This window comes from Loxodonta africana, chromosome X (genome assembly GCF_030014295.1).
Source record: "Loxodonta africana isolate mLoxAfr1 chromosome X, mLoxAfr1.hap2, whole genome shotgun sequence".
Taxonomy (NCBI): domain Eukaryota; kingdom Metazoa; phylum Chordata; class Mammalia; order Proboscidea; family Elephantidae; genus Loxodonta; species Loxodonta africana.
In genome coordinates, this window is record NC_087369.1 from 159,505,270 (window position 1) to 159,649,448 (window position 144,179).

Consider the following 144,179-nt stretch of genomic DNA (forward strand, 5'->3'; position numbering starts at 1 on the left):
TATTTACAATTATCCAGTGAGTTTCCAATGCCTTTAGGTAAAAGCTTTATATTTTTTATATGATCGACAGGACAATTGTGGTCTGGCTCCTACCGATTGACATTCTGTACCCTCTGCCTAAAACCCTTCCACCCTGCCCCATCTCCTCTCCTAACCTATTACCTTTTACTTATTCTTTTGAGGAGACCCTGGTGGTGTAGTGGTTAAGTGCTGTGGCTGCGAATCAAAAGGTCAGCAGTTCAAATCCACTAGGTGCTCCTTAGAAACTCTCATGGGGCAGTTCTACTTTGTCCTAGAGTGTTGCTATGAGTTGAAATTGACTAAACAACACTGGGTTTGGTTTGTTCTTTTGAAGCTGGATCCCTACCCCCACCACTGGGTCAATGCTCTGGTTTTTCTTTTTATAAACAGCTTTCTTGAAATATATTTTACACATCATAAGATTCACCCATTTCAAGCGTACTTGAATTCAATAGTTTTTCATAACTTGACTAAGTGGTGCAACTGTTACCACAAATCAGTTTTAGAACATTTTTATTTCTACAACAAGATCCTTCCTGTCCTTTTACAGTAATCCCCTTTCCCATGCCCAGCCTCAGGCAACCACTAATCTACTTTACGTCTCCCTAAAACTATCTTTTCTGGAGATTTCGTATAAAAGGAATCATACAATATGCAGTCTCTTGTGTCCGGTTCTTTCACTTAGCAAACGTTTTTGAGATTCATCCATATTGTAGCATGTACCACTAGTTCATTCATTCTTATTGCCAAACAATATTCCATTGTGTACATAGGCCATATTGTATTTTAATATTCATCAGTTGATGGACATTTGAGTTGCTTCCAGTTTGGGCTATTATGAATAATGCTGCTGTGAACACTTGCATGAAAATCCTCTGTGGACATATGTTATCATTTTTCTGGGTATATAGCTAGAAGTGAAATTTCTGGGTTGTATGGTAGTTTTGGAAACCCAGGTGGCGTAGTGGTTAAGTGCTACAGCTGCTAACCAAAGGGTCAGCATTTTGAATCCACCAGGTGCTCTTTGGAAACTCTATGGGGCAGTTCTACTCTGTCCTATAGGGTTGCTATAAGTCGAAATCAACTTGATGGCACTGGGTTTGGTTTGGCTTTGGTTTATGGTAGTTTTATCTTTGACTTTTTCAGGAACCTCCAAAATGTTTTCCACAATGGTGGTACCATTTTACATACCTACCAAGAATGAAAGAGTGTTCCAATTTGTATATATCCTCTCCTACGTTTGTTACTGTCTGTGTCCTTTATTATACCCATTTTTAATGTGTATGGTCCACCACTCGTCTGTCAGTTTGTCATACTGTGGTAGCTTGCATGTTGCTATGACGCTGAAAGCTATGCCACCAGTATTTCAAATATCAACAGGGAAACTTATGGTGGACAGGTTTCAGCAGAGCTTCCAGACTAAGACATACTAGAAAGAAGGACCTGGTGATCTACTTCTAAAAAAAACCTGGCCAGTGAAAATCTTTTGCATAACAGCGGAACATTGTCTGATATAGTGCCAGAAGATGAGACCCTTAGGTTTGAAGGCACTCAAAATACGACTGGAGAAAAGCTGCTTCTTCAAAGTAGAGTTGCCCTTAATGATATGGATGGAGTCAAGCTTTCGTGGCCTTCATTTGCTGATATGCACAACTCAAAATGAGAAGAAACAGCTACAAATATGACTGGATTGTGGAATGTACAAAATATGAATCCAGGAAAATTGGAAATCGTCAAAAATGAAATGGAACTCATAAACATAGATACCCTAGGCATTAGTGAGCTGAAATGAACTGGTATTGACCATTATGAATCAGACGATCACATAGTCTACTATGCTGGGAATGACAAATTAAAGAGGAATGGTGTTGTATTCATCATTAAAAACGTCATTTCAAGATCTACCCTCAAGTACAACACTGTCAGTGATAGGATAATATCCATATGCCTACAAGGATGACTAGTTAATATGACTATTATTCAAAAATTTATCCACGAACCACGAAGGCCAAAGATGAAGAAATTGAAGATTTTTACCAACGTCTTAAATCTGAAATTGATCAAACATGAAATCAGTATGCATTGATAATTACTGGTGATTGGAATGTGAAAACCGGAGAAAAAAAAGGATTGGTAGTTGGAAAATATGACCTTGGTGATATAAAGGACATCAGAGATTGCATGATAGAATTTTTCAAGACCGTTGATTTATTCATTGCAAATACCTTTTTTCAACAACATAAATGGCAACTATACACATGGAAGGTTTTCACTGGCTAATGCTTTTCAGAAGTAGACTGCCCTGGGTCTTTCCTAGTCTCTCTTAGTCTGGAAGCTCAGCTGAAACCTGTCCTCCATGGGTGACTCTGCTAGTATCTGAATACTGGTGAGATAGCTTCCAGCATCACAAAAACACGCAAGCCCCCACAGTACGACAAACTGACAGAAACTGGCTAAAAGCAGAGAATACCAGAAGGATATTTACCTGTGTTTTATTGACTACTCAGAGACATTCCACTGTGTGGATCATAACACATTATGGATAACGCTGCAAGGACGGGGAATTCCAGAACACTTAATTGTGCTCATGAGGAACCTTTACATAGATCAAGAGGCAGTTGTTCTAACAGAACAAGGGGATACCGATTGGTTTAAAGTCAGGAAATGTGTGCGTCAGGGTTGTACCCTTTTACCCAACCTATTCAATCTGTATGCTGAGCAAATAATCCGAGAAGCTGGACCGGTGTGAAGAAGAACGGGGCATCAGGATTGGAGGAAGACTCATTAACAACCTGCATTATGCAGATGACACAACCTTGCTTGCTGAAAGTGAAGAGGACCTGAAGCACTTACTAATGAAGATCAAAGACCACAGCCTTCAGTATGGATTGCACCTCAACATAAAGAAAACAAAAATCCTCACAACTGGACCAATGAGCAACATCATGATAAACAGAGAAAAGATTGAAGTTGTCAAGGATTTCATTTTACTTGGATCCACAATCAATACCCATGAAAGCAGCAATCAAAAAATCAAACAACGCATTGCATTGGGCAAATTCGCTGCAAAGGACCTCTTTAAAGTGTTAAAAAGCAAAGATGTCACCTTGAAGACTAAGGTGTGCCTCACCCAAGCCATGGTATTTTCAATAGCCTCATATGCATGTGAAAGCTGGACAATGAATAAGGAAGACCAAAGAAGAATTGATGCCTTTGAATTGTAGTGTTGGTGAAGAATATTGAATATCCCATGGACTGCCAAAAGAACGAACAAATCTGCCTTGAAAGAAGTGCAACCAGAATGTTCCTTAGAAGCAAGGATGGCGAGACTGCATCTTACATACTTTGGACATGTTGTCAGGAGGGATCAGTCTCTGCAGAAGGATATCATGCTTGGCAAAGTGCAGGGTCAGTGGAAAAGAGGAAGACCCTCAATGAGGTGGATTGACACGGTAGCAACAACAATGAGCTCAAGTATAATGACAATTGTAAGGATGGCGCAGGACCGGGAAGTGCTTCTTTCTGTTGTGCATTGAGTAGCTATGAGTTGGAACCAACTCGGCGGTATTTAACAACAACAACAGCAACATACACATGGACTTCACTGGACAGAATACACAGGAATCAAATCAACTACATCTGCGGAACGGGACAATGGAGGAGCTCAATATTATCAGTCAGAACAAAGCCAGGAACTGACTGTGGAACAAACCATAAATTGCTAATATGAAAGTTCAAGTTGAAGCTGAAGAAAATTAAGACAAACCCATGAGATCCAAAGTACCACCTTTAGTATATCCCACTTGAATTTGGAGACCATTTCGAGAGTAGATTTGACACATTGAACACTAATGACAGAAGACCAGACAAGTTGTGGGATGACATCAAGGACATCATACACGAACAATGCAAAAGATTATTAAAAACACAGGAAAGAAAGAAAAGACCAAAATGGATGTCAGAAGAGAGTCTGAAACTGGCTCTTAAATGTAGAGTAGCTAAAGCAAAGGAAGAAATGATGAAGTAAAAGAGCTAAACAAAAGATTGGAAAACTCGAGAAAACGAAGTATTATAATGACATGTGCAAAGACCTGGTGTTAGGAAAACAAAAGGTAAGAACATGTTCAAGATTTCTCAAGCTGAAAGAACAGAAGAAAATATTCAAGCCTCGAGATACAATATTGAAGGATTCTGTGGACAAAATATTGAACAATGCTGGAAGCATCAAAAGATGGAAGGAATACACAGAGTCACTGTACCGAAAATAATTTGTTGATGTTCAACCATTTCAGGAAGTAGTATAAGATCAAGAACCGATGGTACTGAAGGAGGAATTCCAAGGTGCACTGAAGGCACTGGCAAAAAACAAGGGTCCAGAAATTGACAATACCGATTGAGACGTTTCAACAAACAGATGCAATGCTGGAAATGCTGTCTCGTCTATGCCAAGAAATTTGGAATAAGCTACCTGGCCAACCGACTGGAAGAGATCCATGTTTGTGCCTGTTCCAAAAGAAAGGTGATCCAACCGAATGTGGAAATTATCAAACAATATTATTATTATCACATACAAGTAAAATTTTGCTGAAGATCATTCAAAAATGGTTGTAGCACTACATCAACAAGGAACTGCTGGAAATTCAAGCCAAATTCAGAAGAGGATGTTGAACCAGAGATATCATTGCTGATGTCAGATGGATCTTGGCTGAAAGGAGAGAGTATCAAAAAAGTGCTCACCTGTGTTTTATTGACTATGCAAAGACATTTGACCATATGGATTATAACAAATTGTGGACAACATTGTGAAGAATGGGAATTCCAGAAACTTAATTGTCCTCATACAGAACTTGTACATAGACCAAGAGGCAGTTGTTCAAACATAACGAGGAGATACTGCATGGTTTAACATCAGAAAAGGTGTGCTTCAGGGTTGTATCCTTTCACCATACTTATTCAATCTGTATGCTGAGCAAATAATCCAGGAAGCTGGACTATATGAAGAAAAACTGTGGCAATAGGATTGGAGGAAGACTTATTAACAACCTGCAATATGCAGATGACACGACCTTGCTTGCTGAAAGCAGAGCTGAAGAATTTATTGATGAAGATCAAAGACCATAGCCTTCAGTATAGATTAAGCCTTAACATGAAGAAAACCAAAATCCTCACAACTGAGTCAATAAGCAACATCATGATAAGGGGAGAAAAGACTGAAGTTGTCAAGGATTTCACTTTATTTGGATCCTCAATCAATGCACATGGAAGCAGCAGTCAAGAAATCAAATGATGCATTGCATTGGGGAAATCTGCTGCAAAAGACTCTTTAAGTGTTAAAAAGCAAAGATGTCACTTCAAAGAACTAAGGTGCTCCTGACCCAAGCCACGGTATTTTCAATCACTTTATATCCCTGTGGAAGGTGGACAATGAATAAGGAAGACTGAAGAGGAATTGATGCCTTTGAATAACGGTGTCGACGAAGAATATTGAGTAAACCACGGACTGCCAGAATAATGAACAAGTCTTGGAAGAAGTACAGCCAGAATGCTCCTTAGAAGTGAAGATGGTGAGACTTTGTTTCATGTGCTTTGGACATGTTATCAGGAGGGACCAGTTCCTGGAGAAGAACATCATGTGTGGTAAAGTAGAGGGTCAGTGAAAAAGAGGAAGACCCTCACTGAGATGAGTTGACACAGTGGCTGCAACAATGGGGTCAAGCATAACAATGATTGTTGAGGATGGGATGGTGCAGGACTGGGCAGTGTTTCGTTCTTTTGTACATAGGGTTGCTTTGAGTCAGAACTGACTCAATGGCACCTAAAAACAGCAACAACAATAGTTTGCCTATTTTTTATTGAATTATTTGTTTTCTTATCGTTGTGTTCTAAGATTTCTTTGTAAAATCAGTATGGAAGTCTTTTATTGGATAAGTGTTTGCAAGTATTTCCTCCTAATCTGTTTTTCCCGCCATTTTCTTTAAAGATATCCTTTGAGGGAGAAACATTTTGGGTTTCGATAAGGTTCAATTTAGCAAATTTTTTTCTTTTATGTTTTTATACTTAAGAAATCTTTGCCTAATCCCAAGTCTCAAAGATTTTCTCCTAGGTTTTATTCTAACTTTCATTGTTTTAACTCTAAAAATTAAATGGATGATCCATTTTGAGTTAACTTTTGTGTATGGTGTGAGTTGATCGTCAAGCTTACCTTTTTAAAGGTAAATATTCAATTGCCTCAGCACCATTTTTCAACAGACTATCTTTTTCCCAATGAATTGCCTTGATACCTTGCCAAAAATCAACTAACTATAAATACAAGAATTTATTTCTGGACTCTTAATTTTGTTTCATTGATCTGTTTGTTTATTCTTATATCAGTACTGCATTGTCTTGATAACTGTAGCTTTGTAGGAAGTTTTGAAATCAAAGTGAAACCCCTCCAACTTTGTTCTTCTTCTTCAAAACTCGTTCAATTATTCTAGGTGTTTCATATTTCTACATAAATTTTAGAATCTGCTTATTAATTTCTGTAAAAAAAAAAGCCCTGCTGGAATTTTTCTTGGGTGGTCACTGAATTTATAGTTCAACATGGGGAAAATTGCCATCTTAAAAATATTGAGTCTTCCTCAGGTGGACATTTGAGACTGAGTTGGCATCTCCTGTCTGGAGGGGAGATAAGGGGGTAGAGAGGGTTTTTTTTTTTAAACTGGCAAAATCGTCATGAAAGGAGAGACTGGAAGGAGGGAGCGGGCTGACTCATTGGGGGAGAGTAAGTGGGAGTATGGAGTAAGGTGTATGTAAGCTTATATGTGACAGACTGACTTGATTTGTAAACTTTCACTTAAAGCACAATAAAAATTATTTAAAAAAATATTGAGTCTTCCAATCTGTTATGAATTGAATTGTGTCCCCCCAAAATACGTATTGAAATCCTAACCCCCCCACACCTGTGGATGTAATCCTGTTTAGAAATAAGTTTTTCTTTGTTATGTTAATGAGCCAAACCAGTATAGGGTATGTCCTAAACCTAATCACGTCTGAATTATAAAAAATCAATAGACGCAGAGGCAGGTACACGCAAGGGAAGACAAATGTAATTTGAGAATCCTTTACAAGGCATGCCTGGGGTACCAACAAGGAAGGAATCCACAATTCTGAGGTCTTCATTTGGGCTTTTGGCTTCCAGAACTGTGACAAAATACATTTCTGTACTTTAAAGCCACCCACTTGTGGTATGTCTGTTAACGCAGCACTAGGTGACTAAGACATCCCAGTGATAATCTTATGATATAGGTGCAACCATTATTATTCCCATTACAGGTGAGGAAACTGAAACACAGGTCTTAAGAAACTTGCACAAAAGATCACATAGCTCTTAAGTGGCAGAACCAGCAATACGGTTCCATTTAATGCCTGCACTTTTTAGAATTCAGCTACAAATGAAAAGTAATAACTATAGTAATTCAATATTTCTTAATAAATATGCAGTTCTACATTTATCAATAAAATATTGTCCCTGCCCTTAAGGAATTTGCCATCCACTTGGGGAATAGATAACTAAGGAGAAATTATCCCTTGGTGTAGGGAAAATTTCTGTGCTCCAGTGGAAAAATTATCCATTATCTGATTCTAGAGAAGCCCTCTGGGTTATTACATTCTGATTCTATGGGAGCTGTTCTACAACTCTGTAAATTGTAGATAACGGGTAACACAGAGTAATTTTTGTCTATAGACATGTGGATTCTGTCCTGTTTGGGTGAGAGTTAATGGACTTCCCTCCCCCCACTTGGGAAAAAACGAGTTCTGCCTCTATCTGCACATTCATTTCAATATCGCTTACGTAAAGATGGGTCTCTTTGAATTCTCTTTTGAACTAGTAATAACCAGGGCTTCAAACTGGTTCCTTCCAGTTTGAATCCCTGCTGGGAATTTGCATTTCTAACAAATTCCCAGGAAGTTATATGTAATAATCACCTGGGAATCTTGTTTAAATATAGGCTCAGATTCAGTATATCTAGGGTGGAAACGCAAATTCTCAGCAGGGAACTTGTTAGAAAGGCGAATTCTCAGCAGGAGTTCGAACCAGAATAAACCAGTTCGAAGCCCTGGTTATAACAGCTGTCTGGTTCCCTCATGAAGTAAATAAAATCGTTAATTTGTGTTCATTTTTATATTGTAAAACAGTCACGATTTTACCTTTTTTTGAAAACTATCTGTCTTAGTCAAGGTTCTCTAGAGAAACAGAACCAGAAACACATGAATATAGAAAGAGATTTGTTTCAAGGAATTGGCTCACCCAATTGCAGGGGCTGGCAAGTCCAAAATATGTAGGTCAGATGGCAGGTGGGTGACTTCTGCAGGCTTGCATCCCAAGATCTGCAGGTCAGGCAATGGCAAGAGTACAGAGTAGAGAGAGAGAGTGAATTCTGCGAAAGTATCTGCTTATAGTATCAAGGCAGACCACACACAACCTAAGAAAACTCCTCTTTCCAAGAGAGGATGAAGAAAACTAAAGATACAAGGGAAACATTAGTCCAAAGGACTAACGAACTGCATCTACCATGGCCTCCACCAGTCTGAGCCCAGTAGAACTAGATGGTGCCCGGCTATCACCACTGACTGCTCTGACAGGGATCACAATAGAGGGTCCCAGACAGAGCTGGAGAAAAATGTTAGAACAAAATTCTAACTCACAAAAGACCAGGCTTGTTGGCCTGACAGGGACTGGAGAAACCCTGAGAGTATGGCCCCTGAATACCCTTTTAACTCAGTACTGAAGTCACTCCTGAAGTTCACCCTTCAGACAAAAACTAGACAGGCCTATAAAACAAACAATAACACATGAAGTTCAACCATGTATACAAGACTAAATGGGCACACCAGCCCAGGGACAAGGATGAGAAGGCAAGAGGGGACAGGAAAGCTGGACAAGTGGAAATGGGGAACCCAAGGCTGAGAAGGGGAAAGTGTTCACATGTCGTAGGGTTGGCAACCAATGTCATAAAACGATGTGTGTATTGTTTCATGAGAAACTAATTTGCTCTATAAACTTTCACCTTAACCACAATAAAAAAAAAAGAAAAGTCAATGCATTGACTGGATCACATCCTTAGAGGTGATTACATTGCGTTATATTGCATTATGGAACTGCAACTAGTCTAGTCTTTGATCAAACTGTTACTAGAATAAGGTTCTTGCCTCTCAACTGGTCAAGAATGAGCAGGTAAGGCATATAGAGTTTTCCACATGAGCAAACTTTATTGAAGAGGCTTGCAAGCGGAGAAGAGGAAGGCCTAAGAACGCATAACCCCGTTTCACAGAACAAAAGATGGGCCTGGTTTTTAAAAAGTTCTTGGGCGGAAGAAGGACACTACATAATGATAAAAGGGACAATTGACCAGGAAGATATAACCATATTAAATATTTATGCACCCAATGACAGGGCTGCAAGATACATAAATCAAATTTTAACAGAACTGAAAAGTGAGATAGACACCTCCACAATTATAGTAGGAGACTTCAACACACCACTTTTGGAGAAGGACAGGACATCCAGTAAGAAGCTCAATAGAGACACGGAAGACCTAATTACTACAATCAACCAACTTGACCTCATTGACTCATACAGAACTCTCCACCCAACTGCTGCAAAGTACACTTTTTCTTCTAGCGCACATGGAACATTCTCCAGAATACGCCACATGTTAGGTCATAAAACAAACCTTTGCAGAGTCCAAAACATCGAAATATTACAAAGCATCTTCTCAGACCACAAGGCCATAAAAGTGGAAATCAATAACAGAAAAATTAGGGAAAAGAAATCAAATACTTGGAAACTGAACAATACCCTCCTGAAGAAAGACTGGGTTATAGAAGACATTAAGGAGGGAATAAAAAAATTCATAGAATGCAAAGAGAATGAAAATACTTCCTATCAAAACCTCTGGGACACAGCAAAAGCAGTGCTCCGAGGCCAATTTATATCGATAAATGCACACATACAAAAAGAAGAAAGAGCCAAAATCAGGAACTGTCCCTACAACTCAAACAAATAGAAAGTGAGCAACAAAAGAATCCATCAGGCACCAGAAGAAAACAAATAATAGAAATTAGAGCTGAACTAAATGAATTAGAGAACAGGAAAACAATTGAAAGAATTAACAAAGCCAAAAGCTGGTTCTTTGAAAAAATTAACAAAATTGATAAGCCATTGGCCAGACTGACGAAAGAAATACAGGAAAGAAAACAAATAACCCGAATAAGAAACGAGATGGGCCACATCACAACAGACCCAATTGAAATTAAAAGAATCATATCAGATTATTACAAAAAATTGTACTCTAACAAATTTGCAAACCTAGAAGAAATGGATGAATTCCGGGAAAAACACTACCTACCTAAACTAACACAATCAGAAGTAGAACAACTAAATAGACCCATAACAAAAAAAGAGATTGAAACGGTAATCAAAAAACTCCCAACAAAAAAAAGCCCTGGCCCGGACGGCTTCACTGCAGAGTTCTACCAAACTTTCACAGAAGAGTTAACACCACTACTTGGAAAGGTATTTCAAAGCATAGAAAATGACGGAATACTACCTAACTCATTCTATGAAGCCACCATTTCCCTGATACCAAAACCAGGTAAAGGCATCACAAAAAAAGAAAATGACAGACCTATATACCTCATGAACATAGATGCAAAAATCCTCAACAAAATTCTAGCCAAAAGAATTCAACAACATATCAAAAAAATAATCCACCACGACCAAGTGGGATTTGCACAAGGTATGTAAGTCTGGTTTAATATTAGAAAAACCATTAATGTAATCCACCATATAAATAAAACAAAAGACAAAAACCACATGATCTTATCAGTTGATGCAGAAAAGGCATTTGACAAAGTCCAACACCCATTTATGATAAAAACTCTCACCAAAATAGGAATTGAAGGAAAATTCCTCAACATAATAAAAGGCATCTATAAAAAAAAAAAAAAAACAACAGCCAACATCACTCTAAATGGAGAGAGCCTGAAAGCATTTCCCTTGAGAACGGGAACCAGACAAGGATGGCCTTTATCACCGTTCTTATTCAGCATTGTGCTAGAGGTCCTAGCCAGAGCAATTAGGCTAGACAAAGAAATAAAGGGCATTCGGATTGGCAAGGAGGAAGTAAAATTATTTCTATTTGCAGATGACATGATCTTATACACAGAAAACCCTAAGGAATCCTTCAGAAAACTACTAAAACTAATAGAAGAGTTTGGCAGAGTCTCAGGTTATAAGATAAACATACAAAAATCACTTGGATTCCTCTACATCAACAAAAAGAACATCGAAGAGGAAATCACCAAATCAATACCATTCACAGTAGCCCCCAAGAAGATAAAATACTTAGGAATAAATCTTACCAAAGATGTAAAAGACCTATACAAAGAAAACTACAAAGTACTAGTACAAGAAACTAAAAAGGACCTACTTAAGTGGAAAAACATACCTTGCTCATGGATGGGAAGACTTAACATAGTAAAAGTGTCTATTCTACCAAAAGCCATCTATACATACAATGCACTTCCGATCCAAATTCCAATGTCATTTTTTAATGTGATGGAGAAACAAATCACCAACTTCATACGGAAGGGGAAGAAGCCCCGGATAAGTAAAGCATTACTGAAAAAGAAGAAGAAAGTGGGAGGCCTCACTTTACCTGATTTCAGAACCTATTATACAGCCACAGTAGTCAAAACAGCCTGGTACTGGTACAACAACAGACACATAGACTAATGGAACAGAATGGAGAACCCAGATATAAATCCATCCACGTATGAGCAGCTGATATTTGACAAAGGCCGAGTGTCAGTTAATTGGGGAAAAGATAGTCTTTTTAACAAATGGTGCTGGCATAACTGGATATCCATTTGCAAAAAAATGAAACAGGACCCATACCTGACACCATGCACAAAAACTAACTCCAAGTGGATCAAAGACCTAAACATAAAGACTAAAACGATAAAGATCATGGAAGAAAAAATAGGGACAACGTTAGGAGCCCTAATACAAGGCATAAACAGAATACAAAACATTATTAAAAATGACGAAGAGAAACCAGATGACTGGGAGCTCCTAAAATCAAACATGTACGCTCATCTAAAGACTTCACCAAAAGAGTAAAAAGACCACCTACAGACTGGGAAAGAATTCTCAGCTATGACATCTCTGACCAGTGCCTGATCTCTAAAATCTATATGATTCTGTCAAAAGTCAACCACAAAAAGACAAACAACCCAATCAAGAAGTGGGCAAAGGATATGAACACGCACTTCACTAAAGAAGATATTCAGGCAGCTAACAGATACATGAGAAAATGCTCTTGATCATTAGCCATTAGAGAAATGCAAATTAAAACTAGGATGAGATTCCATCTCACTCTAACAAGGCTGGGATTAATCCAAAAAACACAAAATAATAAATGTTGGAGAGGCTGTGCAGAGATTGGAACTCTTATACACTGCTGGTGGGATTGTAAAATGGTACAGCCACTTTGGAAATCTATCTGACTTTATCTTAAACAGTTAGAAATAGAACTACCATACAATCCAGAAATCCCACTCCTGGGAATATACCCTAGAGATACAAGAGCCTTCATACAAACAGATATATGCACACCCATGTTTATTGCAGCTCTTAGCAAAAAGCTGGAAGCAACCAAGGTGTCCATCAACGGATGAATGGGTAAATAAATTGTGGTATATTCACACAATGGAATACTACGCATCGATAAAGAACAGTGACGAATCCGTGAAACATTTCATAACATGGAGGAACCTGGAAGGCATTATGCTGAGCGAAATTAGTCAGAGGCAAAAGGACAAATATTGTATAAGACCACTAGTATAAGATGTTGAGAAATAGTATAAACTGAGAAGAACACATACTTTTGTGGTTACGAGGGGGAAGAGGGAGGGAGGGTGGGAGAGGGTTCTTTACTGATTAATTACTAGCTAAGAACTTCTTTAGGTGAAGGGAAGGACAACACTCAATACATGGAAGGTCAGCTCAACTGGACTGGACCCAAAGCAAAGAAGTTTCTGGGATAAACTGAATGCTTCAAAGGTCAGTGGAGCAAGGGCGGAGGTTTGGGGACCATGGTTTAAGGGGACTTCTAAGTCAATTGGCAAAATAATTCTATTATGAAAACATTCTGCATCCTACTTTGAAATGTGGCATCTGGGGTCTTATATGCTAACAAGCGGCCCTCTAAGATGCATCGATTGGTCTCAACCCACCTGGATCAAAGGAGAATGAAGAACACCAAGGTCACACGATAACTAAGAGCCCAAGAGACAAAAAGGGCCACATGAACCACAGACTTACATCATCCTGAGACCAGAAGAACTAGATGGTGCCTGGCCACAACCGATGACTGCCCTGACAGGGAGCACAACAGAGAACCCGTGAGGGAGCAGGAGAGCAGTGGGATGCAGACCCCAAATTCTCATAAAAAGACCAGACTTAATGGTCTGACCGAGACTAGAGGAATCCCGGCGGTCATGGTCCCCAAACCTTCTGTTGGCCCAGGGCAGGAACCATTCCCGAAGACAACTCATCACACATGGAAGGGACTGGACAGTGGGTAGGAGAGAGATGCTGATGAAGAGTGAGCTACTTGTATCAGGTGGACACTTGAGACTGTGTTGGCATCTCCTGTCTGGAGGGGGGATGGGAGGATAGAGAGAGTTGGAAGCTGGCAAAATTGTCACGAGAGACTGGAAGGGCTGACTCATTAGGGGGAGAGCAAGGGGGAGTATGGAGTAAGGTATATATAAACTTATGTGTGACAGACTGACTTGATTTGTAAACGTTCACTTGAAGCTCAATAAAAATTAAAAAAAAAGGGTCTTGGGCGGAGAAGATTCATGTTTATTCACAGGTATAGGTGGGGATATGTTAATTATGGTGCATGCACAGCAGGTTTCTAAGATGGCTCCTGTCCTGGAGGTCTCTGGGATTCGTAGCAGGATTTGTTACGGGGTGTCGCACCTGCGCAGTCTCCCGGCTGTTGCTGCAGCCCCTCACTGCCCTTGGTGGAAGGTCACACAGCGGTCATAGATGGATGTTCTGCACATGTCCCTGGGGCTGGTTTTCTCCAGCTGCTTCTGAAAGACAACTTTAAAGAAGTTTGCGGGCTATTTTCTGATACCCTGCCCCATTGTTCTGGGGAATGGCTTTGTTTCTGTGCCCTGGACCATTTCCTGTTACTTTGTTTGCAGATTTGGCGGGGGAGAGGCCTCTGTTCCCTGTCTTAAAACCACTACAACCGTAGCCTAGCCTAGTTGACACACAAATTAATCCTCACACTATCTTTTAACAGTGGCAAGGACAGGGCAGGAGGAAGCTAGAGACTGAAGCAAGACATGGCACCACCAAGGGTTTAGATACGGAGGTAAATGAGCCACGTTTGAGAAGACAAATTTTTATCTCTATTTAATTTTATTTTTGGTGAAAATATACACAGCAAAAGCTGCTCCCATTCCACAGTTTCTAGACATACTGATCAGTGACATTGGCTACATTCTCCACATTGTATCAGCAGTCTTGTTATTTCTGTTTTAGTTGTTTCACCACCATTTACTTAGTCTCCCTGCCTCCCAACCTTGTCTATGCTTTAAAATACATGTTGACCCTTTGGTCTCAAGTAGAGAATTTTTTTTTAAAGAAACACAATATTCAAGGGTGACCATCTTTGCTCTTTGAGCTAAACTGTTACATAACTGGAAACCCTGGTGGCGTAGTGGTTAAGAGCTACGACCGCTAATCAAAAAGGTCAGCAGTTCGATTCTACCAGGTGCTACTTGGAAACCATATGGGACACTGTTCTATAGGGTCACTGTGAGTCAGAATCCACTCGATGGCAACGGGTTTTTTTTTCTGTTTGTTTTTTGTTACTTAATTTAAAGGTGACTTAAGGGGATTGTTTCAATTCACGGTTTGAAGAATAACTCAGGGCCATGGTCTCAGGGACTCCTCCAACCTCAATAGGTCCAGTAAGTCTGGATTCTTTAAGAATTTGAAGTTCTGTTCAGCTTTTTTATCCCTTTTTATCAAGATTCATCTATAGTGTTCTTGATCAGAATGTTCAGTAGTGGTAGCCAGGCATAATCCAGTTGAGAAGACAGATTTCAACTGTTAATGTCAGGCTTCAAAGGCAAGAAAGGAAAAAGGACTCTTGAATTGCTTAGAAAAATATCTCTGTACATAATTAGCATTCCAATTTTTTGTTAACAGTTTGAATAAGTATCTTTGCTTAAGTTTTGGCATTCATAAAACTGTGGTAAAAAAGTATACTCTTTTCATAAAATGTTGGTATTTGTGCAGAAATCTGATTCTCAGTCTGAACTTCATAGTATCAAGGGAAAAACTAAAACTCTTGGCTCTCACCATGTTGCAGAGTATATAAATTATAAGAATTCCTCGAATGAAAAACTTAATCCCCAAAACCTTGAACGTGTGAAATCAAGCTATTTCAATGGCTGCCTTGTTATATAAGTGATAGGTGTGGATAGAAGATCCAGAGTTAGCAGGTGACTCGTGGGGGAAATACACAGAGCTATCACACAGTGTGATAAGTGGCAAATTGGAAGAACACATAGGGTACAGTGAGAGTACATGTAAGGGGCACTTAATCCAAACATGTGTATGTGTGTGTGTGTACAGGGGTGGGCGGAGGTGTGTGTGGGTCGGTGGGTGGCAGGTGGTTTATTTGGGGCCTGTCAGGGAAGACCTCTTGGGAAAATTAACTTCTAAATTAATTAAGAGCTGAAATAAATGGGCATTATTTCAGCCACACAAAAGGAAGGACAGGGGGCAGCAGGGAAAGCAGCACATACAAGGCCAAGGGAACAGTAAGGAGCTTCTTTGTTCAGAAGCTAGAGGGAATGGACTCTCAGTGGAACTAGAGTAGTTCAATGAAGCTGAGCCAGAGAGAAGAGGGTGGGAGTGGAGGCCTAGGCTCAAGTTGGATGCTGGCGAGATATGTCTGAGGGAGGGTAAGGCCATGCAAGTCTTCTCAAGCCAAGGTGTTACAGGAATAAGGTTCTTGCCTCTCACTGGTCAAGAATGAGCAGGTAAGGCACGTAGTTTTCCACAGGATCAAAGCTTTATTGAAGACGCTGCAAGCGGAGACGAGGAGGGCCTAGAGCAACACTTACCCTCATCTCAGAAAACAAAACAAAAAAACAGTCCTAAGTTTTTAAAAGTTCTTGGGCGGGAAAAGATTCATGTTTATTCACAACAAGGGCGGGGATATGTTAACTAAGGTGCTCGCGCAGCAGCTTTCCAAGATGGCTCCTGTCCCCGAGGTAGTAGGTCACACAGCGGTCACAGGGATGTTCTGCACATGTCACTGAGCCTGGTTTTCTCCATCTGCTTCTGAAAGGCAACTTTAAAGAAGTTTGCAGGTTCTTTTTAGATGTCTTGCCCCACTGTTCTGGGGAAGGGCTTTGTTCCTGCTCCCTGGCTCATTTCTTGGTACTTTGCAGGTTTGGGGGCCCCTCTGTCCCTTGTCTTACTAAGTCTCTAGGTTCCACACTCAACCTCCTATTACCTCCCTGATTAAAAAAAAAAAAAACTCCCTGATAGTATAGTCTATTTCTCTTTTACTTGCTTCTCCTCTAACCATACCAGTCTCTTCGCTATTTCTCAAACAGGCACCTTCCAATCTTAGGGCCTTTGCTCCCTGTCTTAAAGGTAAGGAGTTTGGACTTAATCCTTAGGGCAATGGAGAGCCAGTAGAAGAAGTTTTTAAGGTTTTTCTTTTGAAATAATTTTAGACTTACAGAAGCATTGCAAAAATAGCACAAAGAGGTCTTTATACACTTCTCCCAGCTTCCCTTAATGAGAAAATCTTACATAACCTCTGTACAATGATCAAAACTAAGCGATTCACATGGGTACAAGACTATTAACTAAACTACAGGCTTTATCTGGATTTCCCCAGTTTTCTCACTAATGTCGTTTTTTTCTTTCAGGATCCAGTCCAGGATCCCACATTGCATTTACTTGTCCCGTGAAAAATTTTAAAGAGGAGTGTAACCCAATGGGATTTGCACCACCAATTCGGGAGAAACAGATTTGGGGGAGCTGGAAAGGAAAAAGTGAGTCAAGGCATGAAGCCCAAGGGGTAAGCTAGTCTGGCCCTGGCAGCAGTTTGTGAAAGGTACGATGTGCTGCTGGAGCTTGTAAAGGTATGATGTGCTGCTGGAGCTGGTAAAGGTACAATGTGCTGCTGGAGCTGGTACACTTGGCATGCCAGGACACATTAGTTTCCCTTTTTGATGTGCCAACACGCTTATTTAGAAATGTGGCTTAAATAGAGCATGAGTCCACTGGATCGTGGTATTGTTTTTTTCATTACTTAATTTTGGTATTCACAGGTTGAAGTGAACTAGAAAGACTATGAGAACTGTAGCTCAGATACCTTTAACTCTAAATGGTTAGAAACTTGGGGAAAATACTTAAAGACCTAGTTGTTGCATTACAAAAAAAACCCACAACAACCCAAATCCATTGCCCTCCAGTTGATTTTGACTCCTAGTGACTCTATAGAACAGCGTAGAACTGCCTCATAGGGTTTCCAAGGCTGTGATACTTATGGAAGCAGATTGCCATGTGTTTCTTCCCCTGGGGCAGCTGGTAGGTTCGAACCACTGAATTTTCCATCAGCAGCCAAGAGCTTTTAACCACTGTCCCGCCAGAGGTGTGGCGAGGGGGGGGGCGAGGCAGAGGAGGGCACTTGCCCAGAGGCACAAGTTCAAGGGTGTGCCAGATGAAGGGAGGAATGAAATTCCAACGCACCATGGATATGAAAGGCAGCCCAAAAAGACGTGAAAGCGTTTCTGCTGACAAGAGGCTGCTATCAAAGTCTAAAAAAAAATAAAAAATTTGTCTATTCACCCTGAAATTGGGTGGAGGGTCGCAATTTAGAGATTGCGCCTGGGCTCTCATTATCCTCCTTATGCCTCTGTGCCCCACCAGGGCTCCTAGTAGCTGTATTAGTCTGTTGTATACATTTTCTTTAAGGTGGCCTGAAGCACCAAATTTTGTAAGGTGCCATTCCTTGTTTCTCTCTCCTTTTACAAAATCATTTGAGTGACCCTGGATATCACAAATTTCATAGATAAATCTCCGTAGGCACTGTTCTAAATATAGCCCTTATGTGGGTGGAGATTCGCATGCTTTATTCAATCTTTTCCTTGCTTGTTTCTGAAACATTCTTACCTGATGTAGCAGAAAATTTAACAGCTGTATCATAAGACAAATTTACTTCTTTTTATTACCAAACACTTTACATTTTCTTTCAATGCCATTATATTTGGGGACTATAGTAGGAAGATCTGCTTTCTACTCTAAGCTTTGTCATCTACTAGCCATGTGACCTTGGATAAGCAAATTAACTTCTCTCAGCCGCAGGTCAAAGATGAAGAAATTGAAGATTTTTATCAGCTGCTGCAGTCTGAAATTGATGGAACATGCAATCAGGATGCATTGATAATTACTGGGGATTGGAATGCTAATGTTGGAAACTAAGAAGGATTGGTAGTTGGAAAACATGGCCTTGGTGATAGACACAATGCTGGAGACTGAATGACAGAATTTTGCAAGACCAATGACTTCTTCATTGCAACGACCTTTTTTCACCAACATAAACAGCGACTATACACATGGACCTTGCCAGATGGAACATACAGGAATCGAATCGACTACATCTATGGAAAGAGATGATGGAAAAGCTCAATATCATCAGTCAGAACAAGGCCAGGGGCCGACTGTGGAACAGACCATCAATTGGTCATATATGAGTTCAAGCTGAAACTGAAGAAAATCAGAGCAAGTCCACAGGAGCCAAAATATGACCTTGAGTATATCCTACCTGAATTTAGAGATCATCTCAATGATAGATTTGCCACATTGAACATTAATGACCAAACACCAGACGAGTTGTGGAATGACATCAAGGACATCATACATGAAGAAAGCAAGAGGTCATTGAAAAGACAGGAAAGAAAGAAAAGACCAAGACGGATGTTAGGGGAGACTCTGAAACTTGCTCTTGAACACTGAGGAGCTAAAGCAAAAGGAAGAAATGATGAAGTAAAAGAACTGAACAGAAGATTTCAAAGGGCGTCTTGAGAAGACAAAGTAAAGTATTATAAAGACATGTGCAAAGATTTGGAGATAGAAAACCAAAAGGGAAGAACATGCTCATCGTTTCTCAAGCTGAAAGAACTGAAGAAAAAATTCAAGACTCAAGTTGCAATAGTGAAAGATTCTATGGGGAAAACACAAAACGACGCAAGAAGCATCAAGAGAAGATGATGGAAGGAATACACAGAGTCATTATACCAAAAGGAATTAGTCGATATTCAACCATTTCAAGAGGTGGCATATGATCAGGAACTGATGGTACTCAAGGAAGAAGTCCAAGCTACTCTGAAGGCATTGGCAAAAAACAAGGCTCCAGGAATTGATGGAATATCAATTGAGATGTTTCGACAAACGGATACAGTGTTGGAGGTGCTCACTCGTCTATGCCAAGAAATATGGAAGACAGCTTCCTGGCCAACTGACTGGAAGAGATCCATATTTATGCCTATTCCCAAGAAAGGTGATCCAACTGAATGTGGAAATTATAGAACAATATCATCAATATCACATACAAGCAAAATTTTGCTGAAGATCATTCAAAAATGGCTGTAGCAGTATATCAACAGAGAACTGCCAGAAATTCAGGCCAGTTTCAGGAGAGGATGTGGAACCGGGGATATCATTGCTGATGTCGGATGGATCTTAGCTGAAAGCAGAGAATACCAGAAGGATGTTTACCTCTGTTTTATTGATTATGCAAAGGCATTCGACTGTGTGGATCATAACAAATTATGGATAACGTTGTGAAGAATGGGAATTCCAGAACACTTAATTGTGCTCATGAGGAACCTTTACATAGATCAAGAGGCAGTTAGTTGTTCGGACAGAACAAGGGGATACTGATTGGTTTAAAGTCAGGAAAGGTGTGTGTCAGGGTTGTATCCTTTCACCATACCCATTCAATCTGTACGCTGAGCAGATAATACGAGAAGCTGGACTGTATGAAGAAGAACAGGGCATCAGGATTGGAGGAAGGCTCATTACAACCTGTATTATGCACATAACACTACCTTGCTTGCTGAAAGTGAAGAGGACTTGAAGCATTTACCGATGTACATCAAAGACCAGTCTTCAGTATGGATTATACCTCAACATAAAGAAAATAAAAATTCTCAGAACTGGACCAATATGCCACATCATGATAAACAGAGAAAAGATTGAAGTTGTCAGGGATTTCATTTTACTTGAGTCCACAATCAACACCACTGGAACACCACCAACTTCCACTGGAAGCAGCAGTCAAGAAATCAAAAGATGCATTGCATTGGGCAAATCTACTGCAAAGATCCTCTTTAAAGTGCTGAAAAGCAAAGATGTCACCTTGAAGACTAAGGTGCGCCTGACCCAAGCCATGGTATTTTCAATCACATCATGTGCATGTGAAAGCTGGATAATGAATAAGGAAGACTGAAGAAGAATTGCCACCTTTGAATCATGGTGTTGATGAAGAATGTTGAATATACATACCACGGAGTGCCAAAAAAATGAACAAATCTGTCTTGGAAGAAGTAGAGCCAGAATGCTCCTGAGAAGCAAGGATGGTGAGACTGCATCTTGCATACTTTGGACATATTGTCAGGAGGGATCAGTCCCTGGAGAAGGACATCATACTTTGTAAAGTAGAGGGTGAACGAAAAAGAGGAAGACCCTTAAGGAGATGGATTGACACAGTGGTTGCAACAATGGGCTCAAGCATAACAATGATTGTAAGGATGGTGCAGGACTGGGTAGTGTTTCATTCTGTTTTATATAGGGTTGATATGCACTGGAACCAATTGGAGGGCACCTAACAACAACAATTTGCGTGTTTCATGTAAGTGAGATCACACAGTGTTTGTCCTGCAACTGACTAATTTTGCTCAGCGTGTTTTCAAGGTTCATTCATGTAGTGCCATGCATCAGGTCTTCATTTCTCTTTATGGCTGAGTAATGTCTCATTGTATATAGATACCGCATTTTTTTTTAATCCATTCATCTGTTGATGACATTTTGGCTATTGTGAAAATGCTGCAATGAACATTGGTGTACACGTTTCTGTTTGCCTTACTGCTTTCAGTTCTTGTGGGGATCTACCTAGGATCGGTATTTCTGGGTCATATGGTAGTTCTATGTTCAATTTTTTGAGGAACAGCCACAGTGGTTGTACCATGTTACATTCCCACCAGCAGTGGATGAGGGTTCCTGTTTCCCCACAACCTTCCCAACACCTACTGTTTCCTTTTTTTTGACCATTGCCATTCTAATCAGTGTGAAGTGGTATCCCGTTGTGGTTTTGATTTGCTTCTCGCTGGTGGTATAATGGTTAAGCGCTATGGCTGCTAAGCCGAAAGGTCAGCTGTTGGAATCCACCAGGCACTCCTTGGAAACTATGGGGCAGTTCTACTCTGTCTTATATGGTCACTATGAGTTGGAATAGAGTCAACCTTTGTGGGTTTGGTTTTTAACACATAATGACCTTGAGGATCTTTTTGTTGGTTGTTGGCTATTTGAATATCCTCCTTGGTGAATTGTCTGTTCAAGTCCTTTGCCTACTTTTTGACTGGGTCGTTTGTGTTTTTGTTAAGTTGTACAAGTATTTTATATACTTTGGATATTAGACTCTCATTGGATATATGTTTTTCCCCAAATTTTCTCCTAATCTGTAGGCTGCCTCTTGACTTTTTTGATTAAGTACTTTGATGAACAAAAGTATTTAACTTTTATGAGGTCCCATTTATCTATTTTATCTTTTGTGCTTGTGCTTTTGTCATATCTGATATTCCATTACTAAAAACTAGGTCCCACAGCTTTCCCCTACTTTTTCTTCAAAGCGAAATTAATTTTAATAATGTTTTACTTAACTCAAAGTACCCAAAATATTATCATTTCGACATGCAATCAATATAAAAAAAAATTAGTGAACTAATTTACATTCTTTTAATCATAGTCTTTGAAACACGGTGTGCAGTTTACACTTAGAGAACATCAAAATCGCATTAGCTGAATTTCAAGAGCCTAGTAGCCACATGGAAACCCCAGTGGCGTAGTGGTTAAGAACTACGGCTGCTAAGCAAAAGGTTGGCAGTTGGAATCCACTAGGCCCTCTCTGGAAACCCTAATGGGGCAGTTCTACTCTGTCCTACAGGGTTTCCTGTGAGACGGAATCCACTCGACGGCAACGGGTTTGGTTTAATAGCCACACGTGGCTAGTGGCCCCAGTACTGGACAACTCTGGCCTCAGAATTTGCCCGCCAATCCCCTGGCAGCCAGAAAAAGATGGCAGGGGCGTTTAACACTTTGGGACTGAGAGAGGCAACCTCGGGAAGACATGAGACCCTGTGATATTGAGACCTCTCAGTCAGCCTCTCCCCCCTCCCCCCACGGGCTCCGCCAGGCAGCACCAAAGACAAGCGAGAGGCACCGCAGGAAAGTGCCCAGGCGGAAGAGTAGAAGTGGTGGAAGCGCGGCGGGCGCCTGCACGCAAGCGCGCCCCGCAGGCGCACAAACCCAGCCAGGTGCCCTAGCAACGCGGTTCCACGCCAGGGTCTCGCCCGATGAAGTGGCATTGCCGGGACTTCCAGTCCCACCAGTCGATCTCAGCTCTTTCCTCTTCACGGTTCTTCCCTGTCGTTCCTTCCTCTCCCTTTTCCCTGGTTCCCATCTCGGTGTGTGCCCCGAGAGCCCGGGCCGGCTTTTAAAATGAATGCCCGTGGTTTCCGCGGGGGAGGCAACTTCTGCGCCCCTGGCTCGCCCTCTTCGGGGTGGGCTGGCTGCTGGGTTGGCTGGGGCTGCTTCTGCACGGCTCTCTAACTCCCCACGTGGGCTTTGGTTAACTTCTGCGAAGAGGACCGAGAGACTGAGTCCGGCAAAAGGTGAGGATCAAAGGGAGAGAATGTGAGGCGAAGGCTTTGGGTGGGACCTTGGGGCCGGCCAGGCCAACTCTAACTCAGAACGCGCAGGCCCTCTCTATGGGTCAGTCTCCAGGTCTCTCAACCTCTGAGATGCTGGCTGCCTTCCACAGGGATCCTGAACTCTTTTTCGCTGACCCTCTTTCCCTCCCTCTTGTCTCTTCTCCCCCCTCGGTTCCTCCTCCTCTTTCTCAGCTCCTCCCCTTGCTCCTCCTCTTTCCCTTTCCCTTCCCCCTCCTCAGTTGTTCCTTCCCCTCAGTTTCCTTTCTTCCCCTCCCACACCTGTTTTGGCTCCTCCCTCCTCCCCTTTGGCCCCTCTCTCTTCTCTTCCTGCCTCCTCCCACCTAGGCTCCTCCTCTCCTCACATCGCCCCTCCCCACACCTCCCCACTCTTCCCTCCTCTCCGGCCCCTCGCCCTGCCCCTTCCCCTCTGCTCTGGCCCCTCGCCCTGCCCCTTCCCCTCTGCTCTACCTCCTCCCTCGAAACTCCTCCCCTTCCCCCTTCCTCTTGGCTCCTCTTCCCCCTCACTCTTGGCTCCTCTCCCGTGGCTTCTCCCTCTCCCTCTTAAATAGGGAAATTAATTCCTTGTTTAACATGTGTGGCAAATCCTTTTTCCAAGTCTGTCGTCTTTTTTTTAAAAAACATGTTTTATTGTATTTTTGGTACAAATGTACACAGCTAAATATGCTCCCATTCAACAATTTCTACATATAATGTTCAGTGACATGGGTTACATTCTTTACATTGTGTCAACATTCTCATTATTTCCATTCTGGTTATTTCACGGGCATTAACTTAGTCTCACTGCCCCCGAACTTCTCATCTGTGCTTTAGAGTAACTATTGTCCATTTCGTCTCATATAGATAATTTCTTAAAAGAGCACAGTACTCAAGGATGACATTCTTTACTTTTTGAGCTAACCTGCTATTTAATTAAAAGGAGACTTTAAGGGATAATTTCAAGGTTTAAAGCTTCAGGGTTTAAAGAGTATCTTAGGGCAATAGTCTCAGGGGTTCCTCCAGTCTCAATGGGTCCAGTAAGTCTGGATTCTTTGAGAATAATGTTCCACATTTTTCTCTCTATCAGGAAACATATATTGTGTCCCTGATCAGAAAGTTTGGTAGTGGTAGTCAGGCACTATCTAGTTCTTCTGGTCCCAAGGTAAAAGAGGCAGTGGTTCATGGAGACAATGAGTTCTTTCTCTGATTCTTGAGTTTCTTCCTTTCTCTTGCTCCAGATGAATAGAGACAAATAGTTGTAAATTAGATGGCCACTTCTCAACCTACCTGGATCAATGGAGAATGAAGAACACCAAGGACACAAGGTGATTACAAGCCCAAGAGACAGAAAGGGCCACATGAACCAGAGACTTACATCATCCTGAGACCAGAAGAGCTAGATGGTGCCCGACTACAACCCATGACTGCCCTGACAGGGAACACAACAGAGCACCCGTGAGGGAGCAGGAGAGCAGTGGGATGCAGACCCCAAATTCTCATAAAAAGACCAGACTTAATGGTCTGACTGAGACTAGAAGGACCCCAGTGGTCATGGCCCCCAGACCTTCTGTTGGCCCATGACAGGAACCATTCCCGAAGCCATCTCTTCAGACATGGATTGGACTGGACAATGGGTTGGAGAGGGATGCTGGTGAGGAGTGAGCTTCTTGAATCAGGTGGACACTTGAAACTATGTTGGCATCTCCTGCCTCGAGGGGAGATGAGAGGGTGGAGGGGGTTAGAAGCTGGCGAAATGGACCCGGAAAGAGAGAGTGGATGGAGAGAGCCGGCTGTCTCATTAGGGGGAGAGTAATTGGGAGTGTGTAGCAAGGTGTATATGGGTTTTTGTGTGAAAGACTGACTTCATTTGTAAACTTTAACTTAAAGCACAATAAAAATTATAAAAAAAATTAGATGGCCACTTGTAAGCTTTTAAGATCCCAGATGCTACTCACCAAACTAGGAGGTAGAACATAAACTTTAAGAACTATGTTGTGCCACTTGACTGAATCGTCCCACGAGACCATGTCAGTTGTCTTTTGATTTTGCTTACAATGGCTCTTTACAATTTATTCTAATTTATCAATTTTTTTATAGCTTCTGAGTTTTGCGTCCTACTTTGAAAACCGTTTCCTATGCCAGCTAAGCTTGTAAAGTAATTCTCCCATGGCTTCTTCTACTACTTTTATGGCTTAAATTTTTAACATTTAAGCATGATTCATTTGGAATATTTCCTGGTATAGTGTATGGGGTAAAGATCCCACTTAACATTTTCGTTCAGATTGCTGACCACTTGTCATAACTCCATTTATTGAATTATTCATCTAGTTCATTTGAGACACCATCCAGTTTCCTTTAAATGCAGTAAACTCCAAAGCACATTCCAAAATATAGTTCAAATTTTATGCTACTTTGCCTTGTCAGTTTTTGTACTCCAGGGTGTACATTACTATACTTAATTATCTGCTGTTCTTTCAGAAACTTAATTTTTTTTAGTGTTTTCAGTTTTTTTATTGTGCCTTAAGTGAAAGTTTACAGTTCAAGTCAGTTCCTCATAAAAAATTTATACACACTTTGCTATGTGACCCTAGTTGCTGTCCCTATAATGTGACAGCACACTCCTCCTTTTCACCCTGTATTTCCCGTATCCATTCAACCAGCTTCTGTCCCTCTCTGCCTTCTCATCTTACCTCTGGACAGGAGCTGCCCATTTAGTCTCATCTACTTGAGCTAAGAAGCACACTCTTCATAAGTAATATTTTATGTCTTATGTTCCAGTCTAATCTTTGTCTGAAGAGTTGGCTACGGAAATGGTTTTAGTTTTGGGCTAACAGAGAGTCTGGGGGCTATGTCTTCTGGGGCCCCTCCAGTTTCAGTCAGACCAGTAAGTCTGGTCTTTTTACAAGAATTTGAGTTCTGCACCCCACTTTTCTCCCGCTATGCCAGGGACTTTCTTCTGTTGTGTTCCCTGTCAGGGTGGTCATTGGTGGTAGCCAGGCACCACCTAGTTCTTCTGGTCTCATGCTGATGGAGTCTCTGGTTTATGAGCCCTTTCTGTCTCTTGGGCTCATTTTTTCCTTGTGTCTTTGGTGCTCTTCATTCCCCTTTGCTCCAGGTGGGTTGGGATCAATTGATGTGTCTTAGATGGCCGCTTGCAAGCTTTTAAGACCGCAGACACTACTCACCAATCTGGAATGCAGAACATTTTCTTAATAACCTTTGTTATGCTGATTGACCTAGATGTCCGCTGAAACCGTGGTCCCCAGACTGCTGACCCTGCTACTTTGTCCTTCAAAGTGTTTGGTTGTATTCAGGAAACTCCTTAGCTTTTTGTTTAGTCCAGTTGTGCTGACTTCCCCTGTATTGGTTTAGTCCAGCTGTGCTGACTTCCCCTGTATTATGTGTTGTCCTTCCCTTCACCTAAAATAATTCTTGTCTACTATCTAATTAGTGAATACCCTCCCCTCCCTCCCCACCCTCATAACGATCAAAGAATGTTTCCTTCTGTGTTTAAATCTTCTCTTGAGTTCTTATAATAGTGGTCTCATACAATATTTGTTCTTTTGCGACTAATTTCACTCAGCATAATGCTTTCCAGATTCATCCATGTTATGAGATGTTTCATGGATTCATAGATGTTCTTTACTTTTGTGTAGTATTCCATTGTGTGAATATACCATAATTTGTTTATCCATTTTTCTGTTGATGGGCACCTAGATTGTTTCCATCTTTTTGCTGTTGTGAACAGTGCTGCAGTTAACATGGGTGTACATATATCTATTCATGCGAGGGCTCTTATTTCTCTAGGATATATTCCAGGGAGTGGGATTGCTGGGCAGTATGGTACTTCTATTTCTAGCTTTTTAAGGAAGCACCAAATCAATTTTCAAAGTGATTGTACCATTTTTACATTCCCACCGGCAGTGTATAAGTGTTCCAGTCACTCCACAACCTCTCCAACATTTATCATTTTGTGTTTTTGGGATTAATGCTGGCCTTGTTGGGATGAGATGGAATCTCATTGTAGTTTTGATTTGCATTTCTGTAATGGCTAATGATCCTGAGCATTTGCTCATGTATCTGTTAGCTGCCTGAATGTCTTTTTTGGTGAAGTGCCTGTTCATATCCTTTGCTCATTTTTTAATTGGGTTATTTGTCTTTTTGTAGTTGAGTTTTTGCAGTATTTTGTAGATTTTATAGATCAGGCGCTGACCGGAAATCTCATAGCTAAAAAACTTTTTCCCAGTCTGTAGGTAATCTTTTTACTCTTTTGGTGAAGTCTTTGGATGAGCATAGGTATTTGATTTTTAGGAGCTCCCAGTTATCTAGTTTTTCTTCTGTGTTGTTAGTAATGTTTTGTATACTGTTTATGCTATGTATTAGGGCTCCTAACGTTGTCCCTATTTTTTCTTTCATGATCTTTATCATTTTAGGTTTTATATTTAGGTCTTTGATCCATTTTGACTTCATATTTGTGCATGGTGTGAAGTATGGGTCGTTTCATTTTTTTGCAGATGGATATCCAGTTATGCCAGCACTGATTGTTAAAAAGACTGTCTTTTCCTCATTTAACTGCTTTGGAGCCTTTGTCAAATATCAACTGCTTATATGTGGATGGATTTATGTCTGGCTTCTCAATTCCGTTCCATTGGTCTATGTGTCTGTTGTCGTACCAGTACCACGCTGTGGCAGTATAATAGATTCTAAAATCAGGTAGAGTAAGGCCTCCCACTTTGTTCTTCTTTTTCAGTAATGCTTTACTTATCTGGGGCCTCTTTCCCTTCCATATGAAGTTGGTGATTTGTTTCTCAATCTCGTTAGAAAATGTCATTGGAATTTGGATTGGAATTGCATTAAATCTATAGATCGCTTTTGGTAGAATAGACACTTTTATAATGTTAAGTCTTCCTATCCACGAGCAAGGTGTATTTGTCCACTTACGTAGGTCTCTTTTGGTTTCTTGCAGAAGTGTTTTGTACTTTTCTTTGCATAAGTCTTTTACATCTCTGGTAAGATTTATTCCTAAGTATTTTATCTTCTTGGGGGCTACTGTAAATGATATTGATTTGGTGATTTCCTCTTCAGTGTTCTTTTTGTTGGTGTAGAGGAATCCAACTGATTTTTATGTTTATCTTCTGTCCTGACACTCTGCTCAACTCTTCTATTAGTTTCAGCAGTTTTCTTGAGGACTCTTTAGGGTTTTCTGTGTATAAGATAATGTTGTGTGCAAATAGAGATACTTTTACTACTTCCTTACCAATATGGATGCCCTTTATTTCTTTATCTAATTGCGCTGGCTAGGACCTCCAGCACAATGTTGAGTAAGAGTGGTGATAAAGGGCATCCTTGTCTGGTTCCTATTCTCAAGGGGAAGGCTTTCAGAGTCTCTCCATTTGGAATGATGCTGGCTGTTGGCTTTGTATAAATGCCGTTTATTATGGAGAGGAATTTCCCTTCTATTCATATGTTGCTGAGAGTTTTTATCATGAATGAATGTTGAACTTTGTCAAATGACTTTTCTGCATCAATTGATAAGATCATGTGGTTCTTGTCTTTTATTTATATGATGGATTGCATTGATTGTTTTGCTAATGTTGAACCATCCCTGCATACCTGGTATGAATGCCACTTGGTCATAATGAATTATTTTTCTGATATGTTGTTGAATTCTATTGGCTAGAATTCTATAGAGGATTTTTGAATCTATGTTCATTAGGGATATTGCTCTGTAATGTTCCTTTTTTGTGATGTCTTTACTGGTTTTGGTATCAGGGTTATGCTTTCTTCATAGAATGAGTTTGGGAGTATCGTATCCTTTTCTATGCTCTGAAATACCTTTAGTAGTAGTGGTGTTAACTCTTCTCTGAAAGTTTGGTAGAATTCTCCAGTGAAGCCATCCAAGCCAGGGTTTTTTTTTTTTGTTGTTGGGAGGTTTTTAATTGCCTTTTAAATCTCTTCTCTTGTTATGCGTTCATTTAGTTGTTCTACCTCTGTTTGTGTTAGTTTAAGTAGGTACTGTGCTTGTAGAAATTTGTCCATTTCTCCTAAGTTTTCAAATTTGTTAGAGTACAGTTTTTCATGGTATTCTGTTATGATTCTTTTAATTTCAGTTGGGTCATTTGTGATATAACCCATCTCATTTCTTATTTAGGTTATTTGCTTCCTCTCCTGTTTTTCTTTTGTTAAGTTTTGCTAGTGGTTTATCGATTCTGTCGATCTTTTCAAAGAACTAGCTTTTGGTCTTGTTAACTCTTTCAGTTGTTTTTCTATTCTCTATTTCTTTTAATTTTCTTTCAGAAACTTTTGCCTGTTCACCTTTATATAAGTGATATGTTGCCATTGATAAGTTTCTGAGTAGATTTCACTACGTGCATGTAGAATTCTCTTATTTTGCAGAGTTATCGTAGTTCCATTTATATTTGTTCCCAAACTTGATAATTTTCTGTATCTTCTCCTTAAAAAAAAAAACAAACTAAATTTACGGTAAAGCTGATAACAGATGTTTAATTTTTTTTTCTTTTCGCAGCCCGTGGAGTTTTCAAAAAGGATAGTTATTACCCAAGTTCTGCTGTTTTAGTGGTTTAAAAATCAAATCTGGTTACCTATCAGGAACAAAGCTGAGATCTAGGAATTAACCAGAAATAGCCAGTGAAGAGCCAGAGTAGATGTCAAAATGTTCATGAACTAAATCTCATGCCCTCAGATGTACTTTTATACCTAGTTTTAATGTATGGCTATTTACTTCCACAAATTGAAGCCCTGTTCTCTGGCAGATAACAGCTGACAACCTGAACGAAAGAGACATAACAACTTTACAAACGTTTAGTTTTAGGGCAAAGAGCTCTTCTGGTCCCATTTGATCCTGAGGATATCACAGTGTTAAAGCAGGTACAATCATTGATATTTAAAATAACCCTGCATCATCAAGGAAGTTAAATTGTCATCATATGTTCTGTTTAAAATAGGAAAGAGTGAAGTGTATTTTAGAATGATTCTTATAAAAATGGTTAAAATAATACAAGAAAAGTACTTACGCAGGTAGCTTTAATTAACCCTTGGAGAATATGATGCATTCCATGGACTCCATGGGCTCTATGAAGCCTTTTAAAACTGAAAAGAGGATTTGGTGAATATGTGTGTTTTTTTGGAAAGAGAAGCCAGTACTTTCGTCATGTTCTCCAAGGGTTCAATAATTTATACAAGGTTAAGAATGGCAGAGGTATCTGAAAAATTTATGTATCCAGAGAACCCAGTGGTGCTAGATAAATGAAATGTTATAAATTTCTAATACTCTGTTTAAAATCTATAACAGTACTAAGTTACAAATTTGTAAAAAAAAATTTTTTTTAAGTATACAGTAATTATAAAATGATGGTAGCAATAAGCCTAATTACCTTTCATTTACTTCATTATGGATTTTTCAAGTGATACCTTATCTTACCTTGTGTTATTAATGAATTTTTTCCTTTCTTTTAGTCATCAAACTATTTAAGAATATAATAGACTCAGTGGAATTTGTGCTACCTTATGAATATGATACGTAAGTGTGGTATGAAGTATGGTATGATATAATTGTGTTAAAATGTGCCTTAACTTTTTTTAAAGATAGCGAATGAAAGCCCTGAATGTATTAATAAATGTTGTGGTAATTTTTTAATAAAGGTGACAAGGAAAAAATATTTGAATAGAGAGTTCTCAATGTGAGGCAAATGCTTAAAAAATTAGGAAATTGTTATACTTGATTTTTCTTTCTAAGGTAGGCAAGGTTTAAATCTACTACATTTTGGAATTAGAAAACATATTTTTGGAGAGTTGCAGATTATTTGCAAAACATGGAATAGATAGGTGTATGCTAAGTTTTTTTAATGGCTGAAGGTGCTTAGTTTAGTCATGAGTAGTTATATGATTAAAATTAAATATGATGCATCATTTGAGGAATAACAATAAATAATATGCTTTTTAGAAAAAATGATTATAGTTCCCTATGGTATTACTTTATTTCTTCTAACAAAGCAGAAATCAAGTTATGTCTGATTGTCATTAAAATACCGCATACAAATGTAGAGTGCTAGTACGAGTATTTAAAATATTATACAGGACTAGTATTTATTTTATCTTCTACTTAAGCCATTTTATATTTAAATTTACTTAAAGGCAGTTGTAATTTTTTCACCTAGTTGCCTTCTGATTTCTGAGTGTGGGAATGTGTTCGGGAGAGGGGCCCTTTGTTTTTAAGATCCCTTTGATCAGAAAGGAAACCTGGTGGGTAGTGGTTAAGAGCTATGGCCGCTAACCGAAAGGCTGGCATTCTGAATCCATCAGGCGCTCCTTGGAAACTGTATGGGGCAGCTCTACTCTGTTCTGTAGGGTTGCTGTGAGTCAGAGTCGCCTCGATGGCAACTTTTTTTGTTTTTTGTATTTAATCAGAACTGGTAATTGCAGTTTCTAAATCTCCAGAATTAGTACAAGCTTTAAACTTTTGGTTTCCTTATTTTTATGTAATTTGCAGTTTAACCCTGAAAATAATATTGTTTTCTTCTTTTTAAAGATTGTGATTTCCTACATTTAAAAACTCACAAGCCGTACCACAAGCATTTTCAATAATGAATTCATCATTATCCAAGGTTAAACAATGTAAAGAGAAATATCTAATACAGTATATTAATTGGACGCATTCTGGGTCATATTTTTAGAAGGATCTACCATTAACAGTGGAGGGGCTAGATAAATTGCAAAGGTTGATTTCTTTGCTGATATTTTTACCTTACTTGAACCTCTTACAGCTTTTTTTTTTTAATTAACTTTTATTGAGCTTCAAGTGAACGTTTACAAATCCAATCAGTCTGTCACATATAAGTTTATATACACCTTACTCCGTACTCCCACTTGCTCTCCCCCTAATGAGTCAGCCCTTCCAGTCTCTCCTTTCGTGACAATTTTGCCAGCTTCCAACTCTCTCTATCCTCCCATCCCCCCTCCAGACAGGAGATGCCAACACAGTCTCAAGTGTTCACCTGATACAAATAGCTCACTCTTCATCAGCATCTCTCTCCTACCCACTGTCCAGTCCCTTTCATGTCTGATGACTTGTCTTCGGGGATGGTTCCTGTCCTGGGTCAACAGAAGGTTTGGGGACCATGACCGCCAGGATTTCTCTAGTCTCAGTCAGACCATTAAGTATGGTCCTTTTATGAGAATTCGGAGTCTGCATCCCACTGATCTCCTGCTCCCTCACGGGTTCTCTGTTGTGCTCCCTATCGGGGCAGTCATCGATTGTGGCCAGGCACCAACTAGTTCTTCTGGTCTCAGAATGATGTCAGTCTCTGGTTCATGTGGCACTTTCCGTCTCTTGGGCTCTTAGTTATCATGTGACCTTGGTGTTCTTCATTCTCCTTTGATCCAGGTGGGTTGAGACCAATTGATGCATCTTAGATGGCCGCTTGTTGGCATTTAGGACCCCAGACGCCACATTTCAAAGTGGGTTGCAGAATGTTTTCATAATAGAATTATTTTGCCCATTGACTTAGAAGTCCCCTCAAACCAAGTTCCCCAGACCCCAGCCCCTGCTCCGCTGACCTTTGATGCTTTCATTTTCTCCCGGAAACCTCTTTGCTTTTAGTCCAGTCCAATTAGGCTGACCTTCCTTGTATTGAGTGTTGTCTTTCCCTTCACCCAAAGCAGTTCTTATCTACAGATTGATCAATAAAAAGCCCTCTCCCTCCCTCCCTCCCTCCCCCCTTTGTAACCACAAAAGTATGTGTTCTTCTCCGTTTTTTCTATTTCTCAAGATCTTATAATAGTGGTCTTATACAATATTTGTCCTTTTGCCTCTGACTCATTTCGCTCAGCATAATGCCTTCCAGATTCCTCCATGTTATGAAATGTTTCAGAGATTCGTCACTGTTCTTTATCGATGCGTAGTATTCCATTGTGTGAATATACCACAATTTATTTACCCATTCATCCGTTGACGGACATCTTGGTTGCTTCCAGCTTTTTGCTATTGTAAACAGAGCTGCAATAAACATGGGTGTGCATATATCTGTTTCTGTGAAGGCTCTTGTATCTCTAGGGTATATTCCGAGGAGTGGGATTTCTGGGTTGTATGGTAGTTCTATTTCTAACTGTTTAAGATAACGCCAGATGGATTTCCAAAGTGGTTGTACCATTTTACAATCCCACCAGCAGTGTATGAGAGTTCCAATCTCTCCGCAGCCTCTCCAACATTTATTATTTTGTGTTTTTTGGATTAATGCCAGTCTAGTTGGTGTCAGATGGAATCTCATTGTAGTTTTAATTTGCATTTCTCTAATGGCTAATGATCGGGAGCATTTTCTCATGTATCTGTTGGCTGCCTGAATATCTTCTTTAGTGAAATGTGTGTTCATATCCTTTGCCCACTTCTTGATTGGGTTGTTTGTCTTTTTGTGGTTGAGTTTTGACAGAATCATGTAGATTTTAGAGATCAGGCACTGGTCTGAGATGTCATAGCTGAATATTCTTTCCCAGTCTGTAGGTGGTCTTTTTACTCTTTTGGTGAAGTCTTTGGATGAGCATAGGTGTTTGATTTTTAGGAGCTCCCAGTTATCTGGTTTCTCTTCATCATTTTTGGTAATGTTTTGTATTCTGTTTATGCCCTGTATTAGGGCTCCTAGGGTTGATCCTATTTTTTCTTCCATGATCTTTATCGTTTTAGTCTTTATGTTTAGGTCTTTGATCCACTTGGAGTTAGTTTTTGTGCAAGGTGTCAGGTATGGGTCCTGTTTCATTCTTTTGCAAATGGATATCCAGTTATGCCAGCACCATTTGTTAAAAAGGCTATCTTTTCCCCAATTGACTGACACTGGTCCTTTGTCAAATATCAGCTGCTCATACGTGGATGGATTTATATCTGGGTTCTCAATTCTGTTCCATTGGTCTATGTGCCTGTTGTTGTACCAGTACCAGGCTGTTTTGACTACTGTAGCTGTATAATAGGTTCTGAAATCAGGTAAAGTGAGGCCTCCCACTTTCTTCTTCTTTTTCAGTAATGTTTTGCTTATCCGGGGGTTCTTTCCCTTCCATATGAAATTAGTGATTTGTTTCTCTATCCCCTTAAAATATGACATTGGTATTTGGATTGGAAGTGCGTTATATGTATAGATGGCTTTTGGTAGAATAGACATTTTTACTATGTTAAGTCATCCTATCCATGAGCAGGGTATGTTTTTCCCCTTAAGTATGTCCTTTTGAATTTCTTGTAGCAGAGTTTTATAGTTTTCTTTGTATAGGTCTTTTACATCCTTGGTAAGATTTATTCCTAAGTATTTTATCTTCTTGGGGGCTACTGTGAATGGTATTGATTTGGTTATTTCCTCTTCGGTGTTCTTTTTGTTGATGTAGAGGAATCCAAGTGATTTTTGTATGTTTATTTTATAACCTGAGACTCTTCCAAACTCTTCTGTTAGTTTCAGTAGTTTTCTGGAGGATTCCTTAGGGTTTTCCATGTATACGATCATGTCATCTGCAAATAGTGATAGCTTTACTTCCTCCTTACCAATCTGGATACCCTTTATTTCTTTGTCTAGCCTAATTGCCCTGGCTAGGACTTCAAGTACGATGTTGAATCAGAGCGGTGATAAAGGGCATCCTTGTCTGGTTCCCATTCTCAAGGGAAATGCTTTCAGGTTCTCTCCATTTAGAGTGATATTGGCTGTTGGCTTTGCATAGATGCCCTTTATTATGTTGAGGAATTTTCCTTCAATTCCTATTTTGGTAAGAGTTTTTATCATAAATGGGTGTTGAACTTTGTCAAATGCCTTTTCTGCATCTATTGATAAGATCATGTGGTTTTCATCTTTTGTTTTATTTATGTGATGGATTACACTAAGGTTTTTCTAATATTAAACCAGCCTTGCATACCTGGTATAAATCCCACTTGATCGTGGTGAATTATTTTTTTGATGTGTTGTTGGATTCTATTGGCTAGAATTTTGTTGAGGATTTTTGCATCTATGTTCATGAGGGATATAGGTCTAAAATTTTCTTTTTTTGTAATGTCTTTACCTGGTTTTGGTATCAGGGAGATGGTAGCTTCATAGAATGAGTTGGGTAGTATTCCGTCTTTTTCTATGCTTTGAAATACCTTCAATAGTAATGGTGTTAAGTCTTCTCTGAAGGTTTGGTAGAACTCTGCAGTGAAGCCGTCTGGGCCAGGACTTTTTTTTGTTGGAAGTTTTTTGATTACCGTTTCAATCTCTCTTTTTGTTATGGGTCTATTTAGTTGTTCTACTTCTGAATGTGTTAGTTTAGGTAGGTAGTATTGTTCCAAGAATTTATCCATTTCTTCTAGGTTTTCAAATTTGTTAGAGTACAATTTTTCGTAGTAATCTGAAATGATTCTTTTAATTTCATTTGGCTCTGTTGTGATGTGGTCCTTCTTGTTTCTTATTTGGGTTCTTTGTTTCCTTTCCTGTTTTTCTTTCGTCATTCTGGCCAGTGGCTTATCAATTTTGTTAATTTTTTCAAAGAACCAGCTTTTGGCTTTGTTAATTCTTTCAATTGTTTTTCTGTTCTCTAATTCATTTAGTTCAGCTCTAATTTTTATTATTTGTTTTCTTCTGGTGCCTGATGGGTTCTTTTGTTGCTCAGTTTCTATTTGTTCAAGTTGTCGGGACAGTTCTCTGATTTTGGCTCTTTCTTCTTTTTGTATGTGTGCATTTATCGATATAAATTGGCCTCGGAGCACTGCTTTTGCTGTGTCCCAGAGGTTTTGATAGGAAGTATTTTCATTCTCGTTGGTTTCTAAGAATTTCCTTATTCCCTCCTTGATGTCTTCTATAACCCAGTCTTTTTTCAGGAGGGTATTGTTCATTTTCCAAGTATTTGATTTCTTTTCCCTAGTTTTTCTGTGATTGATTTCTAGCTTCATTGCGTTGTGGTCTGAGAAGATGCTTTGTAATATTTCGATGTTTTGGATTCTGCAAAGATTTGTTTTATGACCTAATATGTGGTCTTTTCTAGAGAATGTTCCATGTGCACTAGAAAAAAAAGTATATTTTGCAGCAGTTGGGTGGAGAGTTCTGTATAAGTCGATGAGGTCAAGTTGGTTGATTGTTGTAAGTAGGTCTTCCGTGTCTCTATTGAGCTTCTTACTGGATGTCCTGTCCTTCTCCGAAAGTGGTGTGTTGAAGTCTCCTACTATAAATGTGGAGGTGTCTATCTCACTTTTCAGTTCTGTTAAAATTTGATTTATGTATCTTGCAGCCCTGTCATTGGGTGCATAAATGTTTAATATGGTTATGTCTTCCTGATCAATTGTCCCTTTTATCATTGTATAGTGTCCTTCTTTATCCTTTGTGGCGAATTTAAGTCTAAAGTCTATTTTGTCAGAAATTACTATTGCTACTCCTCTTCTTTTTTGCTTATCGTTTGCTTGATATATTTTTTTCCATCCTTTGAGTTTTAGTTTGTTTGTGTCTCTAAGTCTAAGGTGTGTCTCTTGTAGGCAGCATATAGATGGATCGTGTTTCTTTATCCAGTCCGTGACTCTCTGTCTCTTTACTGGTGCATTTAGTCCATTTACATTCAGCGTAATTATAGATAAATAAGTTTTTAGTGCTGTCATTTTGATGCCTTTTCATGTGTGTTGTTGGCCATTTCATTTTTCCACATGCTTTTTTGTGCTGAGACGTTTTTCTTAGTAGCTTGTGAGATCCTCATTTTCATAATGTTTAACTTTGTGTTTGTTGAGTCGTTACGTTTTTCTTGGCTTTTTTCTTGAGTTATGGAATTGATATTCCTTTTTGTGGTTACCTTATTATTTACCCCTGTTTTTCTAAGTAAAAACCTAACTTGTATCCTTCTATATCGCCTTGTATCACTCTCCATCTGGCAGTTCAATGCCTCCTATATTTAGTCCCTCTTTTTGATTATTGTGATCGTTTATCTATTGATTTCCATGATTTCCTGTTATGTGTATTATTTTGTTTATTTATTTATTTTTTAGAATTAGTCTTAATTTGTTTGTTTTTGTGCTTTCCCTATTTGAGTCGCGTTGATATCAGGACGTTCTGTTTTGTGACCTTGTATTGTGCTGGTACCTGATATTATTGGTCATCAGGCCAAACAATCTCCTTTAGCATTTCTTGCAGTCTTGGTTTAGTTTTTGCAAATTCTCTAAACTTGTGTTTATCTGTAAATATCTTAATTTCTCCTTCATATTTCAGAGAGAGTTTTGCTGGATATATGATCCTTGGTTGGCAGTTTTTCTCCTTCAGTGCTCTGTATACGTCGTCCCATTCCCTTCTTGCCTGCATGGTTTCTGCTGAGTAGTCTGAACTTATTCTTATTGATTCTCCCTTGAAGGAAACCTTTCTTTTCTCCCTGGCTGCTTTTAAAATTTTCTGTTTGTCTTTGGTTTTGGCAAGTTTGATGATAATATGTCTTGGTGTTTTTCTTTTTGGATCAATCTTAAATGGGGTTCGATGAGCATCTTGGATCGATATCCTTTCGTCTTTCATGATGTCAGGGAAGTTTTGTGTCAGGAGTTCTTCAACTATTTTCTCTGTGTTTTCTGTCCCCCCTCCCTGTTCTGGGACTCCAATCACTTGCAAGTTATCCTTCTTGATAGAGTCCCACATGATTCTCAGTGTTTCTTCATTTTTTTAAATTCTTTTATCTGATTTTTTTTCAGCTATGTTGGTGTTGATTCCCTGGTCCTCCAGAAGTCCCAGTCTACATTCTAATTGCTCGAGTCTGCTCCTCTGACTTCCTGTTGCATTGTCAAATTCTGTAATTTTATTGTTAATCTTTTGGATTTCTACATGCTGTCTCTCTATGGATTCTTGCAACTTATTAATTTTTCCACTATGTTCTTGAATAATCTTTTTGAGTTCTTCAACAGTTTTATCAGTGTGTTCCTTGGCTTTTTCTGCATTTATCCTAATTTCATTTGTGATATCTTTAAGCATTCTGTAAATTAGTTTTTTATATTCTGTATCTGATAATTCCAGGATTGTATCTTCATTTGGGAAAGATTTTGATTCTTTTGTTTGGGGGGTTGGAGAAGCTGTCATGGTCTGTTTCTTTATGTGGTTTGATATGGACTGCTGTCTCCGAGCCATCACTGGGAAACTAGATTTTCCAGGTAATCAGCTAAAAAAAATGCAGTCAAATCCCTATCTGAATTCTCCCTCTGGCTCCAGGTATTCGGATGTTAATGGAGCCGCCTGGGGAGGGTGGGGGTGCGATCAGAGAGCTAGGAGTGTAGCACCACAGAATATAGAGCTGATCACTGCGTTCACGCTCCGCCCCCGTCCGCCAAAATCCGGGCGGGACGGCTCCCCGGTTGGGACGCTACTCTCCCCACTCGGAGACCAGTCACTTCCTCCCAGGGACTTCTCCCTCCGGTGCACGGCACTGCTCGCGTGAACTGGGTGGGCGTCACCCGCACGACCAGGTGGGCCTGCCCCCTGGGTCAATTCAGGGGAATATAATTGGACCCCACGCTCACGCCCCGCCTGCTTTCGCCAGAATCCCGGCGGGACGGCTCCCCGGCTGGGACGCTGCTCTCCCTGCTCCAAGACCAGTCACTTCCTCTCGGTGACTTCTCCCTCTGGTGCACCGCGCCACACGCACGAACTGGGTGGGCGTCCCCCCGCACGAACGTGTGGGCCCCGCCCCGGGGTCGCTTTAGGGAAATATAGCTGACTCTCCCCCGCCCCCGCTCACGCCCCACCCGCTTCCCGCCAAACTCCCGGCGGGACGGCTCCCGGGCTGGGACGCTTCTCTCCCCACTCCAAGATCAGTCACTGCCTCCCGGGTGCTTCTCCCTCCGGCTGCGCCTCTACGCCGCCCGCGCCAACCAGCTAGACTCTCTCTGGGGATGGGTTTGGGGGGGTAGGGCTGGGCCCCTTGTCTGTGCCGTCTGCCCCCCTGGGCTCTGCCCCAGATCGGGCTCTGAAGGTCACCTGCCTGGTACGCTGGCTCCTAGTTCTGAAAACGGTTGCTGTCTGCCTGTATTTGTTCGTTTTCCGTCTCTAAGTCTGTGCTTGTTGTTCAGAGTTCGTAATGTATGTGATCGATTCACTTGTTTTTCCGAGTCTTTGTTGCAAGAGGGATCCGCGGTAGCGTCCACCTAGTCCGCCATCTTGGCCCCGCCCTCGCTTTTTTTTTTTAATTAAAATATTTTTTTGTGTTTTCGGTGAAAGTTTACACATCAAATTAGGTTGCCATTTAACAATTTGTACACACTTTGTTAAGTGACATTGGTTATATTTTTCATAGTGTGTCAACCTTATTATTTCTATTCTGGTTGTTCTGTTTCCAGTAATCTAGTTTCTCTATTCCTTTGTCTTCTTGTCTTTTCTTTTGAGTAAATGGTGACTGTTTGGTCTCATATAGATAATTTTAAGAACCTGTTTTACCTTTCACTTCTGTCAGGACTCTGGAAAGAAAAGATCTGAAAATCTTGAACAAGTACCATTTGGAGAAAGAATAACATCTTCTTATGAGGTTATTCAGCTGATTTCATTGTTAGATCTTATTTGAAAATGAATCTTCTCAAAAGTGACTACTTCTAATTATACCAAAGATTCTTTGTTTTAAAAGGAGGTAGAGAAAAAGAAAACAGAGGGATAGCGAGGGAGGAAGAGGGGGGCACTTGCCGCTGGGTGAAAGTCCAAGGGGGTGCCAGATGAGGTGCGGAATGACATTCTGGGTGCCACAGATATGAAAGGTGCCTTACTGAGGTAGCCAGCCAGGAGGGGGGAAGGTGTTTATGCTGATGCATCGCTGCTATCAATTTCTATTCATCTTGGAATTGTGGGCGTGAATTCAAGATTGTCCCTGAGGACTCTACCCTCCCTATGCCTCTGAAAGAAAAGGAGGTAGAATCTGGCATTGCCAGAAGAATGCATTAAAATATGCTTTTTAAGCTATCCATAGTAGTTAGTGATCCCAAATAAAGATTTTTTTCTTTGAAGTTTCATAAAGAAAAAAGCTTAATTTATTGTTCTGTGGATAGGGTGATATAAGCAGATGTAAGTGGAATCTCACTGTCTTTTGATACTGCCTTCACGGAATTAAGATGTTTTCATAAGCAGTTATTATTGAGGCATTAACTTTTTCTCCTTTCCCCCCCAACTTTATTGAAGTATAACTGAAGTACAATAAATTGAACAGATTTAATGTATATAATTTGATCAGTTTTAACATATATATAATTGTGAGGCATCAGACGTTGTTGTGTGCTGTGCAGTTGATTCCGAGTCATAGCAAAGCTATATGACAGAGTAGAGCTGCCCCATAGGGTTTCCAAGGCTGTACTCTTTATGGAAGCAGTTTGTCACATCATCCTCCTGCAGAGCTAGCTGCTGGTGGGTTTGAATGGCTGACCTTTCGGTTAGCGGCTGAGTGCTTTAACTATTGCTCCACCACGGCTCCTTAACTTTAAAAAAGAAACTTTATTTTGCAATAGTTGTAGAGTCACAGGAAATTGCCAAAAGCATACAGAGAGGTCTCATGTGTCCTTCACCCAGGTTGGCTCAATGGTAACATCTCCCAGGACTGTAGTACAAGACCCAAACCAGGAAATGGACATTAGTGTAATCCATAGAGCTTATTTAGATTTCACTCATCGTCTGTGCACTCAATTGTATGTGTGTGTAGAGTAACCATTTCAGGTATGAATCAAAACTTAGAGGAGATAGTGTTGAGAATGATGGCATACTGAAGTCTTTGAACAAAAGTTTTACCTGTAAGATAAAGTGCTCATTTTGTGACATTTGATTTGTACAATTTAGTCAAGTTTCTTAAGAATTTTTAATTATTTTTTAACAGTTCTCTTTTATCCAAACAGAAGCATGTATAAAAGTTTGTGTAAAATCTTATGATCCAGCAAATGAAGACCAAAAGAACAAGCTGACCTTTTTGAAGAAAGGAATGCAACACAGTCATCAACATCAGTGGTAGGCTGGCATGTAAAATAACGACTTAATGTTTCAATTCCTTTCAGAAGGACTTCTAATAGATATTTGAAATTGTATACCATTTATTTTTGCAATGTCATCTTGATTGAAAACTTAAATATATGTAGGGTGATGTTAGTATTGTTTGATGTGAGGTGCTTGTTAAAACTTTTATTTTAAAAACATTTATACTTAGGATTATGGATAATATGCTGGTAACATGGTGTCGTTATATGGAAAATGGAAAAAAGTGCTGTACGCTAGAATTTCCGGTAACCCAAAACCAAACTCATTGCTGTCAAGTTGATTCCAACTCATAGCAACCATATACGACAGAGTAGAATTGCCCTGTAGGGTTTCCAAGGCTGTAAATCTTTACAGAAACACACTGCCACATCTTCTCCCATGGAGCAGTTGGTGGTTTTGGACCATAAACCTTTCAGTTAGCAGCCGAGCGTTTAGCTACTGTGCCACCAAGGCTCCGTGGATTTCTGATAGGATGTTTTTTTACCCAAAGTGGCGTATTAAAATATGCTTACGTTATCAGTGTAAGTGCTGAAAACTATTATCGGAATCAACTCAACAGCACTGGGTTTGTTTTTTTTTTTGTTTATTATTGTTATTTAGCAAACATTAATGGGGCACCAACCATCTTCTAGGAGTCCCTGGGTAGGGCAAATAGTTAACATGCTCAGCTGCTAACTGAAAAGTTGGCAGTTTGAGTCTACCCAGAGGTGCCATGGAAGAAAGGCCTGGTGATCTACTTCTAAAAAATCATCCATTGAAAACCCTGTGGAGTTGCCATGACTTGGTCGTCTTGATGATTCCTGGTAGTGGCGCCATCTTCTAGGCTTTGTGCTAGGTTTTGTGTTGGGGATACAAAGACATGTAGATGTGGTTCCTGTCCTCTAGAAGTTCACATTCATAAGTAGACAGATAGACATGTAAACGAGAGAGTGCATTAAATGTTATATGATAGGAGACTATATAAGGAGCAATAAAAGAAAAAAAACCAAATTATTGTCATTAAGTCGATTCGGGGTATGTAATAGAGGGAATGAAAAGGTATTTGTTAGGCAAATGGAGAGGTGAGCATTTCTAGCAGAGAAATTAGTGTGATCAGGAGATTGGAAGTGTGAAACAGCATGCTGTGATTGGGGAACTGAGTAGTTGAGCATGTCTGTGGCATAAGGTTTGAGGTATGGGGGTTGCAGCTAGAGATTAAGCTAGAAAGGAGGTAGGCAGAAGCCAGATTACGGAGGGAGGTCTCCTATGCAATGCTATGGAAAAGAATACCGAACACGCCAGGAACAATGTTACATTACTCTACACGCAGTGACTGATTTAATCCTCAGAATTGCCGTGTTGTTAGAATCTACTACTGCTGTTTTACAGATGAGGACCCTGAAACGCAGAGAAGTTAAGCGACTTGACCAGTCATACACTTAGTAAGTGGCAGAAGTAGGATTCCAACTCAAATCTCTTTAGCTTTGAAGTCCCAATCACACTGTTTGAAATCTATCTTGTTCTCAAACTGTCTCCTGCTGGACCTGAGGGTAACAGAAGTGACTCAGGGGCTGCCATGGAGGCTAACGAAGAGGCTGAGTTGGCATGGTAGAGCTCACCTATTTTGTATGGGGGGCCTGGACATGATCACTGATGGGCGGGGGAAAAGAGAGGGTGGAGTATAGGTTGACTCCCAGGTTTCTGGCTTGGTAGTCACGGTAGATGGTGGTACTATTGTTTTTTTTTCCAGAAAAAAAAAAGGACTGGTGTTTCTTAAATTCCAGTCATTCATGTACCATGTTGATGATTTTTGCCATATCCAAGGACACCTTTATTATTATTTATCTCTTTAAAAAAATCCATTATTTAACATAAATATATTTAGAAAGGAAATTATAATATTCCCCCAATTACAGGTTTACTGTACTATTTACATTTTTATTAATCTCATTAAACAACAATTTTGAATTGTTATTGTTAGGTGCTGTCAAGTTGGTTCCAACTCATAGCAACCCTGTGCACCACAGAACAAAACACTGCCCAGTCCTGCACCGTCCTCACAATTGTAGTTATGCTTGAGCCCATTGTTGCAGCCACCGTGTCAGTCCATCTTGTTGAGGGCCTTCCTCTTTTTCGCTGACCCTCTACTTTACCAACCATAATGTCCTTCTCCAGGGATTGATCCCCCCTGACAACATGTCCAAAATATGTAAGATGCAGTCTCACCATCTTTGCTTCTAAGGAGCATTCTGGTTGTACTTCTTCCAAAACAGATTTGTTTGTTCTTCTTGCAGTTCATGGTATATTCCGTATTCTTGGCCAACACCACAATTCAAAGGCATCAATTGTTTGGCCTTCCTTATTCACTGTCCAGCTTCAGCATGCATATGAGGCGATTGAAAACATCATGGCTTAGGTTAGGTGCACCTTAGTTCTTAAAGTGACATCTCTGCTTTCTAACACTTTGAAAAGGTCTGTTGCAGCAGATTTGTCCAGTGCAATGTATCATTTGATTTCTTGACTACTGCTTCCATGGCTGTTGATTGTGGATCCAAGTAAAACGAAATCCTTGACAATTTCAATCTTTTCTCCGTTTATCATGATGTTGCTCATTGGTCCAGTTGTGAGGATTTTTGTTTTCTTTACGTGCAGGTGTAAGCCATTCTGAAGGCTGTGGTCTTTGATCTTCACCAGTAAGTGCTTCAAGTCCTCTTCGCTTTCAGCAAGCAAGGCTGTGTTATTTGCATAACACAGGTTGTTAATGAGTCTTCCTCCAATCCTGATGCCCCATTCTTCTTCATATAGTCCAGCTTCTCGTATTATTTGTTCAGCATACAGATTAAATCGGTATGGTGAAAGAATACAACCCTGACGCACACCTTTCCTGACTTTAAAACAATCACTATGCCCTCGCCCTTGTTCTGTCCGAACAACCGCCTCTTGATCTATGTAAAGGGTCCTCATGAGCACAATTAAGTGTTCTGGAATTCCCATTCTTCGCAATGTTATCCATAATTTGTTATGATCCACACAGTCGAATGCCTTTGCATAGTCAATAAAACACATGTAAACATCCTTCTGGTATTCTTTGCTTTCAGCCAGGATCCATCTGACATCAGCAATGATATCCTTGGTTCTATGTCCTCTTCTCAAACCAGCCTGAAAGTCAGGAAAACTGTGCGTCAGGGTTGTACAAAGCGAGACCTCTTGCCGTCGAGGAGATTCTGACTCATAGCGACCCTACAAGACAGAGTAGAACTGCCCCATAGGGTTTCTAAGGAGAGCCTGGTGGCTTTGAACTGCCAACATTTTGGTTAGCAGCCGAACTCTTAACTACTAGTCTCCCCATAATCTTCCCGATTTTAACGGATTCTTTTTATGGATATATATTTTTAATCTATGTGAGATTAAAAACAAAAAAACCCGTTGCTGTCGGTCAGTATGTGTGTGTATGTGTGTATATATACATATAAAATTTCTGTAATCTGCTTTTTAATTTTGTCATTAGTTTATTTATATGTAATGAACTTGTTTTCTATACTCATACTATATATAATATGTGTGTGTATGTGTGTGTGTGTGTGTATGTATATATAAAGAGAGAAAACGAGAAAGAGAACATGAGAGCAAGAGTATGTATACTTTATAATAAGTTCATAGTATTCCATTGTATGGATGTATCAATTTTTTATCTGTTACATTATGATGTTTTCAATTTTCTGCTATTAAGGCTTCAGTGCACATTCTTTTACTTCTCTGAGTCTCATACATAAATGGGAATAGTAACAGTGTATACCACAAAGGGTTGTTGTGAGGAGAAATAGGATAATACTTGTAAAGTGCTTAGAACAGTGTCCAGTACATAGTAAACCAAAACCAAACCAAACCCATTGCCGTCGAGTCAATTCCGACTCATAATACTTAGTAGGCACTCAATAAATGATAGCTATTATTGTTATTGTACAAACGATTGTGTACTCTTGTCTGATTATTTTCTTAGGATAAATTCATATAGGTGTAATTACTGGTTCGAAGTACGGACTTTTTAAAACTTTTTTTTAACCACACAGATCAAATATACAGTTTAATGAATTGTTATAAGGGAAACACCTTTATAAATTCCACCCAGGTTGAGACTTAAAATTTGGCCAGCCACCCCAGAAACTCTTCACGTGTCCCTCCGCATTCGTAACACCCTTCTTTCTCCTGAAACTAACCATTATCCTACCTTAAAAAACATTATATATATATGTATCTTTTATTGTGGTAAATATATAGGTAACAAAACATTAGTTAGGTTTATCATGTTGTTCAACCATCACCATTAACCATTGCTAAATTTATCCTGACTTTTACACTAATCGCTTTCGTGCGTTTCTTGTATAGTTTTGTGACCCAAGTTTACATCCCTAGACACTGTGCTTTAGACTTGACCATTTCTTGATGTGCCTTTTTCCAACATTTTATTATAAAAATTTTCAAACACAAAGAAAAATTCAATGAATTATGTACTGAACACTCATATTCATCACCTAGATTCTACAATTAACCATTTGACTATATTTGCTTTATCACATATCTGTCCATCTCTCCATCCCTGTATCATTCAATTCAATTCGTGGTGGATGCTCTTGCCCTTTGTATTTCCTGCAAATTGGCAGCTGGATCCAGAGGCTTGATCAGATTCAGGTTTGATCTCTTTGGCAGGATAAGGTGATGGTGTGCTCTTGCGTCAGGAGGCACATGTCTTTTTGTCTTTCTGTTGGTTCCTAGATCCATGAATTCATTCAGGGTTGTAGCACATCGGAGAAGGAGCCTGTAAAGTGAGCGCATATCAAACAGGAAACAAAACTCTTTTCCTTTGCCATATCTGTACAGTGCCCTAGCGCCCTCTACTGACAAAGCTGCGTGTCAGTTTGCAAAGGAAAATGTTTAAAAGGCCTGGATTATTCTCACAGAGAGAGGCAATACATTGATAACTGGCACACCTGACAGGCATGGGATGGAAAGATCAGTACTCTCCTGAACACTTGAGGAGAAAGCCTCTGTATATCTCCAGAAATCTCTTTCTGTGCTGCCCTCTTCTCTCTGGTACTCTGCCCTGCCAATTCTGGCCGCCTTGGCCTCCTTGGACTTTGAACTTTTGTCTTCTCAACCCAAGGAGACCACAGGGCTCTGCTTGGGTATCCCTTCCCTGCATCACAGCCTGGAAATTCTCTTTGGGCAGAAAGTTGGAGGCAGTAGTAGGGCTCAACTTGTTTCATTTCAGTGATCACTGTCCTGCTTCTTGTTGTTCAATGTTTGAAAAACGATTGTTTCAGATATTTTGCTCATTTTTTTTCTTAGTTGTTTAAAGCAGGAGGATGAATGTGATTTCATGTTATTACCTTATGTCTTTGGTGTTCTTCATTCTCCTTTGCTCCAGGTGGGTTGAGACCAATTGATGCATCTTAGATGGCTGCTTGCTACCGTTTAAGACCCCAGACGCCGTTCTCCAAAGTGGTATGCAGAATGTTTACTTAATAGATTTTATTATGCCAATTGATTTAGTTGTCCCCTGAAACCATGGTCCCCAAACCTCTAAGCTAGCCTTCAAAAGCACTCAGTTTATTCAGAAAACTTCTTTGGTTTTAGTTTAGTCCAGTTGTGCTGACCTCGCCTACATTGTGTGTTGTCTTTCCCTTCACCTAAAATAGTTCTTATCTACTATCTAATTAGTGAAAAACCCTCCCCCTCCCTCCCTCCCCACTCTCCTAACCATCAAAGAATATTTCCATCTCTGTTTAAACTATTTTTCGAGTTCTTATAATAGTGATCTCATACAATATTTGTCCTTTGGCAACTGACTAATTTCACTCAGCATAATGCCTTCCAGGTTCCTCCATGTTACGAAATGTTTCACAGATTCCTCACTGTTCTGTATTGATGCGTAGTATTCCATTGTGTGAATATACCATAATTTATTTATCCATTCGTCCGTCGATGGGCACCTTGGTTGCTTCCAGCTTTTTGCTATTGTAAACAGTGCTGCAGTGAACATGGGTGTGCATATATCTGTTCGTGTAAAGACTCTTATTTCTCTAGGATATATTCCAAGGAGTGGGATTCCTGGATCATATGGTAGTTCTATTTCTAGCTTTTTAAGGAAGTGCCAAATTGATTTCCAAAGCGGTTGTACTATTTAACATTCCCACCAGCAGTGTAGAAGTGTTCCAATCTCTCCACAGCCTCTCCAACATTTATTGTTTTATGTTTTTTGGATTAATGCCAGCCTTCTTGAAGTGAGATGGAATCTCATTGTAGTTTTGATTTGCATTTCTCTAATGGCTAATGATCGTGAGCATTTCCTCATGTATCTGTTAGCTGCCTGAAATATCTTCTTCAGTGAAGTGTGTGTTCATATCCTTTGCCCACTTCTTGATTGGGTTGTTTGTCTTTTTGTGGTTGAGTTTTTGCAGTATCCTGTAGATTTTAGAGATCAGGCACTGATGAGAAATGTCATAGCTAAAAGCTTTTTCCCAGTCTGTAGGTAGTCTTTTTACTCTTTTGGTGAAGTCTTTGGATGAGCATAAGTGTTTGATTTTTAGGAGCTCCCAGTTATCTAGTTTTTCTTCTGCATTGTTAGTGATGTTTTTTATACCGTTTATGCCACGTATTAGGGCTCCTAGTGTTGTCCCTATTTTTTCTTCCATGATCTTTATTTAGATTTTATATTTAGGTCTTTGATCCATTTTGAGCTCGTTTTTGTGCATGCAGTGAGGTATGGGTCTTGTTTCATTTTTTTTGCAGATGGATATCCAGTTATGCCAGTGCCATTTGTTAAAAAGACTGTCTTTTCCCCATTTAACTGTTTTGGGTCCTTTGTCAAATATCAACTGTTCATATGTGGATGGATTTATGTCTGGATTCTCAATTCTGTTCCATTGGTCCATGTATCTGTTGTTGTACCAGTACCAAACCGTGGCGGTATAAAAGGTTCTAAAATCAGGTACAGTGAGGCCTCCCACTTTGTTCTTCTTTTTCAGTAATACTTTACTTATCCGGGGTTTCTTTCCATTGCATATGAAGTTGGTGATTTGTTTCTCCATCTCGTTAAAAAATGTCGTTGGAATTTGGATTGGAATTGCATTGTATCTATAGATTGCTTTTGGTAGAATAGACATTTTTACAATGTTAAGTCTTTCTATCCATGACCAAGGCATGTTTTTGTACTTATGTAGGTCTCTTTTGGTTTCTTGCAGTAGTATCTTGTAGTTTTCTTTGTATAGGTCTTTTACATCTCTGGTAACATTTATTCCTAAGTATTTTTTCTTCTTGGGGGCTACTGTAAATGGTATTGATTTGGCAATTTCCTCTTCAATGTCCTTTTTGTTGGCGTAGAGGAATCCAATGATTTTTATGTTTATCTTGTGTCCTGACACTCTGCTGAACTCTTCTATTACTTTCAGTAGGTTTCTTGAGGATTCTTTAGGGTTCTCTGTATATAAGATCATGTCATCTGCAAATAGAGGTACTTTTACTTCTTCCTTACCAACCTGGATGCCCTTTATTTCTTTATCTAGCCTAATTGCTCTGGCTAGGACCTCCAGCGCAATGTTAAATAAAAGTGATGATAAAGGGCATCCTTGCCTAGTTCCTGTTCTCAAGGGGAATACTTTCAGAATCTCTCCATTTAGGATGATGTGGGCTGTTGGCTTTGTATAAATGCCCTTTATTATGTTGAGGAATTTTCCTTCTATTGCTATTTTGCTGAGAGTTTTTATCATGAATGGGTGTTGAACTTTGTCAAATGCCTTTTCTGCATCAATTGATAAAATCATGTGATTCTTGTCTTTTGTTTCATTTATATGTTGGCTTACATTAATTGTTTTTCTAACACTGTTAAACATCCCTGCATACCTGGTATGAATCCCACTTGGTCATGGTGAATTATTTTTTTGATATGTCATTGAATTCTATTGGCTAGAATTTTGTTGAGGATTTTTGCATCTAAGTTTATGAGGGATATAGGCCTGTAATTTTCTTTTTTTGTGGTGTCTTTACCTGGTTTTGGTATCATGGATATGCTGGCTTCGTAGAATGAGTTTGGGAGTATTCCATCCTTTTCTATGCTCTGAAATACCTTTAGTAGTGGTGGTGTTAACTCTTCTCTGAAAGTTTGGTGGAACTCTGCAGTGAAGCCGTTTGGGCCAGGGCTTTTTTTTTTGTTGGGAGTTTTTTGATTACCTTTTCAATCTCTTCTTTTGTTATGGGTTTATTTAGTTGTTCTACCTCTGTGTTAGTTTAGGTAGGTAGTGTGTTTCTAGAAATTCATCCATTTCCTGTAGGTTTTCGAATTTGTTAGAGTACAATTTTTCGAATTAATCAGATATGATTTTTTTAATTTTAGTTGGGTCTGCTGTAATATTGCCCATCTCATTTCTTATTTGGGTTATTTGCTTCCTCTCCTGTTTTTCTTTTGTCAGGTTGGCCAATGGTTTATCAATTTTGTTGTTTTTTTCAAAGAACTAACTTTTGGTCTTATTAACTCTTTCAGTTGTTTTTCTGTTCTCTTTTTCTTTTAGTTCTGCTCTAATTTTTATTATTTGCTTTTGTCTGGTGTCTGAGGGTTTCTTTTGTTGCTCTCTTTGTATTTGTTCAAGTTTTAGGGATTCTTTGATTTTGATTTTCTTTTGATTTTCGTCTTTTTGTATGTGTGCATTTGTTGATATAAACTGACCACTGAGCACTGCTTTAACTGTGTCTGAAAGGTCCTGATAGTGTTTTCATTCTCATTGGATTCTATGGATTTCTTTATTCCATCCTTGATATCTTCTATAACCCAGTCGTTTTTGAGCAGGGTGTTGTTCAGTTTACAAATGTTTGATTTATTTTCCCTGCTTTTTCTGTTATTGATTTTTACTTTTATGGCCTGATGGTCAGAGAAGATGCTTTGTAATATTTCAATGTTTTGGATTCTGCTAAGACTTGCTTTATGACCTAATATATAGTCTATTCTAGAGAGTGTTCCATGCGTATTGGAAAAGAAAGTATACCTGGCTGCTGTTGGGTGGGGTGCTCTCTATATGTCCGTGAGGTCGAGTTGGTTGATTGTGGCATTTAGATCTTCGTTTCTTTATTGAGCTTCTTCCTGGATGTTCTGTCCTTCACCGAAAATGGTGTGTTGAAGTCTCCTACTATAATTGTGGAGCTGTCTATCTCAGTTTTCAGTGCTGTTAGACTTTGTTTTATGTATCTTGCAGGCCTGTCATTGGGTTCATAAATATTTAATATGGTTATATCCTGCTGATATATTGTCCCTTTAATCATTATATAGTGTCCTTCCTTATCCTTTGTGGTGGATTTAACTTTAAAGTCTTATTTTGTCAGAAATGAGTATTGCCACTCCTGCTTTTTTTGATTGTTTTTGCTTGATGTATTTTTTTCCATCCTTTGAGTTTTAGTTTCTTTGTGTTTCTAAGTCTAAGGTGTGTCCCTTTTAGGCAGCATATAGACGGGTCATGTTTTTTTACCCATTCTGCCACTCTCTGTCTCTTTGTTCGTGCATTTAGTCCATTTACATTCAGTATAATTATGCATAGGTATGAGTTTAGTGCTGTCATTCAGATGTCTTTTTTTGTGTGTTGTTGACAGTTTCTTTTTCCCACTTAATTTTTTGTGCTGAGTACCTTATCTTTATATACTGTCTTTTCCTCTTATTTGTTGCTGTTGATTTTGTTTCTGCTCAGTCTCTATTTTTTTCTTGTATTTAATTTGGATGAGTAGGATTGTTAGTCTTCCTTGTGGTTACCTTAATATTTCTTAGTCCCTCTTTATGGTTTGATGTCTTCTTTTACATAATGACAACACTGTTTCCCCATTTTGAGCTTTTTTTTTTTTTAATCTGTATTTGTTTTTATGATTTCCCTATCTGGGTTGACATCTGATTGCTCTGTCCAGTGTTCTAGTCTTGGGTTGATACCTGATATTATTGATTTTCTAACCAAAGAACTCCCTTTAGTATTTCTTGTAGTTTTGGTTTGGCTTTTTCAAATTCCCTAAACTTCTGTTTATCTGGAAATGTCCTAATTTTGCCTTTATATTTGAGAGACAGTTTTGTTGGATCTATGATTCTTGGTTAGCAATTTTTTTTTCCTTCTGTGCTTTATATAAGTCATCCTATTGCCTCCTTGCTTCCATGGTTTCTGCCAAGTAGCCTGAGCTTAGTCTTATTGGCTCTCCTTTGTAGGTGACTTTTTGTATATCCCTAGCTGCTCTTAAAATTCTCTTTTTATCTTTGGTTTTGGCAAGTTTGATTATAATATGTCTTGATGACTTTCTTTTAACATCTACCTTATGTGGAGTTCGATGTGCATCTTGCATAGGTATCTGCTCATCTTTCATGATATCAGGGAAGTTTTTGTGAACAAATCTTCAACAATTATCTCTGTATTTTGTGTTATCCCTCCCTGTTCTGGTACTCCAATCACTCGTGGGTTATTTCTATTGATAGAGGCCCACGTGATTCTTAGGGTTCCTTCATTTTTTTATCTGATTTTTCTTCAACTATATCGGTGCCAAGTGCTTTATGTTTAATCTCACCAATTCTGCCTTCCACTTGCTCAGTTCTGCTCCTCTGACTTTCTACCAAGTTGTGTAATTCTGTAATTTTATTGTTAATCTTCTGAATTTCTGATTGCTGTCTCTGTATGGATTCTTGCAGCTAATTAGATTTTTCATTATGTTCTTGAATAACCCTTTTAATTTCTTCAGCTGCTTTATCTGTGTGTTCGTTGGCTTGTTCCACATATTGCCTGATCTTCCTGATGTCTTGAAGAGTTCTGTATATTAATCTTCTGTATTCTGCATTTGGTAATTCCAGAAATGTACCTTCATCCAGAAGATCCCTCGATTCTTTGTTTTGAGAGCTTGTTGAAGTGACCATGGCCTGCTTCTTTATGTGATTTGATATTGACTGTTATCTCTGAGCCATATATAAGTTATTCTATTAGTTTATTTTGTTTGCTTACTGTATCCTAGCTTCTTGCTTTGTTTTGTTTTGATATGCTCAAATAGGTTGCTTGAGTGAGCCTGCTTGGTTATTTTTGCTTTCGAAGCTCTAATACCGTGTCACCAGTTGGCTGGAGCTGTTATAAGGTATATGAGTCTAGGAGTCCATTCACTTTTCTTGTATGGATTCAGCTCAGGTGTCCAGGTAGTTTGTCATCAAGTGTGTGGTACCGGCTCTGTTCCACAGTCTTAGTGGGGCAGGGGTGATTGGTTTAGGCACAGGTATCTGGTTGTAGCAGGGGGTCACAATCTGAAGAATCAGGGGGCTGATAGCCATCCCCCAAGTATCTGTGAGGAGAACGGGTCCCTGTTCCCTGGAACGTACAGGTGGGTGGGTCCTGTAGTCGGACCATGGGCACCCTGTGCTTTTGGTTGTAAGGACTGGGAGGTACCACTTATCCTTGGACCCCTGTCACAGGTGGCTAGGTGACATGGGTGGAACCACCAGTCCTTAGGCCCCTGATGTGGGTAGGTGAGGACCCTGTTTAATAGGCAAAGCAGTGAGAAATATCAAACACCCACCTTTCCACTGCACAGCTGAAACAGTTGTGACTGCCAACAAGGGCCTTTTCTCCTGAAATGGGCCCACGCAGGTCCATGCAGGGGTGAAAGGTATTCAAATTCCACAGCCCATTTGTGCCTGGACAGGAGCCACTTCTGTCCTGAGCTCCCCAGGTTAGTGGAACTGGCAGATTATCTTTTTCCCCAATTGCGAATTTATTCCTTCTCCAAGGCCAGGAGAATAGCTCAGAGCACACAGTAGGACCTGTCTCAGGCCCAGGGAAACCGATAGCCACTGACGCTGGCTTGGGGGCTGAGAGCATGGTAAAATATAGGCAAGTACTTAGCTTTTGCCAAGAGCGTTGTTCTTCTCTTGTTCCGGAGGTGTGAGTAGGCTGTGCGGCTCGTTGTTTCTCCCTGAGGAAACTGCAGCCAAAGGCTACCTCCAGCCCACCGCAGTCGCTCCTGGGAATGGTGCCTGAGGGTTCCCAGCAATTCAGGTCTGGCAACTTCTCTCTGCTTCTAAACCATTTCTCATTCCCCCTGTTGCTCAGTCTGTTTTCTGACTTGGCCTCGATGTTCAGGGCTCCTAGCTTGTCATAAATATAATGGTTTCACTTGTTTATTTGGGTCTTTGTTGTAAGAGGGTTCACCAGAAGCATCTGATTACTCCATCATCTTGGCCCTGCCTCCTCTAATTCTTTATAAAATATCTTTAGTCACCTCTTTAGGTGGTCTTTAGTGTCTGCAGTTTCACCATTATGTGTTTAGTTATGAATTTTTTTAAATCCTGTTTGTAATTTCTTGTGTTTCCTGGATTGATGTCTTTAATTGGTTCTAGAATTCTCAACCAGTAGCAGGTATTGCCTCTTCTCTATTTTCTAAAATCCTTTTTGGCTCCAGTTAAAGCTATGCTAAATATTCTCATTTTCTCCTTTATGTATTGTGATGGTTAAGGTTGTGTGTCAACTTGGTTGGCCATGAATCTCAGTAGTTTGGCAGTTATGTAATAGTATAGTCACCTTCCATGATGTGATCAGCTAATCAGTTGTAAGGGGAGTTTCCTCAGGGGTGTGGCCTGCATCCAATATGTATATGGATGTTCTGGTAAATCTTGCTCACTTGCTCTGAATTCTGCATCCACCTCATCATCATCTGACCTCTGATTCTTGGGACTTGAGCCCATGGCCTGCCCTCTGACCTGCTGATCTTGGGTTCATCAGCCCCACATAGGTGCTGCGGCTACGTAAGTCAGAAGCATCCTCCAGCCTGACGCCTGACCCACGGACTTGGGACTTGCCAAGCTTCTACAACTGCATGAACCAGTTCCTTGAGATAAATCTCTTTCTCTCTTTCTCTGTGTATGATTTACTGGGTTTTCTTCTCTAGAGAACCCAGCCTATGACATATATCTTAACCTCTTGTATTTTTCAATCTTTGTGTCTTTGTGCTATGTTCTTCTGGCCTATGCTCTAATCTACCAATTCTCTCTTTAGCGGTTTCTTATCTTCTCTTAAAGCACATGCATTAAAATTTTAATTTCAGTAATCATTCTTCTCATTTCTACAAGTTCTATTTTGTTCTTTTTCTAATCTGTTAAGTAATTTAAAAAAAGTTTCTATTTCCTGCATACGCTTACAAACTATTATTTTCTTTTAAATATATTAAATTTAGTTAATTTAAATCTGCTTCTGATAATTCCTGTACCTGAAATAATTGCAGATTTGTTCCTGCTGGTTCTTGCTCATGATGTAGTGGTTCTTATGAAGTAGTAATAATATCCTTATTTGCAGATGATATGAGCTTACACACAGAAAACCTTAAGGAACCCAGAAGAAAACTACTGAAACTAATAGAAGAGTTCAGCCAAGTATATAAGGATACAAGATAAACATACAAAAATCAGTTGGATTCTTCTATACCAACAAGGAGAACTTAGAAGAGGAAATTGCCAAATCAATACCATTTATAATACCCCCTAAAAAAATAAAATACTTAGGAATTAATCTAACCAGAGATGTAAAAGACCTGTACAAAGAAAAGTATAAGACACTACTGCAAGAATCCAAAAGAGACCTACATAAGTGGAAAAACATATTGGTCATGGATAGGAAGACTCAACATCATGAAAATGTCTATTCTACAGATACAATTCAAATTCCAATGACATTTTTTTAATGATATGGAGAAACAAATCATCAACTTCCTATGGAAAGGGGAAAGAGACCCCTAATAAGTAAAGTATTACTGAAGAAGAAGAACAAAGTGGAAGGCCTCACACTACCTGATTTCAGAACCTGTTATACCACCATGGGAAACCCTTGTGGCGAAGTGGTTAAGTGTTATGGCTGCTAACCAAAGGGTCAGCAGTTCGAATCCACCAGACGCTCCTCGGAAACTCTATGGGGCAGTTCTACTCTGTCCTATAGGGTCACTATGAGTCAGAATTGACTTGACAGCACTGGGTTTGGTTTTAGTTTATACCACCACGGTAGTCAAAAAAGCCTGGTACTTGTACAATAAGAGATACTTAGACCAATGGAACAGAATTGAGAATCGGGACGTAAATTCATCCACCTATGAGCAGCTGATATTTGACAAAGGCCCTAAGTCTGTTAATTGGGGAAAAGACAGTCTCCACAACAAATGGTGCTGGCATAACTGGATATCTGTCTGCAAAAAAATGAAACAAGACCCATACCTCACACCATGTACAAAAACTAACTCAAAATTGATTAAAGACCTAAATATAAAATCTGAAGTGATTAAGATCATGGAAGAAGAAATAGGGACAATGCTAGGAGACCTAATACATGGCATAAACAGAATACAAACTATAGCTAACAATGCACAAACACCAGAAGAGAAACTAGATAACTGGGAGTTCCTAAAAATCAAACACTTGTGCTCATCAAAAGACTTCACCAAAAGAGTAAAAAGACAACGTATAGACTTGAAAAAAATTTTTGGCTATGACATATCTGATCAGTGTCTAATCTCTAAAAATCTTCTAGAAATAGAAGTACCATATGATGCAGCAATCCCACTCCTTGGGGTATATCCTAGAGAAATAAGAGCCTTTACAGGAACAGATATATGCACTCCCATGCTCATTGCAGCACTCTTCACAATAGCAAAAAGATGGAAAGAACCTATATGCCCATCAACAGAAGAATGGGTAACCAAATTATGGTATATTCACACAATGGAATACTACGCATCAGTAAAGAACAATGATGAATCTGTGAAACATCTCATAACATGGAGGAATCTGGAAGGCATTATGCTGAGTGAAATTAGTCAGTCGCAAAAGGACAAATATTGTATGAGACCACTATTATAAGAACCCAAGAAAAGATTTAAACACAGAAGGAAACATTTTTTGATGGTTACAAGGGTAGGGGAAGAGGATAGAAGACAAGAATTAGATGAAGGGAAGGACAGCACACTATACAGGGGAAGTCAGCACAACTGCACTAAACCAAAAGCTAAGAAGTTTCCTGAATACAACCAAACACTTTGAGGGACAGAGAAGCAGGGGAAGGCGTCTGGTTTCAGGGGACTTCTAGGTCAACTGGCATAAGAAAGTTTATTAAGAAAATGTTCTGCATCCCACTTTGGTGAGTGGCAACTGGGGTCTTAAAAGCTAACAAGTGGACATCTAAGATGCATCAATTGGTCCCAACCCACCTGAAGCAAAGGAGAATGAAGAACACCAAAGACACAAGGAAAACGTTAGCCCAAGGGACAAAAGGGCCACATAAGCCAGAGACCCCATCAGCCTGAGACCAGAAGAACTAGATGGTGCCCGGCTACCACCAACAACTGCCCTGACAGGGGACACAACAGAGAGTCCCTGACAGAGCAGGAGAAAAGTGGGGTGCAGAACTCAATTCTAGTAAAAAGATCAGACTTAATGGTCTGACTGAGACTGGAGGGACCCCAGAAGACCTGACCCCCAGAATCTCTGTTAGTCCAAAACTAAAACCATTCCCGAAGCCCACTCTTCAGACAAAGATTAGACTGGAGTATAAGACATGAACTGGTGCTGTTGAGGGGTGTGCTTCTTAGCTCAAGTAGATAAAAAACCAAACCCAGTGCCGTCGAGTCGATTCCAACTCATAGTGACGCTGTAGGACACAGTAGAACTGCCCCATAGAGTTTCCAAAGAGCACCTGGCGGATTCGAACTGCCGACCCTTGGGTTAGCAGCTGTAGCACTTAACCACTACGCCACCAGGGTTACGTGAGACTAGATGGGCAGCCCCTGTCCGGAGGTGAGATGAGAAGGCAGAGAGGGACAGGAGCTGGTTGAATGGGCATGGGAAATATAGGGTGGAAAGGAGAAGTGTGCTGTCACATTATAGGGAGAGCAGCCAGGGTCACATAACAATGTGTGTATGAATTTTTGGATGAGAAACTTACTTGAACTTTTAACTTTCACTTATATCAAAATTAAAAGAGAAAAAAAAGGAGCACATTCCTCATGGGTGTTATTGTTTATTTTATAGGCCAATCTATTGTTGTTGCTAGGTGCCATCAAATTGATTTGGACTCATATTGACCCCATGTACAACAGAAGAAAACACTGCCCAGTCCTCCGCCATCCTCACAATTGTTGCTATGTGTGATCCCATTATTGCAGCCACTGTGTCAACCTATCTTGTTGAGGGTCTACCTGTTTTTTACCTTACCAAGCATGATATCCTTCACCATCATGTCCACAGTACGTGAGACGAAGTATTTCCATCCTCAATTCTAACATGCACTCTGGCTGTACTTCTTCTGAGATAGATTTGTTCGTTCTTTTGGTAGTCCACGGTATATTCAATATTCTTTGCCAACAGCATAATTCAAAGGCATCCATTCTTCTTCGGTCTTCCTTATTCATTGTTAAGCTTTCACATTCATATGAAAAATTCATAGGAGGCAATTGAAAATACCATGGCTTGGATCAGGCGCACCTTAGTCCACAAGGTGACATCTTTGCTTTTTAACACTTTAAAGAGACCATTTCCTGATCTGCCCAATGAAATTCATTGTTTGATTTGCTGACTGCTGCTTCCATGGGTGTTGATTGTGGATCCAAGTAAAATGAAATCCTTGACAACTTCAGTCTTTTCTCCATTTATTGTGATGTTGCTTACTGGTCCACTTGTGAGGGTTTTTTTCTTTGTCTCGAGGCACGTAATCTATACTGAAGGCTGTGGTCTTTGATCTTCATCAGTAAGTGCTTCAAGTCCTCTTCACTTTCAGCAAGCAAGATTGTGTTGTCTGCATAATAAATCTTCCTTCAGTCCTGATGCCACATTTGTCCTCATATGGTCCAGCTTCTTGAATTATTTGCTCAGCATACAGATTGAATAAGTATGGTGAAAGGATACAACCAGGGATGGATTACCCTGCAAGCGAGGTATGTCGTGGGCTTACTTGTGCTTACTTACTAAACTGTAGTACACATTTTCACCTGTTTTCACCATGTGTAACCATGCTCACCCTCCTTTTCTGATTCAGTTCTCTGTTAACATAAATTCACTGCCCCCTAAGGTTCCTATCTAATCTTTTGAGTTGCTATTGTCAATTTGATTCCATATAGTTACTAAAAGTGCATAATTGTCTCCATAAAAAGGCGGCATTATCTTAACTTTTAAAAAGAGGAAACTGAGGCTCAAAGAGGTTAAATGACTTGTCTGTGAGGGGGTGGAGTGATTTCAGCTTGGTCATATAACTAGTAAATAGCTGTCTGATTGCAAACCTTATGTTCTTTTTTTAAAAAAAATTTTATTGTGCCTAAGTGGAAGTTTACAAATCAAGTCAGTCTCTCACACAAAAACTTACATACACCTTGCTACATACTCCCAATTACTCTCCCCCTAATGAGACAGCCTGCTCCCCCCTCCACTCTCTCTTTTCGTGTCCATTTCGCCAGCTTCTAACCCCCTCCACCCTTTCATCTCCCCTCCAGACAGGAGATGCCAACATAGTCTCAAGCGTCCACCTGATCCAAGAAGCTCACTCCTGACCAGCATCCCTCTCCAACCCACTGTCCAGTCTAATCCATGTCTGAAGAGTTGGCTTTGGCAAACCTTATATTCTTAATCCTTATGCTGAAACTGCCCCAAATCCCCACGGAAAAATAGTCATTCACTCTCACCTAAAAAAAGCAGTCAAAGTTTTCTTTCTTCTGTCCTAAAGCAGTGGTTCTTAAAGTTTGTTTCAAGACCAGGAGTGTCAGCATCCCCTGGGAGCTTGTTGGAAATGCAGAATCTCCGACCTACTGAGTCAGAACTTTCAACAAGATGCCCATTGATTTGTATACACCTTCAAGTTTTTTTTTTTCAAGTTTAGGAAATTTGCGTAGTTGTCTTCAGCTATAGTTGTAGCTACTACTTTTTGTGTTTGATGCTTGTGATTATCGACGTAAATGTATGCTCTTTATGGAAAATTGGAAAGTACAGAGAAGCAGAAATAAGCAGTGGAAAAACTATTCTGTAATCTCACCACCCAGAGGGAACATTATTACCATTTTGAAACATTTCCTTCTATTTTTTCTTGCTTCATTGCTTTTACCATAGCTAAGGGCCCCAAATCTTCATGTGCTTAATCTTTACGTACCGATAATGTTTTATTAGTTTATTTGTATTATTTTTTAAGGGCCCCAAATCTTCATGTGCTTAATCTTTACGTACCGATAATGTTTTATTAGTTTATTTGTATTACTTCCAGTCTGTGTAGTTAAAATCAAGAGACACATATTTTTGTTAATTTTATAGTTTTGTATTTTTTTTAACAACTATTTATATAACTGTAGAATTAACTAACATTTTAATTTTAGGGCAGATGTTAATGGCTGCATTTTTAATCTTATAAAAACACACTTACTCTTTAGTATCCTGTTACTTGTAAAGGGCAATTCTGTACTAGGTAGGAGATTGGATAAATGACCTTTGATGTTTCAACTCTAAGATTCTTTCAAAGTGTAGGATAATATTAGTGCTCTTCAATTAAGACAGGTAAAGAAGGGAATATATCACACAACGTGTAAAATCACGATCCATTATGAGCAAATTATTACAAAACCTGAAATGTTAGGATGGAAGAAGTTATTCCTTGCAATTTATGTCAAGTCTATTAAAGGAGGCAGCTGTAGTATAGTTTCAGGACACAAAACAAGACATTAGGAAATCTGGATTTTAGTATCATCTCTGCTGGCTCAATTTTGGAAGTCTACCCTGAGTTCGTAGAAATGAATTGGACCTCATTGTTTTTAGGCTTACGTTCCTATTTTATTTTAGCCAGGATTGTTGGATTTTTCACAGATGATGGCCAAAGGGAAAGAATAGTTAGAGAATGTATTGTACCAAACTTTTGACCATGACTAGCTTAACTTGATCTCTCTTAGGCTTACCTTTATCTGTAAAACGAGAGCGCTGAATTAGGAGATTTTGGTATGGAGTCTTGTGTGTTACTATGATACTGAACAGGTTTCAGTGGCGTTTCCAGACTAAGACTAGGAAGGAAGTCCTGGTGATCTACTTCTGAATATCAGCCAATGAAAAAACCCTGTGGATCACAGTGGTCCCATCCACAGCTGATCATGGGGATAGTGTAGAACTGGGCATTTCATTGCATTATCAATGGAGTTGCCGTGAGGCAGGGGCGGAAGCAACAGCAGCTAATAGCAACAGCAACAACGTGAAGCCCAATGCATCAACCCTTGGAAATTTTGATTCATGTGTATTTTTCTGATGGAAAGGGTCCATAGATTTCACTGGACAAAGAGGTCTCAATTGGTTATAAACACCGATACTTTACAGCTCTGCTTTGTTGTTTAATAAAAAGATGTTCTTTTTAAATTAGTCCTGGTGGCTCAGTGGTTAAGAGCTTGGATGCTAACCAAAATGTCGGCAGTTCGAATCCACTAACCACTCCTTGGAAACCCTATGGGGCAGTTCTACTCTGTCCTACAGAGTCACTATGAGTCAAAAATTGACTTGATGGCAATGGGTATGCTGAAACTGTGACGCTTATTTATTGACACAAGGTGTTCTAGACAGGAAATGAAAAAGGAATTAAAAGGACTAGGGCATATGTTGGAAACCCTGGTGGCGTAGTTGTTAAGTGCTACGGCTGTGAACCAAAGGGTTGCCAGTTCGAATCTGCCAGGTGCTCCTTGGAAACTCTCTGGGGCAGTTCTACTCTGTCCTATAGGGTCGCTATGAGTTGGAATCGACTCGACGGCACTGGGTGGGTGGGATGGGTAGGGCATATGTATAAATATCTGCAGTATAGATACCTACTAAGAGAGGCCAGGACACGCCTATTTTTTAAATTGCATTTTAGATGAGGGTTTACAGAGCAAATTAGTTTCTCATTAAACAATTAATACATATATTGTTTTGTGACATTGGTTGCCACCCATAAGACATGTCAACATTCTCCCCTTTTTGACCTTGGGTTCTCTGTTGCCAGCTTTCCTGCCCTCTCCTGCCTTTTCGTCCTTGCCCCTGGGCTGGTGTGTCCATTTAGTCTTGTTTTGTTTTATGGGCCTATCTAATCTTTGGCTGCAGGGTGAACCTCAGGAGCGACTTCATTACTGAGCTGAAAGGGTTTCTGGGGGCCATACTCTCAGGGTTTCTCCAGTCTCTGTCAGGCCAGCAAGTCTGGTCTTTCTTTTGAGTTAGAATTTTGTTCTACATTTTTCTCCAGCTCTGTCTGGGACCCTCCGTTGTGATCCCTGTCAAAGTACTCAGTGATGGTAGCTGGGCACCATCTAGTTGTACTGGACTCAGTCTGGTGGACACCGTGGTAGTTGTGGTCCATTAGTCCTTTGGCCTAATCTTTCCCTTGTATCTTTAATTTTCTAAAACCTGAAGGAGTGAGACCAGTGGAATATCTTAGATGGCTGCTCACACGCTTTTAAGACCCCAGACGCTACTCACCAGAGTAGGAGGTAGATCATTTTCTTTATAAACTGTGTTATGCTAATACTTGGAAACTGAACAATACCTTCCTGAAAAAAGACTGGGTTATAGAAGACATTAAGGAGGGAATAAGGAAATTCATAGAATGCAACGAGAATGAAAATACTTCCTATCAAAACCTCTGGGACACAGCAAGAGCAGTGCTCAGAGGCCAATTTATATTGATAAATGCACACATACAAAAAGAAGAAAGAGCCAAAATCAGAGAACTGTCCCTATAACTTGAACAAATAGAAAGTGAGCAACCAAAGAATCCATCAGGCACCAGAAGAAAACAAATAATAAAAATTAGAGCTGAACTAAATGAATTAGAGAACAGAAAAACAATTGAAAGAATTAACAAAGCCAAAAGCTGGTTCTTCGAAAAAATTAACAAAGTTGATAAACCATTGACCAGACTGACTAAAGAAATACAGAAAAGGAAACAAATAACCCGAACAAGAAACGAGATGGGCCATATCACAACAGACCCAACTGAAATTAAAAGAATCATATCAGATTATTACGAAAAATTGTACTCTAACAAATTTGCAAACGTAGAAGAAATGGATGAATTCCTGGAAAAACACTACCTACCTAAACTAACACAATCAGAAGTAGAACAACTAAATAGACCTAGAACAAAAAAAGAGATTGAAATGGTAATCAAAAAACTCCCAACAAAAAAAAGCCCTAGCCTGGATGGCTTCACTGCAGAGTTCTACCAAACTTTCAGAGAAGAGTTAACACCACTACTACTAAAGGTATTTCAAAGCATAGAAAATGACAGAGTATTACCTGACTCATTCTATGAAGCCACCATTTCCCTGATACCAAAACCAGGTAAAAACATCACAAAAAAAGAAAATTACAGACCTATATCCCTCATGAACATAGATGCAAAAATCCTCAACAAAATTCTAGCCAATAGAATTCAACAAAATATCAAAAAATTAATCCACCATGACCAAGTGGCATTTATACCAGGTAGGCAAGGCTGGTTTAATATTAGAAAAACCATTAATGTAATCCACCATATAAATAAAACAAAAGACAAAAACCACATGATCCTATCAATTGATGCAGAAAAGACATTTGACAAAGTCCAACACCCATTTATGATAAAAACTCTCAGCAAAATACGAATTGAAGGAAAATTCCTCAGCATAATAAAGGGCATCTATACAAAGCCAACAGCCAACATCACTCTAAATGGAGAGAGCCTGAAAGCATTTCCCTTGAGAACGGGAACCAGACAAGGATGGCCTTTATCACCGCTCTTATTCAACATTGTGCTAGAGGTCCTAGCCAGAGCAATTAGGCTAGACAAAGAAATAAAGGGCATCCGGATTGGCAAGGAGAAAGTAAAATTATTTCTATTTGCAGATGACATGATCTTATACACAGAAAACCCTAAGGAATCCTTCAGAAAACTACTAAAACTAATAGAAGGGTTTGGCAGAGTCTCAGGTTATAAGATAAACATACAAAAATCACTTGGATTCCTCTACATCAACAAAAAGAACATCGAAGAGGAAATCACCAAATCAATACCATTCACAGTAGCCACCAAGTCGATAAAATACTTAGGAATAAATCTTACCAAAGATGTAAAAGACCTATACAAAGAAAACTACAAAGTACTAGTACAAGAAACTAAAAAGGACCTACTTAAGTGGAAAAACATACCTTGCTCATGGATGGGAAGACTTAACATAGTAAAAGTGTCTATTCTACCAAAAGCCATCTATACATACAATGCACTTCCGATCCAAATTCCAATGTCATTTTTTAATGTGATGGAGAAACAAATCACCAACTTCATATGGAAGGGAAAGAAGCCTCGGATAAGCAAAGCATTACTGAACAAGAAGAAGAAAGTGGGAGGCCTCACTCTACCTGATTTCAGAAGCTATTATACAGCCACAGTAGTCAAAACAGCCTGGTACTGGTACAACAACAGACACATAGACCAATGGAACAGAATGGAGAACCCAGATATAAATCCATCCACATATGAGCAGCTGATTTGACAAAGGCCCAGTGTCAGTTAATTGGGGAAAAGATAGTCTTTTTAACAAATGGTGCTGGCATAACTGGATATCCATTTGCAAAAAAATGAAACAGGACCCATACCTCACACCACGCACAAAAGCTAACTCCAAGTGGATCAAAGACCTAAACATAAACACTAAAACGATAAAGATTATGGAAGAAAAAATAGGGACAACGTTAGGAGCCCTAATACAAGGCATAAACAGAATAGAAAACATTACCAAAACTGACGAAGAGAAACCAGATAACTGGGAGCTCCTAAAAATCAAACACCTATGCTCATCTAAAGACTTCACCAAAAGAGTAAAAAGACCACCTACAGGCTGGGAAAGAATTTTCAGCTATGACATCTCCAACCAGCGCCTGATCTCTAAAATCTATATGATTCTGTCAAAACTCAACCACAAAAAGACAAACAACCCAATCAAGAAGTGGGCAAAGGATATGAACACGCACTTCACTAAAGAAGATATTCAGGCAGCTAACAGATACATGGAAAAACGCTCTCGATCATTAGCCATTAGAGAAATGCAAATTAAAACTAGGATGAGATTCCATCTCACTCCAACAAGGCTGGCATTAATCCAAAAAACACAAAATAATAAATGTTGGAGAGGCTGCGGAGAGATTGGAACTCTTATACACTGCTGGTGGGAATATAAAATGGTACAACCACTTTGGAAATCTATCTGGCGTTATCTTAAACAGTTAGAACTAGAACTACCATACAACCCAGCAATCCCACTCCTCGGAATATACCCTAGAGAAATAAGAGCCTTCACACGAACAGACATATGCACACCCACGTTTATTGCAGCTCTGTTTACAATAGCAAAAAGCTGGAAGCAACCAAGGTGTCCATCAGTGGATGAATGGTTAAATAAATTGTGGTATATTCACACAATGGAATACTACGCATCAATAAAGAACAGTGAGGAATCTGTGAAACATTTCATAACATGGAGGAACCTGGAAGGCATTATGCTGAGCGAAATTAGTCAGAGGCAAAAAGACATATATTGTATAAGACCACTATTATAAGATCTTGAGAAATAGTATAAACTGAGAAGAACACATACTTTTGTGGTTACGAGGGAGGGAGGGAGGGAGTGTGGGAGATGGTTTTTTACTGATTAGTTAGTAGATAAGAACTGCATTAGATGAAGGGAAGGACAATACTCAATACATGGAAGGTCAGCTCAACTGGACTGAACCAAAAGCAAAGAAGTTTCCGGGATAAACTGAATGCTTCAAAGGTCAGCGGAGCAATGGCGGGGGTTTGAGGACCATGGTTTAAGGGGACTTCTAAGTCAATTGGCAAAATAATTCTATTATGAAAACATTCTGCATCCCACTTTGAAATGTGGCGTCTGGGGTCTTAAATGCTAACAAGCGGCCATCTAAGATGCATCAATTGGTCTCAACCCACCTGGATCAAAGGAGAATGAAGAACACCAAGGTCACATGATAACTAAGAGTCCAGGAGACAGAAGGGGCCACATGAACCAGAGACCTACATCATCCTGAGACCAGAAGAACTAGATGGTGCCTGGCCACAACCGATGACTGCCCTGACAGGGAGCACAACAGAGAACACCTGAGGGAGCAGGAGATCAGTGGGATGCAGACCCCAAATTCTCACAAAAAGACTATACTTAATGGTCTGACTGAGACTAGAGGAATCCCGGCGGTCATGGTCCCCAAACCTTCTGTTGACCCAGGACAGGAACCATTCCCGAAGACAACTCATTAGACATGAAAGGGACTGGACAATGGGTAGGAGAGAGATGCTGATGAAGAGTGAGCTATTTGTATCAGGTGGACACTTGAGACTGTGTTGGCATCTCCTGTCTGGAGGGGGAATGGGAGGATAGAGAGAGTTGGAAGCTGGCAATATTGTCACGAGAGACTGGAAGGGCTGACTCATTAGGGGGAGAGCAAGTGGGAGTATGGAGTAAGGTGTATATAAACTTACATGTGACAGTTTGACTTGATTTGTAAACGTTCACTTGAAGCTCAATAAAAGTTAATAAAAAACAAAACTGTGTTATGCTAATTGAGCTACATGCTCCCCGAGACCATATTCCCCAGCCCTCAGCATAGTAATTCAGTCCCTCAGGGAGGTTGGATGTGTCTATGGAGCTTCCATGACCTTGCCTAGGTCAAGATGTGCTGGATTCCCCAGTATTGTGTACCATCTTACCCTTCACCATAGTTATCACTTATTTAATGTCTATTTAGTATTTTTCCATCCCCACCACTGCGCTCCCTCATAACCATCAAAGATTATTTCTTTTTGTGTGTAAACCTTTTCATGAGTTTTTATAACAGTGGTCTCATACAGTATTTGTCCTTTTATGGCTGACTTATTTCGCTCAGCATAATGCCCTCCAGGTTCATCCATGTTGTGAGATGTTTAGCAGATTCATCATTGTTCTTTATCATTGCATAATACTCTACTGTGTGTATGCACCACAGTTTGTTTATCCATTCATCTATTGACGGGCACTTAGGTTGTTTCCAACTTTTTGCTATTGTGAATAGTGCTGCAGTGAATATGGGTGTGCACGTGTCTATTCATGTGACAGCTCTTATTTCTATCAGGTATATACCTAAGAATGGGATTGCTGGGTCTTATGGTATTTCACACTCCCTCTTTTCATCCCAGATTTTCCGTGTCCATTCAACCAGCTCCTGTCCCTTTCTGCCTTCTCATCCCGCCTCCAGACAGGAGGTGCCCATTTAGTCTTCTGTATCTATTTGAACTAAGAAACACACTCTTCACGAGTATTTTATGCTTTATAGTTCGATCTAATCTTTGTCTGAAGAGTTGGCTTCGGGAATGATTTTAGTTCTGGGTTAACAGAGAGTCCAGGGACCATGTTTTCTGGGGTTCCTCTAGTCTTAGTTAAGACCATTAAGTCTGATCTTTTTATGTGAATTTGAGTTCTGCACCACACTTTTCTCCTGCTCCATCAGGATCCATCTGAAATCAACAGTGATTTCCCTGGTTCCATGTCCTCTTATAAATCCGGCTTGACTTTCTGGCAGTTCCCTGTTGATGTACTGCTGCAACCACTTTTGAATGGTCTTCAGCAAAATTTTGCTTACGTGTGATATTAATGATATTGTTCCATAATGTCCACATTCGTTTGGATCAGTTTTCTTAGGAATAGGCATAAATATGGATCTCTTCCAGTAGGTTGGCCAGGTAGTGGTCTTCCAAATTTCTTGGCATGGATGAGTGAGCACTTCCAGTGCTGCATGCATTTGTTGAAACATCACAATTGGTATTCTGCCAGTTCCTGGAGCCTTGTTTATCACTAGTGCCTTTGGTGCAGCTTGGACTTCTTCCTTCAGTACCATTGGTTCCTGATCATATGTTACGTACTGAAATGGTGAAACGTCAGCCAATTCTCTGTGTGTTCTTTCCATCTTCTTTTGATGCTTCCTGCATCATTTAATATTTTCCCTGTAGAATCCTTCAGCATTGCAACTCGAGGCTTCAATTTTTTCTTCAGTTCTTTAAGCTTGAGAAATGCTGAGCATGTTCTTTCCTTTTGGTTTTCTATCTCCAGGTCTTTGCACATGTTGTCATAATACTTAACTTTGTCTTCTTGAGCTGCCCTTTGATATATTCTGTTCAGCTCTTTTACTTCATCATTTTTTCCTTTTGCTTTAGCTACTCGACGTTCAAAAGCAAGTTTCAGAGTCTCTTTTGATATCCATTTAGGTGTTTTCTTTCTCTCCTGTGGGGGCTTGGTTGTTGCTCTGATGCTGGATGCTATGCCACCAGTGTACAAACACCAGCAGGGAAACCAATGGCGCATAGGTTTCAGGTTAACTTCCAGACTAAGGCAGACTAGGAAGAAGGGCCCACTGGTCTACTTCTGAAAAGAATTAGCCAGTGAAAACCTTATGAATGGCGACGAAACATTATGTGATATAGTGCCAGGAGACCGGGCCCCTTAGGTTGGAAGTCACTCAAAATGCAACTGGGGAAGAACTGCCTCCTCAAAGTAGAGTCAACCTTAATGATGTGGATGGAGTCAAGCTTTTGGGACCTTCATTGGCTTATGTAGCATGACTCAAAATGAGAAGAAACAGCTACAAACATCCATTAATAATTGGAACCTGGAATGTATGAGGTATGAATCTAGGAAAATTAGAAATTGTCAAAAATGAAATGGAATGCATAAACATCAATATCCTAGGCATTAGTGAGCTGAAATGGACTGGTATTAGTCATTTTGAATTGGATAATCACATGGTCTACTCTGCTGGGAATGACAGCTTGAAGAGGAATGGCATTGTATTCATTGTCAAAAAGAACATTTTTGAACATCAAAAAGATCTATCCTGAAGTACAACACTGTCAGTGATAGGATAATATCCATGTGCCTACAAGGAAGACCAGTTAAGACAACTATTATTCAAGTTTACGCACCAACTACTAAGGCCAAAATGAAGAAATGGAAGATTTTTACCAACTTCTGCAGTCTGAAATTGATCAAACATGCAATCAGGATGCACTGATAATTACTAGTGAGTGGAATGTGAAAGTCGAAAACAAAGAATGATCGGTAGTTGGAAAATATGGCCTTGGTGATAGAAATAAAGCTGGAGATTGCATGATTGAATTTTCAAGACTGACAATTTCTTCATTGCAAATACCTTTTTTACCAACATAAATGGTGACTATACAGATGGGCCTCACCAGATGGAATACACAGGAATCAAATTGACTACATCTGTGGAAAGAGATGATGGAAAAGCTCAATATCATCAGTGAGAACAAGGCTGGGGCCATCAGTTATTCATATGCAAGTTCAAGTTGAAACTGAAGAAAATTAGAACAAGTCAACGAGAGCCAAAGTACGAACTTGAGTATATCCCACCTGAATTTAGAGACCATCTCAAGAATAGATTTTACACGTTGAACGCTAATGACCGAAGACTAGATGAGTTGTGGAATGACGTCAAGGACAACATACATGAAGAAAGCAAGAGGTCATTAAAAAGACAGGGTAATGCTAGGTTAAGATTGAAACGATGGCTTCAAGAGTATTTACTATGCTAAAGAGCATGGTGAATTTCCAAAAGATGATTATAATATGCAGTATTTCATAGACCCTGGAGCAATTCCTTTTGACTGGAATGTTCTGTAGAACATACAAAGGAAACACTATACGTGGTGCTAAAAGGATTATAACTTTACACAAATGACATCTACTACATGTACTATTTTCACTTAAGCTGTATGTCATGCACATCTTCCCATGTCAATAAATAGTTACATCCTTATTTTTCATTTTTTGAATGATACTACATTTTTTTATTGTGCTTTAAGTGAAACTTTACAGCTCACGTTAGTTTCTCATACAAAAATTTATGCATGTATTGTTATGTGCCCTAGTTGCTATCCCTATAATATGTCAGCAAGCTCCTCCTTTCCATCCTGGGCTTTCCGTGTCCATTACACCAGCTCCTGTCCTTTTTGCCTTCTCATCTCGCCTCTGGACAGGAGCTGCCCATTTAGTTTCATCTATCTACTTGAACTAAGAAGGACTCTCTTTGTGAGTATCATTTTATGTTTTACGGTACAGTCTAATCCTTGTCTGAAGACTTAGCTTCAGGAATGGTTTTAGTTCTGGGTTAACAGAGAGTCTGGGGGCCATGTCCTCTGGGGTTCCTCCACTCTCAGACCACTGAGTCTGGTCTTTTTACCAAAATTTGAGTTCTGCACCCCACTTTTCTCTTGCTCTGTCAGGGACTTTCTGTTGTGTTCCCTGCCAGAGCGGTCATTGATGGCAGCCAGGCACCATCTAGTTCTTCTGGTTTCAGGCTGATGGAGTCTCTGGTTTATGTGGGCCTTTCTGTCTCTTGGGCTCATATTTTCCTTGTGTTTTTGGTGTTCTTCATTCTCCTTTGCTCCAGGTAGTTTGGGACCAATTGATGCATCTTAGATGGCCACTTGCTAGCTTTTAAGAGCCCAGTTGCCACTCATCAAAGTGGGACCCAGAACAGTTTTTAAATAACCTTTGTTATGTCAATTGACCTAGATATCCCCTAAAACCACAGTCCCCAGACCCCGCCTCTGCTACTGTGTCTCTGGAAGTATTTGGCTGTATACAGGAAATTTATTAGCTTTTGGTTTAGTCCAGTTGTGCTGACTTCCCCTGTATTCTTTTTTGTCCTTCCTTTCGCCTAAAATAATTCTTGTCTACCATCTAATTAGAGAATTCCCCTCTCCCTCCCTCCCCGCCCTCATAACCATCAAAGAAAATTTTCTTCTGTGTTTAAACCTTTTTTTAGTTCTTATAATAGTGGTCTCATACAATATTTGTCCTTTTGCGACTAACTCATTTCACTCAGCATAATGCCTTCCATATTCATCTGTTATGAGATGCTTCTCAGATTTATTGTTGTTCTCTTTCATTGAGTAGTATTCCATTGTGTGAATATGCCATAATTTGTTTATCCATTTGTCCTTCAATGGGCATCTAGATTGTTTCCATCTTTTTCTTATTGTGAACATAGGTGTGCACATGTCTATTTGTGTAACAGCTGTTATTGCTGTAGGATATATAATATTCCAAGGAGTGGAATTGCTGGATCGTATGGTACTTCTATTTCCAGCTATTTTTTTAATATGGATTTAAAAAAAATTTTATTGTGCTTTAAGTGAAAGTTTACAAATCAAGTCAGTCTCTCACACAAAAACTTATATACACCTTACTACATACTCCCATTTGCTCTCCCCATAATGAGACAGCCTGCTCCCTCCCTCCACTCTCTCTTTTCATGTCCATTTCGCCAGCCTCTAACCCCCTCTACCCTCTCATCTCCCCTCCAGGGAGGAGATGCCAACATAGTCTCAAGTGTCCACCTAATCCAAGAAGCTCACTCCTCACCAGCATCCCTCTCTAACCCATTGTCCAGTCCAATCCCTGTCTGAAGAGTTGGCTTCGGGAATGGTTCCTGTCCTCGGGCAATAGAAGGTCTGGGGACCATGACTACTGGGTCCTTCTAGTCTCAGTCAGACCATTAAGTCTGGTCTTTTTACGAGAATTTGGGTTCTGCATCCCACTGCTCTCCTGCTCCCTCAGGGGTTCTCTGTTGTGGTCCCTGTCAGGGCAGTCATCGGTTGTAGCTGGGCACCATCTAGTTCTCCTGGTCTCAGGCTGATGTAGTCTCTGGTTTATGTGGCCCTTTCTGTCTCTTGGGCTGGTAATTACCTTGTGTCCTTGGTGTTCTTCATTCTCCTTTGATCCAGGTGGGTCGAGACCAATTGATGCATCTTAGATGGCCGCTTGCTAGCACTTAAGACCCCAGACGCCTCTCTCCAAGGTGGGATGCAGGATGTTTTCTTAATAGATTTTATTATGCCAATTGACTTAGATGTCCCCTGAAACTGTGGTCCCCAAGCCCCTACCCCTGCTACGCTGGCCTTCGAAGCATTCAGTTTATTCAGGAAACGTCTTTGCTTTTGGTTTAGTCCAGTTGTGCTGCCCTCTCCTGTATTGTGTGTTGTCTTTCCCTTCACCTAAAATTATTCTTATCTACTATCTAATTAGTGAATACCCCTCTCCCTCCCTCCCTCCCTCTCTCCCTCCCTCCCTACTCTCATAACCATCAAAGAATATTTTATTCTCTGTTTAAACTACTTCTTGAGTTCTTATAATAGCGGTCTAATACAATATTTGTCCTTTTGCAACTGACTAATTTCGCTCAGCATAATGCCTTCCAGATTCTTCCATGTTATGAAATGATTCACGGATTCATCATTGTTCTTTATTGATGTGTAGTATTCCATTGTGTGAATATACCGTAATTTATTCATCCATTCATCAGTTGATGGGCACCTTGGTTGCTTCCATGTTTTTGCTATTGTAAACAGTGCTGCAGTGAACGTGGGTATGCATGTATTTGTTCGTGTAAAGGCTCTTATTTCTGTAGGACATATTCCAAGGAGTGGGATTGCTGGATCATATGGTAGCTCTATTTGTAGCTTTTTAAGGAAGCGCCAAATTGATTTCCAAAGTGGTTGTACCATTTGACATTCCCACCAGCAGTGTATAAGTGTTCTAGTCTCTCCGCAACCTCCCAACATTTATTATTTTGTGTTTTTTGGATTAATACCAGCTTTGTTGGAGTGAGATGAAATCTCATTGTAGTTTTGGTTTGCATTTCTCTAATGGCTAATGATTGTGAGCATTTCCTCATGTATTTGTTAGCTACCTGAATGTCTTCTTTAGTGCAGTGCCTGTTCATTTCTGTTGGGAGCTTTTAATTACCTTTTCAATCTTCTTTTGTTATAGGTTTATTTTGTTGTTCTGCTTCTGTTTGTGTTAGTTAAGTAGGTAGTGTGTTTCTGGAAATTTGTCCATTTCCTTTAGGTTTTCAGATTTGTTGAAGTTCAGATTTTCATAGTATTCTTTAATTATTTTTTCAGTTTCAGTTGAGTGTGTTGTGATATCACCCATCTCATTTCTTATTTGGGTTATTTGCTTTCTCTCCTGTTTTTCTCTTGTCAATTTGGCCAATGGTTTATCCATTTTCTTTATCTTTTCAAAGAACCAGCTTTTGGTCTTGTTAACTCTTTCAATTGTTTTTCTATTCTTTATTTCATTTAATTCTACTGTAATTTTTATTATTTGCTTTGTTCTGGTGCCTGAGGGGTTCTTTTGGTTCTCTCTTTCTATTTGTTCGAGTTGTAAGGTTAATATTTTGATTTAGGCCCTTTCTTCTTTTTGGATGTGTGCATATATTGCTATAAATTGACCTCTGAGTACTGCTTTTGCTGTGTCCCAAAGGTTCTGGTAGGATGTGTTTTCATTCTCTTTTGATTCTGTGAATTCCTTTATTCTGTCCTTAATTTCTTCTTTAACCCAGTATTTTTTAACCTAGGTGTTGTTCAGTTTCCATGTGTTTGATTTTTTTTTCCTTGCTTTTTTCTGTTATTGATTTCTAATTTTATGGCTTTATGGTCAGAAAAGATGCTTTGTAATATTTTGATGCTTTGGATTATGTTCAGGCTTGCTTTGTGGCCTAATATGTGGTCTTCTGGAGAATGTTCCATGTGTGTTGGAAAAGAAACTATACTTGTCTGCTGCCGAGTGGAGTGTTCTGTATATGATCAAGTTCATTGATGGTGGCATTTAGATCTTCTATGTTTATTGAGCATCTTTCTGGATGTTCTGTCCTTCACCGAAGTGATGTTTTGAAGTCTCCTAGTATTATTGTGGAGCTATTTCTCTTTTCAATGCTGTTAGACTTTGTTTTATGTGTTTTGGAGCCCTGTCATTGGGTGCGTAAATATTTATTATGGTCATGTCCTGCTGGTGTGTTGTACCTTTTATCATTATATAATGTCCTTCCTTATCCTTTGTGGTAGACTTTGCTTTAAGGTCTAATTTGTTTGAGATTAATATTACCACTTCTGCTGTTTTAGGATTGTTGTTTGCTTGATATGTTTTTCCATTCTTTGAGTTTTAGTTTGTGTCTTAAAGTCTAAGGTGTGTTTCTTATAGGCAGCATATAGACAGATGGTGTTTTTTAAAATCCATTCTGTCACTCTCTCTTTATTGGTGCATTTAATCCATTTTACATTCAGTGTAATTATTGATAGGTTTTTTTTTTTATGAGTTTAGTGCTGTCATTTTGATTTTTTTTTGTGCATGTTGTTGGAAGTTTCTTCGTTCCACTTAATTTTATATGCTGAGTTGTTTGTCTTTATGTATTTTCTTTTCATCGTTGTTGATTTTGTAATTGCTGAGTCTTTAGTTATTTATTTTATTTTGATGTGTAGGATTATTAGTTTCCTTTGTGGTTACCTTAATATATACCTCTATTTTTCTAAGTTTAAACCAATCTTTTATTTGTTTATATCGCCTTGACCTCCCCTCCATATGAAAAATCTATGACTATATTTTTTAAGCCCTCTTTTTTATTTGGTGTTGTCATCTTTTGCATATTGACATCTGTTTCCACATTTTCAGTGTTTTAGCTTTGCTTTTAGAATACTGTATTTTATGTACAGCGTGTTTGACTTATTTAATCCCCCATTGATGAAAATAAACCAAATATATGGTTCTAGCCAGGCAACATCTAGTTCTTCTGGTCTCAGGATGATGTAGTCTCTGGTTTATGTGGCCCTTTCTGTCTCTTGGGCTGGTAATTACCTTGTGTCCTTGGTGTTCTTCATTCTCCTTTGATCCAGGTGGGTCGAGAGCAATTGATGCATCTTAGATGGCTGCTTGCTACCTTTTAAGACCCCAGACGCCACTCTTCAAAGTGGGATGCAGAATGTTTTCTTAATAGATTTTATTATGTCAATTGACTTAGATGTCCCCTGAAACCATGGTCTCCAGACCCCTGCCCCTGCTGCGGTGGCCTTCGAAGCATAACATGATTCTTCTTAATCTCATTCTGAAAGCAAATCCAGATTGGGGATGCCTTGCTTTTGCCCCTGAAAAAAAATTTTTTTATCACCTATAGTGGTCATCTCCATTTTATAAGTGATACTGAAGCCCAGTAAACTAATTTTCCCAGGATAACAGCTAGTAGGTAGTAGAAGTGATATGCAAACCCAAATCGGTCTGGCCCCAAAACTCGTAGTTTTCCCACTACTATTTTACCTTTCTATATTAAGTGGGTCTATATTTTCTGCCTATGGAGCTACTGTAAAGAAAATGGGATACATTTGTGTTAGAAATGCATGTGTACCATGAATCATCCAGCCAGAGGTTAGGATTACTTGATCCTACATCCTGCAGTTCACGCAGACTACAATTGGTGAATACAGGCAATTTACTTGTCTAATAATGAGTATACTCTAGTCTTCTAATTTCTGGATGGAATACAGAAGTGTAATTTGGGGAAAGGAATGAAATACACTCTGAAGAAATTGAAATAACCTTTTCCTAATGATTGAAAATGCTATCCAAAATCTAAGCTCTTATCAAAAATTGATAGAAGAGCTGAAGCCCTTATAAATTTTTATCAAATTAAAATTTTAAATGTAGGAACTTTTGTTACAGTAAAAAGCCAAAGGAAAGCACATGTAAATTGAAGTTCAGAATCATACCCAGAGCCTACGTGATATAGTGTTAGTGGTCTATCTGCCTGTGAGGAAGCAATAGAAGCTATCAGAATAGCTGAAGTGCAAGCTCAGATTCAGCCCTATCAAGTGAGGGAAGGAGAGAAATCTCTCTCTTGTTCCTCAACAGTCATGTTTAAATACTGGAAGCTGTTTTAGAAGAGGGAATTTTCTTTTCTCTTTGAAATTCGTTTAGGGTGCCTAGAAAACCCTTGGCTTCCACAGGTGGCACCATGGATAGAAACAGACATACCTGAGCTTGAATCCTAGCTCTGCCACTTACTAGCTGTATGACATTGGGTAAGTTACTTTGAACCTATATTTCCTAATCTGTAAAATAGGGATAAAAATATTCACCTCATGTGATTGCTATCAGAATTAAGTGAGCCAACTTTTGAAATACTTAGCAAAGTGCCTAGCCCACAGTAGACACAAAATGTCTCCCATTCCTTCTCTCAGATACAGGTTCTCATAGACCCAGGACCACTTGACTTTCAAATGTCTTATACAGCAGTAGCTCATGCATGCAGAGAGTGGAATTATGCAGTGAGAGCCCACCAAGCCACGATGTTCTTTATCTGAACACCAGGAAGTTGCTGTCATAGTTGTTGGGGGAGGGTACAACGAAGAGTGGGGCTGTATGTCTCTGATGGTGCTGGGTTTTTTAGTTTTCTTGTCGTGGGAGGAAATGCTTTTTCACCTAGTGACAGTGATTATTGTTGTTAGCTGTTGTCAAGTTGACTGCGACCCATGGTGACCCTATGTACAACAGAAGGAAACATTGCCTGGTCCTGCATCATCCTCACTATTGCTGGCATGTTTGAGTCCATCAATGTGGTATTGTGCCAATCCTTCTTACTGAAGGCCTCCCACACCCTTGGTGGCCCTCTACTTCACCAATCCTGATGTTCTCCTGTAGCAATTGATCCCTTCTGATGATGTGTCCAAAGTAAGCAAGTTAGGCAGTGTTCTGTTTTGCTCCATAAAGTTTTCATTGGATAATTTTCAGAGGTACGTTGCCGGGCCCTTCTTCCTAGTCTGTCTTATTCTGAAAGCTCCGCTGAAACCTGTGCACCATGAGCGGCCCTGTTGGTATTAGAATTACGAGTGGCATAGCTTCCAGCATCATGTTGTTGTTGTTAGGTGCCGTTGAGTCAGTTCCGACTCATAGCAACCCTGTGTACAACATAACGAAACACTGCCTGGTCCTGTGCCATCCTCACAATCATTGTTATGCTTGAGCCCATTATTGCAGCCACTGTGTCAATCCCTCTCATTGAGGGTCTTCCTCTTTTTCACTAACTCTCTGCTTTACCAAACATGATGTCCTTCTCCAGGGACTGATCCCTCCTGACAACATGTCCAAAGTATGTAAGATGCAGTCTCGCCATCCTTGCTTCTAAGGAGGATTCTGGCTGTACTTCTTCCAAGACAGATTTGTTCATTCTTTTGGCAGTCCATGGTATATTCAATGTTCTTCACCAACACCACAGTTCAAAGGCGTCACCTCTTCTTTGGTCTTCCTTATTCATTGTCCAGCTTTCACATGCATATGATGTGATTGAAAATACCATGGCTTGGGTCCGGCGCACCTCAGTCTTTAAGGTAACATCTTTGCTCTTCAACACTTTAAAGAGGTCTTTTGCAGCAGATTTACCCAATGCAATGCATCTTTTGATTTCTTGACTGCTGCTTCCATGGCTGTTGATTGTGAATCCAAGTAAAATGAAATCCTGGAGAACTTCAATCTTTTCTCCGTTTATCATGATGTTTCTCATTGGTCCAGTTGTGAGGATTTTTGTTTTCTTTACGTTGAGGTGCAATCCATACTGAAGGCTGTGGTCTTTGATCTTCATTAGTAAGTGCTTTAAGTCCTCTTCACTTTCAGCAAGCAAGGTTGTGTCATCTGTATAATGCAGGTTGTTAATGAGTTTTCCTCTAATCCTGATGCCCTGTTCTTCATGTAGTCCAGCTTCTCGGATTATTTGCTCAGCATACAGATTGAACAGGTGTGGTGAAAGAATACAACCCTGACACATACCTTTCCTGACTTTAAACCACACAGGATCCCCTTGTTCTATTCAAACCACTGCTTTTTGATCTAGGTACAGGTTCTTCATGACTACAATTAAGTGTCCTGGAATTCCCATCCTTCACAATGTTATCCATAATATCATTATCCAGCACCACAGCATTCATTCTAGCCCTCTTCCCCTTGCTTTTTTCTCTGACAGTGAGAAACCTGGCTCTCTCTCTCTTTTTTTTTTTTTTTAATAATTTTTATTGTGCTTTAAGTGAAAGTTTACAAATCAAGGCAGTCTCTCACACAAAAACCCATATACACCTTGCTACACACTCCCGATTACTCTCCCCCTAGTGAGACAGCCCGCTCACTCCCTCCACTCTCTCTTTTCGTGTCCATTTCACCAGCTTCTAACCCCCTCCACCCTCTCATCTCCCCTCCAGGGAGGAGATGCCAACATAGTCTCAAGTGTCCACCTAATCCAAATAGCTCACTCCTCACCAGCATCCCTCTCCAACCCATTGTCCAGTCCAATCCATGTCTGAAGAGTTGGCCTCGGGAATGGTTCCTGTCCTGGGTCAACAGAAGGTCCAGGGGTCATGACCACCGGGGTTCTTCCAGTCTCAGTCAGAACATTAAGTCTGGCCTTATGAGAATTTGGGGTCTGCATCCCACTGCTCTCCTGCTCCCTCAGGGGTTCTCTGTTGTGTTCCCTGTCAGGGCAGTCATCGGTTGTAGCTGGGCACCATCTAGCTCTTCTGGTCTCAGGAGGATGTAGTTGCTGGTTCATGTAGCCCTTTCTGTCTCTTGGGCTTGTAATTACCTTGTGTCCTTGGTGTTCTTCATTCTCCTTTGATCCAGTAGGGTTGAGACCAATTGATGCATCTTAGATGGCTGCTTGCTAGTGTTTAAGACCCCAGACGCCACTCTTCAAAGGCTCTCATTTTTTATAATGTTATTAGTTGTTGTTGAGTCGATTCTGACTCATGGCAACCCCATGTGTGCAGAGTAGAGCTGCTCCATAGGGTTTTCAAGGTTGTGACCTTTTGGAAGCAGATCACCAGGCTTTTCTTCTGAGGTATTCCTGGGTGGGTTTGAACCACCAACCGTTCAGCTAGTCCTCAAGCACTTTACTGTTTAAGCCACCCAGGGACCTCACTGTTTTTATACCACCAACCAAAGGCTTTTTGGCTTTATCCTAACCACGTTAATTTTAGCTATATATTTGAGTTATATAAGCTTTTTGTGGGCTAGCCTGAAACTCTAGCCACATTTATAGCATTGATTTTATTGAAAGCTCTATTCCAGATTTTCACTGAAGCATGGACCAACAGCTGAATTGAGAATCAGAAAGTCTTGATTGTGGCCTGCCTCAAAGTTATACTGTGACCTTGAACAAGTTCATTTTCTTTTCTGGACCTCACTCTCCCCATATGGAAAATGGGTTGGCTGGACTGTGTCTTAGTCATCTAGTGCTGCTATAACAGAAATACCACAAGCGGAGGGCTTTAACAAAGAGAAGTTTATTCTCTCATAGTCCAGTAGGCTAGAAGTCTGAATTCAGGATGCCAGCTCCAGGGAAAGGCTTTCTCTCTCTGTTGGCTCTGGAGGAAAGAACTTGTCATCAGTTTTTTCTTGGTCTGGGAGCATCTCAGTGCAGGAACCTCAGGTTCCACAGAATGCGCTCTGCTCCTGGTGCTGCTTTCTTGGTGGTCTGAGGACCCCATGTCTCTCTGCTTGCTTCTCTCTTTTATATCTCAAAAGAGATTGGCTGATAGAGTTGGAAGCTGGCAAAATTGTCACGAAAGGAGAGACTGGAAGGGCTGACTCATTAGGGGGAGAGCAAGTGGGAGTACGGAGTAAGGTGTATATAAACTTATATGTGACAGTCTGACTTGTTTTGTAAACGTTCACTTGAAGCTCAATAAAAGTTAATAAAAAAAATGATATGAAATTTAAAAAAAAAGAGATTGGCTGAAGACAGTGTCTAATCTTGTAGATCTTGTCAATATAACTGCCACTAATCCATCTCATTACATCATAGTGACAGGATTTACAACACATAGGGAAATCACATCAGATGACAAAATGATAGACAATCATACAATCATACAAGGGAATCTTGACATACCCAAATTGACAGATATTTTTTGGGGACACAGTTCAATCCATGAGAGACTGGATCAGTAGTTCTCAACCCTATCAGATCAATGTTCCCCTTTAATAATACCTATTTTATAACTCTCCCTTTAATAATATAAAATGATATTAATAGATAATAGATCATAAAGCCTGCCTATATACACAATTTCAATAAATGTCAATATAGCACTCTAACTATAATATAAAAGGAAAATAAAAGGAAAGTAACTTTTAATAAAATAATATGTATTTCACTATGTATTTCAGTTGTTGTCAGATGCTGGTTGCCTACATGCATAAGCATTTGTCAATGTGACAGCTGTAAATGCAGATGGATGTAAGTATATTGTACACTGGTGACTCAAAGACCACAGGTTTCCAATGATGCCATGATTTTCTGAAATGTTGACCAATGTTTGGTAAAGTTACAAAGCAAACATAGTACCATTTTCCTTCAATTTACTTGGTAGTTGCATGCCTGGGGGAAAAAAATCAATGTATATTAAAACCGTGTAAAAATCCTTGATATTAATCTGTAAAATGGAGTTATATTCTAGGCACAGATAATTTTAAGCAGTTTTTCGCCTACATGTGTGTCATGTGGGGCGTGGGACAGTTCTCAGTTCTCCACCGTGCAGGTCTTCCCAGTGCACTGCAGGACACCTGGCATTCTACTATGCTGAGAAATACCAGTAGCATCCCCACACATTTTCATTATGCCCCCTAGGGGGTGCTGCTCCCCCTGTTGAGAACCACTGGATTTCTGTAAATCTGAAATTGCTTGCCAGCTTGATTCTTTTTTTTTTTGATTTATTTTATCTTTTTTGGTGAAAATATACACAAGAAAGGATATACCATTTCAACAAATTCTACCGTACAATTCAGTGACATTGCTTATACTCTTCAAGTTGTGTAACTGGAAGTTGGCCAGCTTGATTCTTTGAATCTCTGCATGAATTTTTTAAATTAATTTTTATTGTGCTTTAAGTGAAAGTTTACAAATCAAGGCAGTTTCTCACACAAAAATTTATATACACCTTGCTATATACTCCTAATTGCTCTCCTCCTAGTGAGAGAGCACATTCCTTCCCTCCACTCTCTATTTTCATGTCCATTTGGCAAGCGTCTGATCCCCTCTGCCTTCTCATCTTCTCTCCAAACAGAAGCTGCCCACATAGTCTCATGTGTCTACGTGTCCAAGAAGCTCACTCTTTACCAGTATCATTTTCTGTCCCATAGTGCAGTCCAATCCTTGTCTGAAGCGTTGGCTTTGGGAATGGTTCCTGTCTTGGGCTAACAGAAGGTCTGGGGGCCATGACCTCTGGGGTCCTTCTAGTCTCAGTCAGACCATTAAGTCTGGCCTTTTTACGAGAATTTGGGGTCTGCATCCCACTGCTCTCCTGCTCCCTCAGGGGTCCTCTGTTGTGTTCCCTGTCAGGGCAGTCCTTGATTGTAGCCGGGCACCATCTAGTTCTTCTGATCTCAGGCTGATATAATCTCTGCTTTATGTGGCCCTTTCTGTCTCTTGGGCTCATAATTACCTTGTGTCTTTGATGCCTTCATTCTCCTTTGGTCCAGGTGGGTTGAGACCAATCGATGCACCTTAGATGGCCGCTTGCTAGTGTTTTAAAACCTCAGATGCCACTCTTCAAAGTGGGATGCAGAATGCTTTCTTAATAGATTTTATTACCTGCATGAATTTTTATTGAATGAGACCCATCATGGGATACTGTGCTGTGGATTAAGAAATCCTGCCTTCGTTTTTACCTTTGTTGCTTGGGCCTCCATTTTTACCCACATTAAGACCTGTTTACCACATACGATTTTTTAAGAATTGCTCTGTCTTAGGAAAGATTTTGAAATACTGTAAAGATGCAAAATAATTAATTTTAAATGAATTAAAAAATAGATCCCACCACTTGGTTACCCTCTTGCCTTTGTCTTTTTGTTTTCGAATGTGCCTTACCCTTAGAGCTTTTAAATAATTCCCTATTTCTTTATGGAAGAGTAATGTGTATTATGGAAACCCTGTTGGCATAGTGGTTAAGTGCTACGGCTGCTAACCAAAAGGTCGACAGTTCAAATCCACCAGGTGCTCCTTGGAAACTCTATGGGGCAATTCTACTCTGTCCTATAGGGTCGCTATAGTCAGAATCCACAGGATGGCAGTGGTTTGGTTTTTGGTTTGGTTTAATATGTGTTATGGCCTGTTATTTCCAGCAGGTGGCAATGTTTGGTGCAAAAACTACTTCAAAGACAACTGCAAATTTTCTAGACGCTGCATTTGAAAACCAAACTTTATATTTGAAAGCATCACTCTTTTTTAAAAGAATTGATATGAGTTAACTTGCTGAAGGCAGTGGATAGGCTGGTGAAGAGATGCATGCAATTCACGTCTTGAAAAATTAAGTCACCTTTTACTATTGAAGCAATATTTTAATAGATGGCTAAGACAAATCTTTTCATGTCATGCATATTCATCCCATGATTTTCTTATAGGTTTAAAAATATAATTTCTCATAGGTTTTGAAAAATAATTTATTTTTAAGCAATTCCAGATTTACAGAAGAATTGCCAGAACGGTAGAAAGAACTTCAGTAGTAAGTTTACCCAGATGTCCCAATTGTTAACATTTTACTTCATTTGCTCCATTGTTTACTCTTCTGTGTCTATGGCCATTATCATGAGTCTTTCCTCCGAATCTTCTGCGAGTTAGCTGAAGACATGTTGTCTTATCACCCCTAAACACTCCAGAGTCTATTTCCCCCAAACAAGGTCACTCTCCTATGTAACTAGCATAACAAAAAACCCAAACCCATTGCTGTTTAGTCAATTCTGACTCATGGCTACCCTACAGAACACAATACACCTGCCCATAGGGTTTCCAAGGCTGTAATCTTTATGGGAGTAGACTGCCAGCTCTTTCTCCCCAGGAGCAGCTGGTGAGTTCGAACCACTGACCTATTGGTTAGCAGCCAAGCACTAAACCACTGTGCCGCTAGGGTTCCTCATAGCATAAAAAAAAGCCCTCCAAATCAGAAACTCAATATTGACGTAACATTACCATCCAGTCTACATATTCCATTCATATTTCACCAGCTGGCTAACAATGTCCCTTTTTTTCTTTCTGGTTCAGCATCCTATCCAGGATTATGTGTTGCGTTCAGTTTTAGGTCTCCAATCTGGACCAGCTCCTTCGTCTTTCTCTGTTTTTCATAATCCTTGAAATTTTTAGAGTACACACCTTACACTTTGTAGGGTGAACATCAACCTTGGTCCGTCTGATGTTTCTTCATGACCTTACTCAGATCGTGCATTCTTGGTAGGAATACCACAGAAATGATGCATCATATTAGGATATCAACCTCGCCCCTCACTGGCGATGTTAACCACGAGCATCTGGTCATCAAGTTTTAACTAAAACCCATCAATGAATTAAAACCTGTTTAATTAAATGCTGCAGCTGCTGCTGTTGTTCGTTGCCTTTGAGTCTGTTCTGACTCACGGCAACCTCATGCATTCAGAGTAAAGCTGCTCCATAGGGGTTTTTTTAAAAATAATTTTTATTGTGCTTTAAGTGAAAGTTTACAAGTCAAGTCAGTCTCTCACACAAAAACCCGTATACACCTTGCTACACACTCCCAATTACTCTCCCCCTAATGAGACAGCCCGCTCTCCCCCTCCACTCTCTTTTTGTGTCCATTTCGCCAGCTTCTAACCCCCTCCACCCTCTCATCTCCCCTCCAGGCAGGAGATGCCAACATAGTCTCAAGTGTCCACCTGATCCAAGAAGCTCACTCCTCGCCAGCATCCCTCTCCAACCCATTGTCCAGTCCAATCCATGTCTGAAGAGTTGGCCTCGGGAATGGTTCCTGTCCTGGGCCAACAGAAGCTCTGGGGGCCATGACCACCGGGGTCCTTCCAGTCTCAGTCAGAACATTAAGTCTGGTCTTATGAGAATTTGGGGTCTACATCCCACTGATCTCCTGCTCCCTCAGGGGTTCTCTGTTGTGTTCCCTGTCAGAGCAGTCATCGGTTGTAGCTGGGCACCATCTAGTTCTTCTGGTCTCAGGATGATGTAGTCGCTGGTTCATGTGGCCCTTCCTGTCTCTTGGGCTGGTAATTGCCTTGTGTCCTTGGTGTTCTTCATTATCCTTTGATCCAGGTGGGTTGAGACCAATAGATGCATCTTAGATGGCCGCTTGCTAGTGTTTAAGACCCCAGATGCCACTCTTCAAAGTGGGATGCAGGATGTTTTCTTAATAGATTTTATTATGCCAATTGACTTACATGTCTTCTGAAACCATGGTCCCCAGACCCCTGCCCCTGCTACGCTGGCCTTCGAAGCATTCAGTTTATTCAGGAAACTTCTTTGCTTTTGGTTTAGTCCAATTGTGCTGACCTCCCCTGTATTGTGTGCTGTCTTTCCCTTCACCTAAGGTAGTTCTTATCTACTATCTAATTAGTGAATACCCCTCTGCCACCCTCCCTCCCCCCTCTCGTAACCACAAAAGAATGTTTTCTTCTCCGTTTAAACTATTCCTCAAGTTCTTAAAATAGTTGTCTTATACAATATTTGCCCTTTTGCAACTGACTAATTTCACTCAGCATAATGCCTTCCAGGTTCCTCCATGTTATGAAATGTTTCACAGATTCCTCACTGTTCTTTATTGATGCGTAGTATTCCATTGTGTGAATATACCATAATTTATTTATCCATTCATCTGTCGATGGGCACCTTGGTTGCTTCCATCTTTTTGCTATCATAAAGAGTGCTGCAGTAAACATGGGTGTGCTTATATCTGTTCGTCTAAAGGCTCTTATTTCTCTAGGATATATTCCAAGGAGTGGGATTCCTGGATCCTATGGTAGTTCTATTTCTAGCTTTTTAAGGAAGCACCAAATAGATTTCCAAAGTGTTTGTACCGTTTGACATTCCCACCAGCAGTGTAGAAGTGTTCCAATCTCTCCACAGCCTCTCCAACATTTATTCTTTTGGATTAATGCCAGCCTTGTTGGAGTGAGATGAAATCTCATTGTAGTTTTGATCTGCATTTCTCTAATGGCTAATGATCATGAACATTTCCTCATGTATCTGTTAGCTGCCTGAATGTCTTCTTTAGTGAAGTGTCTATTCATATCTTTTGCCCATTTTTTAATTGGGCTATTTGTCTTTTTGCAGTTGAGTTTTTGCAGTATCATGTATATTTTAGAGATTAGGCGCTGATCAGAAATGTCAAAGTAAAAACTTTTTCCCAGCCTGTAGGTAGTCTTTTTACTCTTTTGGTGAAGCCTTTGGATGAGCATAGGTGTTTGATTTTTAGGAGCTCCCAGTTATCTAGTTTTTCTTCTACGTTCTTTATAATGTTTTCTATACTGTTTATGCCATGTATTAGCTACTTGAATGTCTTCTTTAGTGAAGCATCTATTCATATGTTTTGCCCATTTTTTAATTGGGTTAGTTGTCTTTTTGCAGTTGAATTTTTGCAGTATCATGAAGATTTTAGAGATAGGTCCTGATCAGAAATGTCACAGCTAAAAACTTTTTCTGAGTCTGTAGGTAATCTTTTCACTCTTTTGGTGAAGTCTTTGGATGAGCATAGGTGTTTGATTTTTAGGAGCTCCCAGTTATCTTTTTTTCCCCCAGTTATCTAGTTTTTCCTCTGCCTTGTTAGTAATGTTTTATATACTGTTTATGACATATCTTTGGGCTCCTAACATTGTCCCTTTTTTTTCTTCCTTGGTCTTTATCATTTTAGATTTTATATTTAGGTTTTTGATCCATTTTGAGTTAGTTTTTCTGCATGGTGTGAGGTATGGGTCTTGTTTCATTTTTTTGCAGATGGATATCCAGTTATGCCAGCACCATTTGTTAAAAAGACTGTATTTTTCCCATTTAACTACTTTGGGGCCTTTGTCAAATATCAGCGGCTCTTTCTTATGTGGATGGATTTATGTCTGGATTCTCAATTCTGTTGCATTGGTCTATGTATCTGTTGTACCAGTACCAGCCTGTTTTGACTACTGCGGCGGTATAATAGGTTCTAAAATCAGGTAAAGTAAGGCCTCCCATCTTGTTCTTCTTTTTCAGTAATGCCTTATTTATCCGGGGCCTGTTTCCCTTCTATATACAGTTGGTGATTTGTTTCTCCATCTCATTAAAGAATGTTGTTGGGATTTGGATCAGAATTGCATTAAATGTATAGATCGCTTTTGGTAGAATAGACATTTTTATAATGTTAAGTCTTCCTATCCATGAACAAGATATGTTCTTCCACTTATATAAGTCTCTTTTGGTTTCTTGCAGAAGTGTACTGTAGTTTTCTTTGTAAAAGTCTTTTACATCTCTGGTAAGATTTATTCCTAAGTATTTTATCTTCTTGGGCATTGATTTGGTGATTTCCTCTTCGATGTTCTTTTTGTTGGTGTAGAGGAATCCAACTGATTTTTGTATGTTTACCTTGTATTCCGATACTCTGCTGAACTCTTCTATTAGTTTCAGTAGTTTTCTGGAGGATTCTTTAGTGTTTTCTGTGTATAAGATCATCTCATCTGCAAATAGAGATACTTTTACTTTTTCCTTGCCAATCTGGATGCCCTTTATTTCTTTATCTAGCCTAATTGCTCTGGCTAGGACTTCCAGCACAATGTTGAATAAGAGTGGTGATAAAGGGCATCCTTGTCTGGTTCCCGATCTCAATGGGAAAGTTTTCAGGCTCTCTCCATTTAGGGTGATGTTGGCTGTTGGCTTTGTATAAATGCCCTTTGTTGTGTTGAGGAATTTTCCTTCTATTCCTATTTTGCTGAGAGTTTTTATCATGAAGGAGTGTTGAACTTTCTCAAATGCCTTTTCTGCATCAATTGATAAAATCATGTGATTCTTGTCTTTTGTATTATTCATGTGGTGGATTACATTAATTGTTTTTCTAATGTTGAACCATCCCTGCATACCTGGTATGAATCCCACTTGGTCATGGTGAATTATTTTTTTGATATGTTGTTGAATTCTATTGGCTAGAATTTTGTCGAGGATTTTTGCATCTACATTCATGAGGGATATAGGTCTGTAATTTTCTTGTGGTGTCTTTACCTGGTTTTGGTATCAGGGATATGGTGGGTTCATAGAATGAGTTTGGTAGTATTCCATCCTTTTCTATGCTCTGAAATACTTTTAGTAGTAGCGGTGTTAACGCTTCTCTGAAAGTTTGGTAGAACTCTGCAGTGAAGCCATCTGGACCAAGGCTTTTTTTTGTTGGGAGTTTTTTGATTACCGTTTCAATCTCTTTTTTCGTTCTGGGTCTATTTAGTTGTTCTACTTCTGATTGTGTTAGTTTAGGTAGGTAGTGTGTTTCTAGGAATTCATCCATTTCTTCTAGGTTTTCAAATTTGTTTGAATATACTTTTTCATAGTAATCTGATATGATTCTTTTAATTTCAGTTGGGTCTGTTGTGATATGGCCCATCTCATTTCTTATTCGGGTTATTGCTTCCTCTCCTGTTTTTCGTTTGTCAGTTTGGCCAATGGTTTATCAATTTTGTTAAGTTTTTCAAAAAACCAGCTTTTGGTCTTGTTAATCCTTTCAATTGTTTTTCTGTTTTCTGTTTCATTTAGTTCAGCTCTAATTTTTATTATTTGTTTTCTTCTGGTGCCTGTGGGTTTCTTTTGTTGCTCTCTTTCTATTTGTTCATGTTGAAGGGATAGTTCTTTTATTTTGGCCCTTTCTTCTTTTTGGATGTGTGCATTTATTGATATAAATTGGCCTCTGAACACCGCTTTTGCTGTATCCCAAAGGTTCTGATAGGAAGTGTTTTCATTCTCATTAGATTCTATGAATTTCTTCATTCTATCCTTAATGTCTTCTATAATCCAGTCTTTTTTGAGCAGGGTATTGTTCAGTTTCCAAGTGTTTGATTTCTTTTCCCTGCTTTTCCTGGTATTGATTTTCACTTTTATGGGCCTTATGGTTAGAGAAGATGCTTTGTAATATTTCAGTGTTTTGGATTCTGCTAAGTCTTGCTTTATGACCTAATATGTGGTATATTTTAGAGAATGTTCCATGTGCACTAAAACAGAAAGTATAGTTGGTTGCTGTTGGGTGGAGTGTACTGTATATGTCTACGAGGTCAAGTTGGTTGATTGTGGCATTTAGATCTTCCGTGTCTTTATTGAGCTTCTTTCTGGATGTCCTGTCCTTTACCGAAAGTGGTGTGTTGAAGTCTTCTACTATAATTGTGGAGGTGTCTATCTCACTTTTCAATGCTGATAGAGTTTGTTTTATGTATCTTGCAGCCCTGTCATTGGGTGCATAAATATTTAATAGGATTATACCTTCTTGGTGTATTGTCCCTTTAATCATTATATAGTGTCCTTCCTTATCCTTTTTGATGGATTTAACTTTAAAGTCTATTTTGTCGGAAATTAATATTGCCACTCCTGCTCTTTTTTGATTGTTGTTTGCTTGATATATTTTTTTCCATCCTTTGAGTTTTAGTTTGTTTGTGTCTCTAAGTTGTGTCTCTTGTAGGCAGCAGATAGACGGATCTTGTTTTTTAATCCCTTCTGCCACTCTCTGTCTCTTTATTGGTGCATTTAGTCCCTTTACATTCAGGGTAATTATGGATAGGTATGAATTTAGTGCTATCATTTTGATGTCTTTTTTTGTGTGTTGTTGACAGCTTCTTTTTCCCACTTGACTTTATGTGCTGAGTAGATTTTCTTTGCATATTGTTGTTTCCTCATATTTGTTGTTGATTTTGTTTATGCTGAGTCTGTATTTTTCCCTTGTATTTTATTTTGATGAGTAGGATAGTTTGTCTCCTTTGAGGTTACCTTATTATCTACCCCTATTTTTCTAAATTTATAACTAACTTTTATATCTTTGTATCGCCATATCTTCCTCTCCATACGGAAGGTGTATGATTACCTTTCTTAGTCCCTCTTTATTATTTTAATGTTGTCTTCTTGTACATAATAACATCACTGTTACCTTGTGTTGGGCTTTTTTTTTTTGGATTTCCCTGTCTGGGTTGACTTCTGGTTGCTCTGACCAGTGTTCTAGTCTTGGGCTGATACCTGATATTATTGATTTTCTAACCAAGGAACTCCCTTTAGTATTTCTTGTAGTTTTGGTTTGGTTTTTACGAATTCCCTCAACTTGTGCTTATCTGGAAATGTCTTAATTTCACCGTCATATTTAAGAGACAGTTTTGATGGATATATGATTCTTGGCAGGCAATTTTTTTCCTTTAATTTTTTAACTATGTCATCCCATTGCCTTCTTGCCTGCATGGTTTCTGCCGAGTAGTCCAAGTTTATTCTTATTGGCTCTTCCTTATAGGTGACTTTTCTTTTATCCCTTGCTGCTCTTATAATTGTCACTTTATCTTTGGTTTTGTCAAGCTTGATTATAATATGTCTCGGTGAATGTCTTTTAAGATCTACCTTATGTGGAGTTCAATGAGCATCTTGGATAGATATCTTCTCATCTTTCACAATATCAGGGAAGTTTTCTGCCAACAATTCCTCAAAAATTTTCTCTGTATTTTCTGTTATCCCTCCCTGTTGTGGTACTCCAAGCACTCATAGGTTATTTCTCTTGATAGAGTCCCACATGATTCTTAAGGTTTCTTCATTTTTTTAAATTCTTTTATCTGATTTTTCTTAAAATATATTAGTGCCAAGTGACTTATCTTCAAGTTCAGAAATTCTAACTTCTACTTGCTCAATTCTGCTCCTCTGACTTTCTATTGAGTTATCTAATTCTGTAATTTTATTGTTAATCTTCTGAATTTCTGATTGCTGTCTGTCTATGGATTTTTCCAGCTTATTAAACTTTTCATTATGTTCCTGAATAATCTTTGTGATTTCTTCAGTTGCTTTGTTTGTGTGTTCCTTGGCTTGTTCTGCGTATTGCCTCATTTCCTTCCTGATGTCTTGAAGGGTTCTGTATATTAAACTTTTGTATTCTGCGTCTGGTAATTATAGGAATGCACTTTCATGTAAAAGATCCCTGGATTCTTTGTTTTGAGAGCCTGTTGAGGTGATCATGGTCTGTTTCTTTATGTGACTTTATATTGACTGTTGTCTCCGAGCCATCTGTAAGTGATTGTATTAGTTTATGCTTGCTTACTGTGTTGCAGCTGCTTGCTTTGTTTTATTTTGGTATACCTCTATGGGTTGCTTGAGTGAGCTAGCTTGAGTATTTTCACCTTTGGAGCTCTGGTGTCCTGTCCCCAGCTGGCTAGAGCTGTTATCAGGTATATCAGTCTAGGAGTGTATTCAGTTTTCTTGTATGAATTCAGCTGAGATTTCCAGGTAGCTGATAATCAAGTGTGTGGTACAGGCTCTCTCCTACAGTCTTAGAGGGGCAGGGGTGATTGGTGTATATACCCGTATCTGATTGCAGCAGGGGGTTACGCTCTGAACAAGGCAGGGGGTAAGAACCAATCCCCACATGTCTCTGAGGAAAATGCGTCCCTGTTCCCTAGAGCGTGCTGGTAGGTGGGCTCTGCAGAGGGACCATGGGCACCGAAAATTTTTGTTGTAAGGACTGGGAGGTACCAGTTATCTTTGGAGCCCTGTCGCGGGTGGCTGGGTGACCTGAGTGGAGCTACCAGTCCTTAGGTCCCTGATGTGGGTAGGTGAGTACCTTGTTTAATAGGCAAAGCAATGTCAAACATCAAACATCCACCTCCCCATCGCAGCACTGAAATGGTTGTAGTTTGCCGAAAAGGTCCTATTCTCCCGAAATAGGCCCACACGAGTCCATGCAGAAGGGAAAGGTGCTCAAGGTCCACGGACGGTTTATGCCTGGACAGGAGCCACTTCTGTCCTGAGCTCCCCCGGTTAATGGACTTAGCAAATTATCTTTTCCCCCCAGTTGCAAATTTTTTCCTTCCCCAAGGCTGGGAGGATGGCTCTAGGTGCTCACCAGGGTCTATCTCAGGCCCAGGGATTCAGCCGCTGAAGCCGGCTTGGGGGTGGGGAGGGCGCGGTAAAACATACACAAGTACTTAGCTTTTGCCGAGAGTGCCCTTCTCCTCAGGTTTCAGAGGTGTGAGTGGGCTGTGTGGCTGCTGCTTCTCCCTGAGGAAACTGCGGCCGAACGCTAGGACCAGCCCGCTGCCGCTGCTCCAGGAATGGTGCCCGAGGGCTCCCCGCGATTCAGGTCCGGCAACTCCTCTCCGCTTCTGAACGGCCTCTTCCTCCCCCTGCCCCTCAATTCATTGTTTAAGCTTGCCTTTGATGCTCAGGGCTCCCAGCTTGTCACAAATATACTCCTTTTACTTGTTTTTTTTGGGTCTTTATTGTAAAGAGGGCTCAACGGAAGTGTCTGTCTATTCCGCCATCTTGGCTCTGCCCTCCATAGGGTTTTTAAGGCAGTTACCTTTCAGAAGCAGGTTGCCAGGCCTGTCTTCCAAGGCTCCTCTGACTGCTAACCTTGCAGCTAGTAGTTGAGTGCTTAACCATTTGCACCACCCAGGGAGTCCTAAAACTCATTTAATTGAAATATGTCATTTATGTTTTTTTTAGACAGTGTATATTGACTTTCTTCATACAGCCTAAATTTAAGGAAAAAATACCTAAAGGTATCCAATGTATTTCAAATATAACTTGGTCAGTTTGTGCCAGTGTTTCCTGTTTGCTAATAGCATGTCGTTGATTTGAGGGGTAATAACACCACATTAATGATATAAGTGTTTAGTGGGCGTATCATTTAAGATCTACATCTACTGGGGATATTTTATAAGAAAGCTACTGACGAGTTTGACCACACATCAACAGAAAAAGCTTGATTGGTTATTTTATATTCTTAGGTTTTATTCCATGCCAAAAATCACAGTATTAAAAAAAAAAAAACTTTTATAGATACATCCACCACTCATCTGTCAGTTTGTTGTACTGTGGTGGCTTGCGTGTTGATGTGATGCTAGAAACTATGCTGCCAGTATTTCAAATACCAGCAGGGTCATCCATGGTGGACAGGCTTCAGTAGAGCTTCCAGACCCAGACAGACTAGGAAGAAGGACATATTGATGTACTTCTAAAAAATTGGCCAGTGAAAACCTTATGAATAGCAGCGGAACATTGTGTGATATAGTGCCAAAAGATGAGCCCCTCAGGTTGGAAGGCACTCAAAATATGACTGGGGAAGAGCTGCCTCCCCAAAGTAGAGTCAATCTTAATGACATAAATGGAGTCAAGCTTTCCAGACCTTAATTTACTGATGTGGCGTGACTCAAAATGAGAAGAAACAGCTGCAAACATCCATTAATAATCAGAAGGTGGAATGTATGAAGTATGAATCTAGGAAAATTGGAAGTTGTCAAAAATGAAATGGAATGCATAAAAATCTATATCCTAAGCATTCATGAACTGAAATCGACTAGTACTGGCCATTTTTAATCAGCCAATCATATGGTCTACTTTGCTGAGAATGACAAATTGGAGAGGAACAGCATCATATTCATTATCAAAAAGAACATTTCAAGATGTATCCTGAAGTACAACACTGTCAGTGAGAGGATAATAGCCATACACCTACGAGGAAGATCAGTTAACACAACTATTATCCAATTTATGCACCAACCACTAATGCCAAAGATGAAGAAATTAAAGATTTTTACCAATTTTTGCAGTCTGAAATTGATCAAACATGCAATCAAAATATATTGATAATTACTGGTGATTGGAATGCGAAAGTTGGAAATGAAGGATCAGTAGTTAGAAAATATGGCCTTGGTGATAGAAATGATGCTGGAGATCGAATGATAGAATTTTGCAAGACCAACGGCCTATTCATTGGAAATACCTTTTTTTCAACAACATAAATGGCGACTCTACACATGGACTTTGCCAGATGGAATACGCAGGAATCAAATCAATATATATGTGGAAAGAGACAATGAAAATGCTCAATATTGTCAGAACAAGGCCAGGGGCCGACTGTGGAACAGACCATCAATTGCTCATATGCAAGTTCAAGTCGAAGCTGAAGAAAATTAAAACAAGTCAATGAGAGCCAAAGTATGACCTTGACTATATCCGACCTGAATTCAGAGACCATCTCAAGAATAGATTTGACACACTGAACACTAATGACCAAAGAGCAGACGAGTTGTGGGAGGACATCATACATGATGAAAGCAAAAGGTTATTAAAAAGACAGGAAAGAAAGAAAAGACCAAACCGGATGTCAGAAGAGCCTCTGAAACTTGCTTTGAACACAGAGTAGCTAAAGGGAAAGGAAGAAACGATGAAGTAAAAGAGCAGAAGATTTCAAAGTGTGGCTCGAGAAGACAAAGCTAAGAATTACAATGAAATGTGCAAAGACCTGAAGTTAGAAAACCAAAAGGGAAGAATACACTCATGATTTCTCCAGCTGAAAGAAGTGAAGAAAAAATTCAAGCCTCGAGTTGCAATATTGAAGGATCGTATGGACAAAATATTGAACGACAAAGGAAACATCAAAAGAAGATGGAAGTGCTGGTCTGACAGAGATTGGAGAAACCCTGAGAGTATGGTCCCTGGACATGCTTTTAGCTCAGAAATGAAATCACTCCTGAGGTCTACCCTTCAGCCAAAGATTAGACAGGCTCATAAAACAAAACAAGACTAAGTGGGCACACCAGCCCAGGGGTAAGGACTAGAAGGCAGGAGGGGACAGGAAAGCTGGTAATAAGGAACCCAAGGTTGAGAATGGAGAGTGTTGACATGTCATGGGGTTGGCAACCAATATCACAAGACAATATGTGTACTAATTGTTTAATGAGAACCTAGTTTGTTTCTGTAAACCTTCATCTAAAGTACAATAAAACAAAAAAAAGAAGATGGAAGGAATACACAGAGTCACTGTACAAAAAAGAATTGGCTGATAATCAGCCATTTCAGGAGGTTGCATATAATCAAGAACTAACGTTATTGAAGGAAGTCCAAGCTGAACTGAAGGCATAGGCGAAAAACAAGTCTCCAGAAATTTACAGAATACCAATTGAGATGTTCCAACACAGGAATGCAAGGCTAGAAGTGTTCATCTATCTATGCCAAGAAATTTGGAAGACAGCTACCTGGCCAACCACCTGGAAGAGATCCATATTTGTGCCCATTCCAAAGAAAGGTAATCCAACGGAATGTGGAAATTATCAACCAATATCATTAATATCACATGCAAGTAAAATTTTGCTGAAACTCATTCAAAAGCAATTGTAACAGTACATTGACAGGGAACTGCCAGAAATTCAAGCAGGATTCAGAAGAGGACTTGGGATGAGGGATATCATTGCTGATGTCAGATGGATCTTGGCTGAAAGCAGAGAATACAAGAAAGATGTTTACGTGTGTTTTGTTGACTATGCAAAGGCATTTGACTTTGTGGATCATAACAAATTATGGATGACATTGGGAAGAATTGGACTTTCAGAACACTTTGTGCTCATTTGGAGCCTGTACATAGACCAAGAGGCAGTCATTAGAACAGAACAAGGGGATACTGGGTGGTTAAAAATCAGGAGAGGGTGTGCATCAGAGTTGTATCCTTTCACCTTACTTACTCAATCTGTTTGCTGAGCAAATAATCTGAGAAGCTGGACTATACGAAGAAGAACATGGCATACTGCTTCTATGGGTGTTGATTGAGGGTCCAAGTAAAATGAAATCCTTGACAATTTCAGTCTTTTCTCCGTTAATCATTTGTTGCTTATTGATCCAGTTGTGAGGATTTTGGTTTTCTTTATGTTGAGGTGTAATGCATACTGAAGGCTGTAGTCTTTGATCTTTCTTAGTAAGTCCTTCAAGCCCTCTTCACTTTCAGTAAGCAAGGTCGTGTCATCTGCATATCACAGTTTGGAAGCAGCAGTCAAGAAATCAAATGACCCAATGCTGAAACACCAGAAGAGAAACTACATAATTGGGTACTTCTAAAAATCAAACACTCATGCTCATCAAAAGACTTCACCAAGAGAGTAAAAAGACAACCTACAGACCAGGAAAAAATTTTTGGCTACGACATATTTGATCAGGGTCTAATCTCTAAAATCTACAAGATACTGTAAAACCTCAACAACAAAAAGACAAATAACCCAATTAAAAATTGGGGAAAGGATATGAACAGATGCTTATCCAAAGAAGACTTTCAGGCAGCTAACAGATACATGAGGAAATGCTCACAATCATTAGCCATTAGAGAAATGCAGATCCAAACTACAATGAGATTCCATCTCACTCCAACAAGACTACCATTAATCCAAAAAACACAAAATAATAAATGTTGGAGAGGTTGTGGAGAGACTGGAACACTTATACACTGCTGGTGGGAATGTAAAATGGTACAACCACTTTGGAAATCGGTTTGACTCTTCCTTAAAAAGTGGGAAATAGAAGTACCATACAATCCAGGAATCCCACTCCTTGGAATATATCCTAGAGAAATAAGAGCCCTCACACCAATAGATATATGCACACCCATGTTCATTGCAGCACTGTTCACAATAGCAAAAAGATGGAAACGTAGATGCCTATCAACAGATGAATGGATAAACAAATTATGGTATATTCACACAATGGAATTCTACACAACAGTAAAGAATAACTATGAATCCATGAAACATCTCATAACATGGATGAACCTGGAAGGCATTATGTTGAGTGAAATTAGTCAGTAACAAAAGGGCAAATATTGTATGAGACCACAATTATAAGAACTCAAGAAAAAGTTTAAACACAGAAGAAAACATTCCTTGATGGTTACAAGAGAGGGTATTCACTAACTAGCTAGTGGACAAGAATTATCTTAGGTGAAGGGAAGAACAAAACCTGATACACAGGAAGTCAGCACAACGGGACTAAACCAAAAGCTAAGACATTTCCTGAATACAACCAAACACTTCAAGGGGCAGAGTAGCAGGGGCAGCGGTCTGGGGACCATCAGGGGACATCTACGTCAATTGGCATAACAAAGTTTATTAAGAAAATGTTCTGCATCGCACTTTGGTGAGTGGTGACTGGGGTTTAAAAGCTAGCAAGAGGCCACCTAAGATACATCGATTGGTCCCAACCTACCTGGAGCAATGGAGAATGAAGAACACCAGAGACACAAGGAAAATATTAGCCCAAGAAATGAAAAGGGCCACATCAACCAGAGACTCCATCAGCCTAAGAGCAGAAGAACTAGATGGTGCCCCACTACCACCAGTGACCGCCCTGACAGGGAACACAACAGAGAGTCCCTGACCGAGCAGGAAAAAAGTGGGGTGCAGAACTCAAATTCACATAAAAAGACCAGACTCGGTGGTCTGACTGAGACTGGAGGGACCCCAGAACACATGGCCCCTGCACTGCATGTTAACCCAGAACTAAAGCCATTCCCGAAGCCAACTCTTTAGACAAAGAATAGACTGGAGTATAAGACATAAAATGATACTCATGAAGAGTGTGTTTCTTAGTTCAAGTAGATACATGATACTAAATGGACAGCTCCTGTCTGGAGGCGAGATGAAAAGGCAGAAAGGAACAGGAACTAGTTGAATGGATACGGGAAATCTGGGGTGGAAAGGAGGAGTGTGTGGACATATTATAGGGATAGCAACTAGGGTCACAATGTCTGTATAAATTTTTGTTTGCGAACCTAACTTTAGCTGTAAACTTTCACTTAAAGCACAATAGGAAAAAAAATCAAATGACGTGTTTATTACATTCGGCAAATCTGCTGCAAAAGACCTCTTTTAAGTGTTAAAATGCAAAGATGTCACCTTGAGGGCTAAGGTGCACCTGACCGAAACTATGGTATTTTCAGTTGCCTCTTTTTTTTTTTTGTTATGTACGCGAAAGCATATGGACATTGAATAAGGAAGGCCAACGAAGAATTGATGCCTTTGAATTATGGCATTGGCGAAGAATATTGAATATACCATGGACTGCCAGAAGAACAACCAAGTCTGCCTTCAAAGAAGTACAGCCAGAGTGCTCCTTAGAAGCAAGATGGTGAGACTTCATCTCATGTACTTTGGACATGTTCTCAGAAGGGACCAGTCCCTGGAGAAGGATGTCATGCTTGGTAAAGTAGAGGGTCAGATAAAAAGAGGAAGAAGCTCAACGAGATAGATTGACGTGGTAGCTGCAACAATGGGCTCAAGCATAGCGAGGATTGTGAGGATGATGCAGGACTGGGCAGTGTTTTGTTCTTTTTTTCCATGGGGTCACTATGAGTCAGAATCAACTCAACAGCCCCTAACAACAACATAGACAAGTAGATACATCCCAAAGTGCTTAACAAACAAGAAAGGTACAATATTGGAGTTTTTGATAAGAAATTATGACTGAAGTTGAACATTGGTCTATAATTAAACAAAACACCTTAATAATAAATCTATTTTCAGGAGATGGAACTGATGGGTTGCAGTGAAGCAAGTTGTTTTTAAATTTAATTTAAAGCAGGATGTTGATACTACTTGTATATGAGAAAGACTTCATATAGAAAAAAATCTAGGTAGAATTCTCCCTTCTCTTATCCCTAATTCGTAATCTCTCCCTCGACTCATAGCAACCCTATAGGACGGAGTAGAACTGCCCCATAGGGTTTCCAGGGAGCACCTGGTGGGTTTGAGCTGCTGAGCTTTTGGTCAGTAGCCGTAGCTCTTAACCACTACACCACCAGGGTTTCCTCCAAAAGTATAACCATTATTTTTTTTCTTGCTTGTCTTTCCCCAAAATGTTTACATTTGCAAGATATACACACACACACAATTTTCTTGGGAAAAAATGGAATCCGGCTATACATATTTTTCACCTTGCTCTTTTCATTTAATGCTATTTAATGGCCATATCATCACCTACAGGTCCCTGGGTGGCATAAATCCTTTGTGCTTGGCTGTTAACCTAAACGGTTTTGGTTTGAACCCACTTATTGGTGCCTCAGATAAAAGATCTGCCAATCTGCTTCCATAAACAAGAGTACAGTAAAGAAAACCCTACGGAACAGTTTTACTCTGTAACACGTGGGGTCACCATGAGTTGGAATTGACTTGACGGCAGTGGGTTTGGTTTTGGCTTATCATCACCTATAGATGCCTTTCATTCTTTTTAATGGTTACATACTATTTCCTAGAATGGATTGCCATTGTTTATTTATTCCCAATGGACATTTTTTTTAGGTTTTTAAATTTACAAACAAGGCTACTGTGACTCTCTTTATTACATGTATATGTTCATGCCTTTGTAAATATGATATGAGGGTACAATTAAGATGAAAATGTGGTCTGGACAAAAGGAAATGAAATACGGGGTGGATTTATGGTTACGTAAAAATAGTTGCAAAAAGGTGCTTATTTCTGGTGAGTAGGAGAAGCTAAATTTATTTTCTTCCTAAACCCTTTTTGAAATGAGGTAGTAAATACAAATAAGATAAAAATGTCAAGGTAGATACCATGATTCCATGAAGTTAGAAGTAAAGAAATGGGGAAAGCTCACACAGAATCATTTTTCTGTCTGTTTTAGGATTATGACCTGCAAAAGATCAGTGAAAATTTGGTCTTATTATTTTATATTTTTGTTTTAGGAAAACAAAAACATGTAAGTGGATTGAATTGTGTCCCCCAAAAATATGCATATCAATTTGGCTCGGCCATGAATTCCCACTATTGTGTGATTGTCTACCATTTTGTCATCTGATGTGATTTTCCTATGTATTGTAAATCCTACCTCTGTGATGTTAATGAGGTGGGATAGGCGGCAGTTATGTTAATGAGGCAGGACTCAGTCTACAAGATTGGTTTGTGTCTTGAGCCAAGCTCTTCTGAGATATAAAAGAGAGAAGCGAGCAGAGAGACGGGGACTTCATACCACCATGAAAGCAGTGCCGGGAGCAGAGCGCATCCTTTGAACCTGGGTTTCCTGTGCACAGAAGTTCTTAGACCAAGGGGAAGACTGATGACAAGGACCTTTCTTCAGAGCTGACAGAGAGAGAAAGCCTTCCCTTGGAGCTGATGTCCTGAATTTGGACTTCTAGCCTACTAGGCTGTGAGAGAATAAACTTTTGTTTGTTAAAGCCATCCACTTGCGGTATTTCTGTTACAGCAGCACTAGATAACTAAGATAGTGGGCCTCTAGGTGGGGTTATATTTTGGGGCCTATGCCTCATTCAGTGGTTTAGGTAAGCACTTAATGAAATAAAGAATAAGTAATTATGTATATATACATATATATGTATTTGCAGTTTAAAAAAAATAATATTTTATTGTGTTTTCAGTGAATGTTTACACAGAAATTTAGGTTCCCATTCAACAATTTCTACATAAGTTGTTCAGTGACATTGGTTACTTCCCTTTCCTTCTTCTCCCCATCCCCTACACACGAAGCAAAGAGATGGACCATGGGAGTTCATAATTCAAAGGCTAGCAGTTTGAAATGCTGTGGTGAGCTTGGGCCCTGGTCTTTAAATGTATAAATAAAATGACATCTTTACTAGGCTTCCAATGGCTGATGATCCCTGGCTGCCATCATTTATAACCTAAAGATGGAGTTTGTCAGTTTTTAATAGCCAGAGTAGTGATGGTCATAAACGAAGCTGTAAAAACTGGCCAGTTAGGTGTTTTAGATGTCAATGATAATTTCAAAATTCAGCTCTTAAGGTTATGTTTTCCTGATACCAAGTCTTGCTTTGATTCTTGTGTTCCTCACTTTGAATAAAAGGAAACAGAAGGAAATTTTTGTGGGAAGAAACAATTTGCTCTTTTCAAAGTGACTTTCCAGGTCAGAGCGGGAAGGTATTTTCTTTAAATTGGATTGAAACAGTGGAATTAAAGACTAACTCAACTCCAAAACATACATTGAAAATACAATTTTTTTTCTTTCTGAAAAAGTTGTCAAAGAATTAGCTAAATGAACAACATTTGTTTGCAATGTCATTTACACACTCACATCAAAGAATTTTCTTGTGTACTATTTCACATTATATGTTTTAATAAGGTTGTCTTTATAATTTATCGTAAAGTCCTATGCACTTCTGAGGCTATTGTAGTCAGAGGTTCGATATTCTGTGTTTGTGCCTTTAGTTCTGTCCTGCCTTGGTTTTCTTTTCTCTGCCAATCGAGATGCTTTTATGGCCTGTACTGTTGTATTTTGGGTGCTTCTGGGAACACTTGCCAGGATATGCATCTGCTAAAATGTATAAGAGTAAGCATTACAATTGTTATTGTGCCAGTAAGTTGGTGTGTTAAATGTAGAAATTAAAAGACAGTAAAATAAAAAAAATTGTATGGTGAATTTTACCTGACCTAGCAAAACATAATTATGGCTTGGTTGGTTACTATAACCTGGTGGTGCAGTGGTTAAGAGCTCAGGCTGCTAACCAAAAGGTCAGCAGTTTGAATCCACCAGGCGCTGCTTGGAAACCCTCTGGGGCAGTTCTACTCTGTCCTATAGGGTCACTATGAGTCTGAATCGACTTGATGGCAACGGGTATTTTGTTGTTGTTGTTTTTGTTACTATACAGGATTTGTAAAGTGGACAAAATCAAATTGCTATAGTAACTGTTCTTTTTTTCTTCTTCTTTTACATCCTCAGCATTTAAAGATGTGAAGTGGAAGACAAAATTTTGGCTGACAGCAGTATTAAGTCCTAGGTTAGTATCTCATGTGGTCTTTTCTCTATGCAATTATCCTCTTTCTTATACTTTATCTTGGGAAAGTCGTTGTACACAGTGATGAGAAGTAGGAAGGAGATGAATGGCCACTGTGTTTTCTGTAGCTGCAGTGTTCCCTTTCTGTTGTATCTGCGTCCTTTTCATCTTTGTGTGCATCTTAACCTCTGGTATAAAGGGATGGCAATGGTGCCACGGTATTCAATTTTAATCTTTGTTTTTAAAGCAGATTTTATAAATATTTATCTCATTTATATAGCTTACATTATATATCATGCTAGAATGGCAATTCATGCACCACATTGTGTTATCCTCCTGGTCTCTACTTCAGCGGTCATTTCTTCCTGTCCCACCTAGTTATTGCAGTGTCATTGGTGAATGCAGTTTCAAGTTCACAGTCAAATTGGGGATGGTGGCGGTGCTGCGCAGTGGCTGTGAGAGCGGCTCATCTGGTTCCCTAATTTATACAGATGGAGAATCTCTGACCGAGCCAGGCAACAACTTGTTCAAAGACACAGGTGGAGTCTGTAATAGGGTCTGTGCTCTATGTAACCCAGCGTTTCCCTGAACCACCATCCAGTGCTCTTCCCTCAGTACCTTACTTCACTGATGAAATGCTGACTTGCTCAGGGTTTGCCTCCAAATTCCTCAATATGCTTCATTAAAAAAAAAAACCTTCCCCATGGTATGTTCTGAACGTTTTTGTTTTTAAAGGAATAAGTGATGTATTATATCTTAATTGTTAGATGGCACTTTTAATTTCTCTTTGTAACAAAATCTCCATGTCCTTGATGCTAGAAGTGTGTCACAATAGGGGAAGAGATCCTATCCTGAGAGTTTTACAGAATAAATTCAATTACGTAGACGTTATATACTAATTAGTGACAAAATGAGAGCAGATGGCTTAATAATGCGCTGTGACTCATTATAATGGCCAAACCTGTGCAATGCAGTGCTGTATTCAGTAGACTGAGAATCTTTTATTTACATGTGTTTTTTTTTCCCTAAACTCTGGGAGAAAAGATAAGATCGTTGAAAGGACTGAACATTACAAGCTTGCACATCAAATGCATGTATGTCAGAATTTTTGAGTCATTTAAACACAGTGTATCTCCCTCTCCACCTCACCACCTTGAATAGAGCCATCTGCTTTCTCCATGACTCTTTTCAAGGGAAATAGTACGGGTGGTCTTTCCTGAGGTGAAACCTTGAGTACATTTACGTAAAAAAGCAATGTCCTTGACAATTTTTCAGATATGTGTTGCTTTATGTTCATGGCTCAGATGAATCTAAAACCAAATAAATTTGGTAACAAAGTGGCATTGTACAAAAGTCATTATGTTGGATTGTAATGCAAGGGATGTCGCAGGCAAGAACTGGTCAATAAGCCATCTACTATTCTCTGCATTATTTAGTTGCTCATTCAATATGTTTATCGTGGGTTTCTTTGTTTTTACCCTATTTAAGACATTATGCTAAGCACTGTGAAGGAAATACATATAAATCATCACTGAAACTCTGCCTTCAAATAACAGTATAACCTAGTGGGTTGTTGGGACAGGAGGAGAGGAGGAGAAGGCATGTAAAACAATAGCAATTCTATTGCATAGGTGAGTACTAGGCGTTATAAGAGGGGTATTTATAAAGGGATGTGGGATTCAGAGGAGTAAAAGGGAATTTCCTATTTGGGGCACCTGGCAAGGCTCTGCAAAGGTAATAATGCTTAATCTGTGATAATGGTACAGTTATCACTTAATGCAAACACACACATACATAGCCATGCTATTTAAAAGGTATTTATTTTTAAATTCTATATAGTAAAATTCATTCTCTTTGGGGTACAATTCCTTGAGTTTTGACAAATGCATAGAGTCGTACAACTACCACCACAGTCAAGATACCGAAAGATTCCATCACCCCCCAAAATTCCCTCATGTTACCCCTTTGTAGTCAACTTTGTCCCCCAGCCCAAACCCTGGAAACAATTGATCTTTTTCCACCACTACAGTTTTGCCTTTGTCAGAATGTCGTATGAATTAATCATACAGTGACTCATATAGATGTTTTTAGGTCTGACTTATCTCACTTTTTTTCATTGCTGAGTAGTATTCCATTGTATGAATGTCTTGTGGTTTATCTATTCACCAAGTGAAGGACATTTAGTTTATTTCCAGTTTTTGGTCATTATGAATAAACATTGCCATAAAGTTCTATAAATATTTAGAAAACAGGTTTTTATGTAAACGTAAGTTTATATTTCTCTTGGGTAAATACTTAAGAGTAGAATTATTGAGTATTATGGTAAGTGTATACTTAACTTTATAAGAAACTGCCCAGTGGTTTTTCAGAGTGGTTGTATCATTTTGCATTCCCATCAGCAATGGATGAGAGTTCTAGTTGCTTCACATCCTTGCCAGTACTTGACAGTGTCTGTTTTCTTTTAGCCATTCTAATAGGTCTGTAATGGTATTTCATTGTGATTTGAATTTGTAGTTTAATGACTATGTTGAGCAAATAATCTGAGAAGCTAGGCTATTTGAAGAAGAACGGGGCATCAGGATTGGAGGAAGGCTCATTAACAACCTGCGTTATGCAGATGACACAACCTTGCTTGCTGAGAGTGAAGAGGACTTTAGCACTTAGTGATGAAGATCAAAGACCACGCAGCCCTCAGTATGGATTACACTTCAACATAAAGAAAACAAAAATCCTCATAACTGGACCAATGAGCAGCATCATAATAAACAGAAAAGATCGAAGAAGAGGACATTGAACAAAGGATATCATTGCTGATGTCAGATGGATCCTGGCTGAAAGCAGAGAATACCAGAAAGATGTTTACCTGTGTTTTATTGACTGTGCTGAGGCATTTAACTTTGTGGATCATAACAAATTATGGATAACACTGTGAAGAATGGGAATTACAGAACGCTTAATTGTGCTTATGAGGAACCTTTACATGGATCAAGGGGCAGTTGTTCAGACAGAACAAGGGGATACTGTTTGGTTTAAAGTCAGGAAAGATGTGCATCAGGGTTGTATTCTTTCACCATACCTATTTAATCTGTATGCTGAACAAATAATATGAGAAGCTGGACTATATGAAGAAGAACAGGGCATCAGGATTGGAGGAAGACTCATTAACAACCTGCATTATGCAGATGACACAACCTTGCTTGCTGAAAGTGAAGAGGACCTGAAGCACTTACTAATGAAGATCAAAGACCACAGCCTTCAGTATGGATTGCACCTCAACATAAAGAAAACAAAAATCCTCACAACTGGACCAATAAGCCAGATCATGATAAATGGAGAAAAGATTGAAGTTGTCAAGGATTTCATTTTACTTGGATCCACAATCAACAGCCGTGGAAGCAGCAGTCAAGTAATCAAAAGACGCATTGCATTGGGTAAATCTACTGCAAAGGACCTCTTTAAAGTGCTAAAAAGCAAAGATGTCACCTTGAGGACTAAGGCGCGCCTGACCCAAGCTGTGATAGTTTCAATTGCCTCATATGCTTGTAAAAGCTGGACAATAAATAATGAAGACTGTGGAAGAATTAGTGCCTTTGAATTGTGGTGTTGGTGAAGAATATTGAATATACCGTGGACTACCAGAAGAACCAACAAATCTGCCTTGGAAGAAGTACAGCCAGACTGCTCCTTAGAAGCAAGGATGGCGAGACTGTGTCTCTTGTACTTTGGACATGTTATCAGGAGGGACCAGTCCCTGGAGAAGGACATCATGCTTGATAAAATAGAGGGTCATTGAAAAAGAAGAAGTCCCTCGAGGGAATGGATTGACACAGTGGCTGCAACAATGGGATCAAACATAGCCATGATTGTAAGGATGGTGCAGTACAGGGCAGTGTTTCATTCTGTTGTACATAGGGTCGCTATGAGTTTGAGCAGACTTGATAGCACCTAACAAAAGCAATGACTAATGAAAGGAGCCCTGGTGGTGCAGTGGTTACAGCACTTGGCTGCTAACCAAAAGGTCAGCAGTTTGAACCCACCAGCTGCTCCCCGGGAGAAAGAGGTGGTGGTCTGCTTCTGTAAAGATTACAGCCTTGGAAACCCTATAGGGCAGTTCTATTCTGTCATATAGGGTTGCTGAGTTGGAATCAACTTGATGGCAACAGGCTTGGTTTTTGGTTAAGGACTAATGAAGGAGTGGCACAAAAGCACTCGACTACTTGTCAGAAGGTTGGTGGTTTGAACCCATTCAGAGGCACCTTGAAAGACAAGCTTGACGATCTGCTTCCAAGAGGTCACAGTGTTGAAAACTTTATGGACTAGTTTGACTCTGCACACGTGGGGTCACCATGAGTCGGAATCGTCTCAACAGCAACTGATAACAACAATGACTAATCATGTTGAGCATCTTTTCATGTACTTACTTGCCATCCGTATCTATTCTTTGGTGAAGTGTCTGTTTAAATCTTTTGATCATTTTTTAATTGGATAGTTTTCTTACTGTCAAGTCTTGGTATATTCTGGACACAATTCCTTTGTCAGATAAGTGATTTGCAAATCTTCTCTCACAGTGGCTTGTCTTTTATAGAGCAAATTTTTTTACTTTTGCTCAAGTCCAATTTATCAACATTTTTCTTTTATGGATTGTGCCTTTGGTTTTATATTTAGGAGATATTTGTTTAACACAGAGTCACAAAGATTTATCTCCTAGAAGTTGTACAGGTTTACATTTTACATTTAAGTCTATGCTCCATTTTGAGTTAATTTTTTGTGTAGCGTGAGTTATAGATCAAGGCTTATTTTCTTTCTTATAGATGTTCTATAGTTCCAGTACCAGTTGTTTAAAAGACCGTCCTTTTTCCATTGAATTACGTTGGCACCTTTGTCAAAAATCAATTGTCCATATTTTTGTGGGTTTATTTCTGAAATCTATTCTGTTCCATTGATTTGTCTGCCTACCCTTTTGCTACTACCACACTATGTTGATTATTGTACCTGTACAATAAATTCAGAAATCTGACAGTGTGAATCCTCTTTGTGGTTCTTCTTAAAGATTGTTTTGATTATTTTCGTTCCTTTGCCTTTCCATATAAATTTTAAAATAAGCTTGTCGGTATGTACAAAAACTCTGCTGGAATTTTGACTGTGATTGCATTGAATCTATAGATCAGTTTAGGGAACATTGACATCTTCATAATAAGAAGTCTTCTAATCCACAAATATGGTATATCTCTCCATTTATTTAGGTTCTCTTTGATGCCTTTCATCAGTGTTTTGTACTTTTCAGCATACAGACCTTTCCCATATGTTATTATACTTGTGCCTACACCTGTCTTTGTTTCTTTCTTTCTTTTTGGTGCTATCATAAATGCTATTCTTTTTAACAAGTTTGAATTCCAATTGTTTATTGAAGGTATATAGAAATACAGCAGATTTTTGTATATTCACCTTGTATCCTGTCACCTTGCTAAGCTCATTTATTTGTTCTAGGAACAATTTTTTTTTGTAGAATCCTTGGTATTTTCTATGAAGACAATCACGCTGACTGTGAATAGAGACAGTTATATTTCTTCCTTTTCAATCTGGATGCCTTTTATTTCTTTTTCTTGCCTTACTGTACTGGCTAGACTTCCAATATAATGTTGATGAAGGGTAACAGTGGATATTTTTGCCTTGTTCCAAACCTTAGGGGGGAAAGCACCCAGATTTTCACCATTAAGTATGGCATTAGTTGTAGGTTTTTTCAGAGATGTGCTTTATAAGGTTGAGGAAATTCCCTTCTATTCCTTATTTCCTGAGAGCCTTTATCAGGAGTAGACGTTGAATTTCATCAAATGCTTTTTCTGCATTTATTGAGCTGGTCATATGGTTTTTCTTTTTAGTCTGCTAATATGGTGAGTTACATTGATTTTTTTTTCTTTATTGTTGAACCAGTCTTTCAGTCCCAGGGTTAATTTCAATGATTGTTATTATTAATTTTCAATAAAACACTAGAGCTAATTTTATGTGAATTGTTACTTGAAGGTTTATAACCTAAATGCAAGTAAAAATGTTTTCTCTAAGTAACTTGTCATGATGTATTATATATTATTAGTCATATGTGTATGGATTTATTTCTGAATTCTCAGTTCTGTTTTGTTGATCTATATGTCTATTCTTATGTCAGTACCACACAGTTTTGATTACTGTTGCTTTATAGTTAGTTTTGAAACTAGAAGTGTGATCCTCCAAATTTTTTATTTTTCAAGATTGTTTTGGTTATTCCAGATGTTTGCATTTTCATATGAGTTTTAGGAACATTTTTTCAATCTCTGAAAAAAAAAGTATCCAGCTGAGATTGTGTGGAATCTGTAAATCAACTTTGGGAGTATTGTCATCTTAAGAATATTAAGTCTTCCTCTTCATGAATGCAGGATGCCTTTCCATTTATTTAGGTCTTCTTTAACTTCTTTTAATGACGGACTTTAGTCCCTTAAATTTTACTAAGGCTTGTTTTATGGCCTAACATATGGCCTATTCTGGCAAATGTTCCATGTTCACTTTAGAAGAATGTATGTTCTTCTGTTCTTTGGTGGAGTGTTCTGTAGATATTTTTTAGGTCTAGTCAGTTTATAGTGTTGTTCAAGTCTTCTCTTGCCTTGTTGATGTTCTGTCTAACTATTCTATCTATTATTGAAAGTAGTGTTTTGAAGTCTGTGGATATTATTGTTGAATTGTCCATTTCTTCCTTCAATTCTCTCAGTTTTGGCCTCATGTATTTTGGGGCTCTGTGGGTGTTAGATATATGTCTGTTTATATTGTTATGTCTTCTTGATGGTTTGACCCTTTTATCATTATAAAATGTCCTCCTTACACTATATAATGATTAAAGGGACAATTTTTTTTATACCAAGAAGATATAACCATATTAAATATTTATGCACCCAATGACAGGGCTGCAAGATACATAAAACAAACTCTATCAGCATTGAAAAGTGAGATACACAGCTCCACAATTATAGTAGGAGACTTCAACACACCACTTTCAGTGAAAGACAGGATATCCAGAAAGAAGCTCAGTAAAGACACGGAAGATCTAAATGCCACAATAAACAAACTGGACCTCATAGATATATACAGAACACTCCACCCAACAGCAGCCAAGTATACTTTCTTTTCTAGTGCACATGGAACATTCTCTAGAACAGTCCACATATTAGGTCATAAAGCAAGCCTTAGCAGAATCCAAAACTTTGAAATATTACAAAGCATCTTCTCTGACCATAAGGCCATAAAAGTGGAAATCAATAACAGGAAAAGCAGGGAAAAGAAATCAAACAGTGGAAACTGAACAATACCCTGCTCAAAAAAGACTGGATTATAGAAGACATTAAGGATGGAATAAAGAAATTCATAGGATACAATGAGAATGAAAACACTTCCTGTCAGAACCTTTGGGACACAGCGAAAGCAGTGCTCAGAGGTCAATTTATGTCAATAAATGCACACATACAAAAAGAAGAAAGGGCCAAAATCAAAGAATTATCCCTACAACTTGAAGACATAGAGAGCAACAAAAGAAAACCACAGGCACCAGAAGAAAACGAATAATAAAAATTAGAGCAGAACTAAATGAAATAGAAAACAGAAAAGCAATTGAAAGAATTAACAAGACCAAAAGCTGGTTCTTTGAAAAAATCAACAAAATTGATAAACCACTGGCCAAACTAACAAAAGAAAAACAGGAGAGGAAGCAAATAACCTGAATAAGAAATAAGTTGGGCGATATTACAACAGACCCAACTGAAATTAAAAGAATCATATCAGATTACTTTGAAAAATTATACTCTAACAAATTCAAAAACCTAGAAGAAATGGATGAATTTCTAGAAACACATTACCTACCTAAACTAACACAAACAGAGGTAGAACAACTAAATAGACCCATAACAAAAGAAGAGATTGAAAAGGTAATCAAAAAGCTCCCAACAACAAGTAAAAAGACTACCTACAAACTGGGAAAAAGTTTTTAGCTATGACATTTCTGATCAGCACCTGATCTCTAAAATCTGCATGATACTGCAAAAACTCAACTGCAAAAAGACAAATAACCCAATTAAAAAATGGGCAAAAGATATGAATAGACACTACTAAAGAAGACATTCAGGTACCTAACAGATATATGAGGAAATGTTCACGATCATTAGGCATTAGAGAAATGCAGATTAAAACTACAATGAGATTTCATCTCGCTCCATTGAGGCTGGCATTAATCTAAAAAACACAAAATAATAAATGTTGGAGAGGCTGTGGAGAGATTGGAATACTTATACACTGCTGGTGGGAATGTCAAATGGTACAACCACTTTGGAAATCGATTTGGCACTTCCTTAAAAAACTAGAAATAGAATTACTATATGATCCAGCAATCCCACTCCTTGGAATATATCCTAGAGAAATAAAAGCCTTCACATGAACAGATATATGCACACCCACGTTTATTGCAGCACTGTTTACAACAACAAAAACATGGAAGCAACCAAGGTGCCCATCAACAGATGAATGGATAAATAAATAATGGTATATTCACACAATGGAATACTATTCATCGATAAAGAGCCGTGAGGAATCTGTGAAACATTTCATAACATGGAGGAACCTGGAAGGCATTATGCTGAGTGAAATTACTCAGTTGCAAAAGGACAAATATTGTATAAGACCATTATTATAAGAACTCGAGAAATAGTTTAAATGGAGAAGAAAACATTCGTTTGTGGTTACGAGATGGGGGAGGGAGGGAGGGGGAGAGAGGGGCATTCACTTATTAGATAGTAGATAAGAACTACTTTAGGTGAAGGGAAAGACAGCACACAATACAGGGGAGGTCAGCACAATTGGACTAAACCAAAAGCAAAGAAGTTTCCCGAATCAACTGAATGTTTCGAAGGCCAGCGTAGCAGGGGCAGGGGTCTAGGGACCATGGTTTCAGGGGACATCTAAGTCAATTGGCATAATAAAATCTATTAAGAAAACATTCTGCATCCCACTTTGAAGAGTGGTGTCTGGGGTTTTAAATGCTAGCAAGCAGCCATCTAAGATGCATCAATTGGTCTCAACCCACCTGGATCAAAGGAGAATGAAGAACACCAAGGACAGAAGGCGATTACTAGCCCAAGAGACAGAAAGGGCCACATGAACCAGCGACTACATCAGCGCGAGACCAGAAGAACTAGATGGTGCCTGGCTACAACCGATGACTGCCCTGACAGGGAACACAACAGAGAACCCCTGAGGAAGCAGGAGAGCAGTGGGATGCAGACCCCAAATTCTCATAAGACCAGACTTAATGGTCTGACTGAGACTAGAGGGACCCTGGTGGTCATGGTCCCCAGACCTTCTGTTGGCCCAGGACAGGAACCATTCCCGAAGCCATCTCTTCAGACATGGATTGGACTGGACAATGGGTTGGAGAGGGATGCTGGTGAGGAGTGAGCTTCTTGGATCAGGTGGACACTTGAGACTATGTTGGCATCTCCTGCCTGGAGGGGAGATGAGAGGGTGGAGGGGGTTAGAAGCTGGCGAAATGGACACAAAAAGAGAGAGTGGAGGGAGAGAAAGGGCTGTCTCATTAGGGGAAGAGTAATTGGAAGTGTGTAGCAAGGTGTATATGGGTTTTTGTATGAGAGACTGATTTGATTTGTAAACTTTCACTTAAAGCACAATAAAAATTATTAAAAAAAAAAACCTCCCAATAAAAAAAAAGCCCTGGCCCAGATGGCTTCACTGAACAGTTCGACCGAACTTTCAGAGAAGAATTAATACTGCTGCTACTAAAGGTATTTCAGAGCGTAGAAAAGGATGGAATACTCCCGAACTCATTCTATGAAGCCAGCATATCCCTGATACCAAAACCAGGTAAAGACACCACAAAAAATGAAAATTACGGACCTATATCCCTCATGAATGTAGATGCAAAAATCCTCAACAAAATTCTAGCCAATAGAATTCAACAACATATCAAAAAAATAATCCACCATGACCAAGTGGGATTCATACCAGGTATGCAGGGATGGTTCAACATTAGAAAAACAAGTAATGCAATCTGTCATATAAATAAAACAAAAAACAAGAATCACATGATTTTATCAATTGATGCAGAAAAGGCATTTGACAAAGTTTAACACCCATTCAGGATAAAAACTCTTGGCAAAATAGGAGCAGAAGGAAAATTCCTCAACATAATAAAGGGCATCTATACAAAGCCAATAGCCAACATCATCCTAAATGGAGAGAGCCTGAAAGCATTTCCCTTGAGACTGGGAAATAGACAAGGATGCCTTTTATCACCACTCTTATTCAACATTGTGCTGGAGGTCCTAGCCAGAGCAAGTGGGCTAGATAAAGAAATAAAGAGCATCCAGATTGGCAAGGAAGAAGTAAAAGTATCTCTATTTGCAGATGACATGATCTTATACAGAGAAAACCCTAAGGAATCCTCCAGAAAACTGCTGAAACTAATAGAAGAGTTCAGCAGAGTATTGGGATACAAGATAAACATACAAAAATCAGTTGGATTCCTCTACACCAACAAAAAGAACATTAAGGAGGAAGTCAACAAATCAATACCATTTACAATACCCCCAAGAAGATAAAATACTTAGGAATAAATCTTACAAGAGACTTAAGAATACAAGGAAAACTACAAGATACTACTGCAAGAAACCAAAAGAGACCTACATAAGTGGAAAAACATACCTTGCTCAAGGATAGAAAGGCTTAACATTATAAAAATATCTATTCTACCCAAAGCGATCTATAGATTTAATGCAATTCTGGTCCAAATTCCAACCACATTTTTTAATGACATGGAGAAACAAATCACCAACTTCATATGGAAGGGAAAGAGGCCCCAGATAAGTAAAGTATTACTGAGAAAGAAAAACAAAGTGGTAGGCCTTACTCTACCTGATTTTAGAACCTATTATACTGCCACAGTAGTCAAAACAGCCTGGCACTGGTACAACAACAGATACATAGACCAGTGGAACAGAATTCAGAATCCAGACGTAAATTCATCCACTTACGAGCAGCTGATATTTGACAAAAGCTCAAAGTCCACTAAATGGGGGAAAAGATAATCTCTTTAACAAATGGTGCTGGCATGACAGGATATCCATCTGCAAAAAAATGAAACAAGACCCATGTCTCACACCGTGCACAAAAACTAACTCAAAATGGATCAAAGGCCTAAGTATAAAATCTAAAATAATAAAGATCATGGAAGAAAAAATAGGGACAACATTAGGAGCCCTAATACATGGCATAAATAGTATACAAAATGTTACCAACAATGCAGAAGAAAAACTAGATAACTGGGAGCTCCTAAAGATCAAACACCTATGCTCATCCAAAGACTTCACTGAAAGAGTAAAAAGATTACCTATAGACTGGGAAAAAGTTTTTAGCTATGACATTTCTGATCAGCGCCTGATCTCTAAAATCTACATGATACTGCAAAAACTTAACTACGAAAAGACAAATAACCCAATTAAAAAATGGACAAAAGATACAAACAGGCACTTCACTAAAGAAGACATTCAGGTTGCTAACAGTTACATGAGGAAATGCTCACGATCAGTAGCCGTTAGAGAAATGCAAATCAAAACTGCAATGAGATTCCATCTCACTCCAACGAGGCTAGCATTAATCCAAAAAACACAAAATAATAAATGTTGGAGTGACTGTGTAGAGATTGGGACACTTATACACTGCTGGTAGGAATGTAAAATGGTACAACTACTTTGGAAATCGATTTCGTTCTTCCTTAAAAAGCTAGAAATAGAACTACCATAGGATCCAGCAATCCTACTCCTTGGAATATATTCTAGAGAAATAAGAGCCTTTACATGAACAGATACACGCATACTCATGTTCATTGCAGCATTGTTTACAATAGTAAAAAGATGGAAGCAACCAAGGTGCCCATCAATGGATGAATGGATAAATAAGTTGTGGTATATTCACACAATGGAATACTATGCATCGATAAAGAACAGTGATGAATCTGTGAAATATTTCATGACATGGAGGAATCTGGAAGGCATTATGCTGAGTGAAATTAGCCAGTTGCAAAAGGAGAAATATTGTATAAGACCACTATTATAAGAACTCGAGAAATAGTTTAAACTGAGAAGAAAATATTCTTTGAGGGTTACGAGAGGGGGGAGGGAGGGAGGGTGGGAGAGGGGTGCTCACTAATTAGGTAGTAGGTAAGAACTACTTTAGGTGACAGCAAAGACAGCACACAGTACAGGCAAGGTCAGCACAACTGGACTAAACCAAAAGCAAAGAAGTTTCCTGAATAAACTGAATGCTTCGAAAGCCAGGGTAGCAGGGCGGGGGTTTGGAGACCATGGTTTCAGGGGACATGTAAGTCAATTGGCATAATAAAACCTATTAAGAAACATTCTGCATCCCACTTTGAAGAGTGGCATCTGGGGTCTTAAAGGCTAGGAAGCGGCCATCTAAGATCCATCAATTGGTCTCAACCCACTTGGATCAAAGGAGAATGAAGAACACCAAGGACAGAAGGTGATTACTAGCCCAAGAGACAGAAAGGACCACATAAACCAGAGAGTACATCAGCCTGAGACCAGAAGAACTAGATGGTGCCCGGCTACAACCGATGACTGCCCTGACAGGGAACACAACAGAGAACCCCTGAGGTAGCAGGAGAGCAGTGGGATGCAGACCCCAAATTCTCATAAAAAGAGCAGACTTAATGGTCTGACTGAGACTAGAAGGACCCCGGTAGTCATGGCCCCCAGACCTTCTGTTGGCCCAGGATAGAAACCATTCCCAAAGCCAACTCTTCAGACATGGTTTGGAGTGAACAATGGGATGGAGAGGGATGCTAGTGAGGAGTGAGCTTCTTGGATTAGGTGTGTCCTTGAGAGTATGTTGGCATCTCCTGTCTGGAGGGGAGATGAGAGGGTAGAGGGGTTAGAAGCTGGTGAAATGGACGGAAAAGAGAGAGTGGAGGGAGGGAGCAGGCTGTCTCATTGGGGGAGAGCAATTGGGAGTGTGTAGCAAGGTGTATATGGGTTTTTGTGTGAGAGACTGACTTGATTTGTAAACTTTCGCTTAAAGCACAATAAAAATTAAAAAAGAAAAATCTTTACATACACAAAATTATCTAAATAATATGACAAACTAGAAAAAAATTTACAATTGATTTAATTACAGGGAATATTAATTGAACCGCAATGAAGCAAAATGATATCTCCCAAAAAAGAATTCTATTTTTCTCCTTAGTAAACCTGCATTGCAAAAAAGTAATTATTATTATATTTTGAATTTCATGAATAAAAATTTTGAGGAAAAAAATGTCCTTTTTGTCTCTCACAACAATTTTTATCTTTACATCCATTTCGTCTAAGTCTAGCCACTCCAGCTTTCTCTTGGTCACTGTTTGCATGGGTTATTTTTTCCATCCTTTTACTTTCAACCTATTTGTGTCTTTGAATCTAAACTGTAAAAGGTCGCTGTGAGGCGAAAGTGACTCAATGGCAATGAGTTTGTTTTTGTTTTTTTTAGACATCATATATTTGGATTATATTTTTCTTTCAATCCATTCTATCAATCTTTGCCTTTTAATTGGAGCATTTCTTCCATTTACATGTAATGTAATTATTGATAGGGTAGGATTTACATCTCTCATTTTGCTATTTGCTTTCAGTATGTCTTTATGTCTCTTTTGTTCCTCTACTCCAACATTCCTGCTTTCTTTTGTGTTAACTATTTTCTAGTATACTGTTTTTATTCTTTTGTCATTCCTTTTACTCTATTTTTTGAGTTATTTTCTTAGTATTTTCCCTGAGGACCACAATTAACATCTTAATTTATGAAAATCTAGTTTAGATTAATGCCACAGTAATTTCAATAGTATATAAAAACTGTATTCTTATATAGGTCCTTTTCCTCCCCCTCCTTTGTGGTGTCATTGCCTTAGTTTCCTAGTGTTCATGTAAGAAAAAATATGTGAAGTGAGTGGCTTTAGAGAACAGAAATTTATTGTCTCATAGTTTTGAAGGCTATAAGTCCAAATCAGGGCATTGGCTCTAGGGGAGGTCCTTCCTTTTTTTTTTTTTTTATAAATATTGTATTTTTGGTGAAAGTGTACACAGCAAAATAGGGTCCCATTCATCAGTTTCTACACATACTGTTCGGTGACATGGGTTATATTCTTCACATTGTGTCAAAATTCTCATTATTTCTGTTCTGGTTGTTCTTTTTCCAATAACCTAGTCTCCCTGCCCTCCTACCTTCTCATCTATGCTTTAGAGTGTTTCTTGACCATTTGGTCTCATATTGATGATTTTTTAAAAGAGCGTAGTATTCAAGGGTGATATGCGTTACTGTATGAACTAACCCACTATTTAGCTAAAAGGTGACTTGGGGGGATAGTTTCAGTTCAAGGTTTAGAAAGTATCTTAGGGCAATAGCCTTAGGGAGTCCCCCAGTCCCAATGGATCCAGTAAGTCTGGATTTTTTTGAGAATTGGGAGTTCTGTTCCACATTTTTGTCCTTTTTTATCAGGGCCCATCTATTGTGGCTCTGATCAGAACATTTGGTAGTGTTAACTGGGCACCACCTCTTTCTTCTGGTCTCAGGGTAGAGGAGGCAGTGGTTCATGTAGACAATTAGCCCTATAGACTGATTCCTTCTTTGAATCTTGTTTTTCCCGCTTCTCTTTTGCTACAGATGAGTAGAGACCAATAATTGTATCTTACATGGCCGCTCATAAGCTTTTAAGTCCCCAGATGCTACTCACCAAACTAGAATGTAGAACATAAACTTTATGAACTATATTATGCCAATTAACTGAGCTGTCTCATGAGACAGACTAAAATGGACTGAGTCTTCAAACCAAGAAAAATAATTTTGTGAGGTGATTATGTCTATGAATTATCATTTTCTGTTATGTTACCCTTATATATTTTATTATGTATGTGAAGTACACATACATATATATATGCATACATACACATAAACACTTACATATGTATTTTTGTTACAAAATTATATATATCGTAGCATTCACCAAATCCAGGGATGGATTATCCAATAGGTAAGGTAATCACAGTGCTTACCTTACTTACCAGATCATCTGTAGTGAAATTTTTCACTACAGGTTAGTAAGTAAGCACAAGTAAGCCTCTGCTTACCTTGCTTACTGGTTCACCTGTCCCTGTCAGGGATTATAGATTTGAAAAGAGGTTTTGATTTCTGTAGGAAGGTGCTGTGGGATTGGGAGAGAGATGGGTACTACCCATACATAGAAGCAGAGTCTTTGATATGGTGAAAAAAAATGTGAAGTTGTTCACTACAGTTGTTTTGGTAAGCAAGGTAAGCACTGTGTTTACCTTGCCTATTGGATAGTCTGTCCCTGATCAAATCACCTTTGAGTGTGTGTGTACAACTTGCTGGCATCAGTTATCTTGGTCAAGCTGTACATACTTCACTCACATTGAGTGCTACCTTTCCCATCACCATAAATAAAAAGTGACTACTATCCAGAGAATGAATTGCCCTTTTCCGCCTCTACCTTGTTACCCACTGATGATCATTGTTCTCCTTATAGATAGCTATTCTTGTCATTTTATAAAAGTGAGATCACACAGTATTTGTCCTTTTGTGATTGACTTATTTCGCTCAGCATAACGTCCTCCAGATTCATCCACATTCCAAGATGTTTCAGGAACTCATCTTTTCTCTATGGCTGCATAGTATTCCATTGTATGTATGCACCACATTTTGTTTACCCATTCATCCATTGATGGGCACTTAGGTTGTTTCCATTTTTTGGCTATTGCAAATAGTGCTGCAATGAACATAGGTGTGCATATGTTTGTTTGTGGTTCTACTATTAGATCTCTAGGGCATATATCAAGGAATGGACTTGCTGGATCATAGGGTAGCTCTATTTCTAATTTTTTGAGGAATCATAATACTGTTTTCCATAGTTGTTATACCACTTTACATTCTTACTAGCAGTGGATAAGGGTCCTTCCTTGTTGATGGTCCTGGGTGTTCCTTGGCATTCCTTGGCTTGTAGATGGTTCTTCACATGGTCTCTTCCCCCTGTATGTGTCTCTTCCTGTCTTTTTTCCCCTTTTATAAGATACAACCGAGAAGGGATTGGGTTGAGGACCCACCGTACTCTAGTATGACTCATTAACGTAACACAAGAAAGCCTCTATTTCCAAACAAGTTCTCATTCATAAGTACAGGAGTTAAGAGTTCCACATATCTTTTTGGGAGACGCAATTTAATCCATAACATTGTCATACAAATTACATCTTTATACTTTGGTGTGCCCATCATCACAGATTTATGATTATTGCTGTATGCAGTTGTCTTTTAAATCAGATAGGTGAAGAAAAGAGTTTCAAACGAAAATGCATGTATACTCTCTTTTACGTGTTCCTGTGTAATTACCTTTAGAGCCCTGGTGGTGTAGTGGTTAAGAACTCAGCTGCTAACCAAAAGGTCGGCAGTTCAAATCTACCAGCCGCTCCTTGGAAACCCTGCGGGACAGTTCTATTCTGTCCTTACAGGGTTGCTATGAGTTGGAAACGACTTGGCAGCACCTAACAACGATGGCATGTAATTACCTTTACTCTTTATAGCTTCCTGTAGATTTGAGTTACTGTCTATTATCCTCTCATTTTGAACTGAATGACTCACTTTTGTATTTATTGTAGGGCAGGTTTGTTAGTGATGAATTATCTCAGTTTTTGTTTTTCTGGTATAGTAGGTATAATTGTGCCACCCAAAAAAAGATATGTTCATGTCCTAACCCTTGATACCTGTGATGTTAGCTTATTTGGAAGTAAGGTCTTTGCAGATGTAATCATTTAAGATAAAATCATACTGGATTGTAGATGGAGTAAGTGCTCAGTAGATGTTTACTGTATGAATGAATAATGTGAATAATTTACAAATACAAAACAAATTCAGTTTCCTAGTTAGTAAAACTGAATGTAATTTCAGTGTAATAAACCAGGTTTCACACAGAGAACATATTCCATCAAGTAGTTTAGACAGATGGAGAGAGAATCATGAGGTACTGAGATTCTTGTTTCGTAAAATGTGGTAGTTTGAAAGAGAATTTCACTGCCTCACAGTGTATCAATGGGTAGTGTGAAAATGGATTTGAATTGAGATGGGGAAGAAATTACACTAGTGAACATATATGCTTCCTAGAAGAACTAGAAAAAAGTTATGCTTTTCCTCCATGTGACCCCAAAAGTGGTAGGCAGTGAAGGGAGGAAGCAGTGTAGTTTGGAATTGGAAGAAAAAAGTTTGAGTTCCAGGACTCAGTATTAGGTGAGTGAGTTTGCGTTTAAGTCCTGTAACCTTTCTGATTGTCCGTTTCCTTGCCTGCTATGCTTGTGTCGCAGAGCTGTTTTGAGAAGTAAATGAACTGATGGATGTGAAACTGTCTGGTGAACGATAAAGCATTTTTGGCCACTCTTTTCTTCTTGGTTCTTACTGCTGTATGTTCATCGGTCTGCTATAGTATGTCCTATATTGTATTGTGAGGGTAGTGGTGGTTCGATGGTAGAATTCTTGCTTTCCATACTGGAGACCCGGGTTCGATTCCTGGCCAACACATCTCACGTGCAGCCACCACCCATCTGTCAATGGAGGCTTGTGTGTTGCTATGATGTTGAACAGTTTTCAGTAGAGCTTCCAGACTAAATTGTACTAGGAAGAAAGACTTGGCTATCTACCAAAAAATCAGCCAATGAAAACCCTATGGAGCACAACAGCCCAATCCGCAACTGATTATGGGGATGGCACAGGACTGGGTAGCATTTCATTCCAATGTGCATGTGACCATCATGAGTCAGGAGCTGACTCAAGGGCAGCTAAAAACAACATGTTGTATTGTAATTTATTTGTCCCCTACTAAGGTAAAAAAAATTTTTTAAGGTGAGCTTTTTAAGAGCAAAGATTTTTCTTTATCTATCTTTAATAAAATTTTACTGAAGATAATTAAAAAATGGTTTCAGCAGTACATTGACAGGGAACTGCCAGAAATTCAAGCTGGATTCAGAAGAGGATGTGGAATGAGGGATATCATTGCTGATGTCAGATGGACCTTAGCTGAAAGCAGAGAATATCAAAAAGATGTTTACCTGTGTTTTATTGACTGTACAATGGCATTCAGTTCTGTGGACCATAACAAATTATGGATAACATTACAAAAAATGGGAATTCCAGAACAATTAATTGTGCTCATGAGGAACCCATACATAGATCAAGAGGCAATTGTTCGAACAGAACAAGGGGATACTGAGTGGTTTAAAGTTAGGAAAGGTGTGTGTCATGATTGTATCCTTTCACCATACTTATTCAGTCTGTATGCTGAGCAAATAATCCGAGAAGCTGGACTATATGAAGAAGAATGGGGCATCAGGATTGGAGGAAGACTCATTAACAACCTGCATTATGCAGATGACACAACCTTGCTAGCTGAAAGTGAAGAGGACTTAAAGCACTTACTGATGAAGACCAAGGACTACAGACTTCAGTATGAATTCCCACTGCTGTTGAGTTGATTCTGGCTCATAGTGACCCTGTAGGGTTTCCAAGACTGTAAATCTCTATGGAAGCACACTGCCACATCTTTTTCCTGTGGAGCCACTGGTGGCTTTGAACTGCCAACTTTTAGTTAGCAGTGGATCACTTTAACCACTGCGCCACCAGGGATTACATCTCAACATAAAGAAAACAAAAATCCTCACAACTGGACCAATAAGCAGCATCATGATAAATGGAGAAAAGATTGAAGTTGTCAAGGATTTCAGTTTACTTGGATCCACAATCAACACTCATGGAAGCAGCGGTCAAGAAATCAAAAGACACATTGTGTTGGGCAAATCTGCTGCAAAAGGCCTCTTTAAAGTGTTGAAAAGCAAAGATGTCACTTCAAGAACTAAGGTGCACCTGACCCAAGCCATGGTATTTTCAATCACCTCATATGCATGCAAAAGCTGGACAATGAATAAGGAAGACTGAAGAAGAATTGATGTCTTTGAATTATGGTGTTGATGAAGAATATTGAATATACCATGGACTGGCAGAAGAATGAACAAATCTGTCTCGGAAGAGGTATAGCCAGAATGCTCCTTAGAAGGGAGGGTAGTGAGACTTTGTCTCATGTACTTTGGACGTGTAATCAGGAGGGACCAGGAGGAGAAGGACATCATGCTTGGCAAGGTAGAGAGAGGGTCAGCAAAAAAGAGGAAGACCCTCAACAAGATGGATTGACACAGTGGCTGCAATAGTGGGCCCAAACATAGCAACAATTGTGAGGATGGCATAGGACCAGGCAGTGTTGCGTTCTGTTGTACACAGGGTCGATATGAATTAGAACTAACTTGATGGCACTTAACAACAACAGCAATCTTTGAATACCAGGGCCTAACAAATAAATACTCAATAAATGTTTGATGAATGTGTGAATAAACGTTTCAGGTAGAAAACTGACCCAGGTGACTTCTTAAATCTTCCTGCTGGTTTTGCTGTTTAATATGCCATGAAAAGGTCTAGAAACAGTTGGAGATTGACATAGGAAGCAATATTTAGAATGTAAAAACATGAGATTGAAGGACAGTCATGGATTTGTTAAACTCATTAGTATTCTAGAGTGTGCTTTCAAAAGGGAAATTGTTGATAAGGGCTAATTGAGTTTATGCATAAGAGGGAAGGTTATGATTCATCAAGTAAAAAGTAATTTTTCTGGTCATGGAATGATAACTGAAATGAATCTCTCAAAACCTAAAAAATCTGACAAAGGAGTATTATGGCTAAACAAATTCACTACACCAGAAAGGCATTAAAAACATGTTATAAAGTACGGTTAAATCATGGGAAACCAGGCTCTTTATTAACACGCCAGACTGATGAGATATAGGGTAGAGGTTTTGTTGTTGTTTTTAAGGACTCAAAGCCACATCTCCAGCAGAAGCAAAGCATGAGTCTTTAGAGAGCAGAATAGATACACCTATTTGAAGAAGGCATTAATGGACAGAAGAGATTGTAAACACAAGGGGGAAAGTTGAAGCAGAAGTACCGTAGTGAAAGAAAAGAAGAAATGACTGAAGTTGGCTCCTCCATTGCCGCCAAGTCGATTCCGACTCATAGCAGCCCCATAGGACAGAGTAGAACTGCCCACGGGATTTCCAAGGCTGTAATCTTTACAGAAGCAAGCTACCACATCTTTCTCCCGAGGAGCAAGCTGGTGGGCTCAAACAGCCGACCTTCTGGTTAGCAACTGGCAATTAACCACTGCACCACCAGGGCTCCTTGACGTTGGCGTAGACAGGACCAACTGTCACCACATCATACGGATTCTTATCACCTTTTATCTGGACTCCTTTTTTCTAGCATCTTTGTCTATTTGTGTGACAGCTCTTATTTCTCTAGCATGTATTACTAGGAGTGGGATTACTGGATCATGTGGTATTTCTATTTCTAGCTTTTTAAGGAGGTGCCATATCGTTTTCCATAGTGGTTTTATATTTTTACATTCCCACCAGCAGTGCAGAAGAGTTCCAATCTCCCTGCAACATCTGTTATTTTCTTTCTTTTTTTGATTAGTGACAGTAATGTGAGAGGGTAACTCATTCTAGCTTTGATTTAATTTCTCTAATGGCTACTGATAGCAATAATTTCCTCATGTGTCTGTTAGCTGCCTGAACGTTTTCTTTGGTGAAGTGTGTGTTCATATCCTTTGCCCATTTAAAAAAAAATTTTATTGTGCTTTAAGTGAAAGTTTACAAATCAAGTCAGTCTCTCATACAAAAACTTATATACACCTTGCTATATACTCCTAGTTGCTCCCCCTGTAATGAGACAGCATGCTCCTTCCCTCTACTCTCTACTTTTGTGTCCATTCAGCCAGCTTCTGACCCCCTTTGCCCTCTCATCTCTCCTGCAGACAGGAGCTGCCCACATAGTCTCATGTGTCTACTTGATCCAAGAAGCTCACTCTTCACCAGTATCATTTTCTATCCCGTAGTCCAGTCCAATCTCTGTTTGAAGAGTTGGCTTTGGGAATGGTTCCTGTCTTGAGCTAACAGAAGGTCTGGGGACCATGACCTCCGGAGTCCTTCTAGTCTCAGTCAGACCATTAAGTCTGGTCTTATGAGAATTTGAGGTCTGCATCCCACCGCTCTCCTGCTTCCTCAGGGATTCTCTGTTGTGTTCCCTGTCAGGGCAGTCCTTGATTGTAGCCGGGCACCATCTAGTTCTTCTGGTCTCAGTCTGATGTAGTCCCTGGTTTATGTGGCCCTTTCTGTCTCTGGAGCCTTTGCCCATTTTTTAATTTGATTATTCATCTTTTTGTTTTTGAGATGTTGAAGTATTCTATATATTTTAGAGCTTAGACCCTTGGATATGTCGCAGCTAAGTTTTTTTTCCCCATTCTGTAGATCTCTTTTTATTCTTTTGGTGAAGTCTTTTGATGAGCATAAATGTTTAATTTTTAGGAGCTTCCAGTTATCTAGTTTCTCTTCTGGTGTTTGTGCATTGTTAGTTGTGGTTTGTATTCTGTTATGCCATGTATTAGGGCCCCTAGTGCAGTCCCTATTTTTTCTTCCATGATCTTTATCATTTTAGCTTTTATATTTAGGTATCTGATCCATTTTGAGTTAGTTTTTGTGTTTGGTGTGAGGTATGGGTCCTGTCTCATTTTTTTTTTTTTTTTACAGATATTCAGTTTTGCCAGCACCATTTGTTAAAAAGACTGTCTTTTCCCCATTTAACTGAATTTGGGGCCTTTGTCAAATATCAGCTGTTCATAGGTGGATGAATTTATGTCTGGATTCTTGATTCTGTTCCATTGGTCTATATGTCTGTTGTTATACCAGTCCCAGGCTGTTTTGACTACCGTGGCTATATAGCAGGTTCTGAGATCAGGTAGTGTGAACCCTCCGACTTTGTTCTTTTTCTTCAATAATGCTTTGCTTATCCGGGGCCTCTGCTTCCTGATTCTTGACTGTGTTCTGGTATCAGGAACTGCCTAAGTGGAGTGTTATTGTGGAGGACTTTCTAGAGATGGGGCAAAGGTACCATCAAATAAAATGCAGCAGTTAACTGTATGTGTTTACAATACTTTTATCCCAAAGCATCCCTTTGACAACACTTTCAAGTCTTCAAAAATTAGGTTTAATTATGCACATTAATTTCTGAACTTTTAGACAGCACTGTGCAGAATTTGTTTGAAAGGTAAGCAATAAAATCAGTTACCTTGTCAGCAACTTAATATTTAACATGCTGCAAAGTAGATTATAGTAACCGTATCTTCTAGATGTCTTTGATGGGAGAATAATTTTAAAGCAAGAACTAAAAGATTCTTTAGACAAATTAAATTTTGTTTCAACGAAATACAGCGTACTTGTTATATACAGCTTGTATTTAAGGGATGATTCTTTCACTTTCCTTTGTCCTCACACCCAGGTATATATTTTATATGATATTTTAGAATGGGGATTGATTGGTTAATTAGTTTCTTCTTATCTTCAGAAGACTTTTAAAAATGTATATTGCTGTAATGGATTGAATTATGTCCCCCCAAAAATGTGTGTATCAACTGGGCTAGGCCATGTATGATTGTCCTCCATTTTGTGATCGTAATTTTATGTTGAGAGGATCAGGGTGGGATTGTAACACCACCCTTACTCAGGTCACCTCCCTGATCCGAGGTAGAGTTTCCCTCGGGTGTGGCCTGCACCATCTTTTATCTCTCAAGAGATAAAAGGAAGCAAGCAGAGAGTTGGGGACCTCATACCACCAAGAAAGCAGCACCAGGAGCAGAACACGTCCTTTGGGCCCGGGGTTCCTGTACCTGAGAAGCTCCTTGGCCATGGGAAGATTGAGGACAAGGGCCTTCCTCCAGAGCCAACAGAGAGAGAGCAAGCCTTCCCTTGGAGCCAACACCCTGAATTTGGACTTCTAGTCTACTAGACTGTGAGAGAATAAATTTCTCTTTGTTAAAGCCATCCACTTGTGGTATTTCTGTTACGGCAGCACTAGATGACTAAGACAATTGCTCACTCTAATTTAGTCAGCTCACCTTTATACTCTGAAGGGAATTACTTCATTCCTTCAAAGTTTGACCGAAATGTAATCCACACACAGATTTTTTTTAAAAAAGATACATGTTTGAAAAAATATTTCATACAATTATGCATGTTGTACTATAAAGACATGTTTGAAGAGACTGCATGTCAATAAGAACTTCAAAAGCGAAGTGGTGTTTGATTCTGTGGTTTTATGTTGTATATTATATTTGCTGGTATTTATGGCATTTACAACCTTCTATTCCAGAAGAGAAAGCAAGTTTTTAAATGTATGCAGAGCAAATTGTAGAGAAATTGATGGGTCTTAAGTGAAAATGAAATTATATGGGAAGAGAAATATGGGTAAGGAGCAGCACTGATCCTGACTAGAGAAGATATGGCCAAACTCTGAAGCTACATGGATAAGGGGGTATCTTGGTCATCTAGTGCTGCCATAACAGAAATACCACAAGTGGATGGCTTTAACAAAGAGAAATTTATTCTCTCACTGTCTGGTAGGCTACAAGTCCAAATTCAGGGTGTCTCCTCCAGGGGAAGGCTATCTCTCTCTGTTGGCCTTCTCAACAGTCTTTCCCCAGACTAGGAGCTTCTCTGCACAGGAACCCCAGGTCCAAAGGACGTGCTCTGCTCCCAGCGCTGCCTTCTTGGTGGTATGAGGTCCCCACTCTCTGCTTGCTTCCTCTTCCTTTTATCTCTTGTAAGATAAAAGGTGGTGCAGGCCACACCCCAGGGAAACTTCTTTACATTGGATCAGGGATGTGACCTGAGCAAGGGTGTTACATCCCACCCTAATCCTCTTTAACCACAGACAGAGATTAGGATTTACAACATATAGGAAAATTATATCAACCACAAAATGGAGGACAGCCACACAGTACTGTGAATCACGGCCTAACCAAGTTGACAGGTGTTTTGGGGGGACAGAATTCAATCCATGACAGGGGGTTTTGTTTTTTGTTCTAGATGAATAGCTGAAGGTTTGGAATACAGAGTGAAAGGTTTAGAGAAGTGTGAGATAGTCTATTGTATAGATTTGGGCTGATCTTTCTGTGTATATTTTTAAGTTTAAGTTTATTTTAAGGCTATTATTCTTGTTTTCAGGTCTCATGAAATGTATTACATGTTTGGCTTCCTTTTTCTTAGTTGTTGTAATTCTTCTGATTACCTGTTCAGAAGCCACAGCTTTGCTGTGTTACTTTCAGTTATGTGCTGAGGTACAGACATAAGAAACTAACGTATCTTAAGCTTTCTAACTTGTATAGTTGGAACTAGCAGTCTGTGTTTAGAAAGGCCTTGAAATAAATGTTAACTGCATGGCTTGTACCACCTGGCCTCAGTTTTATATTGTATTTCCTAATGATACATTTTGACTCTGATGCACCTATCACGTTAATGCTACTTTGATGGGAAATTTAAACAGAAAGTCATTGCTCTCTGGCTGTAATTGCAGCATAATCTTCAGTTAACACAGAAAGATATGGGGGACTGATTGATAGAGACATATACAAGATATGGTTCAATGATATTTTCTTTTTAACAAAGTTTTCTTTGCTCTTAGGCCAGGGTTGTATTTTGTGGGTTTCAGATCATTGCTTAATGTCCTTTCTCTTTCATTTCATTGCTTTTTGGTTATCACATAAAGTGCTCTTTTTACCCTACCCCTCACTCCCATTTTTTTTCTTGAATTTGTTCTGAATAACTGAGGTGTTCTAAACCCCTCTTAGTGTGGTAGTTAAATGTAACTCTGTAAAGGTGACAATAGATGGTTTAGGGAATGCTTTTTATACGCATGATGTCCTAGAGAATTTTCTTCTTGAGCTATAGGTGTGATGGTAAAAAAATAATTATATATATTATACTTAGCTGCTCCTCAGTTCCAAGGTATGTTTTATCATAGATAATCTGCAACAGTTGTTCATGAAACATACTGTAATAAGCATGTTCTTAGGTGCTGTGGCCTTGGTTCTGACTCACTCATAGTGACCCTATGTACAACAGAACAAAACACTGTCTGGTCCTGTGCCGTCCTCACAATCATTGCTATGTTTGAGCCCATTGTTGCAGCCACTGTGTCAATCCATCTCATTTAGGGTATTCTTCTTTTTCACTGACTCTTTATTTTACCAAGCATGATATGCTCCAGGGACTGGTCCCTCCTGATAACATGTCCAAAGTACATGAGACGAAGTCTTGCCATCCTTGCTTTGAAGGAGCATCCTGGCTGTATTTCTTCCAAGACAGATTTATTTATTCTTCTGGCAGTCCATGGTATATTTGATATTCTTTGCCAACACCATAATTAAAAAACATCAGTTCTTCTTTGGTCTTCCTTATTCATTGTCCAGCTTTTGCATGCATATGAGGCGACTGAAAACACCATGGCTTGGGTCAGGCACACCTTAGTACTTAAAATGACAGACACATACTGGACAGCAATAAGCATATGATGTGGATATTTTTATTTCTTAAAAAATATGCTGGGTTAGTCCAAAGGACTAATAGACCACATCTACCATAGCCTCCACCAGACTGAGTCCAGTACAACTAGATGGTGCCTGGCTACCACCACTGGCTGCTGTGACAGAGATCACAATAGAGGGTCCCGGACAGAGCTGGAAAAAATGTAGAACAAAATTCTAACTCAAAAAGAAAGACTGGACTTGCTGGCCTGACAGAGACTGGAGAAACCCCGAGGGCATAGCCCCGGACACACTTTGAGCTCAATAATGAAGTCACTCCCGAGGCTTACCCCTCAACCAGAGATTGGACAGGCCCATAAAATAAAATGAGACTAAAGGGGCACACCAGCCTAGGGGCAAGAACTACAAGGCAGGAGGACAGGAAAGAAGGTAATAGGGAACCCAAGGTTGAGAAGGGAGAGTGTCGACATGTTGTGGGGTTGTTAACCAATGTCATAAACAATATGTGTACTAACTGTTTAATGAGAAACTAGTTTGTTCTGTAAACCTTCATCTGAAGTACAATTTAAAAAAAGATAGACTTAAGACACACACACATACAAAAATATTGTGGAGGTTCCTGAGACCACCCACATGTTTGGTGATTCACTAGAAGGACTTGTGGGACTCAGATATAGTTGTAGTCATAAAAAGGCTAGGGTTTATTATACCAAAAGGTTACACAAAAGGATTAGCAAGGAAGAAGGACATAGGTGGGGTATGGAAAAGTCCATGGACAGTCTTCCTATGCTTTCTCCTATGAGGAGGCACAGAAAGAATGCTCCATTCTCCAGAAGCAAAAAATGCAGTAATATGTGTGTAATGTTTCTGCCCAGGGAAGCTTATTAGATACTCAGAGCCCAAGGTTTTTATTAGGAGCTGGTCCCATATGCAGCTTCTGCCTAGCTACTACCAAAATTCCAGACTCCCAGAAGGAAAGCAGGCGCTCGACATAAATTACATTGTACAGTCTAGCTAGTTACAGCAAACCAGGGAATAGTCAAGTGCCAAGTTCCCAGATGCAAACCAAGGCTAACCTTGCAAGAAGGCCTTTCTAAATATAGTAGCATTGGGCCTGCCGTTAACTCTTTTCTGCACAGTCTACTCTTAGCCCTTGGCCACAGTCTTTACATTAAAATTATTGTCAATAGGAGTCCATGGGACAGAGTCAAACTTGCAGTATTGATCTTAGTTGTGCCCTGCAGGGGTCCTGGATTTAGCCAGTTAAATCAAATCCCATTAACTATAAAGTTCTATCTTAAGTTTCTGTGTGGTGCCTTGGTGGTGCAGTGGTTAAGCACTCAGCTGATAACCAAAAGGTCAGCAGTTCGAACTCATCAGCTGCTCCCTGGGAGAAAGACGTGGCAGTCTGCTTCCGTAAAGATTACAGCCTTGGAAATCCCATGGGACAGTTCTACTCCGTCCTATAGTCGCTGTGTGTTGGAATCCACTCGATAACAGTGTTTGTTTTTTTTTTAAGTTTCTGTGTGAATTTTTTTTAACCTGGACTGAAGCATCAATTGAGGCATAGCCCAACTCTGGCCAGTAAGTGGAAGCTGACCTGAATGCCTCCTAGGGCTGAGGCAGTGTCATGATGGTCAGGCCCCACACACCGGAGGTACAGCCCCAGGTACATGTGGCCCAATGAAAATGAAGAGCTTACAGTGTTCGGATACCCCAAGAGGACATATATTAATCAGGTAGTATGTATTATATTAAATTTCTTATAAAACTTCCTCTTTTGCTTCTTCTAGTCCTATAAGTTTATCTTATGGAGCCTGTCTTGTGTTTGTTATTACAATAACTAACTCATTTATAGTTAGAATTTCACCTGAAAAAGTCATTTTTTTTCTACTTCTATTTGCAGGATTATCATCGGTGGTGGAGAGCCTTTTTTACCAGCAGTTTTACTTCTGTTTATCTTTTTATGTATGCAGTTTATTACTTCTTCACCAAACTTTAGATCACAGGCCTTGCAAGGGCCATTTTGTACTTTAGGTCCATGATGATCATGGTCTTGATTTTCTTCCTTTTCACAGATAACCATAGACCTACTTAGTGTATTTTAGACTCTCTAAAGAGCCTTGGAGATAGCCATAAGGTAATAAGCATCAATAAACAATAAATGAAGGAATAGGGAACAAAGTCATCATGTTCGTTTTAATGCTCTGGAGATAAAAGATTGCAAAGCCTGGAGAGTGGGAGGGACCTTATGTACTTACGGCAAGCCTGACCTTTGTGAATACTTTTAAACAGTAGAGATGTGTTCCAAAGCACAGAAAGGGTTATGTGTAATCACCTTTGGATAGCTTCCAAGCATAAAAATTAACTGATGTGAATAACTTTTAAATGAGTAAAATTGCGTTAATTAAATGTATGGTCATATAAGCAATTATATGTAAAGGACAAGATGTATACTTCTTTGCTAGGATTATCCATTTGGGTTGTTATATGGGTTCAAATATGATGGAAACCTTTGTTTAGATTAATGCTTGATGCAGGGAAAAAAAGTCGAATGGTTTATAAAATGCCCTAGTTGGAGAAATAATGAAATTGGAGAGCTTTAAGCCCTTCTGAACAGAAATGAAGTAGCATCCCGTCTCTACCTGCCTCGCTTCAAGATCTGGTTTTAGCTCAAGTCTTACTTATGTAGGTCAGAATGGAAAATTTCAAGTGTCTTCTCTAATTTCAACTCTCAAGGTCAACAAATATGTAAAAATTTAACAATGGAAATTTTTCAGAAATCAAACTTAAGACAAATGAAAACATTATCTAAGAAATTGGGCATCTTGGTGGTGGCTCCTTTTTAATGCGATTTTAACCTATGTACAGCTGGTCTCAATGGCTCAGTAAAGAGAAGACCACGAAGGTCTCCTTTCATTTTGCAGCCACCAGAATTTCTATGTAAAACTGAAGGCCTGAGAGCTTCTCACCATTCTAGTCTACCCAGGCTCTTCATGTTTGTTTGTTTGTTAACTTTTTATTGGAATATGTGTACAGAAAAGTGCACGTCTTAAGTGTACAGCTTGATGAGTTATCACAAAGTGAACATACCTATATAAGTAGCACCCAAATCAAGCAGCAGTACATGATCAGTACCCCTGAAGCCACCACTGAGACCCCTTCCACTCGTCTTCCCCAAAGGCAACCACTATCCTGACATAACAGATTAACTTGGCCTGGTTTTAAATTCTGTGTAAATGGAATCATATAAGATGTACCCTTTTGTGTCTGATTTCTCTCTCAGTATTGTTTGTGAGATTCATCCATATCATTGCATGTAGATGTAGTTTGTGCTCCTCATGTCTTTTGTTTTGAATTTTCTCCCTAGTGAATTACTGGCTTTTATATTTGTGTAACGTGCAGTTGGATGCATCAAGCACAGTGATTTCAGGCTTATGTTTTCTTTATCACCTGACACTTTAACTCAGACATCCTTTGTTTCTGGGAATCTTATATTACAATGGCTTCTTTCAAATGCTAGATGTAATCCTGAAATGGGTCACATTGCTGACAAAAATCCTCCCCCATGGTTGACTGCACCACCTGCATTCTAGCTTCTGTTGCCACACTATACTGAATACTGAGTCATAGAGGTTGACAGTGATCTCTTGCCAAATTTAATGGCCTTCACCTTCCTTGGCTTCTTCATTTTACACTAAAATCCATTGCCATTGAGTCATTCTCTCAACATTATTTGCTTTCTTCTCCTTGTACCACTCTGTGCTTTCTCTTGTAGTCCTTCTTCCTATCACCTTACTCTAGTGTTTATCCAAGGTTCAGTCTTCAACCTTTCAGTCCTTTCTTTTTCTTTTTAATTATAATTTATTTTATGTATTTTCATTGTTGAAAATATACACAGCAGAACATATACGAAGTCAGCAGTTTCTATGTGTAGAATTCGGTGACATTGATTACATTCTTCAAGTTGTACAACCATTTTCACCCTCCTTTTCTGAGCTGTTCCTCCTCCATTAACCTAAATTCACTGCCCCTTAAGGTTCCTGTCAAATCCTTCAAGTTACTGTTGTCATTTTGATCCCATATAGATAAATCTTGAAAGAGCACAATGCTCAAGGAAGACATTCTTTACTAGTTAAGCTAAACTGTTATTTGGTTAAAAACAATAAATAAAATAATAAAAAGCAAAGATATCACTTTGAGGACTAAGGTGTGCCTGGCCCAAGCCATGGTATTTTCAATCACATCATATGAATGTGAAAGCTGGTCAATGAATAAGGAAGACCAAAAAAGAGTTGACGCCTTTGAATTGTGGTGTTGGCGAAGAATATTGAATATACCGTGGACTGCCAAAAGAGCAATTTAATCTGTCTTGGAAGAAGTACAGCCAGAATGCTCCTTAGACGCGGGGATGGCGAGACTACGTCTCATATACTTTGGACATGTTATCAGGAGGGACCAGTCCCTGGAGAAGGACATCGTGCTTGGGAAAGTAGAGGGTCAGCGATAAAGAGGGAGACCCTCAATGAGATAGATTGACACAGTGGCTACAACAGTGGGCTCAAGCATAGCAACGACTGTGAGAATGGTGCAGGACTGGGCAGTGTTTCAGTCACTATGAGTCAGAACCAACTCGATGGCACCCAACAACAACAACATTGGTTTTAAGAAGACTTCGGGGAATATTTTTGGTTTAAGGTTTAAAGATTACCTCAGGGCAATGGTTATGGGGGTTCATCCAGCCTCCATGGCTCCAGAAACTCTGGAGTCCATGAAAATTTGAAATTTTGTCCTGCATTTCCCCTTTTTGATCAGGATTCCTCTATAGAGTCTTTGATCTAAATGTTCGGTAATGGTAGCTGGGCACCATCCGGTTCTTCTGGTCTCATGGCAAAGGAGGCAGTTGTTCATGGAGGCAACTAGCCACACATTCCATAACCTCCTCCTATTCCTGACTCTCCTTCTTCCTCTGTTGCTCCAGGCGAATAGAGACCAATTGTTGTGTTGTGGATGACCATTTGCAAGCTTGCAATGAACTAGGTGGTTGAACAGAAGTACTAAACACATTATTAGGCCAATTAACTGGGGTGTCCCATGATACCATGACCCTAAACCTCTAAACGAAGGAACCAAATCCCATGAGGTGTTTTGTTGTACATAATCAATCCTTTCTACATTGTTCCTTTTAGAGCTCATTTAGTCCCACAGCTTCATTTGTTTCCTCAATGTTGATAGCTCCCGAATCTACATCTCTTGCCCTAGCCTGTATCTAGCTGTGTAGTGGACACTTGCATGTCCCATTGGTACTTCAAGCTCAACATGCTCCCTAAGTGAATTTAGCGCTTCCGTTTCTCCAGACCGACTTAATTTTTTTCTCTTTGACCATCATCACTAATCTCTGATCCCCTTGGTTCATTCTGAAGAAATTCTTAACATAGCCCTTCCATACTACTTCCCTATTTATTCTTCTTTGAAAGCTTCTCATTTCTGCCCATCCCTTTCTATTTCTACTCCTAAAATCTCAGTCTCCGCCTTTATTCCCTTATGCCTGGATTGTTCCAATAGTCTCCTAATTGGTCGACTGGACTCTAGCCCCTCCTCTTCTAACCAACCCTGTACATTATCTTCTTCCAGGTGAAATTTTTTCTCATTATAATAATGTAATTCAGTCCAAGGTTAATTTTAACATGTCGGCATGTATTTAAAGAATGCTTACACTGTGCCAGATGCTGTGCTAGGTGCTTGGGACATAGTGGTGAAGAACACAGAAATGAACCCTGGTTTTATAGAACTTATAGTCTAGTGGAAGGAAGACATATTAAAGAAGAAATTATAGGTTTGATGAGCTTTGCAAAACAAGTGATGTTGAAGAAGGGGATGATATGTGTTAGAGGGTGGAGGTGGATGGTCAAATGTTTCAGGCAAAGGAAACAGTGTGTTCAAAAGCCCTGAACTGGGAAGGAGTTTGATATCTTCAAAGAACAGAGGGAAGTCCGGGATGACAAGAGAGGAAAGGTGGCATTAGGTGGCAGTAGTGATGTTAGAGAGGTAAGGAACGGTCAGATCTTATGAGTGTCTTCCAAACTACCTTAAGGAATTTAGATTTTATTGTAGGACTGATGGGAAGTTGGGGGAAGGGTTTAAACAGTGGGCTAATGTGATGTCATTCTTATTCAGAAACTTTAATAGCACCATATTTCCTTCTCTATCAAGGTCTAAACTCACCTTGGCTTTTGGAGCCCTCCACAGTGTGATATTGCTCTGCTTACTCAATGTATTTTCTCAGCCTCTCAAAGCTGAACCACTCACTAATCTCACGCTTGTATTCTTCCAGCTTCTGGGGCATGTTGTGATCATTGTGGTCTTTGTGCTTTGATGTGTGCTCTCTCCATCTCTCTAACTGAATGTCTTTTCTCTCTTTTCAAATATTCCAGATCATACTCAGTTTTCAGGAGTGAGATCTTTTCTTTTTCACTAAACGTCCCCTTACCCTTCCAGCTCTTTAAATTCCTATAGCCTTGTTGGCTATGTTGTTCATTTTGACACTTATAGGGCTATTTAATTCGTTTATGTGTACTTTGTCTCCCCAACTACATTGGAAGCTCCTGAGAACAGGGACCACATCTTATACCTATTACCCATTCTTCATAGTGTTAAGCACATGGTTCTTGTTGAATAGCATAGACTATGGAAGAGAGCGGGTACCATCATGGCGTCAGGTATCCATATTTGTTTTAAAGTTAAATCCTGGATATGAGAAAGCCCCAAAGTAAATTATAGTTGCCATTCATATCAGGAAAAAAATTATGAAATCATGAAGTCTACTTTTGACATCTGTTTTCCAAAATTGCTCTTCAAGAAGCTGTATCTGCTTACAGACTCTTTTTGTTTTTAATTTTTATTGTGCTTTAAGTAAAAGTTTACAAATCAAGTCAGTCCCTCATATAAAAATTTATATACACCTTGCTATTTTTTTTTATATACTCCTAATTGCTCTCCCCCTAATGAGACAGCACACTCCTTCCCTCCACTCTCTCTTTTCGTGTCCCTTTGGCGAGCATCTGACCCCCTCTGCCCTCTCATCTCCTCTCCGGGCAGAAGATGCCAACAGAGTCTCATGTGTCTACTTGATCCAAGAAGCTCATTCTTTACCAGTATCATTTTCAGTCCCATTGTCCAGTCCCTTCCATGTCTGATGAGTTGTCTTCGGGAATGGTTCCTGTCCGGGGCCAACAGAAGGTTTGGGGACCATGACCACCGGGATTCCTCTAGTCTCAGTCAGACAATTAAGTCTGGTCTTTTTATGAGAATTTGGGGTCTGCATCCCACTGCTCTCCTGCTCCCTCAGGGGTTCTCTGTTGTGTTCCCTGTCAGGACAGTCATCGGTTGTAGCCTGGCACCATATAGTTCTTCTGGTCTCAGGCTGATGTAGTCTCTCATTTTTGTGGCCCTTTCTGTCTCTTGGGCTCATAATTACCTTGTGTTTTTGGTGATCTTCATTCTCCTTTGGTCCAGGTGAGGTGAGACCCATTGATGCATCTTAGATGGCCGCTTGCTAGCTTTTAAGACCCTAGGTGCCACTCTTCAAAGTGGGATGTAGAATGTTTTCTTAATAGATTTTATTATGCCAATTGACTTAGATGTCCCCTGAAACCATGGTCACCAAAGCCCCACCCCTGCTATGCTGGCCTTCAAAGTGTTCAGTTTATTCAGGAAACTTTTTTGCTTTTGGTTTAGTCCAGTTCTGCTGCCCTGTCCTGTATTGTGTGTTGTCTTTCCCTTCACCTAAAATAGTTCTTGTCTACTATCTAATTAGTGAATACCCCTCTCCCTCCCTCCCTCCCCACTTTTGTAACCATCAAAGAATATTTTCTTCTCCGGTTAAACTGCTTCTTGAGTTCTTATAATAGTGGTCTGATACAATATTTGTCCTTTTGCAGCTGACTAATTTTACTCAGCATAATGTCTTCCAGGTTCCCCCATGTTATGAAATGATTCATGGTTTCATCAATGTTCTTTTTTTTTATTTTTTATTGTGCTTTAAGTGAAAGTTTACAAATCAAGTCAGCCTCTCATACAAAAACTTATATACACCTTGCTACATACTCCCAATTGTTCTCCCTCTAATGAGTCAGCCCACTCCCTCCATCCACTCTCTCTTTTTGTGTCCATTTCACCAGCATCTAACCCCCTCTTCCCTCTCATCTTCCCTCCAGACAGGAGATGCCAACATAGTCTCAAGTGTCCGCCTGATCCAAGAAGCTCACTAGTCACCAGCATCCCTCTCCATCCTAGTGCAATCCATGTCTGAAGAGTTGGCTTTGGCAATGGTTACTGTCCTGGGCCAACAGAAGCTCTGAGGGGCATGACCACAGGGGTCCTTCTACTCTTAGTCAGACCATTAAGTAATTCTGCTCTTTTTATGAGAATATGGGGCCTGCATCCCATTGCTCTTCGGCTCCCTCTGGGGTTCTTTGTTGTGTTCCCTGTCAAGGCAGTCATCGGTTGTAGCCGGGCACCATCTAGTTCTTCTGGTCTCAGGCTGATGTAGTCTCTGGTTTATGTGGCCCTTTCTGTCTCTTGGGCTCAGAATTATATTGTGTCCTTGGTGTTCTTCATTCTCCTTTGGTCCAGGTGGGTTGAGACCAATTGATGCATCTTAGATGGCTGCTTGCTAGTGTTTAAAACCTCAGATGCCACTCTTCAAAGTGGGATGCAGAATGTTTTCTTAATAGATTTTATTATGCTAATTGACTTAGATGTCCCCTGAAACCATGGGCCCTAAACCCCCACCCCTACTATGCTGGCCTTTGAAGCATTCAGTTTATTCAGGAAAATTCTTTGCTTTTGCTTTAGTCCAATTGTGCTGACCTCCTGTATTGTGTGCTGTCTTTCCCTTCACCTAAAGTAGTTCTTACCTACTGTCTAATTAGTGGATGTCCCTCTTCTACCCTTCCTCCCTCCTCCCTCTCATAACCCTCAAAGAATTATTTTCTTCTCTGTTTAAACTATTTCTTGAGTTCTTAAAATAGTGGTTTTATACAACTTTTTGCAACTGACTAATTTCACTCAGCATAATGCCTTCCAGATTCCTCTATGTTATGAAATGTTTCACAGATTTCTCACTGTTCTTTATCGATGTGTAGTATTCCACTGTGTGAATATACCATAATTTATTTATCCATTCATCAATTGATGGACACCTTGGTTACTTCCATCTTTTTGCTATTGTAAACAGTGCTGCAGTGTACATGGGTGTGCATATATCTGTTCATGTAAAGGCTCTTATTTCTCTAGGATATATTCCAAAGGTGGGTTTGCTGGATCCTATGGTAGTTTTATTTCTAGCTTTTTAAGGAAGCGCCAAATCGATTTCCAAAGTGGTTGTACCATTTGACATTCCCACCAGCAGTGTATAAGTGTACCAATCTCTCCACAGCCTCTCCAACAGTTATTCTTTTGGATTAATGCCATCCTTGTTGGAGTGAGATGAAATCTCATTGTAGTTTTGATCTGCATTTCTGTAATGGCTAATGATCGTGAACATTACCTCATGTATCTGTTAGCTACCTGAATGTCTTCTTTAGTGAAGTGCCTGTTCATATCCTTTGCCCATTTTGTAATTGGGTTGTTTGTCTTTTTGTAGTTGAGTTTTTGCGGTATCATGTAGATTTTAGAGATCAGAAGCTGATCGGAAATGTCATAACTAAAAACTTTTTCCAGTCTGTAGGTAATCCTTTTACTCTTTTGATGAAGTCTTTGGATGAGCATAGGTGTTTGATTTTTAGGAGCTCCCAGTTATCTAGTTTCTCTTCTGCATTCTTGGTAATGTTTTGTACACTGTTTATGCCATGTATTAGGGCTCCTAACTTTGTCCCTATTTTTTCTTCCTTGGTCTTTGTTGTTTTAGATTTTATATTTAGGTCTTTGATCCATTATGAGTTAGTTTTTGTGCATGGAGTGAGGTATGGGTCTTGTTTCATTTTTTTGTAGAGGGATAGCCAGTTATACCAGCACCCTTTGTTAAAAAGACTGTCATTTCCCCAGTTAACTGACTTTGGGCCTTTGTCAAATATCAGCTGCTCATATGTGAATGGATTTATGTCTGGATTCTCAATTCTATTCCATTGGTCTATATATCTATTGTACCAGTTCCAGGCTGTTTCACTACTGTGGCTGTATAATAGGTTCTAAAATCAGGTAGAGTGAGGCTTCCTGCTTTGTTCTTTTTCAGTAATGTTTTACTTATCTGGGGCCTCTTTCCCTTCCATATGAAGTTGGTGACTTGTTTCTCCATCTCATTAAAAAATGTCGTTAGAATTTGGATGAGAATTGCATTATGTCTATAAATTACTTTTGGTAGAATAGAGATTTTTACAATGTTAAGCCTTCCTATCCATGAGCAAGGTATGTTTTTCCACTTACGTAGTTCTCTTTCAGTTTCTTGCAGTGTTGTCTTGTAGTTCCTTTGTATAAGTCTTTTACATCTCTGGTAAGACTTATTCCTCAGTATTTTATATTCTTGGGGACTACTGTAAATGGTATTGATTTGGTGATTTCCTCTTTGATGTTCTTTTTGTTGGTGTAGAGGAATCCAACTGATTTTCGTATGTTTATCTTGTATCCTGATAATATGCTTTCAGTAGTTTTCTTGTGGATTCTTTAGTGTTTTCTGTGTGTAAGATCATGTCATCTGCAAATAGAGATACTTTTACTTCTTCCTTGCCAATCTGGATGCCCTTTATTTCTTCATCTAGCCTAATTGCTCTGGCTAGGACCTCCAGCACAATGTTGAATAAGAGTGGTGATAAAGGGCATCCTTGTGTGTTTCCGGATCTCAAGGGGAATGCTTTCAGACTCTCTCCATTTAGGATAATGTTGGCTATTAGCTTTGTATAAAAACAAAAAACAAAACCCAGTGCCGTCGAGTCTATAAATGCCCTTTATTATGATGAGGGATTTTCCTTCTATTCCTATTTTACCAAGAGTTTTTTTTATCATGAATGGTGTTGAACTTTGTGAGATGCCTTTTCTGCATCAGTGGATAAAATTATGTGATTCTTGTCTTTTGTTTTGTTTATATGATGGATTACATTAATTGGTTTTCTAATGTTGAATCATCCCTGCATACCTGGTATGAATCCCACTTGGTGAGTTTTTTTTTTTATATGTTGTTGAATTTTATTGACTAGAATTTTGTTGAGGATTTTTGCATCTAAGTTCATGAGGATTATAGGTCTGTAATTTTCTTTTTTTGTGGTGTCTTTACCTGGTTTTGGTATGGTGGATACGCTGGTTTCATAGGATGAGTTTGGGAGTATTCCGTCCTTTTCTATGCTGTGAAATGCCTTTAGTAGTATGGTGTTAATTCTTCTCTGAAAGTTTGGTAGAACTCTGCAGTGAAGCTGTCCCAGCCAGGGCTTTTTTTTTGTTGGGAGTTTTTTGATTACCTTTTCAATCTCTTCTTTTTTGTGGGTCTATTTATTTGTTCTACCTCTGTGTCAATTTAGGTAGGCAGTGTGTTTCTAGAAATTCATCCATTTCCCCTAGGTTTTCAGATTTGTTAGAGTACTATTTTGTGTAGTCATCTGATATGATTCTTTCAATTTCAGTTGAGCCTGTCGTAACATTGCCCATCTCATTTCTTATTGGGGTTATTTCCTTCCTCTCCTGTTTTTCTTTTGTCGGATTGGCCAGTGGTTTATCAATTCTGTTAATTTTTTTCAAAGAACCAGCTTTTGGTTTTGTTAACTCTTTCAATTTTTTTTTTCTGTTCTGTGTTTCATTTAATTCTGCTCTAATTTTTATTATTTGTTTTCTTCTGGTGCCTGAGGGTTTCTTTTGTTGCTCTCTTTCTATTTGTTCAAGTTGTAGGGATAATTCTTTGATTTTAGCCCTTTCTTCTTTTTGTATGTGTGCATTTATTGATATAAATTAACCTCCGAACACTGCTGTAGCTGTGTCCCAAAGGTTCTGATAGGAAGTGTTTTCATACTCGTTGCATTCTATGAATTTCTTTATTCCATCCTTAACGTCTTCTATAATCCAGTCTTTTTTGAGCAGGGTATTGTTCAGTTTTCAAGTGTTTGATTTCTTTTCCCTGCTTTTCCTGTTATTGATTTCCACTTTTATGGCCTTATGGTCAGAGAAGATGCTTTGTAATATTTCAGTGTTTTGGATTCTGCTAAGTCTTGCTGTATGACCTAATATGTGGTCTATTCTAGAGAATGTTCCATGTGCACTGGAAAAGAAAGTATAATTGGCTGGTGTTGGGTGGAGTGCTCTGTATATGTCTATGAGGTCAAGTTAGTTGATTGTGGCATTTAGATCTTCCGTGTCTTTATTGAGCTTCTTTCTGGATGTCCTGTCCTTCACCAAAAGTCGTGTGTTGAAGTCTCCTACTGTAATTGTGGAGCTGTCTATCTCACTTGTCAGTGCTGTTAGAGTTTGTTTTATGTATCTTGCAGCCCTGTCTTTGGGTGCATAAGTATTTAATATGGCTATATCCTTCTCGTACATTGTCTCTTTAATCATTATGTAGTGTCCTTTCTTATCCTTTGTGGTGGATTTAACTTTAAAGTCTATTTTGTCAGAAATTAATATTGCCACTCCTGCTCTTTTGTGATTGTTGTTTGCTTGATATATTTTTTTTCCATCCATTGAGTTTTAGTTTGTTTGTGTCTCTAAGTCTAAGGTGTGTCTATTGTAGGGAGCATATGGACGGATCGTGTTTTTTCACCCATCTGCCACTCTCTGTCTCTTTATTGGTGCATTTAGTCCATTTACATTTAGCATAATTATGGATAGGTATGAATTTAGTTCTGTCATTTGGATGTCTTTTTGTGTGTGTTGTTGACAGTTTCTTTTTCCCACTCAATATTTTGTGTTGAGTAGATTATATATTGTCTTTTCTTCTTACTCAGTGTTGTTGATTTTGTTTCTGCTGAGTCTCTATTTTTTTCTTGTATTTTATTTCGATGAGTGGGATAGTTAGTGTTCTTTGTGGTTATCTTAATATTTACCACTATTTTTCTAAGTTTAAACCTGATTCTTATTTCTTTATATCACCTTGTCTTCCTCTCCATATGAAAGATCTATGACTACATTTCTTAGTCTGTCTTTATTGTTTTAATATTGTCTTCTTTTGCATAATGACATCACTGTTTTCCTGTTTTGAGTGTTTTCTTTATCTTGAATTATTTTTGTGATTTCCCTATCTGGGTTGACATCTGATTACTTTGGCCAGTTTTGTAGTCTTGGGTTGATACCTGAGATTATTGATTTTCTAACCAAAGAGATCCCTTTAGTATTTCTTGTACCTTGGTTTTGTTTTTACGGATTCCCTAAACTTCTGTTTATCTGGAAATATCCTAATTTCACCTTTATATTTGAGAGACAGTTTTGCTGGATATATGATTCTTGGCTGGCAATTTTTTTCCTTCAGTGCTTTATACAAGTCATCCATTACCTTCTTGCCTGCGTGGTTTCTGTTGAGTAGTCTGAGCTTATTCTTATTGATTCTTCTTTGTAGGTGACTTTTCATTTATCCCTAGCTGCTCTTAAAATTCTCTATGTTTGGTTTTGGCGAGTTGGATTATAATATGTCTTGGTGACTTTCTTTTAACATCTACCTTATGTGGAGTTTGATGAGCATCTTGGATAGATATGTTCTCATCTTTCACGATATAAGGGAAGTTTTCTGCCAACAAAACTTCAACAAATCTCTCTGTATTTTCTGTTGTCCCTCCCTTTTGTGGTACTGCAATCACTCATAGGTTATTTTGCTTGATAGAGGCCCACATGATTCTTAAGGTTTCTTCATTTTTTTAATTCTTTTATCTGATTTTTCTTCAAATATATTGGTGCCATGTGCTTTATCTTCAGTCTCACCGATTTTGCCTTTCACTCGCTCAATTCTGCTGCTCTGACTTTCTAGTGAGTTGTCTAATTCTGTAATTTTATTGTTATTCTTCTGAATTTTTGATTGCTGTCTTACAGCTTATTAAATTTTTCATTATGTTCTCGAATAACCTTTTTAATTTCTTCAACTATTTTATCTGTGTGTTCTTTGGCTTGTTCTGTGTATTGCCTGATCTCTTTACTGATCTCGTTCCTGATGTCTTGAACAGTTCTGTATATTAATCTTTTGTGTTCGGCATCTGGTAATTCCAGGAAGGCACCTTCATTCAGAAGATCCCTTGATTTTTGAGAGCTTGTTGAAGTGATCATGGTTTGCTTCTTTACGTGATTTGATATTGACTGTTGTCTTCGAGCCATCTGTAAGTTATTGTATTAGTGTATTTTATGTTTGCTTACTGTATCCTAGCTTCTTGCTTTGTTTTGTTTTGATATGCCCAAGTGGGTTGCTTGAGAGAGATAGCTTGATTATTTTTGCCTTTGAAGCTCTGAAGTCCTTTCACCAGATGGCTAGAGCTCTTATCCTGTGTATTAGCCTAGGATTTTATTCGCTTTTCTTGCATGTATTCAGCTCAGGTGTCCGTTTAGCTGGTTATCAAGTGTGTGGTACATGCTCTGTCCTACAATCTTAGAGTGGCAGGGGCAATTGGTATAGGTACTGGTATGTGGATGCAGCAGAGGGTCACACTCTGAACAAGGCAGGGAGCTGACAACTGTCCCCCAAGTGTCTGTGCGGAAAGCGCATCCCTGTTCCCTAGAGCGTACAGGTGGGTAGGTTCTGCAGTGGACCATGGGCCCCCAGTGGTTTTGGTTGTAAGGACTGGGAAGCACCAGTTATCCTTGGACCCCTGTCATGGTGGCTGGGTGACCTGAGTGGAGCCACCAGTTGTTAGGCCCCTGATGTGGGTAGGCGAGGACCCTGTTTAATAGGCAAAGTGGTGTCAGACATCAAATAGCCACCTGTTCACCACACAGCTGAGACAGTTGCAGTCTGCCAACAAGGGCCTATTCTCCTGCAATAGGCCCACACAGGCCCATGCAGGGGGGAAAGATATTCAAAGTCCACAGACCTTTTTTGCATAGACAGGTGTTGCTTCTGTCCTGAGGTCCTCAAGTTAGTGGAGCTGGCAAGTTATCTTTCCCCCCAGTCGTGATTTTATTCCTTCTCTAAGGCTGGGAGAATGGCTCAGAACACTCAGCAGTGTCTATTTCAGGCCCAGGGAAATCAACAGCCACTGAAGCCTGCTTCTGGGCGGGGGGCATGGTAAAACATACGCAAGTACTTATCTTTTGCCGAAAGCAACATTCTTCTCCTGTTCTGGAGGTGTGAGTAGACTGTGTGGCTGGCTGTTTCTCCCTGAGGAAACTGCGGCCGAACACTACTACCAACCTGCAGCGGTCGCTCCTGGGAGTGGTGCCGGAGGGATCCCGGTGATTCAGTTCTGGTTACTCCTCTCCGCTTCTGATCTGTCTCTCCCTCCCCCTGCCGCTCAGTCTGTTTTGTAACTTTGCCTTTGATGTTCAAGGGTCCTAGCTTGTCATAAATGTAATCGTTTCACTTGTTTTTTTCTGGTCTTTGTTGTAAGAGGGATCACTGGAAGCATCTGGGTATTCCGCCTTCTTGGGCCCGCCTCAAGTCTTTACTTTTTTGTGAATTTGAATTGTTCTATAATTTTTCTCCCTCTCTGTCTAGGACCCTCTGTTGTCATCCCAGTCAGAGTGGTCAGTAGTGGTAGCCATGCACCATCTAGTTCTTCTGGTCTCAGGGTCATGGAGGCTGTGGTTCTTGTAGTCTGTTAGACCTTTGGACTAATTGCTCCCTTGAGTCTTTGGTTTTCTTCACTCTCCTTTGCTCTGGATAGTAAAAGATCAATAGTCGTATCTTAGATGGCTGCTCAGAAGCTTTTAAGACCCCAGATTCTACTCACCAAAGTAAAGTGCAGAACTTTGTCTTTATGAACTATATTGTGCCAGTTGATGTAGATGTCTCCTATACTTACAGATTCTTAAATGGCATCTCCTTACATTTCATCATCATGTTTTCAGTTTCACAGTGGGAAGCCAGGCCTTTTACCTGTTTTTCATGTTGTTTCATTTATGTGGAAGAAGGCCTTAATAAATAGTCTTGGGAAGATAGAGGTACAGAAAATTACAGTTATTAATTGCTGATTACTCTTTTTTGCTGCAGACAAATTTTCTGAGAGTTTTTTTTTATATGACAACTTGAAAATGTGCAATACCTTCTAATGTAAAAACTGTTGAGGAGTTTCACGCTTATTTAGAATAATTAAACATTTATTCAAAGCTTGTCCTGTGGTCACCACATTCCTCTCTGGTGTTTGCACACATCCATAGCATTGCTGCGGAAGTAGAAGACTTTGCAGCTGTCACTTTTTCATATTGAGGATTGTGACTGTAAGGAAAACCAACCCAGCAACTATAAGGAAGGTACTTTATATGCTAAGTATTTTCCATGTTGCTGCATAGTCTTCATATTTATCATTTTTATGACTGCTTAATCCCTTGAGGAGATTGCTTGACTTTTTCTTCATTATTGAATTTATTTCTTCCCCTATTTTGGATGATTTCCCTATTACAAAGTCTGTAAAGTGGGATGACAGGGTCAAAAGACATGAATATTTTTATGGCTCTTTATGCTTTTGTGCCATCACCAGAATATATCAGTTTCACTCAGCTGATACTGAGTATATTTAAAAAAATAAACAAACAAAACCTTTTTTTGTTAATACAATATGTCTAAAATGGTACCCCATTGTTTTCTTCCTTTCATTTTTTGAGCCAAAGGAAATGATATGCATAGTGGCTGTTGTTCTTCTACACAATTTTCATTTGGCCGCACACTTAGAGATGTGTGAACAATGTATCAAAATAGGACTTAAGAGACAGGGAAGGGAGGATAAACCACAACATACTAACAATGTCATCAAAGGGTACCCGTAGGGAAACGTTATATATTTTCAGTCTCCAGGAAGCTTTTATTATAGTCAATGGAAGATGAAAATTAAATAGGCAATCAAATACAAAATGAAATGAAACATATAGAGGTTATTAGAGGTTTACTTCACTCTCTTAAATTGCTACATAGTATCTCATAGTGGCATTCTACCATAATTGGACATATATTCTGCTCCTAGCAGGAACCGGGGACACACTAGTCACCAAGACAGACGATGTCCTTGCTGTATTGCCGTTTTCTTGGTCTAAAGGAGTTCCTGGATGGCTCAAATGGCTAAGCATGCTTGGCTACTGACCAAAAGATTGGAAGTTTGAGTCTACCCAGAGGCACCTCAGAAGAAAGTCCTGTTAATCTACTTCAAAGGATTACAGCCATTGAAAACCCGATGGAGCACAGTTCTGAAATACATTAGGTCCCCACGAGTTGGAATTGGTTCTATAGCAGCTGGTTATTGGTTAAGTAGTCATCTTCACTTATAACTTTTTAAAGTAGTTAAATTTAACATTTTGCTTATTTGATTGGCGAAGATTAAGAACAGGGATCATGCATAAGGTTAGTAGGTGAAGGAATGGGGACTCCAGCTTTGGGGATGTAGGTTGGTAAGAGGTTTTTGAGGCTAACTTGGTGACATATGATAATTTCCTTTAATCAAAGTTCATCAGGAAGACAACAAAGTCAAGCTTATTGCCTCATTGCACCGAGCGAGAATCCATATCGTGGGGATTCCAGGGGCATCTCAGTAAGAGGATCTTATTATTGTTAGCTGCCGTCAAGTTGGCCCCAACTCACGGAGACCCCATACACAATGGAACAAAACGCAGCCAGATCCTGTGCCATCCCCATGATCTGTTGCTGATTAGACTGTTGTGCTCCATAGGGTTTTCACCAGCTGATTTTTGGAAGTAGATTGCTAGGCATTTCTTCCTAGTCTGTCTTAGTCTGTAAGTTCTGCTGAAATCTGTTCAGCATCCTAGCAACACACAAGCCTGTACTGACAGAAGGGTGGTAACTACGCCTGGAAGGTAAGAATTTTACCATTGAACCACCGCTGCTTCAAGAGGATCTTAAAAAGGACTTATTATTGGGGTTGGGATTGGGTTAGGTGATTTGGGGAAGGTTCAAAGAAGGGCGGCTTTGCCTGACTGGATACTGTCTGGAAATGGGGGTAATTTTGTGATTCATTAACTTGTCTAGAAGGTGAGGAGAATGGAGTGCTGCTAAAGCTGTGATCTGTATATAAAAGTAGCTGTTACTCATACGAGTCAGTATACAGAGATGTTAGTCTTTTTGGGTTTGGACAATGCTTGTGTTTTTGTCTCTGATTAGGAGCCCTGGTGGTCCAGTGGTTAAGCCCTTGACTACTAATTGAAAGGTCAGTGATTGGAATCCACCATCTGCTCTGCAGGAGAAAGTTGTGGCCGTCTGCCTCCGTATCGATTACAGCCTTAGAAACTATGGGGCAGTTCTGCTCTGTCCCATAGGGAAATCTTATATTTTTATAGATAAAGATAAATGAATTCCAGTTAAATCTGAGTGACTTGCCTTAAATCCTACACCTGGTTAAACTAGTTTTTTTTTAAGTAAGTTTATGCATGTCTAAATATTATGCTATGATCTCTAATTTGATTGTTTTATTCAGATCTCTAATGTATACACATAGTTGGCACCTTTATGGATACTTAATCCTGACTGGAGGATAGTGATTTCTTATTTGCATCAAGTTTTATTTTAGATGTCAAAAAATGAGTTAAGGTCTTAAGAAAATTAATTGAAATAATATATTTCTGTTTTGATACAATGGATGTAAGATCACAATAACCAAATAAGATGTAACGCTTAGGCTTTATCTTAAAGTCTAAAATGCTATCTTGTATAATGGAGTTTAAACAATGGGAATTTATAGCTTAATATAAGCTTTGACTACCATTGCCATTGGGTAGTAGATTAAGTATTTTTATATGATGATATATGTTTTAGGCAAGCAATTAAAAAAATGTTTGCATTTAGCTACAGTTTTAGAGCAGTGCTTCTCAACCCAGAACGATTTTTCCTCCTTGGGAACATTTAGCAATGTCTGGAGATATTTTTAATTATGACTAGAAGGGTGCTAATAACATCTAGTGGGTAGAGGCCAGGAACACTGCTGAACATTCTACAATACACAACGTCCTCCTCAACAAAGAATTATCTGGCCCAAAATGTCAGTGGTGCTGTTGTTAAGAAACCCT

General features: G+C 39.4%; 1 long non-coding RNA gene across 3 annotated transcripts; it reads left to right on the forward strand.

Annotated features, from left to right (window-relative positions):
• Positions 1-30,525: 30,525 nt before the first annotated feature.
• LOC135228801 (uncharacterized) lies at positions 30,526-99,737 on the forward strand. Of its 3 annotated transcripts, none has more exons than XR_010319660.1 (3): positions 30,526-30,646; positions 40,946-41,054; positions 99,451-99,737. It is a non-coding gene; the product is annotated as an uncharacterized LOC135228801 (long non-coding RNA). The 3 variants fall into 3 exon arrangements; XR_010319658.1 differs by lacking the exon at positions 99,451-99,737 and adding an exon at positions 95,719-96,401; XR_010319659.1 differs by lacking the exon at positions 99,451-99,737 and adding an exon at positions 42,450-43,416.
• The last annotated feature ends 44,442 nt before the right edge of the window (positions 99,738-144,179 follow it).